At 36.9% G+C, this 113,319-nt stretch overlaps 3 protein-coding genes and 1 pseudogene across 8 annotated transcripts; 3 read left to right on the plus strand and 1 right to left on the minus strand.

Annotated features, from left to right (window-relative positions):
• Window positions 22,678–23,629, plus strand: LOC102171826 (annotated as a pseudogene).
• LOC108633325 (glycine, alanine and asparagine-rich protein-like) lies at window positions 23,916–24,441 on the plus strand. Its single transcript, XM_018038511.1, has one exon. The coding sequence runs from the start codon at window positions 23,952–23,954 to the stop codon at window positions 24,288–24,290; it is 339 nt and encodes a 112-aa protein (XP_017894000.1). The 5' UTR covers window positions 23,916–23,951; the 3' UTR covers window positions 24,291–24,441.
• NDUFB3 (NADH:ubiquinone oxidoreductase subunit B3) lies at window positions 25,673–35,942 on the minus strand. 2 transcript variants are annotated; one of them, XM_005676357.3, is made up of 3 exons: window positions 35,835–35,942; window positions 29,010–29,151; window positions 25,673–25,960 (listed from the first exon to the last, which is right to left on the minus strand). In XM_005676357.3, exons 2-3 carry the CDS (start codon window positions 29,147–29,149, stop codon window positions 25,804–25,806), a joined length of 297 nt encoding a protein of 98 aa, XP_005676414.1. In that variant the 5' UTR covers window positions 29,150–29,151; window positions 35,835–35,942; the 3' UTR covers window positions 25,673–25,803. The 2 variants fall into 2 exon arrangements, with proteins under 2 accessions (XP_005676414.1, XP_017916474.1); XM_018060985.1 differs by lacking the exon at window positions 35,835–35,942 and adding an exon at window positions 33,522–33,544.
• On the plus strand, window positions 36,159–105,767 carry FAM126B (family with sequence similarity 126 member B). 5 transcript variants are annotated; one of them, XM_018060973.1, is made up of 15 exons: window positions 36,159–36,288; window positions 37,096–37,129; window positions 53,507–53,606; window positions 64,247–64,323; window positions 65,213–65,314; window positions 66,048–66,103; window positions 73,031–73,210; window positions 76,348–76,428; window positions 77,830–77,945; window positions 81,497–81,592; window positions 84,475–84,591; window positions 90,155–90,242; window positions 93,008–93,167; window positions 93,894–94,061; window positions 98,075–105,767. In XM_018060973.1, the coding sequence occupies exons 7-15, from the start codon at window positions 73,124–73,126 to the stop codon at window positions 98,674–98,676; spliced, it is 1,515 nt and encodes a 504-aa protein (XP_017916462.1). In that variant the 5' UTR covers window positions 36,159–36,288; window positions 37,096–37,129; window positions 53,507–53,606; window positions 64,247–64,323; window positions 65,213–65,314; window positions 66,048–66,103; window positions 73,031–73,123; the 3' UTR covers window positions 98,677–105,767. The 5 variants fall into 5 exon arrangements, with proteins under 5 accessions (XP_017916462.1, XP_005676415.2, XP_017916454.1 ...); XM_005676358.3 differs by lacking the exon at window positions 66,048–66,103 and having other exon boundaries at window positions 36,188–36,288; XM_018060965.1 differs by lacking the exons at window positions 66,048–66,103; window positions 93,894–94,061 and having other exon boundaries at window positions 36,197–36,288.

Here is a 113,319-nt window from a genome sequence, read left to right on the forward strand (position 1 = left end):
ATTTTGTTTAGACATTCATTAGTAAAGGGACATTTGGGTTGTTTTTGGCTAGAATACTGCTATAAACGTTTGTGTATAAGTATTTTCGTGGACATATGTTCATTTCTTTTGAGTTTATACCTAGGAGTAGAATTGCTGGTTTATACAGTAACTCTATTTTAATCATTTGTGGAAGTTCCAGGCTGTTTTCTAAAGTGACCACTCCATTTCTCATCCCCACTAACAGTATATGAAGTTTCCAATTTCTCCACATCCATACCAACACTTGTTATTATCTGACTTTTTGATTCTAGCCTTCCTAGTGAGTATTAAATGGTATCTCATTGTGGGTTTGGTTTGCATTTCCTTAATGACTAATGATGTTGAACATTTTTCATGAGCTTATTGGTCATTTGTATATTTTTCTTGGAAAAATGTCTATTCAGATCCTTTACCCATTTAAAAATTATTTGTCTCTTTATAATTGAGTTGTCAGAATTTTTTATATTTTCTAGATACAAGTCTCTTATTGAAAACGGTAAAGAATTTGCCTGCAATGCCGGAGACCCTGGCTTGATCCCTGAGTTAGGAAGATTCCCTGGAGAAGGGAATGGCAACCCACTCCAGTATTCTTGCCTGGAAAATTCCATGGACAGAGGAGCCTGATGGGCTAGTCCATGGGGTCGAAAAAAGCCGGACATGACTGAATCACTAACACTTTCACTTTCACTTGCAAGTATTCTCTCCCATCCTCTACTGCCTTCGAATGTTAGTGTTCCCAATTCTTGGGCCTTCAGACTTGGACTGGGACTTATACCACCAGCTTTCCTGGGTTTTTAGCTTGCAAATCATAGGATGTAGTTTCTATAACCAATGAGGCGATCCCTCAAAATAAATCACTTTAAATCTTTTTTTATACCATTGGTCCTATTTTTCTGGAGGACTATGACTAGTATAAGAAGTATGTAGCATCTTTTCATTATTCTTAGGTATTCTGAAATTTCACAGTACATGCTGTACATCCACTATTTGACTTCACTGTGCTTCACACTCAAGAGTCTTCAATCTGGAAATACATCCTTAAGTTCTAGGAGACTTTAAGTATTTAGCTGGTGATCTCTCCTACCCATTTTTCTCTGTTTCTTTTATTTTCCTTCCTTCCTTTCATTCTTTCCTTCTTTTTTACATTGCCCCTCCTGAACTTGCTCTGTACTTTTTGTCCTATTTTCTCCTTTTTTATTTGTCTTTCATCTCTATTTTGGGGGATACTTTTTCTATTTTCCAACCCTTCTATTAAGGTTTTCTTTTCTTTTTTTTTAATCCCAGAGTTAAGAATAATAATGTAGTTAAGGCTCCTTGAATGTTTGAAGATTGTGAAATGCAAACAAATTCAGAAATGTGCACTAAACATAAATACATATATTAATAAAAAATGGTAAATCAAACATCCATATAACTGCCACCCAAAGGCACAAAATAGGATCATTTCAGAGGCCCCTGTGTGCCCATCCTTTATCATAACCCACGTTCTCCCCTAAGAAATAACCACTATTTCAAATTTGGAGATAAGAATTTTCTTGACTTTATAAGTTTTACCATTTACCTATGCATCTCTAAACAATACAGCTTAGTTTTCACTATTTTTGCACTCTATATGGATGAAAACAAACCATATTCATTTGTGCCTTTCTTTTTATGCTCAATATTATGTTCATTGAGATTTACTGTGTAGTATGTCAGTACAGTTAATTGATTTTCATTGCTGTATACTATAAAATTCTTAGAAGAAAACAGAGTAGAAAAATCTTTGAAACTTTGGGGTAGGCAGAGATTTCTTAGACAGAGCACAAACAAGCACAACTCATAGCAGAAAACATTTACAAATCAAAAATTTTAATCTTTCCTTCAAAATATCCTCATTAAAAAAATAAATAAAAATAGGACTTCCCCGGCAGCCCAGTGGTTAAGACTCTGTACTTCCACTGAGGAGCATGGATTTGGATCCCTGATCGGGCAACTAGACCCCAAACACCAAAACTAAAAGTTTGCATGCTACAACTAAAGATCCTGGGTGCCACAACTAAGGCCTGGAGCAGCCAAATAAATAAATAAGTGTTTTGTTTTGTTTTATTTAAAGAAATGAAAGGGCAAACCATAGATTAGGGCTTCAATATATATCATCAAAGGACATAAAGCCTGAATATATGAAGAATTCTTACTCTGAATAATAAAACAAATGACTCATTTTTTAAATGGGCAAAAACTTTGCCCAGCTACCTCACAAAATAAGATAAGCAATGGCCAATAAGTGCATGAGAAACTATTCAATATCATTAGTTATCAGGGAAATGAAAATTAAAAGCCTACAGGAATGGCTAAAATCCAAACAGTTGACAATACGAAGAATCAGTGAGAATGTGAAATAACTACAACATACATTACTGGCAGAAATGTAACATAATAAAACTTGGAAAACAGTTTGGCTATTTGTTATAAAGTACACTTCAGTTCAGTTCAGTTCAGTTGCTCAGTCGTGTCTGATTCTTTGCGACCCTAAGAACTGCAGCACACCAGGCCTCCCTGTCCATCATCAACTCCCGGAGTTCACTCAAACTCATGTCCATTGAGTTGGTGATGCCATCCAGCCGTCTCATCCTCTGTTGTCCCCTTCTCCTCCTGCCCTCAATCCCTTCTAGGATCAGACTCTTTTCCAATGAGTCAACTTTTCACGAGGTGGCCAAAGTACTGGAGTTTCAGCTTTAGCATCATTCCTTCCAAAGAAATCCCAGGGTTGATCTCCTTCAGAATGCACTGGTGGGATCTCCTTGCAGTCCAAGGGATTCTCAAGAGTCTTCTCCAACACCACAGTTCAAAAGCATCAATTCTTTGGTGCTTCGCTTTCTTCACAGTCCAACTCTCTCACATCCATACTTGACCACTGGAAAAACCGTAGCCTTGACTAGACAGACCTTTGTTGGCAAAGTAATGTCTCTGCTTTTGCATATGCTCTCTAGGTTGGTCATAACTTTCCTTCCAAGTAGTAAGCGTCTTTTAATTTCATGGCTGCACTTAGCATATAATAAAACAAAAGCCCTCCTAAGCACTTACTCAAGAGAAATAATATATAATATATATACAAAGACTTGCATATTAATTTTTATAGCAGCTCCTCTAATAATAATCCAAAGCTAGGAATAACTTAAATACTCACCAAAAGGCAAATGGATAAACCATGGGAGTGTATCTATAAAATGGAACAGTAGTCAGCAGTAAAAAAGGAAGAAACAGAAGGGGCTCAAGAAGGTGGAGGAGTGGGTGTACATCTCTCTCCATGGATGTATCAAGAATACATCTATAGATGCAACAGTTCTCACAGAACACGGCCTGAACACTAGCAGGAGTCCCTGACCACTGGAAAGGATTTTATGGATACTCACATATCTGGGTAGGACAAAAGAAAGAAAGGAGAAGGAAGAGGAGAGAAAGCGCTGGGGGAGCTGAAGCAGGGGAAGAGATTCCCACATCCGGAGGAATCAGTTGGGACAGAAAGGGAAGCATTTGGGGCTGTTCGAGGGTGAAGCAGCTGATCCATGACAGTCCGAATAGAGTGAAAACCACACAGACAATCCGAGCCGCGGCCCTACATAACCTGTCCCAGGATGCACGTCCACCGATGGCGCATGGCAGCTGGGAGCTGGAGCATGTAGACAGGAGAGCAAACCCAGGGCGAGGACTGCTATTGACTCCGAGGAGATGACCTGAAGGAAAGGAGGAAATCTGCAGCAGGATTTCAAGGGAAACAGCCTTTTAAGGGAAACAGGGCGGCTCCGGAAGCAGGGCGCTACTGGTAAGTTACATGCAGGGGGTGGAGCCATCTATGTAGCCTCTCTCTCCCCACGTTACCAGCACTGGCCCCTGAGCAATAGAGAAAGATCCCAGAGAGGGCAGCCCTTCAAACACCAGCTGCCAGAAGCTAGAAAAGACTATTAGAGTCGTATCCCTTGAGCCCATGGCGCCTGGTGCTCTGGGAGTCTCCCCGATCCAAGCAGCCATGCCATCTCCACTCCTGGTCATCACTCGGGCGGACCCTAGAGTCCTCCAGGGCAGCCTTAGGAGTAGACTCTTATGGATGGCCCCCAGGTAGATGTGGGGATAAAACCACAATTGAGCTCCAGGGGCAGAGTGCCTAAGGAAAAAGATTAAAACCCTTTTCATCAGCTGCACAAGCTGCAGATTAAATCCATACAATCAACTAGGTAAACCCTCTGTCTGTGGAATATATGAAGACAAAGAATGTTCCCTGAAAAGAAAACCCTCTAGCTCTGGCAGCTGCAGACACTAGAGACAAGCATATCCAGTAGCAGGGCCAGATCAGAGTCTGTCCTCACAGCAGGTCGACCTGCTTTCCCCAGCGCTGGAGGGCCTCCTAGGGAAGTGGAGATGGGCTGTGGCTCACAGTGAAGGGAAAGGATGCTGACAGCTGATCCCTGAGAAAATATTCATTATTATTCTTATGTTTTGATTCCTTCTGTTGTGGGTTCTGGTTTTTTTCCTTTTTTTTCTCTCTCTCTCTTTTTTCTCTGCTGTGGTTTTTATTTTTATTACTATTATTATTTCTATTTAGGTTTTTGAGATTCTTTTAAATCTTACTTTTTCTTTTATACAGTCTATTTCTGTTTAGCTTTCTGCTGTTCTGTGCTTTTTTGGCTTTTTTTGTTTGTTTGTTTGTTTGTTTTCTGGGGGTTCTTTATGTTGTTGTTGTTTTTCTTTAATATATGTGGATCTTTTTTACATACTTCTGTTTAACTTTGCATTTCTCTTTTTTCTTTTTTATCCCCACCATTTTTGTTTGTTTTGTTTTCTTTGCTTTATTGTTCAGTTGGCACTCTGCTTTGGTTTTGTTTTCTGTTTTAGTTAGTTTTGTTTTTAACTGATTGATTTAATTTTTGTTTCTTTTGTTCATCAGGTCAAAAGAACTGACCTGACTTTGTTGGACTGTCTTGGGTTTTGTTTTCCTTGGTCTGTTTTGATTTCTTTTGTGTATATATGGGTGTGTGTGTATGTATGTTCCTTTGTTTTTGTTTCTATCTGCCTGATTTTTCTTTTACCCTTTGTCTGGGTTTTGTATTTTGCTTTTTTTTTTTGGTCTGTTTGTTTTAATCCCTTTTATTGCCATGACAGCTTGTGGGGTCTTGGTTCCCTGACCGGAAGTTGGGCCTGAGCCTCTGGGATGGGAGCGCTGAGTCCAGGATGTTAGATCAGCAGAGAACTTCTGACCCCAGGGAGTATTACTCAGAGAGAACTCCCACAAAGGCCTCCACCACTCAACTGCCTGCAGTACTGCAGCACTGGACACCTCACCTAAACAACAAGCAAGACAGGAACACAAACCCGACCACCAGCAGACAGGGCTTCCCACAGACACCCCAAAACATACCACCTCACATGGCCCTGCCCATCAGAGGGAAAAAACTCACCTCCCACCAGGATGCAGGCACAAAGCCTTCACAAGCCACCAGACCAACCTCATCCATCAGGGGAAGAAACCAGAAACAATCCTTTCTTCCCTTCTAGGAACCAACTCTCTCCAGATGTATCTCCTGCCTCTCTGATCTTTCCCTCTCAGTCTCTTTACAGACTTCCTTTCTTTTGTTTGTCCCTTAAATAATGGTTCTGTCTTTGACTTGCTTCTTTTTGTCAACTAGAATTTAATTATCTTTTGTTTTAATGGTCATACATCCCTCTACTGGTAGTCTCTTTAAATTGAGGAGACAGAATCTGGGGAGCCACAGTGGCTAGAGTTCACAGGGCAAAGTCCCAGAGGTGAGAGTGTCCCTCAAGTTTTCAGCTGAATACTAATTAGTGCATATGAGGAAGGAAATCACCCAACTCTGGGGAAGAACTACCTAACAGGAGCAAAGGAAACAATTCTCAAAGCTCATACAAGGAAAAAAATAGTTCAAATTCATATTACACAAAATGGAAAATCTTTGAATTTGTGTTTCATTAAGTAGTAGAGAAAAATTAGTCCTAGACTAACAGTTCCATATAACAAAGCTGAAGAGCAAGGCTCAGAGAGATTTATCTCTTTGGGACTTCCTTGGTGGTCCAGCGCTTAAGACTCTGCTTTGCCATTTAGGGAATGTGGGTTCAATCCCTGGTCAGGGGAATAAGCCTATGCAACTATGCAATGTCTGCAACTAGAAAGTCTGCACACCACAACAAAGATCCGCATGCTGCAACTAAGACCTGAGTCAGCCAAATAAATAAATAAATAATTTTTAAAGATTTAACTATTTATAAATAAATTAACTGCATTTCCAGAACAAAACTCAAAAATACAGGAACATCCAGCACCTAGAAATGTAAAGTTCACAATGTCTAGCACTTAACTCAAAAATTACAAGAAAATGCAAGGAAACAGGAAAATACAAACCATAATGAAGACAACAATCAATCAATAAAATCAGACTCAGAAAAACCACAGATTAGAGAAGTTGAGGACAGGGATATTAAAACAGATACTATTCTATATGTTCAAGAAGATAGAGGAAATATTGAGCATGTTCAGTCAAGATATGAAAGATTTAAAAGACCCATATTAAAATCCTAGATGCAAACTACAATGTCTGAGGTGAAAAATATATTGCATGTGGTTAGCAGCAGATGATGGAGAAAGCAATGGCACCCCACGCCAGTACTCTTGCCTGGAAAATCCCATGGGCAGAGGAGCCTGGTAGGCTGCAGTCCGTGGGGTCACTAAGAGTCGGACATGACTGAGCAACTTCACTTTCACTTTTCACTTTCATGCATTGGAGAAGGAAATGGCAACCTACTCCAGTGGAGAATTCCTGCCTGGAGAATCCCAGGGACGGGGGAGCCTAGTGGGCTGCCGTCTATGGGGTTGCACAGAGTCGGACACGACAGAAGTGACTTAGCAGCAGTAGCAGTAGCAGCAGCAGATGAAATATGCAAAAAGAAAACATTAGTGAATCTGAAGGCAAAACAACAGAACTATCTAAAATGAAACACATGAAGGAAAAAAAACTATCAGGAAAGTTTAATAAAACTTTAAGCAACCTAATACATATGCAATTGGGGCAGAAAAAAACACTGGAATAAACAGTGACTGAAAACTTCAAATTAGATAAAAACTATAAACCCATAGATCAAAGAAACTCAGTGAAACACAAATACAAGAAACATGAAATAACATGGTACCAAATAACATGCAAAGTTGCTTTAAACCAGTGATATGAAATGACTGACTGATCAATCTATCCCACAACTTTCCTTTTGGACCAAAACTGACTGAACAATAGACATGGTATTCCTGGAACTTCGACAAAATATGAAGTTTAGGGTCTGCTCCATTCCAGACTCTTTACATGAATCAGATCAGCCCTAAAACATGAGATCCAGCCTCAGACAAAACCAGCTGTCTCCAGCTCTCATTCAGATGGTCTGTCATTTACTGTCCAGAATTGTCCTATTTATGTTCTTTGCCTTCCTGGATTGACAATCTCCTTAAATTTTAATCTATGAACATGTTCTTTGTAATTGCACAATCCATTTGGAAAGGATTTCCTATTTCTGGCTCTCAGCACTCTGTTCAGACCTGACTTGGAAATGTCCCCTACCCCAGTCTTCAGGAGCTAAACCAGACAGGCCATGACCATTTTTACCAGTTTTCCTATGATACGTTTCTAGGAAATTTTCAAGAGAATAGGTCTTAAAAGTTCTTATAGCAAAGAAAAAAAAGTGTTTAACTGTGAGATGATGGGTGTTAACTAAATTTATTATAATATATACATACACCAAATCATAAAAGTTGATGCTGTTAAAGTGCACTCAATATGCCAGCAAATTTGGAAAACTCAGCTGAGGCCACAGGACTAGAAAAGTCAGTTTTCATTCCAATCTCTAAGAAGAGCAATGCCAAAGAGTATTCAAACTACAACACAATTGCACTCATTTCACATGCTAGCAGAGTAATGCTCAAAATTCTCCAACCTAGGCTTCAAAAGAATGTGAACCCAAAACTCCCAGATGCTCAAACTAGAATTAGAAAAGGCAGAGGAAACAGAGATCAAATTGCCAGCATCTGTTGGATCATAGAAAAAGTAAGGGAATTCCAGAAGAAAAACATCTACTTCTGCCTCACTGACTATGCTAAAAAGCCCTTGACTGTGTGGATCACAATAATCTGTGGAAAATTCTTAAAGACTTGGGAATACCAGACCACCTTACCTGTCTCCTGAGAAATCTTTATGCAGATCAAGAAGCAATAGTTAGACCAGACATGGAACAGCAGACTAGTTCAAAATTGGGAAAGGAGTACGATAAGGCTGTATATTGTCACCTTCTTTATTTAACTTATATGCAGAGTACATCATGCGAAATGTCAGGCCAGATGAATCTCAAGCTAGAATCAAGATTGCCAAGAGAAATATCAGCAACTTCAGATATGCAGATGATACCATTCTAATGCCAGAAAGTGAAGAGTAACTAAAGAGCCTTTTGATGAAGATGAAAAAGGAGAGTGAAAAAGTTTGCTTAAAACTCAATATAAAAAATATATATATAAGATCATGTCATCCAGTCCCATCACTTCATAGCAAATAGATGGGGGGAAAGTGGAAGCAGTGACAGATTTTATTTTCTTGAGCTCCAAAATCACTGTGGATGGTGACTGAAACCATGAAATTAAAAGATGCTTGCTCCTTGGAAGAAAAGCTATGACAAACCTAGATAGCATATTAGAAAGCCATTGCTTTACTGACAAAGGTCCGTCTAGGCAAAGCTATGGTTTTTCCAGTAGTCATGTACGGATATGAGAGTTGGACCATAAGGAAGGCTGAGTGCTGAAGAACTGATGCTTTCAAATCATGGTGCTGGAGAAGACACTTGAGAGCCCCTTGGACTGCAAGGAGATCAAACCAGTCAATCCTAAATGAATGCTGAATATTCATTGGGAGAACAGACGCTGAAGCTGAAGTTCCAGAATTTTGGCCACCTGATGCAATGAGCCAGCTCACTGGAAAAGCTCCTGATGCTGGGAAAGATTGAGGGCAAAAGGAGAAAGGGACAGCAGAGGATGAGATGATTAGATAGCATCACCCACTCAATGGACATGAATTTGAGCAAACTCCAGAAGGTGGGGGAGTTTGGTGTGAGGCAATCATGTGGTCCAAAGAGTTGGACATGACTTAGGGATTGAACAACAACAACAAAAATGGAATGAGGTAAATTGTAAATTGAGTATAAGCATTGTGCTGAGGGCTTGAAGAAATGGGGCTTATTATATTTGTGGTAGGAGTTAGCTTTCAGTAAGTAAGACGAAGTGAAAAGGGGTGTGGGACATCAGAGAAAACAGCCTGGGGCTTCAAGGAGTTGCTAGATGTTGAGCTTTGAAACTCTCGTGGCACTGCAGCCAAATGGATGTGGTTCATGGCTGAGCAAACAGATCATGTCTCCTGAGCAAACAGATCATGTCTCAGTGTCTCCTGTGACCTATGGAGACCATAGGACCCTGAGCACAGACAAGGGTCACAGACCCTGAGCTTCCTGTTAATCTGTAAGACCAGGTCAGTCCCACTCTATCATTCACAACTCTCTCACACAGCCCAGGCTGCCACACAACCCACTATATAGCTGCAAAAGTAAGCCACTAGGTGATTTTAGCTTTTGTAACTGTTTGGAATCGTACATTTTCTTATGCTCTTCATTAACCTTAGCAAGAATAAGCGATTGACTTTGAAGGATAGTGGAAAGGGGGAAGAAATGATGTAATATATGAAGTAAGTATGGTAAATGCTTTTATGAAGATAAAAAAGAGAAGAGATCAATATGTAAATTGGGTGAAATTCTCTAGCTTGATCAAGGTGAAGATTTCTGACATATTATGAAACTCTCAAAATCTGAGGGTTATGTTTTTATTTCCTCACGTACTCTTTTTTTTTTTTTTTTTTTGGCCTGTGCCAGGTCTTCGTTGCAGCATGCAGGATCTGTACTTGTGACATGCGAACACTTAGTTGCAGCATATAGGATCTAGTTCCCTGACCAGAGGTGAAACCTGGGTCCCCTACATTGGGAACATGGAGTCAGCCACTGGACCACGAGGGAAGTCCCCTCACTTACTTTTATTTCTTCCCCCTTTAAAGGATATATTTTAAGTGGTTAGGCAAAAAGAGAAATTTGTAGTCCTCATAAAAATTGATTTAAAAAAATTTAACTAAAACTACTTTAAATATGTTCAGTTCAATTCAGCAAATATTGAGGGTTTCCTTTTCACAAAGTACTGTGAAAGAAGTGTAATTGTGTATAAATAGTTTAAATGAGGATTTATACTCATTATAAGAATTGTGATAAAGTCTGTTAAAAAACAGAATTAATGAATGGACTTTTTTTTTAAAAGAAGACATACAAATGGCCAACAGGTACATGAAAAGATTGACAGATGAATGAATAAAATCTGGTGTATATATATATATATATATATATATATAATGAAACATTATTCAGTTACGAAAAAGAAAAATCTTGTCATTTGTGACAACAGAAATGGACCTTGAGAGAGAGAGAGTTTCATGCTAAGTGAAACAAGTCAGACAGAGAAACAAAAATATCATATGTGCAATCTCACTTATATGTGCAATTCGAAAAGACCAAAAAAAGAAAAAAAAGGCAACCAACCTCATAGATAACAGAGAACAGATTTGTGGGTGCCAAGGTATAGGGTGGAGGATGGGTGAAATCGGTGATAGAAGTTGAAAGGACAAACTTCCAGTTATAAAACAGATAAGTCATGGGGATGTAATGTACAGCATGGAGACTATAGCTAATACTGTATTGTATATTTGAAACTTTCCCAGAGAGTAAATCTTAAATGTTCTTTCTCATCATAAGAAAAAAATTTCTGTGTCTATCTATGATGATGGGTAGGAACTAAAGATTGTGGATCATTTCACAATAAATACAAATATCAAATCATTGTGTTACATACCTGAAACTAATTATGCTTCAATTTTTAAAAACTCGAATTAAGTCCAAATCAAACATTTGTTGAACTTTTATCATGTGTAAGGCACTGTGTAGGAGATAAAAGAATAAATAAGGCAAGTTTTTCAAGGATCTATAACCTGCTAGAGAATAAAGCAAGTATAAAATACCTGAGTTACAAGATAAGGCAAGATATATTTTTACTAGGAGGGTACAAAGTTCTGTGCAATTTTCAGGAGTAAAAGATCACTGTCAGGAATCAATTTCACTGGCTCAAACTGCAGAATCAGTTCCAAATATAAGGAAACATTTACAAGCCATGAATGAAGGAATTAATACCTTGAGTTTAATCCTTGTGTGGCTAAAAATATGAATTGTGATGTTTCTTTGTTGGAACTTATTTAGCATCTAAGATACAGTTTTAGTTTTAAATTATGTTTCACTATAAAGCCTGGTCTAAATATAAAATCTATTTTTAAGCTTTTATATCTGTAGTAAACCTTCATGCTCTGGAATTATGTTACTATCACATGGGATTCCTGGGTCCAGGTGATACCACTGCCTGTGAACCTGATTCTTCCTCAGTAAGATGATTCCATCTGTGCTGATACAGGGACTCTTTATTTTTAGGACAGTTATTGCTATGGTTACTGTGAACCATAGTACTAAAGAGTTGCCCTTCAGTACTATGTCTCTGAACAGCTAGTATTTCCCACAGAAATTTTGTAGCAAGAGAATAAATGAAATGAAATATATCGTACATTCAACACAAGAAAAGCTATAATCACAAAACATGCACTTGTCATCATTTAAATATATAATGCAAAGATTTTTTTAAAATCTCTCCGCTTTTCTACAATAACATAAAAACGTCTGACCAACATATTTAAAATAAGTACATTTACAAAGATATTTGATTAATTATCAAATCAGCAGGAAAATGCAAGTTAAATGCTGTTTTATCCAAATTCGGTTTGAGAACTGAGTAATTAAAGTAGGTGAAACATTTGAAGAGGGTATTAAATGTTTTATTTATAATGAGATTTAACTAATAAATTACAGATACTGTAATTAGTAAGAATCTAAATGCAAAATGTTTCTTTCAAGCCGTAATTTGCTTTGCAGAGCACTGTTTGAAACATGATTAAGAATTACTCTTTCAGTTTAAAAAAAAATTGAAAATATAAGACTCTTCCAAATGACATAAAATCTTCAGATTTACATCTTTTTTTTTTTTCCTGATTTACATCTTTAAGTGTGCTCAATGTTCTTATTTCACATGGGAGTTTCAGAAACCTAAGTCTCTAGCAACAACCAAAATCCTTTTTAGTCAGTTTTGGGGCCACATTTCAAAAGAGTTTTTAAAAATTCTGTATGTGATATTCACTAGAAAAATATACAGACCTTGAGACAAGATTTTGCTTGTTTTTTTAAATAGCTAAAGCCATGTTTTAAATTGTTTGTACGTATCAAAGGTAATTCAAGCTAATAAGTGATATTTAATAATTTAATGAGTTAGCATTTTGAATAATTATATTTGTAATATATGATAAATGTAATACTATATAAAAATAAAATATATTACATATTTTATATATAACATAACATGTTAAAAATCTTTACAGTAGACCCTTTCTAATAGAACTATTGGTAGGTAATGCAATTTCCATTGTGTGGTCTAGTTTCTAAATTCCTAAAGCTGATTTTCTGCCCAAAAGAAAAATAAAAACAGAAGCAAAATAACAAAGAAACCATTTCCTTGTTGCTAACTTATATTGAGGTAAATCAGGATTCACATGGAGGATTGTAATCTCAATAGTACAGCTGTTTAATTTAAATATCTTGAAATTCTAGAAATTCTGAGGACCCATGAGGATTATATCAAAATTTGAAACTCATGTTACCAAGTGAGTGAAAGGTCATCATGAAATAACATTTTTGTTGCTAAACTACCAAGCTTTTATATAATAAACTATATGTTAAAAAAAAAATACTTAATCTGATGAGTCCTGTGAATGCTATTTTCTAGTGATAGCTGAATACTCTGAGGAGAAAGTACAGTAAATCCCCCCATCTTTGTCTTAACATTTTATATGTAATATGTAAATATCATCTGCATTAGGAATATAGAAATATAGAAATTAAGAGTAATACAAAAATTAAACTTATTTTTAAGTGTTTAATACAGTGATTTTTTATTATATTCACAGATATTTGTACCATCACCACAGTCAATTTTAGTAATTTTTGTAAAACATAATTTTAAGTGTTCCTAATCATGATGACTACATGCCATCATTAGTTAATATATCAGCTTTATAAACTCATAGGGCAAGGCTCATTGCACTAACAGTGGGTCCAATCCAAATTTTGGTCTTTCCTTTTTTGTTGTTGTTGTTTTTGGTTGACTTTTTTTTTTCACGGTTAAATCATTATATTTACCTGGTAATATTGCTAACAGAGTTCACAACTTATTTTTTTCTTGTTTGCTTATTCTTGCATATTATTATCAGCAATTTCTTTGTAAAACATCTTTTTAGGGCATTTATCCTTCACAAAGGTTAGCTTGGTAAAGCTAGTAGATAATAAATTCCATAAACCAAGTACATATCAAGTATTGTATGTACTTCTGCATTAAGGTGAATTCTTTAGCATCTGAGCCATCAGGGAAACTGATAAAAAGTATCATCTGTAACAATTCACTTTAAAAAGTCCCTTTGTCCTCCGCTTTGGATGGCTGAAGTCCCACTTTCCCCTCAGGGTATCTTCAGTTCAGTTCAGTTCAGTCGCTCAGTCGTGTCCGACTCTTTGCGACCCCATGAATCACAGCACACCAGGCCTCCCTGTCCATCACCAACTCCCAGAGTTCACTCAGACTCACGTCCATCGAGTCAGTGATGCCATCCAGCCATCTCATCCTCTGTCGTCCCCTTCTCCTCCTGCCCACAATCCCTCCCAGCATCAGAGTCTTTTCCAATGAGTGAGCTCTTCGAATGAGGTATCTTAGTTACCAACAATTCTGTTGGATCATTTGGTATCCACCCAAACTGGGAAAACCCCACTGTCTACATTAAACATTAGCAAAATTAATTCATTTTTATTAAATATGAAAATAAATATGTTTAAGTTTCTCCTCTTCTCACATCAATGCATAGTCTTGCACATCCCCTGAGTTTTCTGTATCCCATTTCGGGGACCATCATGTTAGAAACTGAGTCTTTCTCTGATATGTAAATTTGTAAAAAGAAAAATGACAAATATGGCTAGTAATAGGAAAGATAAAGGAACTATTTCTACTGGAATAGTTTTATTTAGTCTCTAGTCAAGCAAGCCTTGCCACTGTCCTATCCTTCAGAAGTTAAACAAATTTATATTAAGATGTAGGCTGAAGTGTTAAAAACTCAACATACCTCAGAGATTTTTACAGACTTGGTTCAAGATCACTGCAATAAAGCAAATAGTACAATTAAATATATATATAAAGCACCTTCTTTTTCCAAGTATCATTAAGGTCTATATTTGATTGAAGTAGCAAGTTTATAATTATGAATACATCCCATTACGCAAGTAGTATTAATTTCTGCTCTTCCATCTTGTCCATATTCTGCAATCCCTTCTTTTCCTTTTTTTATTTTCTCCTCTTTCTTCCATCATTGTAACTGTCCACTTGGATAAACTCCCATTATTTTCATGTTTTTGTCTTTGTATACATTTTCTATGCCAACTTGTCCCCCAGCATCCTCATGTTACTTTTAAAAAAATGTCTGAATCTGTTTCATTAGGTGTATCAAAACAGTTGCATTCAAAGTACAAGTATACAGTAAAATGACTATATTCATTATTTCCTTTTTCAATAAAATATTACATTTCATACTTTAGATTTTAAAAAATCCCTACTGTTTACTTCAAGCATAATAGGAAATTAGCTCTGAGAAAAGATCCAAAAGGATACTTTAATGGCATTTCAGAGTACTTATCAGATACCTGATAGGTAACATAATTTAGTGGTAACTAAGTGGGGCATCACTATGAAGAAAGCTAGTGGAGGTGATGGAATTCCAGTTGAGTTGTTTCAAATCCTGAAAGATGATGCTGTGAAAGTGCTGCACTCAATATGCCAGCAAACTTGGAAAACTCAGCAGTGGCCACAGGACTGGAAAAGGTCAGTTTTCATTCCAATCCCAAAGAAAGCCAATGCCAAAGAATGCTCAAACTACTGCACAATTGCACACATCTCATGTTAGTAAAGTAATGCACAAAATTCTGCAAGCTAGGCTTTAGCAATACATGAACCGTGAACTTCCAGATGTTCAAGCTGGTTTTAGAAAAGGCAGAGGAACCAGAGATCAAATTGCCAACATCTGCTAGATCATGGAAAAAGCAAGAGAGTTCCAGAAAAACATCTATTTCTGCCTTACTGACTATGCCAAAGCCTTTGACTGTGTGGATCACAATAAACTGTGGAAAATTCTGAAAGAGATGGGAATACCAGACCACCTGACCTGCCTCTTGAGAAATCTGTATGCAGGTCAGGAAGCAACAGTTAAAACTGGACATGGAACAACAGACTGGTTCCAAATAGGAACAGGAGTACGTCAAGGCTGTATATTGTCACCCTGCTTATTTGACTTCTATGCCGAGTACATCATGAGAAACACTGGGCTGGAAGAAGCAAAAGCTGGAATCAAGATTGCTGGGAGAAATATCAATAACCTCAGATATGCAGATGACACCACCCTTATGGCAGAAAGTGAAGAAGAACTAAAAAGCCTCTTGATGAAAGTGAAAGAGGAGAGTGAAAAAGTTGGCTTAAAGCTCAACATTCAGAAAACTAAGATCATGGCATCTGGTCCCATCACTTCATGGTAGATAGATGGGGAAACAGTGGAAACAGTGGCTGAGTTTATTTTTCTGAGCTCCAAAATCACTGCAGATGGTGATTGCAACCATGAGATTAAAAGACGCTTACTCCTTGGAAGGAAAGTTATGACCAACCTAGATAGTATATTCAAAAGCAGAGACATTACTTTGCCAACAAAAGTCCATCTAGTCAAGGCTGTGGTTTTTGCAGTGGTCATGAATGGATGTGAGAGTTGGACTGTGAAGAAAGCTGAGCGCCAAAGAATTGATGCTTTTGAACTGTGGTGTTGGAGAAGACTCTTGAGAGTCCCTTGGACTGCAAGGAGATCCACCCAGTCCATTCTAAAGGAGATCAGTCATGGGTGTTCTTTGGAAGGAATGATGCTAAAGCTGAAACTCCAGTACTTTGGCGACCTCATGCAAAGAGTTGACTCACTGGGAAAGACTCTGATGCTGGGAGGGATTGGGGGCAGGAAGAGAAGGGGACGAAAGAGGATGAGATGGCTGGATGGCATCACCGACTCGATGGACGTCAGTTTGAGTGAACTCCGGGAGTTGGTGATGGACAGGAAGGCCTAGTGATGGACAGGGAGGCCTGGCTTGATGCAATACATGGGGTTGCAAAGAGTCAGACACGTCTGAGTGACTGAACTGAACTGAACTGATGGATTATGGAGTCCGACCTGGGTTCATAATCTAACACTAGAACTTACTAGCTATGTCATCTTGGGTTTTGTCACTTTACTATGGACTTGGCCAACATACAAAAAGGGATAATAATACTTTTAATAATCATCTACAGTAGTCATGTATGGATGTGAGAGCTGGACCATAAAGAAGGCTGAGCACCGAAGAATTGATGCTTTCAAACTGTGGTGCCGGAGAAGATTCTTGAAAGTTCTTCGGACAGCAATATCAAACCAGTGAATCCTAAAGGAAATCAACTCTGAATATTTACTGGAAGGACTGATGCTGAAGCTGAAGCTCCAATACTTTGGCCACCTGATGTGAAGAGCTGATTCTTTGGAAAAGACCCTAGTGCTGGGAAAGATTGAGGGCAAGAGGAGAAGGGGGCGACAGAGGATGAGATGGCTGGATGGCATCACTGACTCAATGGACGTGAGTTTGAGCAAACTCAGGGAGATACTGAAGGACGGAGAAGCCTGGAGTGCTGCAGTTCATGGAGTTGCAAAGAGTCAGACATGACTGAGGGACTGAACAACAACAACAACAACAACAGTGCTTACTTGTGAGGCTAGTAGACATATAATTAGCATTTTTCTCAAATGTACTTTCATTTTAAGAACAAGAATCACATTTAATTGGGTCTAGTTCAAGTAACGGCGATAGCTAAGATGACAGTGGCTTGTAAGCTTTGCAACTCCTTAGAAATTCAGGTAATAATTTTGAAATTAAAGTATAAAGAAAACTTTACTTCTTGCTTCCAGCAAAAATTATGATGGACAAGGAAAATCAATTCTAAGACTGGAGAACAAAACTGTTATTCTCTACTATAAATGTATCAAGCACTCAATTTTCCATTTTTTTCTCTACCTAACAGAGCAAACGAATTTATAATTAACAAGAAATTCAGTTTCTTTAATATAGATATGGCTATTTAGGTTATCTGCTTCTTGGGTGCGCTTTGGCAATTTGTCTCTTAAGGACACAGTCAATTTCATAAAAATTTATTGGCATAAAGTTGCCAATAAATATTGTTTTTTTAATGTTCCTATGGGATCTGTAGTGGTGTCTCTTCTTTCCTTACTAACATTCCTGATCTGTCTTTCTTTTCCCTTATCATTCTAACCAGTGCATGCGTGCTCAGTGGCTCAGTCATGTCTGATTCTTTCCAACCCTGCCGAGCTAGAGATCAATCTTTTCAGCTGTATGCCATCAATTTTGCTATTTGTGTTTTCATTTCATTCAATTAAAGGTATTTTCCAATTTCCCTAGAATTTTTTGAGCAGGGGGGTATTTATAAGTATGCCATCCAATTTCCATATATTTGTAGATTTCAGATGCTATTTTTATGCTAATTTCTTCATAGCCTGAGAATATATTATGTTTGGTTTCAATCCTCTTAAATATATTATTTTATGGCCCAGAATATAGTCTATTGTGGGAAATGTTTCATGAGCATTTGAAAAGAATGCACTACTCTTTTTGGGTGGTGGTGTTTAGTTGCTAAGTCGTGTCCAACTTTTGGGACCCCATAGACTGTAGCCTGCTGGGCTCCTGTGTCCATGGATTCTCTATGCAACAATACTGAAGTGGGTTGCCACTGGGTGGTGTGGTCTATAAATATTGTATCAAGATATTTAAGGGATTTCCCCGGTGGTCCAGTGGCTAAGACTCTAAGCTCCCAAATACAGGGGGCCCAGGTTCAATCCCTGGTCAGGGAACTAGATCCTGCAAGCTGTAACTAAAGATTACAAACACACACACACACACACACACACACACACACACACACAAGTTCATCACTCAAGTTGTGTCACTCTTTTTGAACCCATGGACTATAGATGCCAGCCTCCATTGTCCATGGAACTTTCCAAGTAAATATTGCACATGCTGCAACTAAAAGAGCTTGCATGCACAATATACTGTGTGCTGCAACCAAGACCTGGTGCAGCCAAATAAAATATTTTTTTTAAAAAGATGTTAGTGTTCAAGTTTTTTAAAACCTTACTGATTTTCTATCTACTCAAGAGTTCAATTACTAAGAAAGCACTGTTGAAATTTCTAACTAGAGACTTGTCTATTTCTCTGTCAGTTCTGTTTCTGCTTTATACACTTTGAAGTTCTGTTCAGTTCAGTCGCTCAGTCGTATCCAACTCTTTGTGACCCCATGAACCGCAGCACGCCAGGCCTCCCTATCCATCACCAACTCCCGGAGTCCACCCAAACCAATGTCCATTGAGTCGGTGATGCCATCCAACCATCTCATCCTCTGTTGTCCCCTTCTTCTCCTGCCCTCAATCTTTCCCAGCATCAGGGTCTTTTCCAATGAGTCAGCTCTTTGCATCAGGTGGCCAAGGTACTTGAGTTTCAGCTTCAACATCAGTCCTTCCAATGAACACCCAGGACTGATCTCCTTAAGGATGGATTGGTTGGATCTCCTTGCAGTCCAAGGGACTCTCAAGAGTCTTCTCCAACACCACAGTTCAAAAGCATCAATTCTTCGGCACTCAGCTTTCTTCACAGTCCAACTCTCACATCCATACATGACCATTGCAAAAACCATAGCTTTGACTATATGGACCTTTGTTGACAAAGTAACGACTCTGCTTTTTAATATGCACTCTAGGTTGGTCATAACTTTCCTTCTAAGGAGTAAGTGTCTTTTAATTTCACAGCTGCAATCACCATCTGCAGTGATTTTGAAGCTCAGAAAAAGAAACTCAGCCACTGTTTCCACTGTTTCTTCATCTATTTGCCATGAAGTGATGGGACCCAATGCCATGATCTTAGTTTTCTGAATGTTGAGCTTTAAGCCAACTTTTTCACTCTTCTCTTTCACTTTCATCAAGAGGCTTTTTAGTTCTTCTTCACTTTCTGCCATAAGGGTGGTGTCATCTGCATATCTGAGGTTATTGCTATTTCTCCCAGCAATCTTGATTCCAGCTTATGCTTCTTCCAGCCCAGCGTTTCTCATGAGGTAGAAGTCAAATAAGCAGGGTGACAATATACAGCCTTGACGTACTCCTTTTCCTATTTGGAACCAGTCTGTTGTTCCATGTCCAGTTTTAACTGTTGCTTCCTTACCTGCATACAGGTTTCTCAAGAGGCAGGTCAGGTGGTCTGGTATTCCCATCTCTTTCAGAATTTTCCACAGTTTATTGTGATCCACACAGTCAAAGGCTTTGGCATAGTCAGTAAGGCAGAAATAGATGTTTTTCTGGAACTCTCTTGCTTTTTCCATGATCTAGCAGATGTTGGCAATTTGATCTCTGGTTCCTCTGCCTTTTCTAAAACCAGCTTGAACATCAGGGAGTTCATGGTTCACGTACTGCTGAAGCCTGGCTTGCAGAATTTTGAGCGTTACTTTACTAGTGTGTGAGATAAGTGCAATTGTGTGGTAGTTTGAGCATTCTTTGGCATTGGCTTTCTTTGGGATTGGAATGAAAACTGTGGCCACTGCGGAGTTTTTCAAATTGGCTGGCATATTGAGTGAAGCACTTTCACAGCATCATCTTTTAGGATTTGAAACAGCTCAACTGGAATTCCATCACCTCCACTAGCTTTGTTCGTAGTGATGTTTCCTAAGGCCCACTTGACTTCACATTCCAAGATATCTGGCTCTAGGTGAGTAATCATACCATTGTGATTATCTGGGTTTTGAAGATCTTTTTTGTACAGTTCTGTGTATTTTTGCCACCTCTTCTTAATATCTTCTGCTTCTGTTAGGTCCATACCATTTCTGTCCTTTTTTTAGCCCATCTTTGCATGAAATGTTCCCTTGGTATCTCTCATTTTTTCAAGAGATCTCTAGTTTTTCCCATTCTATTGTTTTCCTCTATTTCTTTGCATTGGTCACTGAGGAAGGCCTTCTTATCTCTCCTTGCTATTCTTTGGAACTCTGCATTCAAATGGGTATATCTTTCCTTTTATCCTTTGCTTTTCACCTCCCTTCTTTTCACAGCTATTTGTAAGGCCTCCTCAGACAGCTACTTTGCTTTTTTACATTTCTTTTTCTTGGGGATGGTCTTGATTCCTGTCTCCTGTAGAATGTCATGAACCTCTGTCCATAGTTCATCAGGCACTTTGTCTATCAGATCTAGTCCCTTAAATCTATTTCTCACTTCCACTTTATAGTCATAAGGGATTTGATTTAGGTCATACCTGAATGGTCTAGTGGTTTTCTCCACTTTTTCAATTTGTCTGAATTTGGCAATAAGGAGTTCATGATCTGAGCCACAGTCAGCTCCTGGTCTTGTTTTTGCTGACTGTATAGAGCTTCTCGATCTCTGGCTGCATATATATAATCAATCTGATTTCAGTGTCGACCATCTGGTGATGTCCACGTGTAGAGTCTTCTCTTGTGTTGTTGGAAGAGGGTGTTTGTATGACCAGTGTCTTCTCTTGGCAGAACTCTGTTAGCCTTTGCCCTGCTTCATTCTGTACTCCAAGGCCAAATTTGCCTGTTACTCCAGTTGTTTCTTGATTTCTTACTTTGGCATTCCAGTCCCCTATAATGAAAAGGACATCTTTTTTGGGTGTTAGTTCTAGAAGGTCTTGTATGTCTTCATATAACTGTTCATCTTCTTCAGTGTTTCTGGTTGGGGCGTAGACTTGTATTACTGTGATATTGAATGGTTTGCCTTGGAAACGAACAGAGATCATTGTGTCGTTTTTGAGATTCCATCCAAGTACTGCATTCCAGACTCTTCTGTTGACCATAATGGCTACTCCATTTCTTCTAAGGGATTCCTGCCCAAAGTAGTAGATATAATGGTCATCTGAGTTAAATTCACCCATTCCAGTCCATCTTATTTCGCTGATTCCTAGAATCTTGATGTTCACTCTTGTCATCTCCTGTTTGACCACTTCTAATTTGCCTTGATGAAGTTCTGTACATATTTAAATTTTTATGTCATCTTAATGGACTGACTTCTAGTATCATAAAACACCCCTTTTAATAATATCTGTTCTAATATTAGATAGCCACTTCAATGTTCTTTCCACTACAACTGAACTCATTAGCGTTTGCACAGAATATCTTTTTCCATTCTTTTACTTTTACCCTATGTCTTTAAAGGGGTTTTCACATACACAGCTTATAGTTGGGTCTTGCTTCTTTCCCAAGATGCAAGTCTATCTTGTAATTGGAAATGTTTTAGTTTAACTTTTAGACCATTTATATTTGGTATAATTACAAATACGATTAAGCTTAAATCTAACATTCTGCTATTTCTATTTGTCCCACTGCTGTTTGTTCCCTATTAAATGCATTCCTTATCCTCTTTTGCAGTCTTTTTTATGACTCCATTTTAGCACATTCCACTTACCATTGACAACTTATTAAGAGTTCATCTGTTTCATTTATTTAGTGATTTCCCAAGTTTGTATTTATAAAGAAGAAATTTACAAAGAAAAAAATCACCCTGGAGTTTTATATTAGCTTTATTTTTCAAGCAGAATTATTACCCATCTTCAGCAAGCTGAGTTTTAGGTCTCAACTTTAATTAGAGATTTAACTAAAATTTAGAAATTGAATGATATGGGGAGAATGTCTATTGTTAGAAAATACAGGAAAAAATATCAAACTTCTCACTATGTGGGAACTATTAGAACTAAAGAAAGAGTTCAGTTCAGTTCAGTTCAGTTCAGTCGCTCAGTCATGTCCGACTCTTTGCGACCCCATGAATCGCAGCACGCCAAGCCTCCCTGTCCATCACCATCTTCCAGAGTTCACTCAGACTCACGTCCATCGAGTCAGTGATGCCATCCAGCCATCTCATCCTCAGTCGTTCCCTTCTTCTCCTGCCCCCAATCCCTCCCAGCATCAAAGTCTTTTCCAATGAGTCAACTCTTCGCATGAGGTGGTCAAAGTATTGGAGTTTCAGCGTCAGCATCATTCCTTCCAAAGAAATCCCAGGGCTGACCTCCTTCAGAATGGACTGGTTGGATCTCCTTGCAGTCCAAGGGACTCTCAAGAGTCTTCTCCAACACCACAGTTCAAAAGCATCAATTCTTTGGTGCTCAGCCTTCTTCACAGTCCAACTCTCACATCCATACATGGCCACAGGAAAAACCATAGCCTTGACTAGACGGACCTTAGTCGGCAAAGTAATGTCTGTGCTTTTGAATATGCTGTCCAGGTTGGTCATAACTTTTCTTCCAAGGAGTAGAAAGTATCATAAGAAAACTAACATGACAGATGCACGTTATCATAAACAAGGCAGTCAAGTATTTTATAATATAAGCTAGGTCCCTCTAAACTACCTACAGAGGATGGTAAAAGCAGCAAAGTCAACTCTTAAAAATCTGGGGACTTCTTTCTGCCCGTGGATGCCACCGAGAAAGCATTGTTGGAAGCCTCCGCTCTCCCACCCCGCCCTGCCGTCATGTCTAAGTCAGAGTCTTCCAAAGGCCCCGAACAGCTGCGGAAGCTCTTCATCAGAGGATTGAGCTTTGAAACGATCGATGACAGTCTGAGCAGCCATTTTGAGTAATGGGGAAGGCTCACAGACTTGTGGTAATGAGGGATCCAAACGCCAAGCGCTCCAGAGGCTTCGGGTTTGTCACATACGCCATGGTGGAGGAGGTGGATGCAGCCGTGAGTGCAAGGCCACACAAAGTGGACGAAAGAGCTGTGGAACCAAAGAGGGACATCTCAAGAGGAGATTCTCAAAGACCTTGTGCCCACTTAACTGTGAAAAAGATTTTTGTTGGTGGCATTAAACAAGGCACTGAAGAACATCACCTGAGAAATAATTTTGAACAGTATGGGAAAACTGACGTGACTGAAGTCATGACTGACCGAGGCAGTGACAAAAACAGAGGATTTGCTTTTGTAACTTTTGATGACCATGACTCTGTAGACAAGATTGTCATTCAGAAATACCACACTGTGAATGGCCACAACTGTGAAGTGAGAAAAGCCCTGTCTAAGCAAGAGATGGCTAGTGCTTCATCCAGCCAGAGAGGTCTAAGTGGGTCTGGAAACTTTGGTGGTGGTCATGGAGGTGATTTCCACAGGAATAACAACTTTGGCTGTGGAGGAAACGCCAGTGGTCGTGGTGGCTTTTGTGACTGCCATAGTGGTGGCAGTGGGGATGGTTAAAATGGATTTGGTAATGAAGCTCCAGTACTTTGGCCACCTCATGCGAAGAGTTGACTCATTGGAAAAGACTCTTGCTGTGAGGGGTTGGGGGCAGGAGGAGAAGGGGACAACCGAGGATGAGATGGCTGGATGGCATCACGGACTCGATGGACGTGGGTCTGAGTGAATTCCAGGAGATGGTGATGGACAGGGAGGCCTGGCATGCTGCGATTCATGGGGTCGCAAAGAGTCGGACACGACTGAGCAACTGAACTGAACTGAACTGAATGATGGTGGTTGTGAAGGAGGCGGCCCTGGTTACTCTGGAGGAAGCACAGAGGCTATGGGAGTGGTGGACAGAGTTATGGAAACCAGGGCAGTGGCTATGGCGGGAGTGGAAGCTATGACAGCTGTAACAAATTGTGGAGGTGGAGGTGGCTTTGGTGGTGGCAGTGGAAGCAACTTTGGAGGTGGTGGAAGCTACAATGATTTTGGCAATTACAATGATCAATCTTCAAATTTTGGACCCATGAAAGGAGGAAACTTTAGAGCAGAAGTTCTGACCCCTGTGGCGGTGGAGGCCAATACTTTGCCAAACCATGAAACCAAAGTGGCTATGGTGGTTCCAGCAGTGGCAGTAGCTATGGCAGCGGCAACAGCGGTGGCAGGTTTTAATTACTGACAGAAAACAAAGCTTAGCAGGAGAGGAGAGCCAGAGAAGTAACAGGGAAGCTACAGGTTACAACAGATTTGTGAATTCAGCCAAGCACAGTGGTGGTAGGGCCTAGCTGCTACAAAGAAGACATGTTTTAGACAATACTCATGTGTATGGGTGGAGAAGGCAATGGCACCCCACTCCAGTACTCTTGCCTGGAAAATCCCATGGACAGAGGAACCTGGTAGGCTGCAGTCCATGGGGTCACGAAGAGTCGGACATGACTGAGCGAGTTCACTTTGACTTTTCACTTTCATGCATTGGAGAAGGAAATGGTAACCCACACCAGTGTTCTTGTTTAGAGAATCCCAGGGACGGGGGAGCCTGGTGGGCTGCCATCTATGGGGTCACACAGGGTCAGGCACGACTGAAGCGACTTAGCAGCAGCAGCAGCAGCATGTGCATGGGCAAAAAACTTGCACTGTACTTGTGACTAATTGTGTAACAGGTTATTTTAGTTTCTGTTCTGTGGAAAGTGTAAAGCATTCCAACAAAGTGTTTTAATGTAGATTTTTTTGCACCCATGCTGTTGATTGCTAAATGTAATAGTCTAATTATGATGCTGAATAAATGTCTTTTCTTTAAAAAAAAATATCTGGGGACTTCCTTGGTGGTCCAGTGGTTAAAACTCCATGCCTCCATGGCAAAGGACATGGGTTCAACCCCTGGTTGGGAAACTGAGATCCCACATTAAAAAAAAAAAAAAGAGTACACCTATGTTCATAGCAGTATTATTCATAATAGCTAAAATGTGGCAGCAACTCAAGTGTCCATCAGCAACCCAAGTATTCATCGATTAATGAATGGATAAACAAAATGTGGTATATACATAAAACAGATTATTTAGCCTTAAAAAGAAAGGAAATTCTGACATATGTAACATAGATGAACTTTGAAGACATTATGTAAAATAAAATAAGCCAGTCATAAAAAGACAAATTCTGCATGTTTCTACATAGAGTAGTCAAAAATCACAGAGAAAGAAAGTAGAATGATGGTTGCCAGAGGCTGAGGGGAGGATGGGGGTTATTAATTAATTGGCACAGATTTTCAATTTTAAAAGATGAAAAGAGTTATAGACATGGATGGTGGTAATGGTAGCACAATATTATGAATGTATTTAATGTCACTGACTGTTCACTTATAAAAAACAAGATGACATATTTTATCACAATTTTAAAAAATTTAAAAAAAGAAACCTATTAGAACATATCCATTTGTTCAAATATATGCTGGCTGTCAGCTATTTGCAGAATGTACTGCTGCCAGTACTCAACCTCTCATGTGTTCTCCAAGCCAAATCTGATATGGCTCGACATGCTTTTTTTAAGAATGAAAAAGCAGACTGGTACATGTTTTCTTATTTTATTAAATCTTACTAGCATTCCTTAAGGAATAAACACATAGGTGAGTAGGCTACAGTGACGAAATCTTTTTATGAGAAAGTTAAGACATTAAAAGATATTTCCAGGTATTATCTTCAGTGATGTTTCTTATCTTTTTTCTGGGACTCCAGGTAATATTCAGCCCCTACAGCTACCACAAATGCAGCAAATCCCCACTTGAATCCTTTTAATAATGCTCCAACAAAGGAAACATTATTTGCAAAGCCACCCATGTATCTCCAAGCTTCATTGCTAGAGAGGAAAAACAAAGGGGAAAATTATAATCACATATGACTTATTCATTAAGTAAAATAAATTTGATTTTCACCTTTCTAACAGACTTATATGCTACCTTATATAAGATAATTTAAGTGGATCACAATAGGAATTGTTCTGTGGTATAAGATAAGTAGCTCTATATGCTCACATTTCATATATGAAATACAAGAAAAAGCACTTGATGGTTTCATATTTCACAGTCATAATACTCAGAATGTTACAGAATTCTCAAATGCAAGACTCACCTTGGCCTATCCACCACAGGTCAGTTGTGTAGCTTTGCCCATGCTAGTCATTATAGCTTCATGGAAAGAGGAAGTTAAGAGACTTAGGTATTAATCTTAGCTCTGCCACTTTATGAGATACACACCTTTTAGGCTCAATAAATTACTTAATCTGTCAGGGCCTGTTTCTTCTACTCAGCAATGATTACCATCCATCTTATAGTGTTATTATAAAGATTAAACAGAGTAATATATGATGTATTTCGGCACAAAAAGTACTACTAGATACTACTATTACTATTCAATGAATCATTGCTTTCCCCTGTCATATAAGTCTGACTTTAGAAGATTAATTTCTTGCTCTGGCAATACTTCTTTTGAGTATCCAGAACACAGAAAGAAACAAATCAGAAAGCTCTGCTGAGAAAAAGGGTTCTATCGCAGGTAAGGATACATCATCCTACTTAATGATACAAGACTGTATGCTTTCCCCAGTTAGGAACGAAACTAGGATGTCCACATACACCACTTTTATTCAATATTATATTAGCAATGTTAGACAGTGAAATAACCCAAGAAAAAAAATTGAAAGAAAAGTGTGGTCTTTGTAGACGAAATCATTTTCTATGAAGTAAATTCTAAGAAATCTCTGAGAAACATCTGCTAGAACTAAAAATTCAATTTAGCAAGGTAACAAGATAAAGTCAATATATAAAAAGCAATTATATTTTTATATACCAGCAATGAACACTTGGAAACAGAAGTTTAAAAATACTATTTATAATAGCATAAAAATATGGAATAATTCAGGATAAACTTAACAAAATATGTACAAGAATGTATAAAAACTGCTAAGAAAATTAAAGGGGATCTAATTGTCCATGGATTAGATGATTCAATATTGTTAAGACATAAATTATCCTCAATCGAGCTGAAAGATGCAAGTTGATCCCAATTAAAATCCAAGCAGGCTTTTTGCAGAAACTGAAAAGCTCATTCTAAAATGTAAATATAAATACAATGAACCTAGCATAGCTAACATAACCTTTTTTTAAAAAATCAGACATCTCATTTTATACTATCTGATCTGAAGACAGTGTCGTATTGACAAAAGTTAGACATATTGATCAAGGTAACAAAAAGAATCCAGAAATAGTCCACACAGATATTGTCAAGAGATTTTTGACAATGGTGTCAAGGTCAACTAATGGGGAAAGACAGTCTTTTAACACACAGAGCTAGAACTGGATGTTTATGTGCAAAAACTTTAACCTCCATCCTTACCTCATATGACATTAAAAATTAACTCAAAATGGATCATAAACCTAAATGGAAGAAAGAACACTATAAAAGCTCCCAGAATAAAGATTAGGAAAATCTTTAAAATTATACACCATAAAAGAAAAAAATGCTAAATTGGGACTTCATCAATATTTAAAACTGTCTTAAAGACATTATTAAGAAAATGAAAAGTTAAGTCATAGTCTGGGAAAAAATCCACAAAACTTTTATCTGATAAAGGACTTGGGGACTTCCCTGGTGGCCCAGTGGTTAAGGCTCTGTGCTTCAACACAGAAGGCCTGGGTTTGATCCCTGGTTGGGGAACTAAGATTCCCACATTCTTCAGTGGGACCAAAAATAAATAAATAAATAAATAAAATCATTTAAAACAACATACATATACTCTTATAAAATTCAATAAAAGATAAACATTCTGATAAATAAAATGGGCAAAAGATCTGAATAGACATTGCACCAAAGAAAATACACAAATGGAAAATAAGCATATGAAGATTCTCATCATCTTCATTCTTCATGGAAATGCAAATTAAAACCAAAGAGATGTTACTATCACATTCACTAGAATGGTTAAAATTAAAAGGCTGATAATACCAAGTATTTTTCTTGGCCACATCACAGGGCATGCTGGATCTTAGTTCCCCAGCCAGGGATTGAACCACACCCCCTACAATGGAAGCACAGAAGCAGAAGCATGGAGTCTTACCCACTGGACGGCCAGGAAAGACTCAATACCAAGTATTAATGAGGACACTGAACAAGTAAAATTCTCATACATTGCTGGTTGAGAATGCAAAACGGTACAACCATTTTGTAAAACAGTTTGGCAGTTTTTCATTTAAAAAACAAAACCAAAAAATACTTTTCAAATGATTCAGAAATCCCAGTTAGGTATTTATCCAAGAGAAATAAAAGCTTATGCTCACACAGATTTGTACTTGAATGTTTAAAACAACTTGACTCATAATAGCCCCAAACTGATAACCCAGACGGAACTGGTGAACAGTAAACAAAATGACGTATATGCATACAGTGGAGTAGTACTCAGTGATAAAAAGGAAGAAACTATGCTGTAAGTTAACAATGTACCTAAGTCTCAAAAGCATTATGCTAAGTAAAAGTGGCCAGAACAAAAGGTTATAGATTGTATAATTCCAATTGCATGAAATTCTGGAAAAAGCAGATCAAGGGCTGCCAGGATCCAGGGGCAGGATCGCACTGAGTACAAAGGATCATGAGGGAGCTTTTTGGTATGCTAGAAGTATTCTGTATCATGACTGTGGTGGTGGTCACATAACTGTACCCATCTGTCAAAACTCAAGGAATGATACATTTAAAATAAGGTCAATTTTACTGTGATATTTTAATAAAGCTGATCTTAAAACTTAAATGTAAAAGGACATTTTCACTGATTTTTTTTTTTAAAGAATATATTGAAAAGGAACATAGATATTCTTTCTCTAGGATAAATTCTATCTAAATTATTTGATTGTTCTTACCGGCCCCATGGATCCCTTAGTCCTCGTGCAGCCAGTTTCTCTTGGACAGTTTCTAATGGTGTCCCTTCTATCTTCCATTGTTTATAATCTGGAAGTTCCATTTTACTAGGACCATGTTCATGTCCATGTCCATGGGCCATGTCTATAGAAAAAATTAATTTAGGGAGAAATACATACATTACAGGTATCAAGTACCCAAGTTTACTATTTTTTTAAAGGCAAAACATTTAAAGTGACTTTTAAAAAGAGAGCCAATATTTGAAAACTCGAAGTTATGAAATTTTATTAAAGTGTCTTATTACATAACTAGTAAATGTTCACTGTTTGGAAATATACATACACAAGATATAAAAAGAGCCCATCACTAAAAGAAAACATTTACTATTTGGTTTCTTTCTTAATTATAATAGCAAACATTTACCATGCCCTATGTGCCAGGTGCACTATGTTACAGCGATCTAAGTGTCGACTCTCTTACAGTCTTCCTAAAACAACTCTTTGAACTTAGATTACTATTATTATCTTCATTTTATAGATGAAGCCAAAGAGGCTCCAAGAAGCTAAGTACCTTTCTGAAGGTAACAAAAACAGTCAATAGTATGGCTGGGTTTTGAACCTTAAAGCTTCATCTCAGAGCCCTTGCTCCTAACTTTTAAGCAATACTGTCTACTGCATGAGTATGTATAATAAAATATTGTACATACTCTTTCGTTACTTGCTTTCTTCAGACAATTTTTTAAAACTGCAGTATTACTGTGGTTAATATATACAGATCACATGAACTTTTTCTGTGAAGAGCCACACAGTAAATATTTTAGGCTTTGTTGGTCATGAGGTAAAATCAAGGATATTATGTAGATACTTACATAACAGGAGAGAAAACAAATTTCCATAAATATCTTACTAATTCAAAGTATAACAGTTGAGTATAATTTTTGTAATACAAGTCTTCTGATGAAAAAAACCCTGCAATTCCCTTTCAGTGGGTAACATTTTGCTTAACTGGGGCTCAAAGTTTAGTGTTCCTTAGTATCAAATTGATTGAAAATCTTCATCTGTAAAAATTCTTCTTAGCTCACTGGCCACATAAAAACAGGCAATGGGCTGAGTTTGGCCAGCAGGCTGTAGTTTGCTGACTCCTGCAGATCAACAAAGACTTTTAAAAACAATTTTTATTCAAATATAGTTGACCTACATATGTTGCGTTTCCCCAGTGGCTCAGTGGTAAAGAATCCACTGCAATGCAGGAGATGCAGGTTCAGTTCCTGGGTTGGGCAGATCCCCTGGAGAAGGAAATGGCAACCCACTCCAGTCTTTTTGTCTGGGAAATCCCAAGGACAGAGGAGTCTGGCAGGCTATAGTCCATGGGGTCGCAAAGAGTCAGACATGACTTAGCGACTAAACACACACACATACACACACTATGTTGTGTTAGTTTCATGTGTGCAGGAAAGTGATTCAGATATATACATACATAAATATAAGTATTCTCTTTTTTATATTTTCTTCCATTAACAGAGTCCTTAGGACCCCCTTTTAATTGATGAGAGTGAAGTTGCTTAGTCGTGTCCGACTCTTCGCGACCCCATGGACTGTAGCCTAACCAGGTTCCTCTGTCCATGGGATTTTCCAGGCAAGAATACTGGAGTGGGTTATTGCCCCCAATGGATATACAAAGATCTCAGTTTTCTAGTGTTATTTTTAAAAATAATACAGAAATAAACTTGAGCTCAACCCCCAGCCATACTGTTATGAATTTCAAATTATGAAGGTATAAATTAATAATGCTCTCCTGTAACTTGTGTAAGATTAGCAGTAGCAATTCTATAATCACTGCTTTCCAGAAATAAAACCAAACCAAATAATTATTACTGTTTTGTCTGCATTTATAACTATAAACAAATCCAATAATAAGGCAGGATTCCTACACTGCATTTTAGAAGACAGAGGTAATTATTAGACAGTGTATACCCAAGACATATTATGTAAAGCACTCATTTTATTAAACAGTAGTTCCCAGAATATGGAGGACAAAATTGTACAAAGTAATTTTGACAAATCAGCCAGCACTTAATATTTTTATTTATAGACATTAAATTGGTTTAAAACATTATTTAAATTAAATTTATTTAAAACATTATGTTGTTGATTTCACATTTAAAGGAGAATAAAAACCAATACCCAACAAACACAAGTTAAAATTACAACATTCACAGCCCTGAATAAAACATTTAATCCGTTATTTCATTACTGTTTGGTGGATTCAATAATATAAAGGAAACAAATTATGGTTTCAGATTGCAGTCTGACTTTTGAGATTCAATACATTATCAGAAAAGAAATACTTTTAGAAGCATTTAATTATAATGACAAAATGTTGGCTTCTTCAGATTATGTTTTCAAAAAAGTTTTTAAATTTATTTTTAATTGAAGGATAGGATAATTACAATATTGTGTTGGTTTCTGCCATGTATCAACATGAATCAGCCATAGGGATACATATGTCCCCTCCCTTTTACATATACATATGAGCCTCCCTCCCACCTCCCACCCCATCCCACCACTCTAGGTTGTGAAAGAGCCCTGGTTTGAGTTCCCTGAGTAAAAAAAAAAAAATTTAATAATGTTTCATTCCAAAAATCTTTGGATTACAAGGTAAACTCTTTTTTTGGAAATATCAATTCTAGAACATTAAACCTACTAAAGTATCAAGGTACTTTAGAAAAAATACAAAACCAAAGGTCAATTTTTTATTAAAAAACTTGATTTTTAAAATGAAAATTGAAATATTACTATGGTATGAAGGTTATCTCAAAGTTATAATACTACTATGCTCAAAATATTAATTTGGAAAATAAATCTTTGAAAAAAAGTAAGTATACATGAACACTCATTTCTCCCAATTTCCTCTAATAAATTCAATGTATTTTCTCTTCTATCTAATTAAAATACTTCAAAAGAGTCCTTTCATAGGGATTTACTAAATATTTCAACAAATTTTCAAAAAGAACAAAAAGTTGAACAATATTTTTAGGGAAGCTTCATTTACTCTTAAAAATAATTCGTACTTCACAATAGCCATAAATCAAACAATCATACCCTGATCTTGGAATTCTACTGAAATGCAGACTTTGGTGCTGTACAGATCTGGTATTAAACCCTGAGTGCACCATTAACAGCTATAAAATCCTGATCAAATCATTTTAATCTTGCTGAACTTCAGTTTCTTCATATAACATGAAGTTAGAACCAACCTTGCAAGACTGTAAAAACACACTGTGATGATGTGACTTCCACTTTCACACTCAGGTGGTGAGAATGCAATTTACCACAACCACTGTAAAGAACTTTGGTATGACCCAGAAAAGTTAAATATTTGAATATCTTGCGTGTGTGCATGCTCAGTTGTGTCGACTCTGTGCAACCCCATGGACTGTAGCCTGCCAGGCTCCTCTGTCCATGGAACTCTCCAGGCAAGAATACTGTGGCTTGCCATTTCCTCCTCCCCCAAGGGATCTTCCCGACCTAGGGATAGAATCTGCCTGTCCTGCATCGGCAGGTAGATTTTTGTTTTGTTTTGTTTTGTTTTAACAACTGAGCCCCGTGGGAAGTCCCTTGAATATCTTATGGCCTAACAATTCCAGTCATAGGCACTGTGTTGTTATAGATATAAAGAGCATATCTGTAAGGGTAAAATAAAATACATCAATTTTGAAGACAGCATGAAGAAAATGCATTTCATTAGTAGCTTTTAATACTGAGTACATCTTAAAATGATAATATTTTCAATATATATACTGGGCTACATAAAATATATTAAAAATAATTTTATGTTTCTTAACTGACACAACATTGTAAAGCAATTACCCTCCAATTAAAAGCAAATAAATTTTAAAAATTAATTTTGTTTCTTTATACTTTTTTAATATGGCTATTAGAAAATTTTAAGTACGTGATTTGTAATTATATCTGCATTAGACAGCACTGCTCTAGAGAAACTCTTGCATCTGTATAACAGTTTTATAAGAATCTTTCTAGTTATATTATTTATGTTTGCCCCAAACTGTAAACAACTCAAATTTACAACCATGGAAGAGTATGAATGAATGTCACAAACAATGAGCAAGGGGTGAGTCAGAAAAAATATATATAACTTTTAATTTCATTTATATAAATGAAAAAAAACCTAACAATTCATTCACAGAACTTCTAAGGCAGTATTTTTCAACGTATTGTAATTACTGTACCCCACAAGAGCTTTTTTAGACCTTTTTGTCCCTGTTAATCATGTTCTCGCCTTACCCCTCCACATGAAATTTTAATACCCAGTTTATGTACTATGGCTTTTTGGAGGGCCACAAACCATTGTATTGTTAATACCTAACGGTTTTTGTGGGGGTTTTTTTGCCCTCTCACGCCCACCCAACAAGAACCAATTTTTACTGACTTAAAGACAATCATCTCTGTTGAGAATGCATATTTTAAACTTTTGGCAATGCTTTATTTCCTAACCTGAAAGTTGGCGAATAGCTGGGGAAACAATGGAAACAGTGAGACTTTATTTTCTTGGGCTCCAAAATCACTGCAGATGGTGATTGCAGCCATGAAATTAAAAGATGCTTGCTCCCTGGAAGAAAAGCTATGACAAATGTAGACAGCATATTAAAAAGCTGAGACATTACTTTGCCAGCAAAGGTCCGTCTAGTCAAAGCTGTGGTTTTTCCAGTAGTCATGTATGGATATGAGAGTTGGACCATAAAGAAAGCTCAGCGCCAAAGAACTGATGCTTTTGAACTGTGGTGTTGGAGAAGACTCTTGAGAGTCCCTTGGACTTCAAGGAATCCAACCAGTCCATCCTAAAGGAAATCAGTCCGGAACATTCACTGGAAGGACTGATGCTGAAGCTCAAACTCCAATACTTTGGCCACCTGATGCAAAGAACTGACTCCTTGGAAAAGACCCTGATGCTAGGAAAGATTGAAGGCAGGAGGAAAAGGGAACGACAGAGGATGAGATGGTTGGATGGCATCACCAACTCGATGGACATGAATCTGAGCAAGCTCCGGGAGTTGGTGATGGACAGGGAAGCCTGGTGTGCTGCAGTCCATGGGGTCGCAAAGAGTTGAACACGACTGAGCGACTGAAATGAACGGGATCAATTGTTTGCTTGATTATAATTTGTTTATATGTACTTATGTTTTATATAGCCTTTTTATATGTATTAGGCTCCTCTGTCCATGGGATTTTCCAGGCAAGAACATGGGAGTGGGTTGCCATTTCCTTCTCCATCTGCTATGTATATGTCACAATAAAAATTAAAATTAGATAAAGTGACTTAAACTGTGTCAAGGAGTCAGTAAGAGGTGATTAATTTCCATTTCAGAACTGCTCAGATAAGAACAGCAAGGAAATTAGTTCAACAAGGAAAGAACATGTAATCACTAATATTTTTCCCCACCTCATCCTATCTATGTCTGAAGTGAACCTATAACTTTGGTGAAGATCAATCTCCACTCAAGGGAGCTGGCTCTAGTACCGGAAGAGTGCAGGCGTACCTTCGCTAAGAAGGAAATAAATGGGTAATGCCACTTACAATATACATAATTTCACAGTTTACCAAAGACTTTGAATTATATGTTTCAATTTCTCCTCTAAAAAATTGTTATTACCATCGGAAAATTAGAAAATTAAAGACAAATGAACTGGTTTCACCTTTAGTGTCGCTTCCAGTCCCTGCATCTGTGTATAGGCAATTTAAAAAGAGTAATCACACTAAACATTAATGTGATGACTTTGTATCTCCTTTTCACTTTAACTCTGTGTCATAAACATTCATGCCAGAAAAATCTAATTTAAAAGTTACTACAAGGACTTCCCTGGTGGTCCAGTGGTTTAGAATCTGCCATGCAATGCAGAGCAACTAAGCCTGGTGTGCCACAACTGCTGACTGCCACAACACTGACCCCAAACACTGCAATGAAAGGTCACGCATGACAAAACAAAGATCCCATGTGCTGCAACTAAGGCCGGACTGCAACCAGATAAATACTAAATCTTCAAAAAAAAAACAACAGATAAATAAAATTATACTATACATCCCAGGTGGCTCAGCTGTAAAGACTCCGCCTGCAATGCAGGAGATGCGTGTTGGAGCCCTGGGTCAGGAAGACCCCTTGGAGGAGGAAATGGCAATCCAGTCCAGTAATCTTGCCAGGAAAAATCCCACGGATAGAGGAACCTGGTGGGCTACAATTCATGGGGTCGCAAAGAGCCAGGGACAACTGAGCAACTCCCATGTGGCTCAGCGGTAAAAAATCCGCCTGCAATGCAGGAGATGCGGGTCCTGGGTCGGGAAGATCACCTGGAGAAGGAAGTGGCTACTCACTCCAGTATTCTTGTCTGGGAAATTCCATGGACAGAGGAGCCTGGTGGGCAACTGTCCATGGAATCGCAAAAGAGGCAGACACGAGTTAGCGACTAAAGAACAACAACAAACACAGGTTCGTGAGGCAGGCATTGTAAATTTACAAACTTTCAATTCGAGGATGGTTGTGCCATCATTCGATTCAAAGGTAAACCAAAAAAACACGGGGTGGCCGAGGAGGAAAAAAAGGGTTTGGACTTAACTATAGTGATTCTCACTGCATCCTACAGCCACCCCTCACTACTCCAGGACTTCATTGTTCTCTCCTGATAGTTCTTCGATTCTTTCCCTCTTGAGCACTCTCATCATCCTCCATTTAGTCTCTCCCTTTGGACAATCCTCAGAATAGAGTCTCATTCTTATTCCCGAGCGAGAGATCTCCCAACAGCTCCCCAATTTACCTGACAGCAATCTGACCTCTCAGGACACTCAAGATTCACCCCTCCAGCCAGCGGCAACCGGAAACGGAAGTTGTCACCTCGAGTTACTTACGGCAGGAAACCAGAGGGGAAATTAAACATTTTTGTGCTGGGTCACAGATTCCTGGACCAGTGGAGGTGACATGAAGCCTGCCTGAAGTGGACATTTCCCCCGCATATCTGTGCATCTGTAGTTTGGCCGAGGTAAGGGAAACTGTGGAGGACAGAGGGTGAGGAAGACGCGACGTCGTCTTGCTAGGAGGCCGGAACCTTTAGACGCTGCACAGAAGGAGGGCCGCGGGCATTCTGCTACCAATCAGCGGCACCGTTGTTGGAGCGTGGAATCGCCCAATGAGAGGGCGAGTTGTTGCGCTGCAGTTGGCAGCCTGCTGTGGGAGGCGGTGGCGGTAAGAAGCCGGAGGCAGCGGGGTGACAGGTAGGCGGCGGCGCTGTCTTTGAGGGATGCGGAGTGCCAGATAGGAAGGATTTTCTTCTTCTCGGCCACAGGAGCTATAGACGGGGTCTGCCGAGGGTGGTCTGGGAAGGCGTTAGCCCTAGTTTTGGTGGTTCCGGAACCACTAGGAGATAGGTAGCCGCTTGGAAGGGTCGCGAGGAGGAGAAGCAGTCGAGGCGGGTGGAGGCTGAGCTCTGCGGGGCGACGTGGGAGCCTCGGGCGTGGGGGGCTGCGGTGGCGCTGGCGGAGACCGGAGAGAGGCGGGAGCAAGACGGTGTTGTGAAGGCTGGAGGAATTCCTTGTATGGAGCTCAGAGAGAGAAGAGGACGCGGCATTGCAAACACCTGAGAGAAATCCTAGGGTTTGCTTCTTCCTAGGGCCATTTCTCAGAGTGGGAACGGGGGTAGCGATGAAGAAAAATATGTATTGGCAGTGAGATAGTTGAGACTTCATAGCTGTACATTATGTAACCCTTGGCTGTTATTTACGCAAACAACTAGGTTGTCCCTCCTGGAAAGAGGAGGTCTTGCAACCTATTAATGTGTCTGAGTAGTTTTTTTGGTTTTTTCCCCCTGTTGGTTTGACTGTTTTCTCTCCGGCAGGCTCTGTGGGCGAAGAACCATGAAGGATAGAGTAGTCACGAAGAGCTTATCCCAAATATGGACTTGGGTTGAGAGATACGTTAGTTTGAGATGAGCGTGGCCAGGTTCACGTTTTGTAGTTCGTGAATTTATTTGTTTTAAGGGTCATGACTGACTACAAATTTTTTTTTTTTCCCCAAATCTTAAGGGAAGTGGAGACGCTCGAAAATCTATAGCAGAAGGTAAGTACAACTTGGAAAATGACTAGAAAACTAGTTGGTAATTTTTTCTTTTGTTACTCCCTAAATATTGTGGACGTTAGAGACTGAAAATGAGATGGTGGTCTGATTTTTGGGGGGGGGGGTGAGGAGGGAGGGGAAGTTATCTTTAAGTAATTTGCTCCCTAAGTCTGGGAAACTAGTTATGAATTATTTATTTCTTAGGTTTAAAAAGTATGTCCTTTGACCCTCTCCGATAGAGATAAACAGTGTTTACAGATATAATTTTAAGTTTCTGTCACTCATTTGCACTTTGAAATGTAAAATTAAAGTGGAATTCCATTCACTGTGTATTATGGAATGACATATTACATTAAAAAGCTTGATTTTTTATAGCGCATTGGAAAGCAGTTTTAAAAGAGGCATTGTACATTTCTAAAATGTAAGCTGATTGAAATGTTGCCTTTAGCTTAAGACTATAAAGACTAATGTAGTATTTATTAGCAAGTATATAATTTTTCTAAGCTTATTTTAATACTGCATGTCAGAAGAACTTTCCAAAATTCTTTTTTTTCCTATTATTGATGATTTATATTAGTATATCCCAGAAACTAAATTAGGAACTTTTTTTCCTTTAAATGTCATTTGGTAAAGAGTGTTGGATCATTAAGAGTTTGTTCTGAAATGTTTAGAGTACTGGGATATTTATCTGTTTCAGATAAAATTTTGATACTTGGTATTTCATTCTTCCTTATCTTTTGGCAAGAATAATACTCAGTCATACAAAGAACAGTTCTGCTTCTATTTTAGGTGCAGTTCTGTAGTGTAAGTACCTATGAACAAATCTCTGTTTTCATGCAGGTTATGTGTATCTTGCGTGTATATGTATGTGTTTCTTCTTCTTATATAACCAGCCTACTAGAGATGTCTTACAGAATGGCTGATTCTAAATGGCCAGTAGGTGTCATTGTTGAATGCAATAAAGTTGAACATTGAATAGGAAATAAGCAAGTGATTTAAGGAACACTAATCCAAATCAGAATATAATAATAATTGGCTGATTATTTATATGTGATTAGAAATTATCTTTTCTAGTACATTTCAGTATTGAAGCTGTTTATAAGGGATTTGGAACAAAGGCCGTGAAGAAGTATTGTTTGCTCAAAAATGGACCTTGAAAGCCTGTTTTTCTAATCCAGCTCTTAAACTGTCTTGACAAGCAATATGGATTAGGATTGTTTGATTTTTTTTTTCATACATTTTTGGCATTCTGTAGTAATTTATTAGGTTTTAGAACAATTAAGGTTTTTAGCTTGACTGGGTTTTATAATAGAAAAATAATGCTACATACTGAAAAACTAAAATAATAAAATATGAGCAGAAAGTCTCCAAACAAGTTATCAGCTGCACAAAATAATACTTTGTTATTGTTCTTTTAATGCAGGAACAGAGGAATTTTTGTCTTTCTTTTTCTGTGGCTTAGTTTTTTGATGTCCAAAATAGCTTCTTTTTACATTTTTATCTGACTAGTAGACTATGTGTTTTTCTCAGGATGATGAGCTGAACATTCATCTAAAATGTAATATAATGGGTTCTGGAGGGAGCTGGCACAGAAAACTCTAGGTTGCTTAGGGCTGCTGTTAGTACAGCCCCTTACCTGCTATGCTTTCTGCTGTGCTCTTGCCACTTTGTAGCTCTGCTTTTGTTTGCTATTGATACAATGTTTCAAAATACGATTGGAAAATATTTTTAAAATTTTAAAAAGCAGAGTTGGACCTAATTCAGGAATTCTCCATGAAAGTGAGGAGTTACATATATATCAGAATAATCTTAAGAGTTAAAAGAAAAAAAGGTACACATGCATCTCCATTCTATCATCTCCACTTTGCTGAAGAATCTTAGTGGTAGGGAGAATATGAGGAAGGTAGATATATTTTGAAGGAAAAATAAATCCCCTAGATAATAGGGTTTACCACAGGCTTCCACTTGAGAATCATTGATCTCATTTAAGGCTCTCCCAATGTGGTGTGAACCAGAACAGTAGTTTTAGCTTGAGACAAAGGGCTTCTAAATCTATCAATATATTATAGCTCAATAAATTTTTACCATTTTTTGTCATAACTGGGATGGACTTTCTAGCCAGGAGCTAAAGTTGCCAGAAATAAAAATTGTGCTGAATGTTTTGGTTGGAATTAGTTTTTACTTGGCACTTAGCTCCTTTTCATAAACCAAGCTAATTTCTTTCATTATTCAAACCTGTTCTCTTAATGTCTCTGAAAGCTATCTAGTTCTAACACTAGAATTGGGAAATAAGAATTTGAAGTTTCTTCTTTTTGGTTGTGCTGAGTCTTTATTGCTGCACAGGCTCTTTAGTTGTAGAGATCAGGAGCTACTCTCTTAATTTTGGTGCGAGGGCGTCTCGTTACGGTGGCTTCTCTTGTTTTGGAGTGTGGGCTCTAGGGCTTCAGTAGTTGTAGAGCACAGGCTCAGTAGTTGTGGTGCATGGGCTTAGTTGCTCTGCGGCATGTGGGATCCTCCTAGATCAGGGATCGAACCCTTGTCTCCTGAATCAGCAGGTGGATACTTTACCACTGAGCTACCAGGGAAGGCTGGAAGTTTTCTTGATGAAAGGGTTTTTCTTGCAATATTGCTGTGGTATGATGAAGATATAAACTCATCTTTTGGTAAAAAAAAATAATAATAATATAAAAACTTGAAATTGTGAATGTGTTAACTTTGACACAGGATATGTTTAGAAATTCATGATTCATCCTTATAAATCCTAGATGTTCTATTTAGGTATTTGTCTTCCATGGAGACAGGTATGAGAAAAAATAAATGTGTAGACTTTATTTTTAGAGAAAGGAATAAAAAACTCAACTATGTAATATATTAAGAGGTGTGACTTTCTTTATAAAATTATAATTCTTTCTCAGTTTGAGATACAACTGCAAAAAATGTAGTCATAAAATAATGGTACGTGGCACTTAAATTGTTAAATGGCAAAGCATAGATTCCATATATAGTTATTTTATTCTATTGCAAAATACTGAACTTCCAAAAAGGTTAGAATCAAACTTATCTGTCACTTTTATCATTATGAATCCTTGGCTTTTTTTATTGAGGTATAATTGACATTATCCATTGATCCTTGGTATTGCTTGATTCTTATTTAGCTCTAAGATTTGTCAGTTTACCTCTTTAAATTCCTTTCTACATACTTTTTTTTTTGAAAAATGGGTGGAGGGAGTTGGATACTGAGAGAGGAGTGAAATTTATGCTTTTTACATATTCTTTTGTACTGAGGCTTAATTTTATTTTTTAATTGACTTTTTAGAGTAGTTTTAGGTTCATAGCAAAATTAAGTAGAAAATACAGAGAGTTCCTATACACCCTCTCACACATGCATGGCTTCCAATACACCCCACAGAGTGGTGCATTTGTCACAGTTGATGAGCCCACATTGACATTACCCAAAGTCCATGGTTTGCACTAGGGTTCAGTTTGGATATTGTACACTGTATGGGTTTGGACAAATGTATACTGACATATTAAGACTTTTTAATCAGCTTGTATTCCTTTTATATTTCTTTTTAAATGAGAAAGAGAGTGGGGGAGGGGAAAGTCTCTTGCTCTATACCTCATACTTTATAATAGTATTGTAAAACTGATAAAGTGGACATGAAGTGCTGTAAGATCTAAAGTTAATATGAATTTTCAGTCTGTCACAGTACCTACTGTTTTATTGATTGTGGGGAGAAAAACTAAAGGGGACAATTATTTCTATTCTTCAGGGTTCTGTTGTCAAATCTCTTGTCATTTTGTACCCTCTCTCTGATGTTACTCAGCATCTAATCTAGTTGCCTGCAAGATGGGAATGATCTGCAGATTCCCTGTGCATGTGTGCTCAGTCATGTCCGCTGTTTGCGACCCCATGGACTGTAGCCCGCCAGGCTCCTCTGTCCATGGGATTCTCCAGGCAAGAACACTGGAGTGGGTTGCCATTTCCTCCTCCAGGAAATCTTCCCGACCCAGGGATCAAACCTGCATCTCCTGCTTCTCCTACGTCGGCAGGTGGATTCTTTACTGCTGTGGCACCTGGAGAACCCTGCATATCCCTTAAATACAGCATATCTAAAGTTCAGTTTATATTTTACCATCTATCTAATGTGCTGTAACTGGAACCTAGTGTTAGTCTTGACACTTTATTCATACACCCCTCATCTGAGCAATGCTAGGTTCTGTTGACTCTACCTCCTTACTGTTTCTTTGATTCCATTTATTTCTCTCAGTTTCTACAACCACTGGAAACAGTGTGAAGAGTTAGGACCTAGAGGCAGATTATCTAGATTAGAATCCCAGCTTCACCGTTTATAGCTTCAATTTCTTTGAAAAAACAGAGTTGTACAACCCAGAAACTGCACTACTGAACATTTATTCCAGGGAAATCGAAACTTAAACTCATATAAAAACCTGTACCTGAATGTTCATAGCAATTTTATTCCTAATCTCCAAAAATTGGAAACAACCCAAATGTTTTTCAACAGGTAAATGGTTAAACAAATGGTGGCACATTCATAATATACAGCAGTAAAAAGAATGAGCTATTGATACATGCAACAACTAGGATGAGTCTGAAGTGAAAAAAAGCCGCTTTTGAAAGGTTACATTCTGTATGATTCCCTGTATATAGTGTTCTTGAGATACCAAAATTACAGAGATGAAGAGCAGAGTGGTGTTTGTCAGGAGTTAGAGATCAGGGAGACGGGAGTGAGTGATTATAAAGGATCTTCTTGGTGACAGAATAGTTCTGTGTCTTGATTGTGGTGGTAGTTACACGTCTACATCTTTTATAAAGTTGTATAGAACTACACATACACATGCACAGGCAAATGAATGCTTGTAAAACTGGTGATATCTGAGTAACCTGAGTGATAGTATCTGCGGACTGTACCAATGTTGGTTTCCTGGTATTGGTATTTTACTGTAGTTATGCAAGTTGTTACCATTGGGGAGAGGATACATGGGACCTTCTGGCGCATAGTTTGGGAATGTGAGTCTGTAATTGTTTTCAAAATAAAAAGTTATTTAAAAGGGTTGTATTAAGGATTAAATGAGCAAATACATACAAATTTCTAATTACAGTACTTGGTTTATCATAAATGTGTTACACCACTAGTATATATAAAATAGATAACAGACTTACTATTTAGCACAGGGAACTATGTTCAGTATCTTGTAATAATGTATAATGGAAAAGAGTCTGAAAAAGAATATATTTCTGTATATACACATCTGCATATATGTAACTGAATCACTTTGCTGTATACTTGAAACTAACATAACATTGTAAATCAACTATACTTCAATAAAGATAAATTTTTTTTAAAGAAAGTCACCAAGGTGACATTCTATAAAAAATAAATACATAATGCATGTAATAGTAGGAATAGCAGTAGCAGTAAGTATGGTCTAGGCACCTAATTTCCTACTAGACCTCTCACTAGGACCATTCCAACATTATTCTTATTGGTCACCAGCCTTTGTAGGTCTTTTCTCCCTCTAGTCCATGCTACATTGTAACCAGAGTTCTCTTCCAAAGTGCCTATTAGGTATTACTCAGTACATACAAAATCCTTTAATGGCTCTCCATTGTGTTTTCACACAATTTTTTTTTAAAATTGTAGTAGAATGAAGTGTTGGAGTCAGCATGGCTTACAAGATACTATAATAGGTGAACTAAAGATAAAAACAGAAAAATCTCAAGCAGTTGTTCTCACCTTCAAGAAGCTATTGTTTTAAGTATTATCTTAAAGTTTGTTGCTGCTGCCTAAACCAGTACCACAAGATTTAATGACTCAGGACTAAAAGATTTTTTTATGTTGCATGATTCTGTAAAAAAACTAGCCTACCAGAGCATGAGAAGCCACACTGAGAAGAACTGAAGCCCTTTAATGAACAGCCAGCTCCGTGTGCAAACATATGAGTGTGAACATCTTGGACCTTCTAACTCAGTCAACCCTCCAGGTGGATTCAGCTGCATGAGAGAGCCAAATGAAACCAACAAGGAATTGTTTAGCCAACCTGGAAATGTTGGCACTCGCATGTTTGCACACGGTGCTGGCTGTTCATTAAAGGGCTTCATTTCTTCTCAGTGTGGCTTCTCATCCTCTGGTAGGCTGGTTTGGCATCCTTACAGGGCATTCTTAAGGTAGCCTTCTAAAAAGGTAAAGAACCTGTAAGGCTGCAAGGCCTCTTTAAGGATTAGGCTTTGGAACTTATTTAACAGCCCTTCCACCATATTCTGTTGGTCAAAGCAGTTCAGTAAGCTAGTCCAAATTCAAGGGAGTGGAGAAATAGAAAAGGACCTTTCTCTCCATCAATTTAGGCTGCTATAATAAAGTACCATAGACTGGGTGGTTTAAACACCAAACATTTATTTCTTACAGTTCTTGAACTTGGGACGTCCAAGATCAAGATGCCAGAAAATTTTATGTCAGCTGGTGACCCATTACCTATATCAGAGATGGCTGCCTTCTCATTGTGTTTTAACATGTGAGAGAGCTCACTGGGAATCTTTCTTATAAGGGCACTAATCCCATTCATGAGATGCTACTCCATGAACTAATCACCACCCACCCCACCAAAGGCCCCACCTCCTAATCACATTGGCAGTTAGTATTTCAGTATATGAATTTTAAGTTCAGTCGTTCAGTCATGTCCAACTCTTTGCAACCCCATGAATCGCAGCACTCCAGGCCTCCCTGTCCATCGCCAACTCCCGGAGTTCACTCAAACTCATGTCCATTGAGTTGGTGATGCCATCCAGCCAACTCATCCTCTGTCATCCCCTTTTCTTCCCGCTCCCAATCCCTCCCAGTGCAACGCCATGAATCGCAGCACTCTAGGCCTCCCTGTCTATCACCGACTCCCGGAGTTCACTCAAACTCATGTCCATTGAGTTGGTGATGCCATCCAGCCATCTCATCCTCTCTTGTCCCCTTTTCTTCCCACCCCCAATCCCTCCCAGCATCAGAGTCTTTTCCAATGAGTCAGTTCTTTGCATGAGGTGGCTAAAGTACTGGAGTTTCTGCTTTAGCATCATTCCTTCCAAAGAACACCCAGGACTGATCTCCTTTAGAATGGACTGGTTGGATCTCCTTGCAGTCCAGGGGACTCTCAAGAGTCTTCTCTAACATCACAGTTCAAAAGCATCAATTTTTAAGCACTGAGCTTTCTTCACAGTCCAACTCTCACATCCGTGCTTGACCACTGGAAAAACCATAGCCTTGACTAGACGGACCTTTGTTGGCAAAGTAATGACTCTGCTTTTCAATATGCTGTCTAGGTTGGTCATAACTTTCTTTCCAAGGAGTAAGCGTCTTTTAATTTCATGGCTGCAGTCACCATCTGCAGTCATTTTGGAGCCCCCCAAAATAAAGTCTGACGCTGTTTCCACTGTTTCCCCATCTATTTCCCATGAAGTGATGGGACCAGATGCCATGATTTTAGCTTTCTGAATGTTGACCTTTAAGCCAACTTTTACACTCTCCTCTTTCACTTTCTGTCATAAGGGTGGTGTCATCTGCATATCTGAGGTTATTGCTATTTCTCCCGGCAGTCTTGATTCCAGCTTGTGCTTCTTCCAGCCCAGCGTTTCTTATGATGTACTCTGCATAGAAGTTAAATAAGCAGAGTGACAATATACAGCCTTGACGTACTCCTTTTCCTATTTGGAACCAGTCTGTTGTTCCATGTCATTTCTAACTGTTGCTTCCTGACCTGCATACACATTTCTCAAGAGGCAGGTCAGGTGGTCTGGTATTCCTATCTCTTTGAGAATTTGCCACAGTTTCTTGTGATCCACATAGTCAAAGGCTTTGGCATAGTCAATAAAGCAGAAATAGATGTTTTTCTGGAACTCTCTTGCTTTTTCCATGATCCAGCGGATGTTGGCAATTTGATCTCTGGTTCCTCTGCCTTTTCTAAAACCAGCTTGAACATCAGGAAGTTCACGGTTCACGTACTGCTGAAGCCTGGCTTGCAGAATTTTGAGCATTACTTTACTAGCGGGTGAGATGAGTGCAGTTGTGCGGTAATTGGAGCATTCTTTGGCATTGGCTTTCTTTGGGATTGGAATGAAAACTGACCTTTTCCAGTCCTGTGGTCACTGCTGAGTTTTCCAAATTTGCTGGTATCTTTGAGTGTAGCACTTTCACAGCATCATCTTTCAGGATTTGAAATAGCTCAACTGGAATTCCATCACCTCCACTAACTTTGTTCATAGTGATGTTTCCTAAGGCCCACTTGACTTCACATTCCAGGGTATCTGGCTCTAGGTTAGTGATCACACCATCGTGGTTATCTGGGTTATGAAGATCTTTTTTGTACAGTTCTTCTGTGTATTCTTGCCACCTCTTCTTAATATCTTCTGCTTCTGTTAGATCCATACCATTTCTGTTCTTTATCGAGCCCATCTTTGCATGAAATATTCCCTTGGTATCTCTAATTTCCTTGAGGAGATCTCTAGTCTTTCCCATTCTGTTATTTTCCTCTATTTCTTTGCATTGATCGCTGAAGAAGGCTTTCTTATCTCTTCTTGCTATTCTTTGGAACTCTGTATTCAGATGCTTATATCTTTCCTTTTCTCTTTTGCTTTTCACTTCTCTTCTTTTCACAGCTATTTGTAAGGCCTCCCCAGACAGCCACTTTGCTTTTTTGCAGTTCTTTTCCATGGGAATGGTCTTGATACCTGTCTCCTGTACAGTGTCACGAACTTCCGTCCATAGGTCATCAGGCACTTTATCTATCAGATCGAATCCCTTAAATCTTTTATCACTTCCAGTGTATAATCATAAGGAATTTGATTTAGGTCATACCTGAATGGTCTAGTGGTTTTCTGTACTTTCTTCAATTTAAGTCTGAAGGACTTAAATTGGCAATAAGGAGTTCATGATGTGAGCCATAGTCAACTCCCGGTCTTGTTTTTGCTGACTGTATAGAGCTTCTCCATTTTTGACTGCAAAGAATATAATCAGTCTGATTTCGGTGTTGACCATCTGGTGATGTCCATGTGTAGAGTCTTCTCTACTGTTTTTGGAAGAGGGTGTTTGCTATGACCAGTGCATTCTTTTGGCAAAACGCTATTAGCCTTTGCCCTGCTTCATTCCGTATTCCAAGGCCACATTTGCCTGTTACCCCAGGTGTTTCTTGTCTTCCTATGTTTGCATTCCAGTTCCCTATAATGAAAAGGACATCTTTTTTGGGTGTTAGCTCTAGAAGGTCTTGTAGGTCTTCATAGAACCGTTCAGCTTCAGCTTCTTCAGCGTTACTGCTTGGGGCATAGACTTATATTACTGTGATATTGAATGGTTTGCCTTGGAAACAAACAGAGATCATTCTGTCGTTTTTGAGATTGCATCCAAGTACTGCATTGCAGACTGTTTTGTTGATCATGATGGCTACTCCATTTCTTCCAAGGGATTCTTGCCCGTGATGATAGATATAATGGTCATCTGAGTTAAATTCACTCATTCCAGGCCATTTTAGTTTGCTGATTCCTAGAATGTCGACGTTCACTCTTGCCATCTCCTGTTTGACCACTTGCAATTTGCCTTGATTCATGGACCTAACATTCCAGGTTCCTATGCAATATTGCTCTTTACAGCGTTGGACCTTGCTTCTATTGCCAGACACATCCACAACTGGGTGTTGTTTTTGCTTTGGCTCCATCCCTTCATTCTTTCTGGAGTTATTTCTCCACTGATCTCCAGTAGCATATTGGGCACCTACTGACCTGAGGAGTTCCTCTTTCAGTATCCTATCATTTTGCCTTTTCATACTGTTCATGGGGTTCTCAAGGCAAGAATACTGAAGTGGTTTGTGACACAAAAATTCAGTGTACAATAGTCCACAGAGAAATCAGATTATTTTCTATTTTCTTAATATATGGATGAAAAACAACCCCCAAAATTATACAGTCACTATAAAAATGTGAAAATTTTTGTAGATTTAACAAAAATAAAAACACAATTAGCAAAGACATAAAATGGCAAGCCAAGAACAGGTTCAAAATCTTTATGAAGTAGAATATTGATCATAATATGAGAGAATCAGCCTTATCAAACTTGTGCTACAGTAGTATTTCTTGGAAATTTGAAGGGGTTAATATGTAGAAAATTCACTGATTTTTATTTGAACAGGTTTTAAATAGCTGATGTAACATTTTCTATTAAAATGTTTATTTTTTCTAACCTCTTATTTTCATATAATTTACTTTTGGCCAGTCACAATAAGTCACATTACTTTTCTAGAACATAACTCGTAAATGTTGGCAAGAAATTATAGTACTGTATTATGCAATCTTTTCAGTGTACTGAACTATTATAAACAGCTCTCCATCTGAGCTATAATGGTGGTGTGCTTTCACAGAGTAGATTCTTTAGTCAGTCTTTCTTCTATACTCCCCCCCACAACTCCCCACCCCCCCATTTCAGTGAAGATGAACACTTTATTAGCATTGAAGCATAACAGATGGCTTATCGGTATCTTAGACCATAGATTTGTTGCTGGAATCTCTTTCTTACCTTACCAGGTAAGAATTGTTTGGGCTGCTAGAAAAAGAGGTAAGAAATAACCGTTGCTTAAATAAGATAGTAGTTAATTTCTTTGTCTTGTAAAAACAAATTCAAAAATAACAATCAAGACTGATAGAGCAGCACCATAGGCTTGTCAAGGACCAGTCTCATTCTCTTTTTCCTTTGCCATCCTTAGCATGTGGCTTCTATTTTCAAGATCACAGAATGGTTGCTGTATATCCAGCTGTCATATCCATGATCTAGGCAGAAGAAAGGAGGAAGAAAAGCAGAAGATAAAAGGGGCATACCTTTCATCTTTTAAGAAACCTTTCTAGGGATTTCCCTGGTAAGCCAGTAGTTAGGACTCACTGCTTTCACTGCCATGGACCCGGGTTGAATCCCTGATTGGAGAACTAAGATCCTGCAAATCATGTGGCGTGGCCAAGGGGGGGAAAAAGGAAAGAGAGAAACCTTTCTATAACTCTGATCTTGATGACCAAAACTTAGTCATTTGGCCATACTCAGCTGTAAATAAGATTCAGAAATGGCTTTGGCTGACAGTATAGACTAGATCATTGTGGATGGAGCGTGGATCTATATCAGATGGGAGCTAGTAATCTTTGCCATACTTGCCTTCCTGTCTCCTCTCCTGAAGGGCTTCCCAGGTGGCTCTGATGGAAAAGTATCTGTTCGCAATGCAGGAGACCTGGATTTGAACCCTGAGTCGGGAAGATCCCCTGGAGAAGGGAATGGCAGCCCATTCCAAGTTTTCTTACTGGAGAATCCCATGGACAAAGGAGTCTGGCGGGCTACAGTCCATGGGATCACAAAGAGTTGGACATGATTGAGCGACTTAACACTTTCACTTTTCACTTTCATTCTCCTTAGTCTGCTGCTGACTGACCACTTGTTGCTGTTAAGCACTTCATTCAGTAGTCATGAACTAAGTGCTGACTGTGTGCTAAGCCCTGTCGGGAACGGGAAATACAGGTATATCTAAGACATACTCCCAGTCTGGAGAAGTTACAAATCTAGTTTTCCTGCCCTGACCCCAACCCCAAGCAATCACAGATCTCTCCTTACGGTGTTACTGATATCCTGTTCTAGTCTTTGTCTTGCGGTTTCACTCTCTTAGTCTGTCTTTTAATGACTGGTGTGATGCAGGCCAGTTTATTGGTGTGGTGATGGTTAGTGCCTTTTTGTTGGCTTAAAAAATATTTGCCTGCTGTGTGGATGGAATTGAAATTTGGGGGAGAATGGATACATGTATATGTATAGTTGGGTCCCTTTGCTGTTCACCTTCAACTATCACAACATTGTTAAAAAAAAAAAAAATTGCCTGCTTCAAAGACACAAAGATATTTTGCTATGGGTTTTTTTGGTTTATTTAGATCTACATTCTGTTTGGAATTTTGTGAATTGTGTAAGGTTAGAGATCATGATACAATATTTTCTATAGGGATATCCAGTTGACCCTGCATCTTTTATTTAAAAGACTTTTCCCAAATGCACTGCAATTTGCCTTTGTCATAAATCAGACAATCCTACTTGTATGTGATTTTCTAGGCTTTACTTTTTCATTGGTAAGTTTTGGTTACTATACTTGTACAGTTAATTACTGTGGCTTTATAATAGGTTTTAATATTTTGGAATAGAGTCCTCCAATTTTTGTTTTTAAAGGTTGCCTTGGTTATTCTTGGCTCCTTGTATTTCCATAGGGATTTCAGAATCAGCTTGTCAGTCTCTCTTTTAAAGGAGAGCAGTGGGATTTTAAAGGAAAGCAGTGGGATTTTGATTAAGATTGCTTTGAAACTAGAAATCAGTTAGGGGAGAACTGATGTTTTTACTGTGAGTTGCCAAACTGTGAACATGATACGGCCTTCAGTTTATCTCTCAGAAATGTCTTCTTGTTTTCAGTATACTGGTCTTGCATATCTTCTGTTAGACTTTTCTCTCTCTTTTTTAATGCTATTGGAAGTTGCATTTTTATTTGTTTGTTTAGTTTCTTTTTTTTTTTTTTTTAAGTTTTTTGGCCATGCTGTATGGTGTATGGGATCTTACTTTCCCAACCAGGGATCAAACCCAGTGTCCCCTGCATTTAGAGCGTGGAGTCTTAACCACTGGACTGACAGAGAAGTCCCTGATTTTGGCTTTAATACTGTCTTTGACTCATAGATGTTTAGAAGTATAATTTAAAATTTCCAAGTAGCTGAGGTTTCTTTTGGTTTTTATTTATTCAATTTAGGTCAGTCACTCAGTCATGTCCGACTCTGCAACCCCCATGGACTGCAGCACACCAGGCTTCCCTGTCCATCGCCAACTCCCAAAGCTTACTCAAAACTCATGTCCATTGAGCTGGTGATGCCATCCAACCGTCTCATCCTCTGTTGTCCCCTTTTCCTCCCACCTTCAATCTTCCTCAGCATCAGGGTCTTTTCAAATAAGGTACATCAGGTGGCCAAAGTATTGGAGTTTCAGCATCAGCATCAGTCCTTCCAGTGAATATTTAGGACTGATTTCCTTTAGGATGGACTGGTTGGATCTCCTTGCATTCCAGGGGACTCTCAAGAGTCTTCTCCAACACCACAGTTCAAAAGCATTAATTCTTCAGTGCTCAGCTTTCTTATGGTCCAACTCTCACATCCATACATGACTACTGGAAAAACCATAGCTTTGAGTAGATGGACCTTTGTTTGCAAAGTAATATCTCTACTTTTTAATATGCTGTCTAGGTTGGTCATAGCTTTTCTTCCAAGGAGCAAGTGTCTTTTAATTTCATGGCTACAGACACCATCTGCAGTGATTTTGGAGCCCCCAAAAATAAAGTCTCTCACTATTTCCATTGTTTCCCCATCTATTTTCTATGAAGTAATGGGACTGGATGCCATGATCTTTGTTTTCTGAATGTTGAGTTTTAAGCCAACTTTGTTGCTCTCCTCTTTGGCTTTCATCAAGAGGCCCTTTAGTTGTTGTTCAATTTCTGCCATAAGGTGGTGTCATTTGCATCATTTAGTTGCTAAGTTGTGCCCAACTCTTACGACCCCATGGACTGTGGCCTGCCAGGCTCCTCTGTCCGTGGAATTCTCCAGGCAAGAATATTGGAGTGGGTTGCCATTTCCTTCTCCAGGGGATCTTTCTGACCCAGGTATTGAACCCCAGGTCTCCTGCATTGCAGGCAGATTCTTTACCAACTGAGCTACGGTATTTCTTGAAGCAGTCTTGATTCTAGCTTGTGCTTCATCCAGCCTGGCTTTTCGCATGATGTACTCTGCATATAAGTTAAATAAGGAAGTGACAATATACAGCCTTGACGTACACTTTTCCCAATTTGGAACCAGTCTATTGTTCCATGTCCAGTTCTAACTGTTGTTTCTTGACCTGCATACATATTTCTCAAGAGGCAAGTCAAGTAGTCTGGCATTCCCATCTCTTTCAGAATTTTCCACAGTTTATTGAGATCCACACAGTCAAAGGCTTTGGCATAGTCAATAAAGCAGAAATAGATGTTTTTCTGGAACTCTCTTGCTTTTTCTATGACCCAAAGGATGTTGGCAATTTGATCTCTGGTTCCTCTGCCTTTTCTAAATCCAGCTTGAACATCTGGAAGTTCATGGTTCACGTACTGTTGAAGCCTGCTTTGGAGAATTTTGAGCATTACTTTGCTAGTGTGTGAGATAAGTGCAATTGTGTGGTAGTTTGAACATTCTTTGGCATTTCCTTTCTTTGGGATTGGAATGAAAACTGACCTTTTCCAGTTCTGTGGCCACAGAGTTTTCCAGATTTGCTGGCATATTGAATGCAGCACTTTCACTGCATCATCTTTTAGGATTTGAAATGGCTCAACTGGAATTCCATTACCTCCTAGATTTGTTCGTAGTGATGCTTCCTAAGGTCCACTTGACTTCGTATTCCAGGATGTCTGGTTCTAGGTAAGTGATCACACCATCGTGGTTCGTGGGTCGTGAAGATCTTTTTTGTACAGTTCTGTGTATCCTTGCCACCTCTTCTTAATATCTTCTGCTTCTGTTAGGTCCATACCATCTCTGTCCTTTATCGAGCCCATCTTTACATGAAATGTTCCCTTGGTATCTCCAGCGGATCTTCCTAACCCAGGGATCAAACCCAGGTCTCCCGCATTGCAGGCAGATTCTTTACCAGCTGAGCCACGAGGGAATCCCTTTTATTTATTAATGTTATTTTAATTATTATTGAAAGTTGAAAGTTAAGTCTCTCACTCATGTCCAACTCTTTGCAACCCCGTGGACTGTAGCCCACCAGGCTCCTCCGTCCATGGGGTTCTCCAGGCAAGAATATTGGGAGTGGGGTGCCATTTAATTATTATTAGTTGTTGTTAATTATGTGCTTCCCTGGTGGCTCAGTTGATAAAAGAATTTGCCTGCAATGAGGGAGACCTGGGTTCAGTCCCTGGGTTGGGAAGATCCCTTGGAGAGGGGAATGGCTACCCACTCCCGTATTCTAGCCTGAAGAATTCTGGGACAGAGGAGCCTGGCAGCCTACAGTCTGTGGAGTGGCAAAGAGTCAGACATGACTGAGCAATTATTGTTATTTATTAATTATTGTAGTTAAAGAACATACTCTGAATTACTCATTTTTCCTGTCATTTGCCCTGTTGTGTTTTCTTGTTTGGTTTTGTTTTCCTCGATAGAGAGCCTAGTATCTATATCCTTAACCTAGAAAGTCTGTCAGAGACTAGTCTCTACAGAGCTTCCCAGCATAGCTCTCAAGTCTGCCTGCCTGCACTGCTTCAAAATCTGGCAAATGTCTCGATGGTTCCAAATTCCCAAAGTTCAAAAAGACAGAGTCTCCTTGACATCAAATGTCTCTTCCCAAAGTGTTACCAATTTCTTGTATATCTTTCCAGAGACATTCTGTTAGTCCTTTTCAAGTTTTTTCCCCATGGCAAAACTTCTCATGAAATAAAAAATTTCATGCAATAGCCCAGTGTATAAGAGATGAAAAGTCAGCTGCCATTCTTGGAGTAGGAGGTTTCCCGATGCATCTTCAGTTTGAAAAACTTCATTTAAAGTGGTAATGTCATTTAACTCCAAGAGAATTTTATTGCAGTATTCCTTGTATTAAAAAAGTATTTTGTGATGAACTATTTAAAAATGTTAATTTACTTTTGATGTTTTAGATTCTGAAGTTGTGATGAATTTTGAATCAAAGTAGAGTATAATGTGGTCAGCAACTGCATAATAGCAGTTATGACTTTATGAGAAGAAAAGTATACTTTAAGCAGTTTGAAAATAATTTTTAATGTTTTTGTGCCAGAACTTCAAGTAATAGCATTTTCTGTATTCTTTCTCAAAATGATAAACTTTTCAGTCTGTGAAATTCATGCAAAATTGTAATATAGCTATTTGTATTTATTATTTAAGCTCTGTTTTATGCTGCACATTAAATTTTTATTGATTGTTACGTGTGTGTGTAAGATCACTGTAATGTTTCAGAAATTGGATTTATAGGCTTTTTGACTAGGAAGTAATTTATTTTTGTAGATTATTCAGGTTAAGCTCCAGAAATTTTAAATAGCTTATTCTAAGTCTTTACAGATATTTAATGGTAAATTTCAAATTAAAACTCAGACTTTTCTCCAAATCTGATGTTTTTAAAATAAGTTTGATAATGGTATTTGAGTATCTCCTGGTTATTATAGAAAACTTAAAAATAATCCTAATTATTTTTTAAATTAGGTACACTGTATTATAAATGTATTTTCCAAATTATTCTTTCTCCTTTATTTTACATTCTTGATAATATTCTCTCTCCGTATTTCACAGTTTTTCATTTTCATTTTTTGTAGAGTTGGAAAATATTTAAGTCTCAACAAATGAATTCCACACTTGAACTCTGCTGCATTCCTGTGCCACCTCCTCCATTAGAACACTGATCTTACAACAGAGGTAAAGTCATAGAATTTAACTTTTTAAAGGTTAAAGAATGAAGTTCCCATAGTTAGACATGTTGGAATTTTTGGTAATTTTTGGTGGGTAGCTTCTGTTTACAAAATGTTCCCTTGGTATCTCCAATTATCTTGAAGAGCTCTCCAGTCTTTCCCATTCTATTGTTTTCCTCGATTTCTTTGCCTTGACCATGGAGGAAGGCTTTCTTATCTCTCCTTGCTCTTTGGAACTCTGCATTCAAATGGGTATATCTTTCCTTTTCTCTTTTGCTTTTCGCTTGCCTTCTTTTCACAGCTATTTGTAAGGAGTTTTTACCTAGGAGACTTGAAATAATCACGTCTTAATTATTGCCTTTTAATTTTACTTTTGAAAGTGTTTCCTTTTTAATTGTTGTCTTTACAATTTTTTGTTTCCTAAACTTTGCAGCTCTTAAATTATTGAATTTACTCAGCATAATTGTATTGTCTAACTACATCTAGATCAATGCTGTTTATGAAATTTCTTTAATAATGTCTGTATTTTACATCTGTGCTTCTAATATGGGAGACACTAGCTACATGCTGCTACTAAGTGCTTGAAATGTGGCTAGTGCAAGTAAGGAATTGGTGGGGTTTTTTTTAATAGTACAGTTTTTTTGTTTTGTTTTTTTTTTTCTGATTCTTTTGGCCTTGCCATGTGGCTTGTACGGTCTCAGTTCTGTGACCAGGGATCAAACTGAGACCCTCTTCTGTGAAAGCTCTGAGTCCTAACCACTGGACAGCCAGGAAATTCCCAGGAATTGATTTTTAAATTTTATTTTAATTAATTAAAACTGGACAGTGCAGCTCTAATGTTTTACTTAAGTTTGGTATTTACAATAATAGCATGTGTTAAGTGCTTTGTTTCATACTTATACCTTGAAATATGTAGGTAGTTGTTGACTTTGTTTGAAAATTTGCAATAACAAAACCATTTTTTACTGTCATATGTCACCCTGATAATTGTATAGCTTTATTTATCCAATGGTTTTGGTCCATTAGAAATCCTTGAGAGCCTTTAGAAATCCTTGAGAACAGATATCATCGTTTAGCTCACTGCTGTCTGTTAACTTATTTAATCTTTAAAAAAAATTCTTTGACATAGATAATCCCCATTTTATAAATGAGGGATTTGAGACCACAGATTAGTTAAGTAACTTTCTCAAGTTAATATAACTTGCAGGTCATGGAGCTGGAATTCAAACTCAGGCAGTCTAGAGCAAAAGGCTGTACTCTTTATAACCAATTGGCCATCCTGCCTGTTATATCCTGTTAGTCGCTCAGTTGTGCCCGACTATTTGTGACCCTGTGGACTGTAGTCCACCAAGGGGCTCTGCCCATAGAATTCTCCAGGCAAGAATACTGAAGTGGGTAGTCATTCCCTTCTCCTGATCTTCTTGACCCAGGGATATGAACCCGGGTCTCCTGCATTGCAGGTGGGTTCTTTATCGTCTGAGCTACCAGGGAAGCCTAGTTCTCTCTAAATTGTCAGTGTCTAAAGAAGAATACATATACTGATGATCAGCTAAGACACATTATATATCTGTGTAGGTAGTGAAGAACTTACTGTACTTGTACAAGTATTGTGAGTTTGCTTTCTGACAAGTAGTTATTGACCTCTAAGATCATATTTCAGCACTTTATTTTTTTTTATTTTGTTTTATTCAGATCTTGCCAATAAAGGTTGCCATTGCTGTGGTCGCCAAAAAGATAATCATTTTCTGTGATACACTTTTTAATTTGTTTCATACTCTGGAAGTGAGGCAGTATGGGCCTGAATTGATCTGCATGCTAGAATATCAGCTTGATTTTTACTTTTAAATATAGCTTTTATATACCAGGTGATGGGATGAGTGTAATATGCTGCAGAAGAAATGGTTTTCAGAATTCTGTATTGTCTGTTTAAATAAAAAGAGGACTTGCAGTATGTTAATAACTATGTTCATAGCCACCTCTAAATGCTAAAAGATGTAGATTCAAGTTAGAAGACATATATTTAAATTTTTCCTTTGTAATCTACTGGAAAACCTACTGGTTACAAAAGAAGGTACTAAAATATATTTATAGGATTTTAGATTTAGAAAGTAACTTATCATTGTAGCGACCTGAGCCCAATGGGTTTAAGTTATTTGTCCAAGATCGTATAAGCTTTGTGGTTCATTGATTCAGCAAATAGACATTAAATACCTGTTATATGTCTGTTGCTGCTGCTGTTGCTAGGTTGCTTAAGTCGTGTCCAACTCTCTGCGACCCCATAGACGGCAGCCCACCAGGCTCCCCCGTCCCTGGGATTCTCCAGGCAAGAACACTGGAGTGGATTGCCATTTCCTTCTCCAATGCATGAAAGTGAAACGTGAAAGTGAAGGAATAGTTATTGTAGGACAGCACTACGGGCTGGAACAGAATCCCTGGTGTGAAGGTATGCATGAAGCGATAGAGACACTGAGAAGTGAATATCTTCAGAACATAGAAAGCTCTGGGGGGAGAAGTATGAGCTGTAAAACAGGGACAGTTACAATTACATTTTTCAACCATACATTTTAGTAGGTATTAAATTCAAATTCCAGCTCTGCCATTTAATTTGTGTTGCCATGTGTGGATCACTCAAACTTTACACTTTAATTTTCCTCTCTGTTAGATGGGGATAACAGCTATTTTATAGTACATAGTATCCTGAAGATTAATTATGTACTGCTCGTAGTAGATACTTATACAGTGTTTACCTTCAGTTCCGTTCAGTCGCTCAGTCGTGTCCGACTCTTTGGGACGCCATGAATTGCAGCACGCCAGGCCTCCCTGTCCACACCAACTCCCATAGTTCACCCAAACTCATGTCCATTGAGTTGGTGATACCATCCAGCCATCTCATCCTCTGTCGTCCCCTTCTCCTCCTGCCCTCAATCCCTCCCAGCATCAGAGTCTTTTCGGTGAGTCACCTCTTCACATGAAGCGGCCAAAGTCCTAGAGTTTCAGCTTTAGCATCAGTCCTACCAAAGAACACCCAGGACTCATCTCCTTTGAATGGACTGGTTGGATCTCCTTGCAGTCCAAGGGACTCTCAAGAGTCTTCTCCAACACCACAGTTCAAAAGCATCAATTCTTTGGCACTCAGCTTTCTTTACAGTCCAACTTTCACATCCATACACAACCACTGGAAAAACCATAGCCTTGACTAGATAGACCTTTGTTGGCAAAGTAATGTCTCTGCTTTTCAATATGCTCTCTAGGTTGGTCATAACTTTCCTTCCAAGGAGTAAGCGTCTTTTAATTTCATGGCTGCAATCACCATCTGCAGTGATTTTGGAGACAAAACAAATAGTCTGCCACTGTTTCCACTGTTTCCCCATCTATTTCCCAAGAAGTGATGGGACCAGATGCCATGATCTTAGTTTTCTAAATGTTGAGCTTTAAGCTAACTTTTTCACACTCCTCTTTTACTTTCATCAAGAGGCTTTTTAGTTCCCCTTCACTTTCTGCCGTAAGGGTGGTGTCATCTGCGTATCTGAGGTTATTGCTATTTCTTCCGGCAATCTTGATTCCAGCTTGTGCTTCTTCCAGCCCAGTATTTCTCATGATGTACTCTGCATAGAAGTTAAATAAGCAGGGTGACAATATACAGCCTTGACGTACTCCTTTTCCTATTTGGAACCCGTCTGTTGTTCCATGTCCAGTTCTAACTGTTGCTTCCTGACTTGCATATTTGTTTCTCAAGAGGCAGGTCAGGTGGTCTGGTATTCCCATCTCTTTGAGAATTTTCCACAGTTTCTTGTGATCCACACAGTCAAAGGCTTTGGCATAGTCAATAAAGCAGAAAGAGATGTTTTTCTGGAACTCTCTTGCTTTTTCCATGATGCAGTGGATGTTGGCAATTTGACCTCTGGTTCCTCTGCCTTTTCTAAATCCAGCTTGAACATCTGGAAGTTCACGATTCACATATTGCTAAAGCCTGGCTTGCAGAATTTTGAGCATTACTTTACTAGCATGTGAGATGAGTGCAATTGTGTGGTATTTTGAGCTTCTTTGGCATTGCCTTTCTTTGGGATTGGAATGAAAACTGACCTTTTCCAGTCCTGTGGCCACTGCTGAGTTTTCCAGATTTGCTGGCATATTGAGTGCAGCACTTTCACAGCCTCATCTTTCAGGATTTGAAATAGCTCAACTGGAATTCCATCACCTCCACTAGCTTTGTTCGTAGTGATGCTTTCTAAGGCCCACTTGACTTCACATTCCAGGATGTCTGGTTCTAGGTGAGTGATCACACCATTGTAATTATCTGGGTCATGAAGATCTTTGTACAGTTCTTCCATGTATTCTTGCCACCTCTTCTTAATATCTTCTGCTTCTGTTAGGTCCATACCATTTCTGTCCTTTATTGAGCCCATCTTTGCATGAAATATTCCCTTGGTATCTCTAATTTTCTTGAAGAGATCTCTAGTCTTTCCCATTCTGTTGTTTTCCTCTATTTCTTTGCATTGATCGCTGAGGAAGGCTTTCTTATCTCTCCTTGCTATTCTTTGGAACTCTGCATTCAGATGCATATATCGTTCCTTTTCTCCTGTGCTTTTTGCTTCTCTTCTTTTCACAGCTATTTGTAAGGCCTCCCCACACAGCCATCTTGCTTTTTTGCATTTCTTTTCCATAGGGATGGTCTTGATCCCGTCTCCTGTACAGTGTCACGAACCTCCGAACCTCCGTCCATAGTCATCAGGCTCTCTATCAGATCGAGTCCCTTAAATCTATTTCTCACTTCCATGTATAGTCATAAGGAATTTGATTTAAGTCATACCTGAATGGTCTAGTGGTTTTCCGTACTTTCTTCAATTTAAGTCTGAATTTGGCAATAAGGAGTTCATGATGTGAGCCACAGTCAGCTCCCGGTCTTGTTTTTGCTGACTGTATAGAGCTTCTCCATTTTTGGCTGCAAAGAATATAATCAGTCTGATTTCGGTGTTGACCATCTGGTGATGTCCATGTGTAGAGTCTTCTCTTGTTTTATTGGAAGAGGGTGTTTGCTATGACCAGTGCGTTCTGTTGGCAAAACGCTATTAGCCTTTGCCCTGCTTCATTCCGTATTCCAAGGCCACATTTGCCTGTTACCCCAGGTGTTTCTTGACTTCCTACTTTTGCGTTCCCGTCCCCTGTAATGAAAAGGACATCTTCTTTGGGTGTTAGTTCTAGAAGGTCTTGTAGGTCTTCATAGAACCGTTCAGCTTCAGCTTCTTCAGCGTTACTGCTTGGGGCATAGACTTATATTACTGTGATATTAAATGACTTGCCTTGGAGACGAACAGAGATCATTCTGTTCAGAGATCATGTACTGCTCATAGTAGATACTTATACAGTGCTTACTTTAGGACCTTATTACCTGTCTTTTTGAAATGAAAGAAATGAAACACAGGTTTAAGTATAGCTGGTAAGGGCATATGATGTTTTAAACATAGTTAGAATGATATCCAAACTTCCAGTTCAAAGATAAATAGGTCATAGGTGTATAAGGGCTTCCCTGGTGGCTCAGATGATAAAGCATCTGCCTGCAGTGCGGGAGACCCGGGTTCAATTCCTGGGTCAGGAATATCACCTGGAGAAGGAAATGGCAGTCCACTCCAGCACTCTTGCCTGGAAAGTCCCATGGATGGAGGAGCCTGGTAGGCTACAGTCCATGGGACCCGCAAAGAGTTGGACACGACTGAGCAACTTTACTTTTACTTTTTAGGTATGTAATGGACACATAGGGAACATAGTCAATAATATCGTAACAGAGTTCTGTGATGAGGGTTGGTAACTGGTTTTATTGCAGTGATCTTTTCATAATATATAAAAATATCTAATTGCTGACATAAACCTGAAACTAGTATAATATTGTATGTTAATTATAACTCAATTAAAAAAAATAAACATAGCTAGAATTAGTGACCTAAAGCCTAATCTGGCTCCGGAGTCTGTGCTCAGTATGTGTCCTGGGAATCCTTTAAGTGGATCTGTGGAGTTAAAACTATTTTTCATATTAATACTAAGTTAGTATTTGACTTCTTGTTCACTGTCATTCTCTGGTGAATATACCTTGAAGATTTCTAGCAATAGATTGGGTGCAGAGGCAAGTATAAGATTTGCAGAAATTGTAAAGCAGCACTATTCTTGTCACTATAGTTTTTGTTTTGGAAAAATAAAGTTTCTTTTAAAAATGTTATTTGTTAACATGTAATGGACTTATATAATAAATTAATTTAATGGGTTTGTGTAATAAACTTGAATTTAGTGAATTAATAAACTTGTAAAATGTAGGGGTGAACCTGTCAACTGAGACAAAAAATTGAGTCTAAACCACTACATTCTATTTCCTGTCATTAAATCAGGTTAAGTTCAGAAAGTAGCTAATACAGTGTTTATACTTAAAAGGCTTGCTGATAACTTTCTTTTTTCTCACTGTCAAGACACTTTATTTTCACATTTTTGAAATCAAGATTTATATTGTCTAAATATGCTTTTCAGCAGCCAGGCAAGTAAATTTTGAAATATAAGTAATCATTCATATTTGGTGTTTTGGGAATTTAGCTTTGTGTATTCATTTATTCAGTTATCATTTCAGTTGATTTAAGTAAAACCACATAGGGTTGAATTGTTAACTGAATTTTTGCCCCTAATTGTTACTTAAAATGTCTACAGAATATCACAGTATAATACAGTTTTACAGTAATAATTTTCTCAGCAGAAGATTGCCTGACACATGGCAGTTAATTCAAAGATGGCAATATTGCCAGATCTCTGTCTCTAATTTCACACCTGAGCAAGGTTAGTATGAATGACGCCTACATCTAGGAGAATATCTGGCTGTCAGAAGTTTCTAGATGATTTTGAAAGAGGCTCTTAGCTTCCATCTATATTTAATTTGGAAAAAAATAAAATTATTAAGCTTAGTTAAACAGAAAATACAGAAGATATTTCAGGATTTTTTATGACCAAAAATAAGTGTCATTGCAAAGCTGCTAAATAAATTGAGTTCATGAGCAGAGATAATTAAATCAGATGTTTGAGTGCCTGCTGTGTGCACACTTCCTGTCCTTGTGAAGTACAAATTCTAGTGGGAAAGCCAATAATAAGTAAATAATTGGAATATTGTATGTAAACTATGCCTCATTAAAAAAAAAAAAGATTATTTACAGATTTTGCTAAAATGATATGAAGGAAAGGACAGAGTGTTAAGGGTTGGAGGGAAGAGCATGTAGAGGCAGCCAATATAAAGAGAGTAGACACAGGGACTTCTATGAAGAGGTTAACATTGAACAGCCATATACCAAGAGCTAGGAGAGGGTGGCAAGTATAAAGAGACTAAAGGTGTCCAGAAATGTAAGGGATAATTTTTAAAAGCCTTGTGGGATTATGTGGATAAGCTTGTGCTCTTATCCTTTAGTTAAGCCTTTTGTTTCATTTTAATAAAGGGTTATTTCTTCTTTTCTACTTAAATTTGTTAATAAACTATTGTCTTAAAATTAGTATCATAAAATCAGGCAAGTATGGTGTTTTGGTTATAATTATTATTAACACCACTGTATTCTTCTGTCTAAAGTTAATTAACTTGCAGTCACATTAAAAAAAAACAGTATTGATAGAAACCAAAGTGATTTGACAGGGTAAATTTGTTTTTATGGGAGATATCATATAGAAATTTAACATGATAAATTTAACTTGGATGTAATGCTTTGTTTTAAACTGAATCCTAACTGGTTGTTAGGATTACTTGGGGAACTTTTTCAAACTGTGTATTCTGGGCCCTGTATCAGTTAGGGCTTCCAGTGCAGTATATATCAGATTAAAGTTTTGTGTTTCTTTCAAAAAATAATATTTGATTTTCTTTTTAATTTTAAAAGCTGTTGATGTTTTTTGTAAAAAATTTGAAAAATTTTTGATTAATTGTAGTTGCTTTTTGTTGTCTTTTTCTATAGTCATTGTAGTCAAAGTATAGATATTTCCTAAAACATAGAAATAAATCATAATTTAAGTAATTTTCAGTATTTTAAATATTTATCTAGAAACTTGTTCATTTTAATTTTTTTTAAGTATTTGTGTGTATGTAGCAGTAGCTAGTTTGACATGATGAAAAAGAATCACAGTTGAAGCAAGAAACTATAAACTGTTGACCCTTGAACACTGGTTTGAACTCAGCAAATCCACTTGTACTCAGATTTTTTCAGTAAATAGATGCAGTGCTACACAGTACATGGTTGGTTGAATCTGCTGATAGGGAGGGCCAGCTGTGGGAATTGAGTAGCCTTGGATTTTGGTATCCACAGTGGATCTGGAACCAACCAACAGAGAAGATTTTACTTAAGAATCAACTTAATTTGAATGTGTTGATCTGTATGAAGAAAACAATTTATACAGGCATGAAAAAGAAGATTTTTAATAAAGAGCAGTGCTATGCTTCTGTATTGGATGACTCAGTGATGTGAGGATGTCATTTGAAATTGTAAATTTAATTCCTATGAGGATGGAGTATAGAAAAGAAACTTATCAGTAGAAGTCTAATATTTCACTGGAAGAATAAAGCAGGCAATAATAATGAAATACATTTTTAGGAAAGAATTAATATGGGACTTGTATTATTATAAAGTGTTAGTCATTCAGTCATGTCCAACTCTTTGTGACCCCATAAACTGTATAAAGTGCATTATAAAGCCACAGTAATTAAAATATAGTTCTGGTATAAAATTGGGAATAATAGCTCATAAATAGTTCCAAATATATGTGGGACTTTTTGTTGTTGTTCAGTCTCTGAGTCGTGTCCGACTCTTTGTGACCCCAGGGACTGTAGCACGCCAGGCTTCCCTGTCCTTCACTATCTCCGTCGTCTGCTCAAACTCATGTTCATTAACTTGGTGATACCATAAGGGTATGGGAAATTTCCTAAGATACCATTATTAAAGATACCATTATTAAATATAAAATAATTGATCATTCCTTGATTTAATATCATCCAGTATTAAGTAATAAGTCATACAGTAAGTCATGTTTAACCTTTTCCAGTTATGTTAAGCTCTTTTTTAATGTTTGAATCAGAATCCAAATAAGATTTATATTTTGGTTATTGATTGTTTTTAACATCCCTTTTAGTCCACTCATTTTCCTCTTGCAGTTTATTTGAATAAATCGTCAGCCTATCTTAAAAGCATTTGCTACTTGAAAACAAGGAGCATTTCTTACTCCTTTTTGTATTCCTTGTTATAGTGCATTATATATGGATATTTAGGGAATGTTGGGGGGATTAGAAAATCCAGTTTCTTTTTTTTAGATAGAAATTTATTATGAAATGTGACACATTCAAGAAATATTGTCTTTTTCATTTCAGTTACTTTGGAGACATTTCCCTCCCTGCTCAAGGAATTTCTTTTTTCTTTTGATTACCCTTTTGAATCATAAATTAAAAACCTAAAACCTTTTGTTGTCTGCCTCACTTAAAAAATAATACATATGTATTTTTACTTTTTTGTAACTCAGAGTTACACAGAATATCCTCAGTTAATCCTTCCCTTAGAGGTAAATACTAAATAATTTATATATTTTTCCTCCCAGCTTTTTACATTTATATAATTTTTGATAGAATTATAACTTATATACTATTATACAACTTGCTTTCTCTACCTGGACATTTTTCCATTTTAGAAAATATAAATCTGCCTTCTTCAATGGCCTTATTTTGTATAGTGTGTATATATGTATATGTTTATCATCATTTTGCTGTACCTATATGACCCTTGATTTCTAACTTTTTTACCTTTGTAAAAATCTGTCCCATTGTGTATCCTATTATGTATAACTTATTCCAGTTGTATATTTAGTAAAAGCAGGGCTTCCCTTGTAGCTCAGTCGGTAAAGAATTTGCTTGTAATGCAGGAGACCTGGGTTCGATTCCTGGGTTGGAACATCCCCTGGAGAAGGAAATGGCAACCCACTCCAGTATTCTTGTCTGGAAAATCCCATGGACACAGGAGCCTGGCAGGTTACAGTCTATGGGGTCGCAAGAGTCTGACACGACTGAGCGACTAAGCACACACACTAGGCATGGACTGTACCTTTGTCTTGGGTAATGTGCAGTTTGATTTTACTTTGTAAACTAGCTTTTGTTACTTTTTACTTTGGAATATAGTTGTTGGGGAAAATATAAAAGCATTAGGAAATTAGGTTTCAAACGTATCATTAAAGATAGAACTTCTTTATAAACAGTTTTGTTTTAATTGAACACTAGTCTGAAACTGGGGCTTGCCCAGTGGCTCAGCAGTAAAGAATCTGCCTGCGATGCAGGAGCTGCAGGAGACACAGGTTCGATCCCTGGGTCAAGTGGGTCCCCTGCAGCGAGTGGGGCAAGGCAACCCACTCGAGTATTCTTGCCTGGAGAATTCCATGGACAGAGGAGTCTGGCAGGCTTCAGTCCATGGGTCGCAAAGAGTCAGACATGACTGAAGCTACTTCCAGGAAGGCAGTCTAAAAGTAAGCCTCCTTATCTAAAATATGCACTAGATGAGTTTCTCCTTAAATGAAAGGCACACATCATTTACTTTGATAGTTTCTGTAAGTAACGCTGTCCTCAAATTCAGTGCTTTTTTTTCTTTCTTTCTTTTTTTCTTCCAGAAAAGAGGAATAGAAGGTAGAAGAAGATGCTGGGATCTGAACGTGGTGTTGTGGAAGAATGGTTATCAGAATTCAAGGTAAATTGCATTGAGGATGAGAATGTGTCATATGATTCTGTATGTTGTAATTCAGTGTATATATTCATGTATATGTTCATGGAGAAACTGAAACAAAAATTATAAAGTGGGAATGGCAAAATATAAAATAACTTGTTTCTGTAATTGCACCTCTTTAAAAAGACACGAATGTGAATAATTGCAAAAGACCCTGATGCTGGGAAAGATTGAGGGCAAGAGGAGAAGAGAGCAACAGAGATGGTTGGATGACTTTACCAACTCAGTGGACATGAGTTTGAACAAATCTGGGAGATAGGGAAGGACAGGGAAGCCTTCTGTGCTGCAGTACATGGGGTCACAAAGAGTCAGACATGACTTAGTGACTCAACAACAACAACAAATGTGAATTATGGCCAGAAGATAATATGTAAAAATGAATCTAGTTGTTAGGATTGATAAGGTGATATATTCAATAAAAGAAGGGAAGCCTCCAAGCTTTAATAAGACATGGAAATCAAATTTGTGCCTTATGTTTTTATTTCCTGTGATTAAAAATCACTCATTAATTTTACTAAAAACTGTATAATTTGTTAACACTATAGATATAAGTGTTTTGTGAAAATAAAATACAGGAATTGAAATATATCCTATGCTGTTTTTTTTTTTAAAGACTAAAGTGACTTATTTCAGCAAAGCTTGTATAATACGTGATTTCTAATCATTTCTCCTGGTTGACTAGTTAGAAGAATTGTATAACATCCTAATTTATTTGTTTTATTAGCTCATGATTATTTCATGTTATTTACTTTTCTTAGTTGACTCTTATTTTTGAGAAGGACTCATATAAATTTAAGTTTTTGACTTCTCAAATATTAAGTTCACTTTAAGTTTCCTTTGATGTTTCTTTTAGGCATTACCTGACACTCAGATCACCAATTATGCGGCAACTTTACACCGGAAAAAAACACTGGTACCAGCTCTGTATAAAGTTATTCAAGACTCAAATAATGAGGTAGGACAGTTTATAAGAAAAATGATTTTATTGTACTATATAAGAAATACGTGTACTAAAACACATATATGTAAGTTTTGTAGTTTTCCTTTTTTTTGTTTAATCCTTCCAGTGGGACTGGAAAACTTTCTTTCTGCTTTTTTTCATTCTGATAGTTGCTTTGGCTTTCCCCATGACCTCCCTCTCCATATTTTTTAATGTTTTGACTAAATTTGTTACGGTTGAGGATAGTACATTTTGATTCTTGGTTTGAGTGACCACCATCTTAGGAGAGTATTTATTTAATTTAAAACTTTACTCTGTTTCCTGTTTTGGAATGTTTCCTTTCCTGGAATCTAAATTTTAGCTATACACGGTTTGAGATTTATTGAAGTATGGTTTGCAGTCCTTCTATTGACAGTATAGAACTCTGTGTAATCACTCTAATCAGAGAATTCAGTCAAACTGGTAGTGTGAAATGATGCTGCTAGTAAATTTAGCTTGAAAATGACCAGAGAAAGCCTAAATAATCACAGTCAATAAACTTAGAGTAAGAGTTTGCTGTTGTTTAGCCTTGTGCTAGAAGGGGAAAAAAGTGCAGCTATTGACTCTGTATGTTAACTTATGCAAAATACACACATTATCTTTCCATTAACATAATAGTATGACATACAGTTTTATCACCACTGGATTCATGTATGCTTTAAAATGAAATGAAAGGAACACACAGGAAAGTAGCTTCTTATCTTCCCAGATACATCCTCCAAGAGTGCCTCTGCTGTGTACTGGAGTGAGTTTGAAGAAGTTCAGGTAATCATCTCCTAACCAGCAGCTTAACTTAAAGTGCATCTTCATTTTTGTCCTATCACTAAAAGCTTGCTTATTGACCTCTTTCTTTCCTATCTCCTAAACTTGGATTGGCTCTCAGTTGGGCTTGCATCTGTTGCTATTTGTAGCAGCAACCGCAGGACTCATTTGCTTCTTTTTCTCTTGCCGTGTATTTTTGAATGTTTTGTAACTTTAGGGATGGTAATGGACACATATGCATACCTTGGTCAGGAGTTTTCAGAATTCTGTGTGAATATTAAATGTATGTATTCCCTTGTTTTGTCTTAACATTAAGCTTTGCTTATTAAAATATATTTGTTTCATGCTTTCTTTTTAAATTGTAAGTTCTTCATGGGCAGGGGTTATATATTTTTATATCTGTTTATATATATATATGTTAATTCCCTATAATGTAGTATTTTATCACTAGTAAATATTGATTAGAAGAATAGTGAAATACATGGAGAGAATTCCTTGGCCGAGTTCTAACCACTGGACTGCCAGGAAATTCCTATGGAAGTTTAATATTCCATATCATGGCTAACCTGTACTATAACTCGTTTAATCCCTAGACCAACGTGTTACTTTTTCTGCTTTCCCTCCTTCCAGATCCCTTACTTACTGCAGCAGTTCTGCTTCTTCGACTTCCAGAAAACCATTGACCCTACTGCTTCTTTATGATTTAATTATTCTTCTGCCTCCCTGCAAATGTCTCATGTCCCTCTTTTCTTAGCTACATTTTCGTGGTCCATCATTACAATCATTCCCTTGCACACATTCTCAGCTCCTTTGCTTCTCATTCCCTTAATTCATATTCTTTGGGCAAAATCTCAACACTAGATAAAATCCACCCATCCATCTACGTCCCATCCATCTCAACGTACCTGGAGAAAACAGTTTTTGTTGACTTTCTCCACTTAAATGCAGGACTGAAAATTAAAAATGAGCATATAATATTTCATTTTACACTTACCCACTGTTCATTTTATTCCTTCCTTTTCCTCACACTTACCATCCTTCCTCATTTTCAGTTTGCTTTCTGTGTCCTTATAAAAGAAGGAAATAGTTGGAAACTATTTTCCTACTCAAATCTGCCACTCTGCCAGCATCTCTAGTCAAACTCTCCTGCTATTTCTGCTGTTCAGTGGGTGAAGTGTCTCAGATTGTATCAAAAACTATCTCTTCCACTTAGGCCTGGATCTCATCTTCTCTAACCACCTCAAAGATTGCTCCTGCAATTGTCTGCTCTTTTTCTTCTGTTGTTGATTTTTTTTTTCCTTTCTTGATGAAAAGAATATGATAAACAACAATATTCTATTTTTTAAAAACCTTTGATTTGCCTCCTATTTTATTACCTACACCATTTTTCTGTTCTCCTTCCCAGTGAACTTTATAATATTGCTATTCAGCCTCTGCCTACTTGTGCTCATTTCCTCTCCTCATATTTTTTCATTACCCACTCATATTTGGATTCAGTCTCCATTATTCCGCCCAAACTGCTGTCAATGCATTCATCATATGGCATGCCTGTTAGTAATTATCATGTCAAAATTATTTGCTAAGTTTGAGGGAAGTGTAAGTTATTCTTAACATCTTTTGCTGTAGGTGATAGCACCATTTAAGTATAAGTGTTAGTTGCTCAGTAGTGTCTGACTCTTTGCAACCCCATGGACTGTAGCCCACCAGGCTCCTCTGTCCATGGAATTCTCCAGGAAAGAATACTGGGGTGGGTTGTCATCCCCTTCTCCAGGGTATCTTTCTAACCCATGGATTGAACCTGCATCTCCTATATTGGCAAGAGGATTCTTTACCATCTGAGCCACCAGGGAAGCCCCATCTACCTATATTTCTGTCTATTTACTTATTTATATACTGTGCCACATGGCATGTGGGATCTTAGATCCCCAACCACGGATTAAACCCAGGCCCTTGGCAGTGAAAGCAGAGAGTCCTAACCATGGGGACTGCCAGGGAAGCACCTTTCCCTTTTTCAAACTCTGTGAGGAGGTCATTTCTGATACTGAGAAACTGAGAACATGATGGCATGATACATATGCTTGGAATTAAAGACTTTAACAGTACATTGGCAAGTTTTTAATAGTCTTATTTTGCAGTGGTATCTGATGAAAATTTACTTGATTGCCAGTCACTTCCCCACCCTCCTTTAAACAACAAAAGTACTAATTTTGGTTAATCTATATTTCTTTGCAGTGCTTATTAAAATACAGTCTCTACATGCTAAAGTACTTGCTACTGAGGATAGGAAATAAGGTCTTTATAACATAGACAAATCATAATAGTACCACAGCCAATGACATTTAGAGAAGGCAATTTTAGAGTCTTACTAAAGAGGAAAGTAGGTTTAAAACATGGACATATATTTTTAATACATAAATTTATGAAGACAACAATGTTTAATTCCCCTAAAGAGCTGAATGTTGTCAGTACTTTAAAAAGTTACCAGCAGTTGGCCATTTTCAAAAGTTCATTACTTCATTATTGGTACTACATAGACTATACTGCTTGAAATTAAGCAATCGTCGTCACCTCTTCCTCCACCTCCTTTCTGGTATAAGAAGAGTTGTATAGTGAAAACATCATCTGTGTCAAAATATCTGAATTCTGGTATCTTTCTCCACCACTAATTTCTGTGACCTTGGACAAATTGTCTGACTGGTCTAGACTTCAGTGTAAGGGGAGAGTTGGCATGTTTTTTAAGATTTTAAATCCTATGATAGTGATTTCATATAAAGCATTTGGTGGTTAGTAGACTAGAAAGTGTAAATTTTTTCTGGCTTTAGAGTTCTTAAGTTAAGCTTAAGTCATCTAAATAATATTAACTGTACAATCAATATAGGATTTGTTGACTTGAATTTACTATTGTGAAAGTAATGACTTTATTCTGAAGTGTTAGATTATTAGAAACATATCTACATTCAAGCAGTTACAAGGGTGTGTATGTATTATCATTTAGAATAGAAGTGTATAAACTATTGAATTATTCCTTTTTTAAAGCTACTGTTACATTATTATATGTAAAATAGATAACTAATATGGACTTACTGTATAACACAGGGAACCCTACTCAATAATTCTGTAATGACCAATATGAGAAAAGAATCTAAAAAAGAGTGGATATTTTGTTAAAATGTCTAATTTGAAGAATGTCTCTCATGACAACCATTAACAGTGAATACTCCTCCTTTAGTATGTTAAATGATACCTTTGACCTAGTCTAGTAATTTTTTTCCCCTATTACACCTAAGCTCATCCTTTAGTCAGTCACTCAGTCGTGTCAGTCAGTCATGTCTGACTCTTTGTGACCCCATGGACTATAGCCCACCTGGTGGAGTCGGTAGCCACTCCCTTCTCCAGAGGATCTTCCCAACCCAGGGATCGGGTCTCCCACACTGCAGGCAGATTGTTTACCTTCTGAGCCACCAAGGAAGCCAAAGCTCATCCCTTAGGTCTGTCAAACTTTAACAAATTTATTTAAATACAATTCTGTGAGCACTACTGAGGGCCAAGATCATATGTTTCATCCTTCTTAAACCACGAAGCTACTTCCTGCATCTTACAGTTTGAATGATGTAGGCCCTCTCTAAATTTTAGATGATTAATAAATACAAGAAAAGGATTCAGCAAAATAAAAAGAGTGTATGTATATGTGTAACTGATTCACTGTGCTGTATACCTGAAACTAACACACCTTGTAAATCAGATATACTCCGATAAAATTTTTTTAAAAAACAAAAAGCTGGTGTTAAATTTTAATTTAAGCATTATTTTATAGTTTCCTCTCTGTTTTATCTGCATTTTAAGATCATAGGCAGTTTTCTATAGTCTAGCAGTTTTGTGAAGTTATTCTAGCAACACCATTCTAAATTAACAGTATAAGTTTAGGAGGAAGGAAGAGGTTTATATAAACTGCTCATTTTCTTCTTAAGATTATAAAATTCCTTATATCGTATTTTGTGATATTATACGAAAATTATCAGGTTCAACATTGGAAAGGCTATTTCTGTATACTTCCTCCTTTTCAAAGTCTTTCCAATAAATACAATTAGCAAGACTTAAGTCAGTCTTAAAATATAAAAGTAATCTATTTTACTTATATGTCTTTAAATGAAAAGGTCAGTTTTCATTCCAATCCCAAAGAAAGCCAATGCCAAATAATGCTCAAACTACTGCACAGTTATACTCATCTCACACGCTAGAAAAGTAATGCTCAAAATTCTCCAAGCTAGGCTTCAGTAATATATGAACCGCGAACTTCCAGATGTTCAAGCTGGTTTTAGGAAAGGCAGAGGAACCAGAGATCAAATTGCTAACATCCGCTGGATCATGGAAAAAGCAAGAAAGTTCCAGAAAAACATCTATTTCTGCTTTATTGACTATGCCAAAGCCTTTGACTGTGTGGGTCACAATAAACTGTGGAAAATTCTTCAAGAGATGGGAATACCAGGCCACCTGACCTGCCTCTTGAGAAACCTGTATGCAGGTCAGGAAGCAACAGTTAGAACTGGACATGGAACAACAGACTGGTTCCAAATAGGAAAAGGAGTACATCAAGGCTGTATACTGTCACCTTGCTTATTTAGCTTCTATGCAGAGTACATCATGAGAAATGCTGGGCTGGAGGAAGCACAAGCTGGAATCAAGATTGCCAGGAGAAATAGCAATAACCTCAGATATGCAGATGACACCACCCTTATGGCAGAAAGTGAAGAAGAACTAAAGAGCCTCGTGATGAAAGTGAAAGAAAGAGGGGAGTGAAAAAATTGACTTAAAGCTCAACATTTAGAAAACTAAGATCATGGCATCAGGTCCCATCACTTCATGGTGAATAGATGGAGAAACAGTGGAAACAGACTTTATTTTGGGGGCTCCAAAATCACTGGAGATGATGACTGCAGCTATGAAATTAAAAGATGCTTACTCCTTAGAAGGAAAGTTATGACCAACCTAGTCAGCATATTAAAAAGCAGAGACATTACTTTGCCGACAAAGGTCCGTCTAGTCAAGGCTATGGTTTTTCCAGTAGTCATGTATGGATGTGAGAGTTGGACTATAAAGGAAGCTGAGTGCAGAAGAATTGATGCTTTTGAACTGTGGTGTTGGAGAAGACTCTTGAGAGTCCCTTGGACTACAAGGAGATCCAACCAGCCCATCCTAAAGGAGATCAGTCCTGGGTGTTCATTGGAAGGACTGTTGTTGAAGCTGAAACTCCAGTACTTTGGCCACCTGATTCGAAGACCTGACTCATTTGAAAAGACCCTGATGCTGGGAAAGATTGAGGACAGGAGGAAAAGGGGATGAGAGAGGATGAGATAGTTGGATGGCATCACCGACTCAATGGACATGAGTTTGAGTAGGCTTTGGGAGTTGGTGTTGGACAGGGAGGCCTGGCGTGCTGCAGATCATGGGGTCACAAAGAGTCGGACACGGCTGAGTGACTGAACTGAACTGATTTAAAATATTCGCTAGCATTTAGATGTCCAAATATTATGTATTGCAAAGTGCCTTTATCTACTAAGTGGTATATAATTTGTTTAAATCACATGCATTGGAGAAGGAAATTCTTGCCTGGAGAATCCCAGGGACAGGGAGCCTGATGGGCTGCTGTCTATGGGGTTGCACAGAGTCAGACACGACTGAAACGACCTAGCAGCAGCAACAGCCATCTAAAATTGAGATTCAGTATTTCAGGGAAAAATATCAGTAACCTCAGATATGCAGATGACACCACCCTTATGGCAGAAAGCAAAGGAGAACTAAAGAGCCTCTTGATGAAAGTGAAAGAGGAGAGTGAAAAAGCTGGTTTAAAATTCATCATTCAGAAACTAAGATCATGGCATCCGGTCCCATCACTTCCTGGCAAATAGATGGGGGAACAGTGGAAACAATGACAGACTTTATTTTTTGGGGCTCCAAAATCACTGCAGATGGTGACTGCAGCCATGAAATTAAAAGATGCTTGCTCCTTGGAAGAAAAGCTATGACCAACCTAGACAACATATTGAAAAACAGAGACGTTACTTTGCCAACAAAGGTCCGTCTAGTCAAAGATAGTTTTTCCCATAGTCATGTATGTGTGTGAGAGTTGGACCATAAAGAAAGCTGGGTGCTGAAGAATTGATGCTTTTGAGCTATGGTGTTGAAAAGGACTCTTGAGAATTCTTTGGACAGCAAGGAGATCAAACCAGTAAATCTTAAAGGGAATCAGTCCTAAATATTCTTTGGAAGGTCTGATACTGAAGCTGAAGTTCCAATACTTTGGCCACCTGATGTGAAGAACTGATTCATTTGAAAAGACCCTGATGCTGGGAAAGATTGAAGGCAGGAGGAGAAGGGGATGACAGAGAATGAGATGGTTGGATGGCATCACCAACTCGATGGACATGAATTTGAGCAAGCTCTGGGAGTTGGTGATGGATAGGGAAGCCTGCTATGCTGCAGTCCGTAGGGTCGCAAAAAGTCAGACATGACTGAGTGACTGAACTGAACTGAAAGTTGAAATTTAGTTTATTTCCAACAATATCATTTCACATTCTTTTCTTCCAATTGAAACTTCTAAAAATGGAAGATTGTAAGAGTTGGTAAGAACAGAAAAAGAAACTGTAAACTAGTATATTAGTTAAAGGACTGATTATCTAAGAAGTTAAGTTAAGTACCGTGTGTTGAAAGAGATGTTGATATTATATGGGCATGAAGGACTTCCTGTAGTTACAGAATTGGTCAGTTCAGTGTGTAGTCTCTGTATAAATAGAGGTTGAGGTTTTGGTTGCACTGATTTCGAATAAGCAAAAATTAATATTGAGAACTTATTTTTAAAATACAAGTATATGTGCCTTAAAAAAATACAGCCAAAAGAATGGAAATAGCTAATGCACTTTATTTTCTTTTTAGCTCCTGGAGCCTGTCTGCCACCAGCTGTTTGAGCTCTATCGTAGCTCTGAAGTTCGACTTAAGAGGTTCACACTGCAGTTCTTGCCAGAACTGATGTGGGTGTATTTACGGCTTACAGTTAGCCGAGACAGACAGAGTAATGGTTGCATTGAAGCACTTCTGTTAGGAATTTACAATTTGGTAAGTGGAAAATAATAGTTGGAAAATGTCAAATATTTTTTGTTAAGTCCTCTGAAATAATACTTACAGAATAGTTAGAGGAAAAGAAATTTAAATGTCTGTTGAATAACTTATTTGAATTAATTAAATTGAGTACATAGGTGTTCAGTGTATGCTAGTGATGCATTTTATAAAGTAGATGAAACTTATAATTGATGAAATTATTAATGTATGGCTTATTTTTCTGATTTTTAAATTGACTAATATTTGTAATGCCTTGCATTAAAATTTTTTAATTTATTTTTAATAATCATTTGATAAAACATTATGTATCTGATACGGTATTGTTCATGAAATTGTTTTCTTTTAAGGAATTCTTAAGTACCTTAAACATTCTGGGTTGTTTTTTTCTCATGGTGTCCTGTTTAGAACATTGGTGTTGAAATTCCAGCCCTTCGAATTCTTGTATTCTGTGTATTCCCTGTCAACAAACACTCTGCATAATAAAACTGTTTGTAGATGAGAGGTACCTCAACTAAAGTACCTCACAAAACATTTGAGTCTACAAAAAATACTCTGCACCAGTGCCCATTTCTCTTAAGCATTATCTCTTTAAAAATCATTAAAGAACATTTCCATCACTGAAATGTGAAGGAAGAAGTCTGGCCTTTGAAGTCACTTGTATTTTGTTTAAAAATAGGCCCTGCCACTTACTGGCTGTTTTAAATCTAAACAAGTTACTTAATACCTTGATTTCAGTTGCCTCATCTGTAAAACAGAAATAAAACATTGATAGTAGTATTAAAAGCGATTTCATCTATCGTGTCTCTAGTGCTTAGCACAGGTGCTTAGTAAATGTTTATTGATGTTAGTTATCGTTTGTACTGTTTGGTATAATAAACTTCAGTGGTGGAACAAATAAAGCAAAAAATTTGGGGATGCCTGACAAGTTCTTGACAGTACTTGGTGGTGCTATGGTTTAATTATCTTTTGGTATCTTAAAAATAGTGTACTGTTTTAAAACACTCAATTATGTATCATAAATGTAACCTCGGGTTTCTGTCTTCTTTTAAATCCCTTAATATCTTTGTTCTCTCATCTCTGTGGTTCTCAATTTTTATTACCACCTTGGATTTCTTTCGTATATTCATTTCTCTTTTTTCTTCTTTTCTCACCCCAGCACTTCTCCCTTGCTTCAGTAGCCTAACACCTTCTCCACAGATATACATGGATAAAAATCAAAAGTATTTGACTTAATTTGAAATTTAGAGATAAAAATTAAAATTTTATCCCCTAACTTAAATCAGGCCCATTGATCTTAGCGGAGACTTTCTCTGAGACACTGGCTCAGATGTGGTAACTAGTTTGACTACAGAGTAGGTAAATGATTTCTCTAAGGATTTTTAAACCACTTTCCTGCCAAAATTAGAGGTATGGCCATTGTTCACAAGAAACTGATACTCTCCTGTGACATGTTAAACTCAGAAACTGGTTCTCAAGGAAAATTCTTTTGGGTTTGTGTTTTGGTAATGATAGTTGTTTTTTATTGTTTTTCTTCCTTTTATGCTGTACAACCACTCATCTCTGACCACCTTCCTTCTAGGTCTACTAAGGGTAGTCTGTCTCTGGGTTTTATGCCAGTCATGTATACTAATATGGTTTTAAAAAAAACATTAAAATAAGACAGTAGACAAAAGGATTGATGCAGGAGGGGCATTTCACCCCTCTAATTGCTGGTGTCTGTAGGCAGGTTTTTACTGATACCTGTAGAAGACTGGAGGTGCCAGAGACTGTAGAAATGAATGCTATGACTTTTTCAGTGAAAGATAAAATGCTTTTTAAAAATCACAGGGATGTTTCTGTTGTTCAGTAAAAACTAGTAAGTATGAACTTATGATTAATCACTTGGACTAGTACCATATAATTATGTAGCTTATTTCAGGTCATTAATTTATTATTGAATAATTTAATTGTAAGATTTTCTTTTAATAAGTGTAGATTTCTTGGCTAAGACCTTTAATTTCAATCTTTTATATGGGAATTCTATTTTTAGTTTTCTGAGGAACCTCGATACTATTTTCCACAGAGGCTTTACTAACTTACATTCCCACCAGCAGTGTAGGAGGATTCCATTCTCTCCATACCCTCTCCAGCACTTGTTATTTGTAGACTTTTTAATGATGGCCATTCTGACTGGTGTGAGGTAGTACCTCATTATAGTTTTGATTTGCGTTTCTCTAAAACTAATGATGTTGAGGCTTCCCTGATAGCTCAGTTGGTAAAGTCCACCTGCAATGCAAGAGACCCTGGTTTGATTCCTGGGTTGTGAAGATCTGCTGGAGAGGGAATAGGCTACCCACTTCAGTATTCTTCAGCTTCCCTTGTGGCTCAGCTGATAAAGAATCTGCCTGCAATGCAGGAGACCTGGGTTCAGTCCCTGGGTTGGGAAGCTCTCCTGGAGAAGGGAAAGGCTACCCACTCCACTGTTCTGGCCTGAAGAATTCCATGGACTGTATAGTCCATGGAGTTGCAAAGAGTCAGATACGACTGAGTGACTTGCACTTTCAGCATCTTTTCATGTGCCTACTGGCCCTCTGTATGTCTTCACTGGAGACATGTCTATTAAGGTCTTCCCTTTTTTCGATTGGGTTGTTTGTGTTTTTGTTCTTGAGTTATATGAGCTTTTGTATATTTTATTTGTAACATTTGCAAATATTTTCTCCTATTCTAAAAATGTGGAACACTTCACAAATTTGCATGTCATCCTAGTTAGGGCTATGCTAATCGTCTCTGTTATCTTTCCATTAATCTTTTAAACTCAGCTAGTTTCTACTAAGAGATATGATAACTTGTAATCTCCCTGGCTGTCCTACCAATTTATATATATATGTGCCTATTTCATGTCTTTGTTGTCATGGTATTTTTGATTAATTGTGTTATATCTCTCAATGTCTCCCAAAGGACGTCAACTACCAAAGTGTACAAATTTGCTAATTGGTTAAAGATACACAAGGGTAATAATATTTTTATTACCATTTCTAAAAGTCTTCCTCAATCGCCAATTATGTATTTGTTAAATTAAGAAAGCAATTATTATTTCTTTTAATAGAGTTGTGTGACTATTTCATTATCTCTGAATTTTCTTTTTTTTACCATAGGAAATTGCTGATAAAGATGGAAACAATAAAGTTCTGTCTTTTACCATCCCTTCCTTATCCAAGCCGTCAATATACCATGAGGTAAGTAAGATTGGAAAGGTAAAATCTTTAGAAGTTATCAGTATATTGAGCAAAAGTCAGTTTCATACTAGAGATAAATTATTCCTAACACATCTTTAGCAGATTTGTTTCTTTAAATGTAGATGTTTGTTATTAGTGATATAAAGCTGAGCTGTTGTCAAGAGAGAGAGAAATTACTTATTGGAAAATTTTCCTCTAGTTCTGGTTTATTTCTTTTTTATTCTTCTACCAATATCATCACTGGTCTTTTTTATTATATGAATTTTTAGAAATATTCCTTTAAATTTTTTAAGTCGTCCATATTAATTAGAAATGATCTATGTTAGATTGATTTATTTTTTATTATTTTTTAGGAAAATAACTACTTAGAAGAATATTAACACAGTAAGAATATTAACACAGTACATTTAAAGTACTCTGATTGATGCATTCTAGATATTCATTAACCTTATACTTCTGATTTTTCCAGTATTTATTTGGTTGAAGATTGTGAGAACAATGATAATTATGTAGATAGATGGCTCCTATTGACCTGAACTCCTGCCTGCTCTCTTTAAGGATATATGTTATGAATCAAGCTTCTCGTCTGTTGGGCCTTTAGTGCATAAAGTTGTGAGGAAAGCATTTAAATTAACTAATTCACTAGTAGTCTAAAAATTAGATTCAGTTTTCTTAACAGCAAGCAGTATCCAGTTGCTTCATAGCTCAGTGCAGCTATTTATTTTTTAATTAATTCCCCTGGGACTTTGTCTTTTGTTGGAAATAGAATGCCTCTTACTTAACCAAGGCTGATTTTAGCATAGAACATTTCTAAATATTAGATTTTAACTCTTCTGTGTATCAAGTTATAAAATGGAAGGTAGTGAGATATTTACAAATTGATGGTTCTAACTTTAGAAACATGAAATCAATTATATCACTATTAAAGAGACTTTTGATCGTAGTATTTATTCTTGTTTGTATTATGCAATTATAACTCCCTACACCTTGCTTTCTTAATGTAAGATTAATGAGAGTACCAGCCTCTGTGAAGTTAGACAAACCTGCAGGTTTGAATGTATAGTCCCCAAGAGTGCTCTGAGTTCTGGAAACAAACAAATTAAAGTTGTTGCATTTGTAATCTTTATTCTTTAAAGCAATTTTTCTTATTCTGTGTCCTAAATATAGATTCATTCCATAATATTTCAAAAACCAAAGTGGTGTATTTTTAGTTTTATATATTGTATATATGTTTTAAAAGGAGCTATAGAACATATATAATTGAAAAATTGAAGAGATTTTGAAAGAGAAGAAGAAATGGTCTGAAATTACCTTTTGTTGAAGCAGAACTAAATGTTCTCAAGTTACAGATTTTTATTTTATTTTAAAGACACAGTCTCATACTTTAGCTTGTTTTTATAGCCCTCCACGATTGGATCCATGGCCTTGACAGAAGGGGCATTATGTCAGCATGATCTCATCAGGGTTGTTTACAGCGATCTTCATCCTCAGAGGGAAACATTCACCGCACAAAACCGGTAATAATCAAAACTGTAGATGTTAAAATTGTTAATTTACACTTAATAGTTAGCTATAATTACTTTGGTTCACGTTTGGTACGGGAAGAGACATGTTGTTTTCCAGAACTGTGTACCATTTTGCAGTCCCACCAGCAATGTATGATAGTTCCAGTTTCTCAACATCTTTACCTACTCTTTTTTTTTCCATCTTTTTGATTATATCTATCTTAGTGGGTATGGAAAATGGTATATCATTGTGCTGTTGTTTTTGCTATATGTTTTACCTTTTTGTACAGTCAGCTATGTTAGAAATACACACTTTTTTTTTCCAAGTTAAACATGCATTAGTTCTAGAGTTTATTACGAAAAACTGCAGTCTCTGGCTCCCCATCCCTTCCACTTCTTCCCTAGATGTAACAACTTTTAACCAGTGGTTCTCAACCAGGGCACTTCTGCCCCTTCAGTGAACATTTGTCAGTGTCTGGAGACTTGTTTGATTGTCACAACTGAGTGGGAGGGAAGACTGCTACAAGCATCTCAAGTGTAGAAGTCAGGGATGCTGTTCAGCATCCTGCCACGCCTGGACTGGCCCCCGACAACAGTCACTTATCTAGGCCAAAATGTCGATAGTGCTGAGGTTGAAAAATCTTGCTGTTAATATTTACCATCTTCGTAGTAATTTACTGCTTTAAAATTTTTCACTTTGGGGCATTATCTAATAACTTATCTCTATGAAAGATAAAAACTTAGGTTGTTAGCTCTCTTCGTCCTTTTTTCTCAGTATAGTTGTCTTGTAATTCTGGAGAATTCATTATTTAAATTTCTCATTATTATGAATGATTTTTTTTTTTTTGGCCATGCTATACAGCATGCAGAATCTTAGTTCCCCAACCAGGGATTGAACCCATGCCCCCTGCATTGGGACTGTGGATTCTTAAACCACTGGACCACCAGGGAAACCCCTTGAATGAACATTTCTCATCAGAACTATTCAGAGCTGAGCTTTGTGACTGGTTACTTTTCCTTTCCTGTATATCTTTTTGTTTTCCTTGAAGTTCATCTTTGACCTTTTGTTTTCTTTGTTTACTATGTGCTTTGTAATTTAGCCCTGTAAATTTTCTATCCGTTTTCTACGTAGCCTTCCAAAACTTTGTTTATACCAGTTATTTTCTCAATTTTATCTTCCTGAAAAAGGAGCTCCCAGAGCCTTTTTTTACTTACTGCAGTCTGAACTGTGTTTCCCTCTTTGCCTGGTGTATACTTGTTATCTTGGTATTTCCCCTCACTATTACCCTGGGAATTCCCTTTTTCTTTTTCCTGTGTGGATGGATCCACTGTTTCTTGCACCCTAGATCCTCATTCTTTGTTTCTAGTATTCTGAAATTCCATGTGATATTTCTTGGTGTGGGTTTATTTCCTATTTGTACTGAGCAGTATATGGGCCTTTTTGATTTGGAAACTCATGTCCTTCAGACTGGGAACTTTGCTTAATTATTTTTTGTTAATTAGTTTAGCCTTTCCATCTTCTCTAATGTTTTATTATTTGTCCTTTATTTATTTGGTCTTTTATTATCTTTCTTGTGGAGCTTTTATTATTTGGAGCTCCTGTTGTGGCACTCTTTCCTCTTCCATTTGCCATATCTTTTTCCTTTGGCTTCACTTTCTATGATATTTCCTCAACTTCATTCACCAGTTCTGTTCCTGAGTTTTTAATTTCTGTCATCATATTTTGTATATCTGGAAGAGAATTTGATCACCCTAAGAGGAAAGACTTAAAGATACGGACAAAATACATCATATTTTGTATATTCTGAATGGTCTTCTAAAATAGTTCCTATTTGGATTTTTGTTGTTTTTTTTATTTTTGAAACAGCATCTCTTTTTTTAGAATATTAATGATAATTTGCTTTATTTAAAGTTTTTTTTCTCTTTTATGTTTATTGTGTCCTCCAAATTGTGTTCCCCCACCCCCATTTCTTTATTTTGACCTCATTTTCCTATTAATAAAGTTCATCAGATGTCTATAATCCATTTTTCCCTACTTATGTTTAAGAGCTGGGAATTTTAAAAAATGAGAAGCTATGACCATGTTGGTAGGGGCTGATTGAGTATGAACTTCCCAACTTCTCACTGGGCCACTCATTTGGGGAACTTCCTAGGTCCATATCTTTAAGTCTTTACTCTTAGGGTGGCCAAATTCTCTAAAGAAAACTCTTCTAGTTTCTTAATCAGAGGGCTGCTAGCATTCTGATGGCCAAGTGGGGAAGGAAAACTTGAGGTGTCAGTATCCAGTAAGACCTATTTTACTTAAGTTTTCTATTTTCAGTATCTTCCCATCCTCCCCACTCTAACCCAAATCACACTTGTGCTTGGTGGTTCCCTGGTAGAAGTTTCTCTTTTATCCTTTCAGAAAATAAGTCTTCAATTTCAGAAAATAAATCTTCAATGAACCTCGCAGCATAGAGAAGGAGAAAGGATCTGAAGATGTGAACTGCTTCTGTGTCATACTTTGAACTCAATTTTTAACTTTTCATTTTGAAATAATTTCTGACTTGAAAAAATATTTCAGAAGTAGCGCAAAGACTTTCAATATACTCTTCACCACCTATGGCAAGCTTTTTAGAAGTATTGTGTTCCTGGGTCCTGCCCTCAGAGATTCTAATTGGGTCAGTCTGTGTTGAGACACAGGAATATATTATTCCAAAATGTCCTTAAATAACTATAATGTGCATTCAGGTTTAGGAGCCACTTTCTTAGTGATTGTACAGATTAAGAAAGCATTCATTTATTCATTCAATAAAAATTAATTGAGCAATAATAATGTATTAAACACCGTGTCTGACACTAGAGTTAGAGATGAGTAAATTAGGGTCTCTGTCCTAAAGTTGCTTATTACTGAATGGATAAAACAGAGGTAGAGACAGAGAACTGATTTAGTGAGATAAATACTGTATTAGAGCTATACAGATGAAGAATTTTTGTTTGTTTTAGTTGGGAGAATTAAGAATGTCTTTATGTCTGAAATTAAAATTTGAGCCAGGATTTGAAACCTTAGTAGGAGTTTTCCAAGTGAAAAGTGTTGTAGTAAGAAAGGGTAATATCAGTTAAAAAAAAAAAAAAGGCAAGGTATTATGAAAGATTATGGCGTTATTCATGGAATGATATAAGAAAACTGTTATCATATGGTGTATGTGGTACACAGTGGAGGGAAATAAGGTTGGAGAGGTAGGTTGAGGGTGGATTTTTAAAGGACTTTTTATGCCTTGATGAGTTTGGTCTTTATGATGCAGTCAGTAGTAACAGTAGATTAGTGCAGATAGGGGAATCATCTATTCAAGCATGATGGGGGATTTTTGAGGAAGAAAATATAGATGGCAGCAAGTGGTATGACCTTTAATAAGGCAAATGGATATAGGGAAATTATTGAGGATATTATCTGATTGAGAAATAATGAAAATCAGTATTAAGGCATTGTTGTTATAACCATCCAACAAAGAAATCATTTACTACAGTCTATAAGTATAAATACTTATTTGTGATCTTTTTCTCCTTGTTTTTGTTTTTTCTAGGTTTGAAGTCCTGAGTTTTCTCATGTTATGTTATAATTCTGCTATTGTGTATATGCCTGCTTCATCTTACCAGTCTCTTTGCCGAATGGGCTCCAGGTAAGCAGAATACTTATCATTCTTTCATACATTTTTATTGAGCATATTCTCGCTGGTAGGCACTGTTCTAACCCCTGGTGATAACAGCAGTAAACAAAACTCAGGAAACTTATCTTCCTATAGGAATTTTCTGTCATTCCTCATATATCATGATTTCTTGAAAGTATTTCAGTGTTAAAGAAGTATTTTGTAGCTCAACATCAAGCTAAGCCAAGATGATTTAGGTTCAAGGTGGTTTATTGGTATACTTGATCACTGCCTGGATGCCAGTTTTTATAAATCACTCTGAATGTTTTGAATAAATAGTCTTCTGTATAGAGAAAGTAAAGAAATGTGAACTTTTTCCTTACTGTACCTCACAAATAACTCTCTTCTTTGGATAAGATTAGCAATAGCATCAATTATGTGTATGTCTCATTTATATTTATATATTCTAATCTTTACCAAACCAGAATTTCTAATAATTTGAACAGACCTGAGCTAAAATTTTTATTTCCACTATTGAAAAAAAAATTGATATAAATAGGTTTGGAGACAGAGGAGGGGAATCTTAAATACAGAAGGAACACTCAATTTATCCTGCCCAGTTGATTTTTATTTGAGGAAGCGCGAATAAAAAGGGTGAGCCTTCTCTACCCCCTGAAGGTTAAATGCTATGTTAGTTTTTCTATTGCCTCATAACAAATTGCCATGAATTTAGTTGCTGAAAATAGCATACCTTTATTCAGTTTTCCGTGGGTCAGAAATCTAAGTGTCACTTAGCTGGGCCTTCTGCTTAGGGTATTACAAGCTGCAGTTAAGATGTCTGCTGGAGTTGCCATCTTAGCTGAGGTTCATTTGAGGAATTATACACTTATCTTGGCAGAATTCAGTTCCTATAGTTGTAGGACTAAGGGCTTGAATTTCATATGGACTGTCTGCTGAAGGCCAGCGTCAGTTCCTTGCCATGTGAGCCTCCCAACTTAGGCAGCCTACAGCATGGCAGCTCACTTCTTAAAGCAGAGGAACAAGAGATGATACACTACAGTCTTAGGTTATATAATCACATAATCATGTACATGTATGCATGAAAATCATATCACCTTTGCCATGTTACAAGCAAATCACAGGTTCCACCCATGCTCAGGAGGAGGGGATGACACAAGGGTGTGAATACCAGGAAGGTATCATGAGGATCAGCCCCATGTGCCCCACCCCCAACCACTACTACAAATGCTTTGCACAGGTTCATACTGGTGTATTACTGAAAAGAAACTGTGGTCCTATTTATAACAAAACTCACTTTTGCTAATTGGAGGTAGGCCAGTCTAAATTAGCTGTTAATTTGATTTATAGATTTGTAGATTATTTTAAAGTGCTATTATTTCCACTTGTGTATAATAACAAGATTAATGACTAACAAAATTCTTGTCTCTAATCTACATGTTTGTTTTTTTAAAACTTTTAATTTTGTATTGGGGTATAGCTGATTAACAATGTGATAGTTTTAGGTGAACAGTGAAGGAACTCAGCCATACATATACATGTGTCTATTCTAACCTAAATGTTGTTATCAAGAGAGTATATTGTTTAAGCACTTACTGCGTATCTACAGATAAATTTATTTATAGATGACTATTTTTGGCTCAATTAAACAAATTCGCTATATCTCTAATTGGTAACATTTACATGGCATCTTACAGAGTTCCTTAATAACAAATGATGATAGCATTTAGTAGTCTTCAAACTTTTACTCACATATCCCTTAATGAATTTTGAAAAACTTTATAGCCTTTATACACTTTTAAGTTAACATTTAAATTTTTTATTCTTTTTCAAATAGTTGTAAATTATATGATTTCCAGCATGTAAATATTAATATAATAAAACAAATAATTGTTAATTATTTTAAATGTATATAATGTAAATACACAGTGATCTAATTGATACCATCATCTATATATGAAATAAATGAAAAATAGTCTTTCCTTAATAGTCTTTCTCCTTAAAATTGAATATGTATTGAACGTTATCCACATAAATTTTATCCTAATATAGTGCTGTTATACTTAAAGGTCTTTTATTGTTCAACTAATTATAAACCTCTGCCACAAAGAAAATATGTAAATTAAAAATATAAAAATATTTCCAGAGACCAAAACGCACTAAACATTAAAAAATTTCTTCTGAACTCACCATTGCAGTTATTCTAATAAATTAATTTATTAAAATAGTAGAGGTATGTAACATCTCTGCTAATTATTAAACATAACTTTTCTGGAAGCATATTTTAATGAGATGGAAAATAGAGGATAGTTTATGACACTTTAAATTTTTTGAGAGTTCTGTATCATCCACTAATCCATCCTGATAAAATCTGGGATGTGTGAAAGTTATGCATTTCTTTTGTGAAGAGGGAGAAGGAAGATTATGAGAGAGATACCTATTTGAGAAAAGTTGTTGCTTTGAGGTCTTGCCTGGTGGCTCAGATAGTAAATAATCTGCCTATAATTCAGGAGACCCAGGTTTAATCCCTTGTTTGGGAAAATCCCCTGGTGAAGAGAATGGCTACCCACTCAAGTATTCTTGCCTGGAGAATTCCATGAACAGAGGAGCCTGGTGGGCTATAGTCCGTGGGGTCACAAAGAGTTGGACACGACTGAGGAGCTTTCACTTTTTCATTGCTTTTATTGCTATAGTCCACTAGAATGTGTGTTTTGTGAGAGCATAGATTTTTTTTTAATCTTTTTACCTATACTGTATGCATAGGCCCATGATAGTGACTAACACATAACAAGTACTTAAAAAATATTTCAGTAAGTGTTGAATATGTGAACTTATAAACACAAAAATATTTTATTTAATGACTCAGCAAATCACACTTAAGTAATGTATTTTCCTAGGGTTTGTGTCAGTGGGTTTCCACGGCAACACGAAAAACAGTGGAAAGAACTCTGTGGTCGAATAGTGTTGGATCCCGAATTTATGGTGCAGCTTCTCACAGGAGTTTATTATGCCATGTAAGTAGGTGTACTGTGAAATTGTGTGGATTCTTCCTAGTCTTTGAAAACTTAATATTTCCCTTTTTCCTTATTAGTTTCACAATACTGAATATTTTGTTCCATGATGGACCCATTATCTTATTTTTCTAATATGAATTTGTTTTAGTAGTTTTAAATCAATTATACTTTTTATATCTGCTCTCTCAACAACTTTCTTTTTTTAAAAATTTATTTAATTGGAGGCTAATTATAATATTGTATTGGTTTTATTGTATTGGTTTTGCCATACATCAACATGAATCCATCACGAGTGTACACGTGTTCCTAATCCTGAACCCCGCTCCTACTTCCCTCCCTGTAACCATCCCTCTGGGTCATCCCAGTGCACCAGCCCCAAGCATCCTGTATCCTGCATCAAACCTGGACTGGTGCTTGTTTCTTATATGATATTATACATGTGTCAATGCCATTCTCCCAAATCATCCCACCCTCTCCCTCTCCCACAGAGTCCAAAAGACTGTTCTGTACATCTGTGTCTCTTTTGTTGTCTCGCATACAGGGTTATCGTTACCATCTTTCTAAATTCCATATATATGCATTAGTATATTGTATTGGTGTTTTTCTTTCTGGCTTACTTCACTCTGTATAATAGGCTCCAGTTTCATCCACCTCATTAGAATGGATTCAAATGTATTCTTTTTAATGGCTGAGTAATACTCCATGGTGTACATGTACCACAGCTTTCTTATCCATTCATCTGCTGATGGACATCTAGGTCGCTTCCATGTCCTGGCTGTTATAAACAGTGCTGCGATGAACATTGGGGTACACGTGTCTCTTTCAATTCTGGTTTCCTCAGTGTGTATGCCCGGCAGTGGGATTGCTGGGTCATAAAGGCAGTTCTATTTCCAGTTTTTTAAGGAATCTCCACACTGTTCTCCATAGTGGCTGTACTAGTTTGCATTCCCACCAACAGTGTAAGAGGGTTCCCTTTTCTCCACACCCTCTCCAGCATTTATTGCTTGTAGACTTTTTGAACAACTTTCTAATATTCAGTGCTATATTGTTAACTATAGTTAGCATGGTGTACATCATATACCCAGGATTTTATCTTATAACTAGAAGTTTGTGCCTTTTGAACCAACCCTTTTGTACCCTTTTTGCCTGCCTCTGGCAACCACCAATCTTTATGTATCTATGAGTTCAGTTATTCTTTTTTTGTTTTGGTTTGTTTTAGATTCCACATGTACATGAGATTATACAGCATTTGTCTTTGTCTGACTTATTTCACTTAGCATGATGCCCTCAAGATCCATCCATGTTGTCACAAATGGCAGGGTTTCCTTTTTTTTTTTTTTTGGATCACGTAGCATGCAGGAGTTCCCCAACCAGGGATCAAATCCAAGCCCCCTGCATTGAAAGTGTGGAGTCTTAAGTCCTAGGATTTCTTCCTTCTTTTAAATGAATAACATTCTATTGTGTGTATGTAATTGTATATATAATATGTATGTGTATAATAAGTATGTATACACTTATATGTACACACACACCTTATCTGTGTGTTTGTCTAACACATATTTGTTGTTCAGGTGCTCAGTCATGTCCGACTCTTTGCAACTCCATGAACTGCAGCACGTCAGGCTTCTCTGTTGATAGCTATCTCCCTGAGTTTGCTCAAACTCATGTCCATTGAGTCAGTGATGCCATCCAACCATCTCATTCTCTGTCACCCCCTTCTACTCTTGTCAATTTTTCCCAGCATCAGGGTCTTTGCCAGTGAGTCAGCTCTTTGCATCAGATGGCCAGAGTATTGGAGCTTCAGCTTCATAATCAGTCCTTCCAATAAATATTCAGGGTTGATTTCCTTTAGGATTGACTGGTTCTATCTTCTTGCTGTCCAAGGGACTCTGAAGAGTTGTCTCTGGCACCACAGTTCAAAATGTCAATTCTTCAGTGTTCAGTTTTCTTTATGGTCCAACTCTCACATCCATACATGACTGTTGGAAAAACCATAACTTTGACTATACAGACCTTTGTTAGCAAAGTGATGTCTCTGCTTTTTAATACACTGTCGAGATTTGTCATAGCTACTCTTCCAAGGAGCAAAGCGGCTTCTAATTTTTTGGCTGCAGTCATCATCCACAGTGATTTTGGAGCCCAAGAAAATGAAATCTGACATTGTTTCCACATTGTCCCTATCTATTTGCCATGAAGTGATAGGACCGGATACCATGATCTTAGTTTTTTTAATGTTGAATTGTAAGCCAGCCTTTTCACTCTCTTCTTTCACCTTCATCAAAAGGCACTTAGTTCCTCGTCACTTTCTGCCATTAAAGTGGTATCATCTGCATATCTGAGGTTGTTGATATTTCTTCTGGCAATCCTTATACATACTTACATATACATATATGCCGTATTTTTTTTATCCTTTTATCTGTTAATTTACAATTAGATTATTTCCATGTCTTGGCTGTTGTACATAATGTTCCAGTGAACACGGGGATACAAGATATCTTTTTGAGATAGTGATTAAGTTTCCTTCCAATGCATAATAGAAGTGGAATTGCTGGATCATATGGTAGTTCTATTTTTAATATTTTTAGGAGTCTCCATTTTGTTTTCCATAGTTGTTCCACTAATTTACATTTCTACCAGTAATGTACAGGGTTCCCTTTTCTGCACATCCTTGTCAACATTTGTTATTTCTTGTCTTTTTGATACCATTCTCACAGATGTGAGATGATACTAATTTGCATTTCCCTAGTGATTAGTGACGTAGAGCCCTTTTTTATGTACCTGTTGGCCATTTGTGTGTCTTCTTTGGGAAAAAGTCTGTTCAATTATCTGCCTATTTTTAATTGGATTACTTGTTTTTTTGTATTGACCTGTATGAGTTGTTTATATATTTTTTGTATTAACTCTTTGTCATATATAAATGATTTGCAGATATTTTCTCCTGTTCCAAAAGTGCCTTTTCATTTTGTTGATGGTTTTCCTTGCTGTGCAGAAGCTTTTAGTTCAGTGTGGTCCCGCTTGTTTATTTTTGCCTTTGTTGCCTCTGCTTTTGATGTCAAATCCAAAAAATAATTGATGGGACCAATGTCCAGCATTCATCTTACAAGCAATAAGGGGCTTATTGCTTTTGTTTTCTTTTAGGAGTTTTGTGTTTTCAGATCTTACATGGAAGTCTTTAATCCATTTTTAGTTGACATGTGATAAGAGAGTTGTCCAGTTTCCCTCTTTTTGCATGTGGCTGTCTAGTTATCCCAGCACCATTTATTGAAAACACTATCCTTTTACCTTTTTTATATTCTCATATTTAAATTAATTGATCATATACATTTATGTTTATTTCTCAGCTCTCCATTCTGTTCCTTTGATCTATATGTGTTTTTATGTCAGTACCATACTGTTTTGATTACTAAAAGCGTTTTGATACAGTTTGCAGTTAGTAAGTATCATGTCTCCAGGTTTGTTGTTCTTTCTCAAGATTGCTTTGGCTATCCATTGTCCTTCTTGGTTCCATATAAATTCTAAATTCCATATAAATTGTTCTGTTTCTATGAAGAATGTCACTGAACTTTGATAGGCATTATATTGAATTTGTAGATTTCTTTTGGTAGTGTGGACATTTTAACAATTTAAATTCTTTCAGTCCTTGAGCATGGAATATCCTTCTGTTTATTTGTGTGTTCTTTAGTTTCTTTCATTGAAGTCTTATATGAAAACCATAAGTGTGCTGTGTTCAGGTCTTTCACCTCCTTTATTCCCAGGTATTTTTTATGCAGTTGTTAATGGAATGGTTTTCTTAATTTCTCTTTCTGATAGTTTGTTACTAGTTAGCTTCCCTGATAGTTGGTAAAGAATCAATTGGTAAAGAATCCACTTGCAATGCAGGAGACCCTGGTTCAATTCCTAGGTTGGAACGATCCACTGGAGAAGGGATAGGCTATCCACTCTAGTATTCTGGCCTGGAGAATTCCATGGACTGTATAGTCCATGGGGTTGCAAAGAGTCGAACGCGATTGAGCAACTTGACTTGACTTAGTGGGATGGTTTTCTTAATTTCCCTTTCTGATAGTTTGTTGTTAGTGCATAGAAATGCAGTAGATTTTTGTATATTGTTTTTATACCTACAACTTTACTAAATTTGTTTATTCTAACAGTTTTTTTGGTGTATTCTTTAAAGTTTTCTATGGTTAACTCTGAACAATGAGTGGGTTTGGGTGCCAGTTGCAGAGTTGAAAATCTGAGTATAACTTTACAGTCAGCCCTCCATATCCATGGCTTCAATCAACCACAGATTGTGAATTACAGTAGTTGGTTCTTATTGAAAAGAATTCGCATATAAGTGATCTTATGCAGTTCAAATTCATGTTGTTCACAGGTAAACTGTCTATATATTATGTCTTCTGCAAACAGAGACAATTTTACTTCTTTTATTTTTTATTTGCTTGAACTTCAGCACTGTGTTGGATAAAAGTGGCAAGAGTGGGCATCCCTATCTTATTCTTGATATTAGAGAGATCTTGTTCTTGATCATTTGTCACTGTTGAGTAGCTGTTGACTATGAGCTGGTCATATGCAGTCTTTATTACACTGTAGTACATCTACTCTGTACCCACTTTTTTGAGAATTGTTTTTTTATCATGAATGGGTTTTTTATTTTGTCAAGTGCTTCTTCTACATCTGCTATTATGATGAAGGACTTATCTTTCATTTTGTTAATATGGTGTATCACTGTTGATTAAATTATAGATGTTGAACCATCCTTGCATCCCAAGATAAATCCCACTTGATCATGATATGTGATCAGTTGTTGAATATAGATTGCTAATATTTTGCTGTGGATTTTTGCATTTATGCTATGTTTCTCAGGGGTATATTGGCTTGTAATTTTCATTTCTTATAGTGTCCTTGTTTGTTTTTTGTATGAGGGGGATGCTGACCTCGTGATATGACTATGGAAGTGTTCACTCTTGGAAGAATTTAAGGATTGATATTATTTCTTTAAATGTTTGGTAGAATTCACTCATGAAGCCATCTGGTCCTTATTGGGACCATCTTTTACTTATTGGGAAGTTTTTGATTAACTGATTCAATTTCCTGTGGGTACAGTGATGGGTGTGTTCAGATTTTTATTTCTTCATGATTCAGTCTTGGTAGATTGTATGTTTCTAGGAATTCATCCATTTTCTGGATTGTCCAGTTTGTTGACATAAAATTATTCATAGCCCTTTCAGTACTTATAAAATATAACTAGTCATTAAACTGAAGTCTAAATACTGTCACATAGTTCATAACCCAGATTTTCATGAATTCAAATAGATAACCCAAAATATCAACACATGATAAAATCCAATTATTTTGAAGAGATATCTGTGAAATATTTTAAATGTTAATATTTAAATTTTTCTTTTTGTTCTTGTAGCCAAAATTGGGATAGTTTAGAAATGCATGATGCAAATATTAATGTAAAAATCTTGTTACAGAACCAGAATAATAGGACTTGGAGCAATAAAAAAGATTGTTATTGAAAATGAGAGATATTTGCTAGAGACTGTAATCTTGTTCTCCATAGGTATAATGGACAATGGGACCTTGGCCAGGAAGTCCTTGATGATATCATCTATAGAGCTCAACTAGAACTCTTTTCTCAACCACTATTGGTAAGTTATTATATTTACTTTTTGTTAAACTTTCCTGTGCCTAAAAAGGATGCTGCTGCTGCTGCTAAGTCACTTCAGTCGTGTCCGACTCTGTGCGACCCCCATAGACGGCAGCCCACCAGGCTCCCCCGTCCCTGGGATTCTCCAGGCAAGAACACTGGAGTGGGTTGCCATTTCCTTCTCCAGTGCATGAAAGTGAAAAGTGAAAGTGAAGTCGCTGAATCATGTCCGACTCTTAGCAACCCCATGGACTGTAGCACACCAGGCTCCTCCGTCCATGGATTTTCCAGGCGAGATTACTGGAGTAGGGTGCCATTGCCTTTTCTGAAAAAGGGTACTGCTGGTATAAAATTCAGTATGTAATGTATGAGGCAGTACTAATCATTGAGGGGGAAAACAGGTTTATTCCATACCAACAGTTGAAAAGGAAATAAAATTGTTTTATCCTCTTATTTTACAACATAGCAAAATAAAGTTCAAATAAATTAAAAGAATTAAGTGTCTTGAAATCCTTTTAAGAAAAGAAAGAAGAAAGGCAATAAATATTTGCTCAAATTTCTGGAGAAGGAAAGGCTATCGATATTTAAGTGACTGAACACATCACCAAAAAAGGTTGATTTTTTTTTTTTAACTACATAAACATCTAAATTTTAAACCATCAGTTTTTTGTTTTGTTTTGGAGGGGGAAAGGGGGCATTCTTTCATTTTTTGGCCATGCAGTATGGCATGTGGGATCTTATTTCCTTGACCAGGTATCAAATCTGTACCCTCTGCTGTGGAAGCACAAAGTCTTAACCACTGGACCTATAGGGAAGTCCATAACCCATCGGTTTTTTAAAACCAAAATTAATATGAGCTAGTTATCAACAGGCATGACAAAAAAAGCAAGTTAATATTTAGTTTTACATAAAAATTTCATACTCTTCCACAAAATAACTGTATCTCCAAAAGGTAGATGATCAATCAAAACTAAATTTGAACGTCCAGTAGTAGGGTGAGGAAGGCATTTTCTGTGTTACCAGTAATAGTATGACATAACTCTGCACATCCTTTTGGTAACGTATATTTGTTTTCTTTGAGCTACTATCCCATCTTTACCAACATTTCCCAAGAAATTACTTAAAAAATTTTTTTAATGTATTGTGAACACTAGATCAAGGTTTGTTTTAAATGCAAAGGAATCTGAACTCTAAACATTATTTTACAGCAGAGAATCATTAAGTTATTTACTTGATGAAATTATTTATTTGAAAATTAACATTAAGGAAACATGCTAGCTGTGTTAATGGTAAAGTAGTATATAGCTATTTTTTTTTAATCTAGACAAGACAAAGGAAACATAACAAATGTTAATAGTTGTCTAGGTGATTCAGCTGTTTATAGTTTTTATTTCTTTGCAATTTTCTGTATTTTCTAAACTTTTTCTAGTATTTTTAGAGTTGTATTTTTTAAATTATGTATTTTTACTTGCAGCAATTTAAGAGTATAATTTTTGAGTCATTTTTTCATGTCTTTTTTATAGTTTAAGCTAAATATAAATTTATTAAAGTGACATTTATATTCTTTCATATTTGAATTTTCTTTTTTCCTCATGTCAGCATCCCTAATTTTACCCTAAAGTTTACTGTAAAAAAAAAAAAAAAAAAAAAGATTGCATAGGGAATACCCTGACAGTATTAGGGCTCTGCTGTCTCCCTGCCAAGGGCAAGAGTTCCATCCCTGCTTGGGGACCAGGATCCCACAAGCTGCACAGTGTAACCAAAAACAAAAAACAAGTGGACAAGAAGATAAAAATTACACCTTGCATTTGCAAGACTCTTTAAATTTATAATTTTATCCCTGTAAGTCTTATAAATTAAGTAGAAGTGGCATTTCCAAGGTAGGTGAAGAGATTCGTAATCTGTAGTTCTAGAATAATCCTTTATTGCTGTGGGTCTCCAAGGGACCCAGTAAATGACATTCCTTTTCTCTGTTCAAAAATAGAGCCAGGTGATAAATAGATAAAATAGTTGGTAGATAGAAAAACAAGTACCATCTTTATTGCTGATTAAGGTTAGATTGAAAGACTTCACTCCCTACCCTTTAGTCAAGATGTTGAAACAGCCCACTGGAGAGAAGGTTTGAGTGGGGAGAGAAGGTTTGAGTTGGCAGAGCAGGCAGGGGTGTCCAGCTTGCTGCATTGCACTTGTCCTGTCCACGTGGAGAGTGAGGGAGAAAGATGGTCCTCTAGCTCAAGATCTTTGTTAGGTCAGCACTACTCAATCAGAAAACATGGAGCAGCCAATGGCTATTACTTTCCAGCCAGATACCTCACTCTCCTCCACAGAGGGCAGAACTTGGTGGAACAAAGTGCCAGATGTGTTTAGAGAAGATGTCTCCTCATGAAAACAAAGCTAATTTTTTTATTGTAAATTAAATTTTGCCTGTTATTTATCATCTGAAGAATCAGAAAGAAACTTACTCCAAATTTTCTTGTATCAGGGTTCAAATGTTTAAAACTCTTTGGAATGTATTTTCTCCTTGAAAGCTTAGCAACTTCAGAGTTCATGAGTGTGTGTGACTCATATTTTTAAATGAATTCTCATCTTAGAAGCCTACCTAAAAGAATACAGACCAGTGGAAATATAAAGATTTCTGACACATTATATTTTTCTATTTTGTAGAGCAACTTTTAAATACATATTCAAGAAAGTATGGATACATGAAATGTACAGTAAGCATAAATTGTATATTGAATGTAAGTACATATAGACTTATCATTTTAGGTTGCCAATGCCATGAAAAACTCATTACCGTTTGATGCTCCTGATTCTTCACAAGAAGGCCAGAAAGTACTTAAAGTTGAAGTCACTCCAACAGTGCCGAGGATTTCTCGGACTGCGATTACAACAGCTTCAATCCGTCGTCATAGATGGAGGAGAGAAGGTGAATATAAAATCCCTATAGCCCACTAATGGGTTAAAGTAAATTTATCACTGTTTTTACAGACTATATTTATACATGATATTATAGTACTTTATGTAGTTAAGTAAAATTGTTTAGTTGTTTAAAATAGCACTAGAAATGTGGTTTGTATACCTGAATTCATTTTAATAGAAATATGTATATATATTTTATAAAGTAGAAGGATGTCATTTAAACTGCTCTCTGAATGTTAAAACAGAAAATAAGATCAAGTTAATTTTTTTTAACTAGTAATAACAATAGAAAAGAAATTTCTTTAAGCCTGTTTCCGAAAAAAGGTACCTGTATGAGCAGTGTGGGAGAAAATTATATAACTGGCCAAACTAATGGTATAATACAAGATACATAAAATAACTGATTTTTATCTTTCTTTTCCTTGTTTTGTAAGTGCTGAGTCCAGCAGTATTTCATAGGCATATGCTACTTGAATAGTCAAGCTGTCTTGCCTAAGAGAGATTAATTGCCATTTTAATGATCTCTATTTTTTTCTCCTATTCATTTGCAAACCTCACATTGTTCATCTGCTGCCTTATGTGTGTGCATGCTGTGCACACACATGTAACTATATAAATAATGTTTGTGTTTATGTCATATCCATATATACATTCTCTTATCTGCCTGGGTCAAAATGCTCAGAAAAGAATAGAGCAGCAAAAAAGCACTAAAATTTTATATGTTGAATCCCAGATGGCTTTGACTTCTCAAACGAGGCTGACTCGAGTATTCCTGGCTCCCCGATCCAACACGGCTCCACTGACCTAGGGATCAAACGTGTGCAAGAGGGGGAGCTGCTGGTGCACAGGACTCCTGAGCACGGCTCACCGGAGCCCAACTCAGCAGCAGCCACAACAGAGGGTAGGACAGAGATGAGGAGGCAGAAGTCAGTGAGGCAGTTGCTGGAGAAGGATCCTGGCTCTCTGTCCCCAAGCAGAACATCTTTCCATTCTAGTGTGTGTTTCCACTACCCCAGGGTGTATTAGACTCTCCTTGCAAAGCGCACCCCCCCTATATGCTAGCACCAGGTCAGGTACAATCTTTAGTTACCATTTGTGCTGGCCTGGAGTCTGCATCCCTGTGTATTAAAGAGCAGCTTGGCATGGCTACTAACAAGGGAGAGGCCTGTCTCCAAAAGGTCTGCAAATGCTTGGGATTTCTTCATTACTGAGCATGTTTATCCTAACATCAGGAAGGGAAAAATGCACCCAATGGACCTGAGCCGCCTTATTCAATGTGTATCAATTTCATTTAGTTGATAATGTATTATTCGGAAAATAGGTGAGAGTTTTAAAGCTTTAATGCATTATCTTTGAGAAATGGGACTGAAATGGAGCTGGCTGATTTGTCTCTAGTCCCAGGGTGGCCAATTAACAAAAACTTCTTATCTCTTTGACAGAATAAACCAGTATTGATTGGCTTCTTATAATCTTCAAATCAAGTTGCCTGGGTCTGAACTACTGACATCTTTCCTCTATAAATGTACTCTCGTGGTGCACACTACATTTTTATCATTTATTGTAAATAATGCTTATCTTATATAGCTCCCAAACAGAAGTGAAGTGTATTATTTAGAAGTCATAAATCCTAGTAGATCCTTGTTTATACAGTATGGGTATCTCAAATGAGAATTTTTTTTTACCCCTCCACCACCACCACAGCCACGACTGTTATCTATAAAAGAACACTTCTCTCTGATAGGAAAGTATTTATTTGCTGTTTAACATGTGATGCCATAGAAATCGGTTTTATAAAAGAGGATACTGTAGCCTAACAGTTTTTTCATTATTTAATGTATTGCTGCTGTGGAACTTGTATACTAATTTATGAAATATAGCAAGTAGTTTTAAAATAGGTTACATATTTTTATTTATTCCACCTTAGGAAAATCTCTTGCTCTTTGGTGCGTTAAAAATTTGAGCATGCTCAGTAAGAACCTAAATCTACCTTCTGTTCCCTTGCCCATTTGCCCAGAGTGACCTGACTTAACAGTGTTGCATGTGCATGATCTAGGGACCCAAAGAAGTTGGTACTATGAAGAGAACCATGTGAAAGATACAGCCTTTCCTTTTCATTTTTTCTGTACCTCTCTATGTTATCCCTGGGAGTCAGTTGTATCTTGTATAAGGCGTAAAAATAAGTGTATGAATAGATGTCAAATTCAGAGTTGGCCTAAATTGGTCAACATCTGTTTCTCCACTTTCTTGGTGACTAAATGAGCCACTTGAAGTGGATCTACTGCCATTGTTAGAATATTGGAGTATCCATGCTAAATGTAGTACAGTATTCACTAACATTGATGAAATTTAAGTATGGGATTGGGTAGAATCATTTCTTCCTATTAATCATAAGTCATACACTTTGAAAAGAAAAAATAGTAATTCCTTTAAAATGTCCTATTAAATGTTAAAACATCCTGTTTTAATATCTCCTATTACTGATAAAATTTCAGTGAAGGTGGGATATAGCCATTTAGAAAAGGAATGAGTCCCATTAGTGTGTTTGAAATTTCTCAAGTTATTTTTCCTTTTAATCTAGTTTAATTGTAGCTTTAAATCAGTAGTAGTAAAAGCTAATTTTTAAGGAAAAGCAACATAAATAGGAAAATTCATTAAAAATCCTTTTGGTTGTCTCATCTTTGGATCATGAATAGTATTATCACCCAAGGAGAAAATTAGAAAGGAAAATGTTATTAGACATAATAGCCTTTTTATTCCTTGAGGTTTTTTAGACAGATATATGGAAATTATTAAAACTAATGAAAAGTTTTGGTAATTCTGAAGTCTGCTGGAGCTTTTGGTTTAGCATCAATAATTGACCTTCTAAAAGAAAACGAAGGGAATTTCACCTGGCATCTGCAGTGGTTAGGACTCTGCTCTCTCAGCTTCTGAGGACCCAGGTTCAATCCCTTGTCAGAAAACTAAAATCCCACAAGTCATGTGGTGCAACCAAAAGAAAAAAGAAAACATGTTTTCTAACGGTTCTAAATAGTTTTACAGTTAAAGTTGTATTCATTACGTGTTGGAATTGAAGGGAGAATTCATCACCTATCTTTATCCTTATTGTTAAGTAACGTTTATGACTTTTAAAGCTGTATTTAAAATTATTACTAAACTGAGGACCATGCTTGTGATTAAAGTATATTCAGTGTTCCACTATACTGAAATAGCATTTCTTAGTATATAAAATATCAGTAGGTTCTCTTGCATGGTGGTTTCTACGTTGTCATATCTCTTTTATGGCCATATTGCTTGGGCATCAGATCTGCATGTGGCAAAATTCAGAAGCTAGCACTAAGTCTCTCAGTCTCTTTTCCTAACCATATGTATAGCCAATGACATATTTCTGTTCACTTCTAGTTTTATATTACTGATATTAATTCTGAACCAGTAACTGTCTTTTCCTGAGCATTGTGGAGTTCTTCATAGTAATTATGAATAAATTGCTTAGATGTCATAGAAATATAATTTAAAGTTTTTATTTTGATGTACACTATATACTGTTCTTGAGGAAGGGGTTGAGAGAAGTGGTGTCAGCTGCATTTTCATATGGCTTTGCATGATGAATAAAGATTACTAAACTGCTGGATATAACAAGAAGATGCCTTTTGCTTTAAGGATAGCCGATTTCATTCTTCTTTTGAAGGAAAGAAATAACTAATCCACATGAGAAAATATATTTTTCCAAGTACTATGTTAAATAAAGATTGTGTTTAAGTATTTTGTGTATATTTTACTTAGGTAACTTGTATCTCAAAGTGATATTTTTTTGGATTTCTGTCCTAACAGTTTACCTTAGCTAAAATATTGATATCTGAATGTAGATTTAGACTGAACTTTCTTACAATCTGGTAAACATATTTTAAAGGTAGCAAACTTCGGTCAGTTTTTGAAAGAAGCAAATGTTCTATTTTCTAAGAGAGTGTTGATCATACTTACAGTAAAGGAATCGGGCTTTCTGGAAACCCAAACTGAATACATGCTGCTTTTCTTACAAAATCCCAAGATAAGAATTCTTTTGTTAACTGCAGTTTCTGCATGAAACTTAATGGAATACTATAAGTATTTTATGATCCCAAAATAATATATCTCAATACTTAAAATCTAAAATATTATATAAATATATAATATAAAATTATTATATTATTATATTATAAAATAGTAAAAAATTCGTCCTCAGTATCCTTCTTGGTTCTTACCTTTGTTCTCTGATAATCAAATATTTTCACATTAATTGATCAAGAAAATATGGAAACCAGTGAGTAGGCATGTTCATAAGGTAAAATATGACTGAAGTTACTAGAAGCAATGTAGAGTTTTTAGTTTAGAGTTGGAAAATGTACTAGTTCATGTTAAAGATTTTAAAGCCATTTGGAAGCAATTAGCTTTTAAATATAAAATTTCATAGTAGTTAAAAAGGGTTTGGGGATGAGTTTTTGACATTATTCTGGGTGACTGAAATTAGAAGGGTCTCCTATTTTATGATAGGTTAAGGAAGATAGGAAAATTTTTGGTTTTTTTAGACAGATATGCTCACCTCAAATTGACAAGGTGTATCATAAAGATTTATGATCACTATGTATTTTACCTACAGTTGTGTGTCTAAATATTGATATTAATAGTATGCTAGACTTGTTTGTGAATAGTTTTACATAAGCTAGCCCAGTTAAAGCTAAATGAACAGAATAAATAACATCAGAATTCTGTATAGATTGAGGCTCCTTCCCCTAAATTATTTAGGGAAAGTGTTTGTAGCAAGGGTCATTGCTGACCTATAGCAAACATTACCTAGGAGAAAAGGTCAGTTCAGTTGTTACTCACGGCTGCTTTTTATTTAATTTAGCTATTGCTGAGTCTGTCTGATTTGTTTTTTAGGTGCTGAGGGTATAAATGGAGGAGAGGAGTCGATAAACCTGAATGATGCAGATGAAGGATTTTCATCAGGGGCTTCCCTCAGCAGCCAGCCAATTGGGACCAAACCATCCTCCTCTTCTCAGAGGGGAAGCTTAAGGAAAGTAGCAACTGGGCGTTCAGCCAAGGATAAAGAAACAACTTCTGCCATCAAATCCAATGAGAGCCCTCGAGATTCAGTAGTTCGCAGGCAGTATGTACAGCAACCAACTGATCTTAGTGTAGATTCAATTGAGCTGACACCGATGAAGAAACACCTGAGCCTGCCTGCTGGCCAGGTGGTGCCAAAAACTAATAGCATTAATCTAATCCGGACAGCCAGTGCTTCCTCAAGTAAATCATTTGACTATGTAAATGGCAGTCAAGCAAGTACCAGCATTGGGGTTGGCACTGAGGGTATTACTAATTTAGCAGCTAACAATGCTAATCGATATTCAACTATCAGTCTACAGGAAGACCGGCTAGGTCAAGCTGGAGAAGGTAAAGAGCTCCTCAGCCCAGGAGCTCCCTTAACCAAGCAGTCTCGATCCCCAAGTTTCAATATGCAGCTAATATCCCAGGTGTAGTCTTGATATCCTCTCTCATCTTTCTGCTTATCTTCTAGACTGAACATTTCATTGTGCAAGAAGACACTTCATCCCACATTGTGAAAACATTGGTCATCATAAACAGATCTGATTTAGTTTAGGTATCTTCATACTGTATTTTGTATGGAAACAGCAATAAGGTTTTCTTTTCTCTCTTCCTCTATCTTCTCTTCACCTGTTCCTTGTAAGCGTGTTTGTGAAGCAGTAGAAAATGTTTGCATTTTCCACACCTTCATTTCTCCTTGGGTGATGTGCAATCCATCGTAGGCTGATCGGTCCCATTTCAACACTGTGAGACTGAGGTTATGTTAGAGGAAATGGTGTATATGATCCCTATGAATGATACTTTGGCTTTTGTTTTTTAAAAAAAAAAAAAAAACGGGTTTGTTCTCATAATCTGTAGAACTATGAAGATAACTGGATCATATTTTTTTCTCTCTTAACCAGGAGTGCCTCAGAGATTCTGCTATGACTTTGGACTTCTCTGAGTCTGTGCAATCATTTTCTTGAGAAGCATGGGGAAAGGTGGTAGACTGCTGCACTTTTTCATTAAAATGAGGGTGGCTCTTTTTTTCCCCCATCTCCTTTATCTCGAGGATACAATGTTCAATTACTGAGGCATTTGAATCAAGTTGTGGCCACCTCTGTTGGAGGACAGGGCTCTAAGTTGATTGTGTAATAGATAATGCACTTTCTCAATGGCTCTATAGTCATTATTAACATGTCTTCCCTCCTCCCCACAGGGACATAAGGTCATTTCTGTCCTTTGAGTTTGAACAGCTAATAAATCAGAGAATCCAAGGGGCTTGTTCTATTTCCCAGGAATGATTGACACTGCGGTGCTGGGGTTTTATGGGGGGAGGGGGCAGTTTCTGTTTAGCTTGTGTGGGATTGTTTGTGTGAGGGGAAGTTTTGATTTTTTTTTTTTCCTTTTCCTTTGTGAGCTGATGATGACTGAAGTAGAATAAGTACGTCTTCAGGTAAAGAGAGGGATTTCTCAACCCACTTTCTATGATGTCAGACTATTGGAGAAACCCTTTCAGCTGCTTTCTAGATGTACCTAAATTCAGTCAGATATTTTGGATTAAGAAACCTGAAGTCCTGATAGGTCATATACTCCAAGGAAATACATCAGGGACAGATAATTGGCTGAAAACACTGATGCTTCAATGTGACACATTTTTATAGAGCATTTCTACCAGGGGGTACTGACTTGATTTCTCCTACAAGGACCACACTGCCTTTGTGTTTAATGTAATGCAATTTGTGTACCTTCTAATCATATATCTGCAAAAGTTCTCATTTTTATAAATCTTTGAAATCATGCCAGTAAGCTAGATGTTGAATGTATGTAAGTAGCATTTGGTAACTGTGCTAAGAGGCTATGAAAATGCATTATTGGTTTTTTTAGAAATTATTTTTTTTTTAGTTCTGATTTGGTTGGATAAGATTTCATTATGAACCCATCTGGGCCCCAGGCTCTAATGCTTGACTGAAATAGAAGAAACTATATTGGTTTTTGAAAATCAGTGTATTGTGACTTGAACTGCTATACATTCTTCCACACAATATTCAGAGCGATGAATGCTTTGTACATTAGACATTCTTATTTTATTATTGTAAAAGAAAAATATACTGAATTTACAGAAGCAAGTATTCTCCTAATTAACAGTTTGAAATATTACCTCTACTGATTAAAATTCCAATAGATTTTGATAAAATAACCAGAAAAATGCTTCTCATTTTTTCACACCTTAAAATCCAGCCCCTTCCTTTTTATTGTAAGAGTTTTTTATTTTGGGGGGTTTTGTAAGGTACTTTCTGTTAGAATCTTTATGAAAACAGTGAGATGCTTGTTTGAATTTGGTGGTGTGTAATATTTTTCAGCTCATATGAAAATGGAAAACTAGAACCTGGACTATTACCTATAACATTGCCAAAGTCTGAAGAAAAGCTAAAAGTTGATAAATAGAGATTTATTGATTTGTGTATATATATGTGTGTATATGTGTGTGTATATATATAGTGTGTATATGTATATATCACAAAGACATATTTTAGATATCTTTTCTTTTAATTTAACTAAGGGATGTCAGATAAATGAATTAAAAGCCAAATAAATGAGGTGTAAAGATATATAACATAATAAGGAAAGCAAAGTTTTGGGTATGAAAAGAAAAGAGCATTATACTTAACAGGAGGTGAGATCTTGGCTGGAGATCAGTCACTTTATGGTAAAACTGCCTAGTTGATTTAAGAGGCTGAAGGGTTGTTTTTAATTTAGCAAGTTGTGCATTTATTGGCACCTAAATCTAGCATGCTTTTAGTTATAGCACAAAAAACCCCCAAATAATACCATATTACAGCAAAAACTGTAAAAGACATAATAAACTCTCCCTCTGATTTGTTAGAAATCTTATATTACACTTGAAAAGTTGGTTTTGAAAAACTTTCAACTTAGAGGATTTTATGTGTGTTCATATATATCTTGTACACACACATACCCATTAATGTTTCATGACCCTCTAACATTTGTGTTCCATTCTTTTAAGTGGTATAATTTGGCCCCAAAGAAGAAACATTTCATTTAATTCAAATTTTGCATTTGGTGTCTTAGAACAGATTTCCTGTGCAAGATACAGTTAAAATGGAGTGAGTCAGTCATAAACCATAGTCACATTTTCAAAGAGATTTTTTAATATTCATTTGCATCATTGCATTTAATGTAAAATAGTTTTCAGATATACAGCTGTTACAAATATATGCCAGCAATATTCATGCTTTATCCTTTAAAAACTTTTTGTTTTTATACTTCCTAACTTCCATTTTAAAAAGTTCTTTCATTTATGGACAAGCTAGTTAGGGTGAAAATACTTGTTTTCTATAATAAAACAATTTGATTGATGTTATCTATGCCAGGTTCAATTAAGAAATACAAGGAAATTATCTGTAAGTTTTGGGAATTCTTCTCTATGATGTTAATTTGAAATCATGTTACTAGAACACATATATTTTAGAACAAATGAAGTGTAAAGTGAAAGCTAGCTTAGAAGTAAGATTTTTAAATACGAAAATATTTTGAGAAGCTGCATGGGAGCGTGATGATTGTAATTTGAAATCCTGATCATTACCACTAGTCTTCCCAATGATTCTCCTGTGCCTATTTATTATAAAGTCAATTTTTTGTGTGCTAAAGAGACCATAGAGGTAATCTAGGAGTCTCCCAGCACCCACTACTTCATATCCATTCTTAGGAAACTGAGGCTCAAAAAGGTTGTAATGTGCTCAAAGTCACATAACTTAGAAGCAGAGCCAGAGTCAAACTCCTGTCTCCCGTCAAATGCATATTAACACCCCACTGCCTCCTTTCACTCATCATATGGTGAGTGTGGTATGGAACACTCTCCAATTCTGCAGTTTCTTTACAGTTTGGGTCTAGTAGTGGTGAATATAGCACATTAAGAAAAGTATTAAATCCAGAGAAAAATGTAGAGTAATAAACATAGATGGGGAAGGATAATACATTTTTCTTACTCTAATTTATGCCTTACTGTTTTCTGCCACTTAACAATTGTATGCTGCCATTTTATAGTTTATTATGTTTCTGGGAATTTATTTAAATGCAAAAATAAACCCAGTGAAAATGACTTTAATCAGTATTTCTAGTTATCTTAAGTAATTTTGAATCAGCCAGCTTTCACAGTCACCTAGGTGGCAGGTTAAGTGTATTGCACAATGTAGTATTGCAAAGTAAAGATAAATTTGATTTCATAATTTCTAATGTAAGGAGATTGAACCTTGTGCTCAGAGCAGATAGATAACAAGCAATTATTTCCTTCTTTGATTGAAAAAAATTTATAGTGAAGCTTATGGTTGCATAGCAGAATGGTGAACCATGTCATTTAAAGTGTATATATGGTATAAAATGTCTTAAATGCAGTAGTCCCAGCTATATAAGCTCAATATTTCCAACCTACATTCTCAAATTCCACTTGGTAGCTTTACTGAAGTACTGAGAATAACTCCTTTTAAGTTGTTTTGTTTGCACCATTTTTGTGAATATTTTAATGAATTGCGGTATTTTTCCTACTCAGACAAGTTAGTATGGGTCCATTTTTGAGTGCTTTTAATTGTTGACAATCAGTCAGTCTCATTTAATTCTCTGCATGTTCATCTGTAAATAAAAATACTAGTACGTATCTTCAGTGGGTAGTACACTATTTATACAGACACTAGCAAGGAGGTTCTCTCCATTTCTGATCTTGGAATTACAAAGTAAGTTTTATGGTTTTGTTTTTTAAAAATCAGGATTTCAGTTACATACTTGTTTTTTAGTTTTAAAATGTTTAATAAGTCATGACAGTGGTCAGAAAATCTACAACAATTTTAGAGCAATTTTTTCTATATTATGGCTATGTAAACAGTCTGAACCTGAGACTTTTTATCTTTCAAGTTGAATGATTATTGTCATGTTTCAAACCACTAAGTCGGTTGAGACACTTATTTGTAAAAATAATTTTTTAAAAAGTGCTTTTTAGAAACAAGCTGTTTGAAAATCAGCTAGAAATAATTGATAGCTTAAACTCTAAATGTTAGAATATTTGCCAGATTATAAAATGGAATGCAGTATAAAATTGTTAACAGTGCTAAAAAAAAAAAAGAAAACCATGAGTCACCAGATTGATAAAACTTTCCATTGATTGCCAAGGTGGTCGTGTTGATAATGTAAGACAAATTTTAGTATTAACCTACATTGTATACCTAATGGGTATATCATATTGGCACTGAACATATATAGGAAATACTATTTGTAGAGTCAACCAATGTGCACTTGAACTATTGGATTTTTGGTGGTGCCAGAAATTTGTGTGGTGGTCCCAAGCCATTAGAATTAGAGGAGTCATATAATCATCCAACCTTCCCCTGCCCATGTAGGTACATTGCTTCTGAACCTGACCACATAACCACAAAATTTAACTTCAGTCTCTTCAGTATGTTTATAATCTTAGCCATTAGTCACATGAGAAATAGAAGAGCAAACAGTTTAGGATAGAAGTTAGCAGATTGCTGGCAATGATGTGAAATAACTGGCAGCATAGTACAGATACGTAAGTTCTATGTTTTGTTTCTGGATTTTCTGAAAATGTTTACAAATTAAGTCATATTCAGATGTCTGCTATTATGCTGTTAATACAGATTTTTACACCCAAAATTAGAATTAGGCATAGCTTAAAGTATAAATGAGTCTTTTTTTTTTTTTTTTCAGAATTGTGTATCTGAAGGTAGGTTTAGTAAAGAAAGTCTTCTATTTTCAAAGAAAAGGAACTTAATTGGACAGTCCATTCCCAACTACAGAATTCATATTAATCTGGTTTGCTGTATTTGAGTGTCAAAAGTGTAGTGTTAATGATATCAGAGGAAATTCTTCACATCTTCATAAACTACAAAAGTTACCAAAGAAAATGAATCAACCAAATATAAAATTTGAAGTACCTAACTCTTAAGGAATGAGGCCCCTTTAACATGAAGGATTGATTTCTAGCCCTGGGGGAAATATTCTTCCATGTGGAACAGATATACAGAACCTGCAAGATTCCTTTTGAGGTTTTCTTATCGTGTTGTTAAAATGTCAACATTTATACTTCCAGCAAAAGTACCAGTTAAGGGTTAAGTCCAAATATTATTTCTTATGGCAAATTTTTATGTCTCCTTAATTCAAATTAAGGATTTTGCTCATCAGTATTAAATGAAAGGGGGAGAGAGAAGAATTTCTGTAATTGGTATACTGTATAATATTGTGACTTTCTAAAAAAATTGAGGGTAAATTATAGAAATGTGTATTTTTAAGTGAGCACTGTCAGTTATTTCTAGTAAGTATGATATTGGCTAAAACGATGTTTGTTTACATAATTTATGTACTCGGTCATTCTGGGTATTTTTTTTCTTTGCAGAAAAACGATTGGGTTAAGAAAAGTTAAAACACTTATTTTTAAAACAGTTCAGTAAGCACTAAAGAATTTACTTAAACTGTTAAATAATGATTTGGGGGATATGAATTTGTATATTACCTGATGTCCCAAACAGGCTGTATGTATTATTTTTTTTTATATCAGATAGAAGTTAAAAAGTAATGAATGTGTTGATCTGCTATCTTAGAAAAGATTGGCTTTCTAACAATTATGAACTTCGGTTTTTGTGGGTTTTTTAAGTTTTATCATCCAAACTGAATTGAGACATATGCTAAATGTTCTTTGTGTTGTTTTAAAATATTTGTAAGAAGTTCATTAACTGCTTTACAGTGGTGGTTTTTTGATTCTTATTCTAAAACTTATACTGGCTTTACATTCAGTTTAACTGGTTAAGTGAAACAGTTTTATGATGCAAAGATAATTTTCCCACTTTGTCATCATAATTTGACTCTCCTGACCTACAATTTCTGAAGAGTTTTTTACTACTGTAACATCATGTATCTGATCTCTGTCACAATGGACAAGTATACAGGAAATATCCTACTTTCACGTTTGCTTCATAAAAGGATACAGGTTAAATAGGTCAGCTCTTACACGTTTTTGTTTCTTAACCAGGATCAACCTATAGCTTGGTGTAAACTTGCCAAGTATTGAGAGAATAACGCTGGTTAAAATTTAAATACGATAGTCAGGAAGAAAATATGATCACTATTGACTGATGTCCTTTCAAACTAGGACTAGTGAAAACATTTTTTTCAGAGCTGAAGAAGAAACGCACATTTAAGATCATATTTATTGGTGCATGTAAGCCATTATCTTAACTGTCTTACTGAACTGGTTAATGCTGTTGATTGTTGAAATGTGAAATGTAGTCACTGTTGACCTTGTAAATATCTGCCAGAGATGAAAAAATATTTTAAGTTATAAATAAAGATGTATAAAATTCATTATCAGTCTGCAATGCAGAATCATATCTAAGATGTTAAATATTGTGTTTCTTGAGAGATGTGTAATTTTTCCCTAGATGTATCTAGTTACATTAAGGATGTAAATTTTCTTTTGTACAGTATAAAATACAGCTTTATTTGGCTTTTGACTGGATTTTCCTGAGTTAATTTATATCATACCTAGGTTTCTTAGCTTAAAATGGTCCTTCATTGCATTTTTCAAAGCATGTAATTTTATTCATGTATGTCTGAAGTTTTTAATTTATACGATACCCTATTAAGGAAATTTATAAAATTAAGGCAATATATAAAATTACATATAGCACCCAAAATAAGAAATAACATGTAGGCAGGAGTGAAATTAATACATAAAACGTGTGCCATACATTTATGTTACTGTTGAGGTACATACTTATCTCTGAGCTTTAAAGCAGCCAACGAGAGAGAGATTAACAATGTGATTTTGAGATATCCTTAAATCAGTTTCTCAGGTGAAGCACAACTGTTTCTAGTACTGAGACATTAGAACTAATTTTCTTTTCTGGAGCCACCATTATTACAGTGCCATTTACACTCTTCAGTAATGTATGAAAGTGCTTTTCTCATACTCTTACCAGCAGTTCGTTCTCTAGCATTAAACTTCTTGATCGATGCTACATTGTCTTTCTAAAGATACTTTAACCTTCTCTTAGAATATGGATTTAACAAAGGCCTGAGCCCCCAGGCTGCCTTTTCCTTTCCTTTTACATGCACTTTCTAGAAAAATCTCTTGTACCTTTTTTCCTCATGCCTGGTATTCCTTACTTATGAGCCAAAGCTTTCTCTTCCCTTTTATATCTTGTTATGCCTTAATGCAAAATTGCTGGTATAGATTAGCAGTTCCAGAAGAGTGATAAAAGGCAACTCACCAGACCTTTTTATTTCCCTCAACTCTAGTTCTCCATCAGTTAGGAAGAATGCGTTTTACCAGTTGACAGTTTCAGTATTCCTTTCATTAAAAATATATTACTTGGTGGTCCATTGGTTAAGATTCTGCATTTCCACTGCAGGAGGTGCAGATTCAATCCCTGGTTGGGAAAATAGGATCCTCCATACCACGCAGCAGGGCCTGGAAAAAAAATTAAAAAATTTTAAGTATCAAAATATTACTTGTTCATTTGAAAACCTTAGAAAATACAGAGAAAGTACAAAGAAGAAAGTCACTTTAAGGTACTGTAATAGTGAATATTAATAAGGTAGTGGAGGCAGTATCCTTCCATACAAATACAACTCTGGTCCAGGACACAATATTTTATGGTCCAAGAATGAATTAAAAATGACACTTGTTCAGTGGTAGGATGTGCCAAGCACCATTATAAACACTTTACAGAAAATACCACTATTCAGTTCTCAGTTAATACAAGTGTCTGATAGGTATTGTTTGTTATGGTGGTAGTGATGTAGTCGCTCAGTCGTGTCCAACTCTTGGCAACCCCATGGACTGTAGTCCTCTAGGCTCCTTTGTCCATGGGATTTCCCAGGCAAGAATACTGGAGTGTATTGCCATTTCCTTCTCCAGGGTATCTTCCCAACCCAGAGATCAACCCCGTGTCTCCTGCACTAGCAAGCGGTTTCTTAACCACTGAGCCACCTGAGAAGCCCCAATAGGTACTATTACTCTTCCTTTATAAAAAAAGGAAATTCCATCTGAAGTTATCAACAACCTCAGATATGCAGATGATACCACTTTAATGGCAGAAAATGAAGAGGAACTAAAGAGCCTCTTGAAGGTGAAAGAGGAGAGTGGAAAAGCTGGCTTAAAACAGTTGATTCATGTCAATGTATGGCAAAACCCAAGTAATTAGCCTCCAATTAAAAAAAAATTCAAAAAACAAAGATTGTGGCAACTGGTGCCATCACTTCATGGCAAGTCGATCGGGGAAAAAGTGGAAACAGTGTCAGATTTCATTTTCTTGGGCTCCAAAATCACTGTGGATGGTGAAATTAAAAGACTTGCCATGAAATTAAAAGACTTGCTCCTTGGAAGAAAAGCTATGACAAACCAAGACAGCATATTGAAAAGCAAAAGCCAAAAAAAAAAAAAAAAAAAAAACACACAAAACCAGATGTCACTTTGCTGACAAAGGTCTGTATAGTCAAACCTATACAGTAATGGTTTTTCAAGTAATCAGGTTATGGATGTGAAAGTTGGACATAGAGAAAATCGAAGAATTGACACTTTCAAACTGTGGTGCTGGAGAAGACTTGAGAGTCCCTTGGACAGCAAGGAGATCATATGAGTTAATCCTAAACAAAATCCACCCTGAATATTCACTGGAAAGACTGATGCTGAAGCTGAAGATCCAATACTTGGGCCACCTGGTGTGAAGAGCTGATTCATTGGGAAAGACCCTAATGCTGGGAAAGATTGAGGGCAAGAGGAGAAGGGGACAGCAGAGCAAGAGATGGTTGGATGGCATCACTGACTCAATTGACATGAGTTTGAGCAAACTCAGGGAGATAGTGAAGGACAGGAAAACCTGGCTTGCTGCAGTTAATGGGATAGCAAAGAGTTGGACACAATTTAGCAACTGAACAACTAGGTCACCGAGCTAGTAAGTGATAGAGCAGAGACACTCAAGACATTCAGGCTCACAGACTTCTGCACTTAACCATCAAGATACAGCTGCATATAATGTTGATTGTTCTCACTTGCCTGAGGCCAAGGGCCCTGTGGAAGCTGGGAAGGAAGGGGAGTTTGGATCTCAGTAGAGCTAGATTACTAAAAGGCAAATTAAACCCTTGAAAGAATCAAGTCCTCATACCCTAGATATCCATAGTTATTTTTAAATTAACTTTTCTCCTACATATGTTGGGTTGGCTGAAAAGTCTATTCAGGTTTTTCCATGTTACAGAAAAACCTGAATAAACTCCTTGGCCAATCCAATATAATGTTTCCAGTTGACTACTGTCCTTAATTATATCCCATTCTTATTTCTCCAGAGTGCATGTGTGACTGGAGAAACGAGAAAATAGTCTTTCTATGGTTCCTATGAGGAACCTCAGTTGAGAAAAGCTGGTTTATTTTTTTTTAATTTAAATTTATTTATTTTAATTGGAGGCTAATTACAATATTGTATTGGTTTCGCCATACATCAACATGAATCTGGGGTATACACACGTTCCCCATCCTGAACCCCCCTCCCACCTCCCTCCCCGTACTATGCCTCTGGGTCATCCCAGTGCACCAGCCCCAAGCATCCTGTACCCTGCATCAAACCTGGACTGGCGGTTTGTTTCTTATATGATATTATACATGTTTCAATGCCATTCTCCCAAATCATCCCACCCTTTCCCTCTCCCACAGAGTCCAAAAGACTGTTCTGTACATCTGTGTGTCTTTTGCTGTCTCACATACAGGGTTATCGTTACCATCTTTCTAAATTCCATATATATGTGTTAGTATACTGTATTGGTGTTTTTCTTTCTGGCTTACTTCACTGTATAATAGGCTCCAGTTTCATCCGCCTAATTAGAATGGATTCAAATGTATTCTTTTTAATGGCTGAGTAATACTCCATTGTGTACATGTACCACAGCTTTCTTATCCATTCATCTGCTGATGGACATCTAGGTCGCTTCCATGTCCTGGCTGTTATAAACAGTGCTGCGATGAACATTGGGGTACACGTGTCTCTTTCAATTCTGGTTTCCTCAGTGTGTATGCCCAGCAGTGGGATTGCTGGGTCATAAAGGCAGTTCTATTTCCAGTTTTTTAAGGAATCTCCACACTGTTCTCCATAGTGGCTGTACTAGTTTGCATTCCCACCAACAGTGTAAGAGGGTTCCCTTTTCTCCACACCCTCTCCAGCATTTATTGCTTGTAGACTTTTGGCTCACAGCCATTCTGACTGGCATGAAATGGTACCTCATTGTGGTTTTGATTTGCATTTCTCTGATGAGTGACGAGCATCTAGAAAAGCTGGTTTAGACAATTCATAAAGGAGTCTCCCAAAATACAAAACTTAAAAAAAATTTATTTCCTTCCTCCCAACCACCTGGGAAAAAGCAGCTTAGGAAGTTGGACTTCTTTGCAATTATTTGTAATTTAATGTTATTTTTAACTGCATGGGAGAGGGTAGAAATAAAGTCTTTCATGTTTAGGGCCTCTAAAGATCTAAATGTGGCCCTGGGTCATAATTCAAATAGGTTGGATGTAATCTGTGGTAATAGCCCTAGTTTTGTTCCAAATGTTACATCAGAAAGGGGTGATACTGACTTTACAACACGAAGGGCCAGTTAGTTTTGGCACTTTATCTTAGGGAACAATGTTTAATACACATTAGGAATGAAAACATTTTTTATGGCTAGGTTATGTTAATCAGTACAGACAACGTTCTGAAATACCTATAGCTAAAATACAGTTCCATTCAAAGAGATTAATCACAGTATTTTAAGAAATCTATAGACATTATCCAGTGCTATAAATAATGATTTTACACTGTGAAATTCTTTCGGAATTGAAGGTTATATTCTATAACTAGTTTCTCAGAATGTGAATTACTATGTACACATTTTGGAGAGCTTACTCTGCCAAATCTTTCACTGCTAATCTGTGTGTGATTTATGAAGACCTCATTATCCCAGGTTCAAGAGAATACTAGAGATAAAATAGCTCTGGTTACTATATTCTCTGGATTCTAAGACAGACAATCACTTTTGTTTCCTGAGCATTATTGATATTTTTAAAAATCTCTGGGTAGAAATTATTTGCTGAGGCATCTGCCATTGACATTCTAGACCTATTGTACCCTTATCGAGTGTGTGTTTAATGCATAGCATCTAGGTCATTTTATATCATATTTTGATCTAAAATATAGTTTGGGTAAAACCCTTTGTTTGAATATGAAAATAATTAAAACTTGAAAAAGTAATTTCACATTTTTAAATTCACTATCTTACTGAGGAATTTATAAAGACATTCTGATATGCTGACAAATGAGATCATTGGTGAAGAAAAATGTGCAGCTGACATCTTGATGCTGCAATCTGCTGTCTAAATATTAATTAAAACTTTATTTCTTCTCTAGAATCTAAATTTGATGACCGACATTCTTTTTATATTCCTTCTTTTACAGGTATAAGATCTTTGTCTCTGAGGTATTCTTAATTACACTTTGGAATAAATCTTCTGATTCCCAAATAGTCCTTTTGCTCCTGGTCTATTTGTTTTGTCTCTTTCAGAGTTGAGCCTTTGTTAAAAAGTTGGTGAAGCCAAAATTGACTGGAAACTCTGCCCGCAGGGGCAAGGATTATCAGCTGGTGGGTTTCAAGGTGGATCAATAGATGAACTGGCTTTTTCAATTGGGGCCTCCTCTTCTGATTAGTCTTCCGAAAAAGAAATGTTTAAATAAAGACAGTTGCCAGTGTTCTGGGAGCCAAACAAGGAGATTCCTAGTGTCCCACATAATCTGTCCTGTTACACTAGCCAAACTCAGTATGCCTTCTCATTTCTACTCTGTTGAGTCCAGATCCTCTGGTTCACCTCATAAATTCCTGCTATTATGCTAAGTATGACAAGAGATCTAGGATCTAATTGGTCCTTGTTTCAGACTTTGACCAGTCCTCCAGCTCTGTTCCAGTCTGCTCTTCTGACTTTAGAGGTTCCTATAGACGAATTCCTGAGACTAACTGGAGTTCTGTGACAGGAATAGACACTATCATCATCCTTTCTTGGCCTGCATTTCAGCTTACTCTGCTTTTCCTGATCACTATACATCTTCCAAAACTTTATTAAGTTATTCAACTTCTTTTCCTGTTTCTTTGTATGTATGTATGTTTATATTTAAAATTTTCTTTTGACTTATTTTAGTGGCATTTCAAGACAGTATTGTTAGCCATCTTTAATCAAATTCTGAAAAGTGAAAGTGTTAGTCACTCAGTCATATCTGACTTTTTGCAATCCAAAGGATTATAGCCCACCAAGCTGCTCTGTCCATGGAATTCTCCAGAGATTACTAGAGTGGGTTACCATTTCCTTTTCCAGGGGATCTTCTCAACCCAGGGGTCGAACTTGGGTCTCCTGCATTGCAGGCAGATTCTTTATTCAAATTCTAAAGACTCTTAAATTCAGAGACTTTTAAAACCTGGCCATAAATTTCAAACTATAACCCAATTAGCTGCTGGCATCTCTACCCACTTAAGATGTATTCAAAATTGGCTTGGTCTTCTCTTGCTCTTGGAAAAGTCTAATGTTCTACCCAAACTGTGTGTGGAATACATGAGAAAATTGCCATCTTATAATCATCTCTATCTTCAACTTCCTGCCACTCCTGCATTCTAGATCTCCATTCTGAATGGTATGACCCTTTGTTTTTAATCTATCCCAGTACCAATCTAGAAGGGAAACTCAGCTCCTTCTGTCTCTTTCCCACATATGCGTGCGAGCATGCTCATTCATGTCCGACTCTGTGATGCATGGACTGTAGCCAACCAGGCTCTTCTGTCCATGAGATTTTCCCAAGCAAGAATACTGGGATGGGATGCCATTTCCTTCTCCAGATCTTCCTAACCCAGGGGTTGAATCCAAGTCTCTTGCATCTCCTGCATTTGCAGGCTGATTCTTTACCAATCGCACCACCTGAGAAGCACCACCTGAGAAGTCCCATTTCCCACACATATACCATAAAAACAATTAAAACCCACCACTCACACTAAGTCTGCAGAAGACTAGTGAAGATTTGAGAGGGAGATGGAAGAAAGTTTCCATCATAGAAACATAACTTATTAGTTGAGTAGTATTATCAGATCTTCACATTTTTAAAGAACTCTTCAAGCACTTCAGTGTTAACTGTTGACTATATTCCTTCTCCCTCCTCAACCCCCAAATTCTGTTTTTGATTCCAATGTAGAGAAAATTAATTTATCTTTTGTTTTCTTAAATTCTGCTAACCAAAATGGAATACTAAGGTAGGTATCCAGGCTATGACTATTTCTCTTTCCCAATCAGATTTCCTAAAGTTTCCAAAATGATGTAACTGTCTCTTCCTTCCCTCGGCTCCATTCTTTACCACCTTTATCCAGAATGATCTTTCAATACAAATGTGACTAGTGGCCTAAGGGCCAAACTAGCCCTCATAAAAGCACACTCAACTTTGGGGCTTGCCTCTTGACCCTTTATACACCCACTATGTTGATTTGGGCCTTCCACCTGGAAAACTTTACCCCTCCTTTTGTCTGGCTTAAATCTATTCAATCCTCAGGTTTCAGTTTAAATATCTCTTCCTCCAAAGAAATTTTTTTCTGAATCCTTCTGTCCTTTAATTAGATAATTCTGCCAGTGGTTCGATAAACACTGGGCTTTCCAAAATCGTAGCATTTTTTCCCATATATTCAGTATCTTCTATAAGGGCTACTGTGAGCACAGAGAGCAGGTTCCGCTAGCTCAATAGTGTAACGTTATTATCTAGTATGCAGGTTTTGTTTTGAATGAATGAATGAATCCAAATGAAATCGTAGTTAGTGGGTAATACTGTTATTCCAGCAGGTTCACTCCTTTTCTTCTTCATTACCTTTTTCCTCATTAGTTCTCTCTGCGTCCATTCCATTTTCCTCCTCTCTTCATCCTATCAGTAGTCTGATTCCGATCTCCACATTCAGTGCCCCAGCCCTAATTCTCTTCATACCAGAGAGCACTGCTCCCCTCCTCCCTACCCCAAATCCCTGAG

Source organism: Capra hircus, chromosome 2 (assembly GCF_001704415.2).
Source record: "Capra hircus breed San Clemente chromosome 2, ASM170441v1, whole genome shotgun sequence".
NCBI classification, from domain to species: domain Eukaryota; kingdom Metazoa; phylum Chordata; class Mammalia; order Artiodactyla; family Bovidae; genus Capra; species Capra hircus.

Coding starts and splice junctions, on each gene's coding strand:
- LOC108633325 (XM_018038511.1), top strand. CDS start 23,952: ATGGGAGTGGTGGACAGAGTTATGGAAACCAGGGCAGTGGCTATGGCG.
- NDUFB3 (XM_005676357.3), bottom strand. CDS start 29,149: ATGGCCCATGGACATGGACATGAACATGGTCCTAGTAAAATGGAACTT. Junction 25,961..29,009: donor CTAAGGGATCCATGGGGCCG/GTAAGAACAATC, acceptor TTTCCTCTCTAG/CAATGAAGCTTGGAGATACA.
- FAM126B (XM_005676358.3), top strand. CDS start 64,273: ATGCTGGGATCTGAACGTGGTGTTGTGGAAGAATGGTTATCAGAATTC. Junction 76,429..77,829: donor AGCCGTCAATATACCATGAG/GTAAGTAAGATT, acceptor TTGTTTTTATAG/CCCTCCACGATTGGATCCAT. Junction 84,592..90,154: donor ACAGGAGTTTATTATGCCAT/GTAAGTAGGTGT, acceptor TGTTCTCCATAG/GTATAATGGACAATGGGACC.